Source organism: Clarias gariepinus, chromosome 1, assembly GCF_024256425.1.
Source record: "Clarias gariepinus isolate MV-2021 ecotype Netherlands chromosome 1, CGAR_prim_01v2, whole genome shotgun sequence".
NCBI classification, from domain to species: domain Eukaryota; kingdom Metazoa; phylum Chordata; class Actinopteri; order Siluriformes; family Clariidae; genus Clarias; species Clarias gariepinus.
The window spans coordinates 39,644,583-39,788,761 of record NC_071100.1 but is presented as its reverse complement, the minus strand read 5'-3'; the positions used below and the strand labels follow the sequence as shown (position 1 = coordinate 39,788,761).

The 144,179-nt window shown below is 39.0% G+C and overlaps 8 protein-coding genes, 1 long non-coding RNA gene and 1 other non-coding gene across 15 annotated transcripts; 9 read left to right on the top strand and 1 right to left on the bottom strand.

The window, feature by feature from the left end:
• The first annotated feature begins 3,079 nt into the window (after positions 1-3,079).
• LOC128528944 (uncharacterized) lies at positions 3,080-3,671 on the top strand. The gene is made up of 3 exons (XR_008360999.1): positions 3,080-3,188; positions 3,299-3,379; positions 3,496-3,671. It is a non-coding gene; the product is annotated as an uncharacterized LOC128528944 (long non-coding RNA).
• A 14,336-nt stretch (positions 3,672-18,007) lies between these two features.
• Positions 18,008-20,169, top strand: LOC128528930 (cystatin-like protein). Its single transcript, XM_053502132.1, has 4 exons — positions 18,008-18,216; positions 18,645-18,758; positions 18,976-19,056; positions 19,169-20,169. The coding sequence occupies exons 1-4, from the start codon at positions 18,028-18,030 to the stop codon at positions 19,286-19,288; spliced, it is 504 nt and encodes a 167-aa protein (XP_053358107.1). The 5' UTR covers positions 18,008-18,027; the 3' UTR covers positions 19,289-20,169.
• A 7,394-nt stretch (positions 20,170-27,563) lies between these two features.
• LOC128530186 (cystatin-like protein) lies at positions 27,564-29,628 on the top strand. The gene is made up of 4 exons (XM_053503957.1): positions 27,564-27,784; positions 28,355-28,468; positions 28,686-28,766; positions 28,879-29,628. The coding sequence occupies exons 1-4, from the start codon at positions 27,596-27,598 to the stop codon at positions 28,996-28,998; spliced, it is 504 nt and encodes a 167-aa protein (XP_053359932.1). The 5' UTR covers positions 27,564-27,595; the 3' UTR covers positions 28,999-29,628.
• Positions 29,629-32,620: 2,992 nt separating this feature from the next.
• fastk (Fas-activated serine/threonine kinase) lies at positions 32,621-46,854 on the top strand. Its single transcript, XM_053499366.1, has 11 exons — positions 32,621-32,979; positions 33,171-33,210; positions 34,873-35,707; positions 37,302-37,775; positions 38,114-38,262; positions 38,991-39,207; positions 39,957-40,116; positions 41,364-41,455; positions 41,569-42,214; positions 46,388-46,502; positions 46,584-46,854. The coding sequence occupies exons 3-11, from the start codon at positions 34,915-34,917 to the stop codon at positions 46,668-46,670; spliced, it is 2,733 nt and encodes a 910-aa protein (XP_053355341.1). The 5' UTR covers positions 32,621-32,979; positions 33,171-33,210; positions 34,873-34,914; the 3' UTR covers positions 46,671-46,854.
• Positions 46,855-51,349: 4,495 nt separating this feature from the next.
• LOC128529355 (axonemal dynein light intermediate polypeptide 1-like) lies at positions 51,350-52,558 on the bottom strand. Its single transcript, XM_053502821.1, has one exon. The coding sequence runs from the start codon at positions 52,489-52,491 to the stop codon at positions 51,739-51,741; it is 753 nt and encodes a 250-aa protein (XP_053358796.1). The 5' UTR covers positions 52,492-52,558; the 3' UTR covers positions 51,350-51,738.
• An 8,878-nt stretch (positions 52,559-61,436) lies between these two features.
• Positions 61,437-69,409, top strand: tmub1 (transmembrane and ubiquitin-like domain containing 1). 2 transcript variants are annotated; one of them, XM_053508905.1, is made up of 3 exons: positions 61,437-61,552; positions 66,766-67,322; positions 68,474-69,409. In XM_053508905.1, the coding sequence occupies exons 2-3, from the start codon at positions 66,811-66,813 to the stop codon at positions 68,823-68,825; spliced, it is 864 nt and encodes a 287-aa protein (XP_053364880.1). In that variant the 5' UTR covers positions 61,437-61,552; positions 66,766-66,810; the 3' UTR covers positions 68,826-69,409. The 2 variants fall into 2 exon arrangements, with proteins under 2 accessions (XP_053364880.1, XP_053364958.1); XM_053508983.1 differs by lacking the exon at positions 61,437-61,552 and adding an exon at positions 66,348-66,503.
• Positions 69,410-71,790: 2,381 nt separating this feature from the next.
• Positions 71,791-111,278, top strand: smarcd3a (SWI/SNF related, matrix associated, actin dependent regulator of chromatin, subfamily d, member 3a). 3 transcript variants are annotated; one of them, XM_053505264.1, is made up of 14 exons: positions 71,791-71,974; positions 81,894-82,081; positions 84,831-84,920; positions 87,331-87,373; positions 88,108-88,230; positions 95,226-95,348; positions 95,825-95,920; positions 100,517-100,618; positions 103,352-103,513; positions 103,815-103,912; positions 105,951-106,086; positions 107,262-107,384; positions 108,352-108,453; positions 109,405-111,278. In XM_053505264.1, the coding sequence occupies exons 1-14, from the start codon at positions 71,963-71,965 to the stop codon at positions 109,456-109,458; spliced, it is 1,452 nt and encodes a 483-aa protein (XP_053361239.1). In that variant the 5' UTR covers positions 71,791-71,962; the 3' UTR covers positions 109,459-111,278. The 3 variants fall into 3 exon arrangements, with proteins under 3 accessions (XP_053361239.1, XP_053361230.1, XP_053361245.1); XM_053505255.1 differs by lacking the exon at positions 71,791-71,974 and adding an exon at positions 75,511-75,695; XM_053505270.1 differs by lacking the exons at positions 71,791-71,974; positions 84,831-84,920 and adding an exon at positions 75,511-75,695.
• A 5,183-nt stretch (positions 111,279-116,461) lies between these two features.
• Positions 116,462-124,149, top strand: abcf2a (ATP-binding cassette, sub-family F (GCN20), member 2a). Of its 2 annotated transcripts, none has more exons than XM_053505495.1 (15): positions 116,462-116,588; positions 117,543-117,722; positions 118,290-118,502; positions 120,213-120,395; positions 120,647-120,818; positions 121,084-121,179; positions 121,438-121,540; positions 121,642-121,737; positions 121,817-121,936; positions 122,050-122,139; positions 122,340-122,450; positions 122,536-122,598; positions 122,737-122,865; positions 123,386-123,589; positions 123,690-124,149. In XM_053505495.1, exons 2-15 carry the CDS (start codon positions 117,581-117,583, stop codon positions 123,795-123,797), a joined length of 1,830 nt encoding a protein of 609 aa, XP_053361470.1. In that variant the 5' UTR covers positions 116,462-116,588; positions 117,543-117,580; the 3' UTR covers positions 123,798-124,149. The 2 variants fall into 2 exon arrangements, with proteins under 2 accessions (XP_053361470.1, XP_053361461.1); XM_053505486.1 differs by lacking the exon at positions 116,462-116,588 and adding an exon at positions 117,023-117,044.
• On the top strand, positions 120,430-120,559 carry LOC128532087 (small nucleolar RNA SNORA24). Its single transcript, XR_008361263.1, has one exon. It is a non-coding gene; the product is annotated as a small nucleolar RNA SNORA24 (small nucleolar RNA).
• Positions 124,150-125,838: 1,689 nt separating the features above from the next.
• Positions 125,839-143,463, top strand: ttc19 (tetratricopeptide repeat domain 19). Of its 2 annotated transcripts, none has more exons than XM_053496279.1 (10): positions 125,839-126,147; positions 127,055-127,140; positions 131,042-131,152; positions 131,263-131,301; positions 131,402-131,458; positions 132,102-132,163; positions 134,821-134,915; positions 137,846-138,003; positions 141,861-142,023; positions 143,195-143,463. In XM_053496279.1, exons 1-10 carry the CDS (start codon positions 125,883-125,885, stop codon positions 143,359-143,361), a joined length of 1,203 nt encoding a protein of 400 aa, XP_053352254.1. In that variant the 5' UTR covers positions 125,839-125,882; the 3' UTR covers positions 143,362-143,463. The 2 variants fall into 2 exon arrangements, with proteins under 2 accessions (XP_053352254.1, XP_053352319.1); XM_053496344.1 differs by having other exon boundaries at positions 125,840-126,147; positions 137,849-138,003.
• Positions 143,464-144,179: the final 716 nt, after the last annotated feature.

The following is a 144,179-nucleotide window of genomic DNA, read 5'->3' as shown; positions in this document are numbered from 1 at the left end:
ACTTTGACTAGGCCACTCCAAAGTCTTCATTTTGTTTTTCTTCAGCCATTCAGAGGTGGATTTGCTGGTGTGTTTTGGGTCATTGTCCTGCTGCAGCACCCAAGATTGCTTCAGCTTGAGTTGACAAACAGATGGCCGGACATTCTCCTTCAGGATTTTTTGGTAGACAGTAGAATTCATGGTTCCATCTATCACAGCAAGCCTTCCAGGTCCTGAAGCAGCAAAACAACCCCAGACCATCACACTACCACCACCATATTTTACTGTTGGTATGATGTTCTTTTTCTGAAATGCTGTGTTACTTTTACGCCAGATGTAACGGGACACGCACCTTCCAAAAAGTTCAACTTTTGTCTCGTCGGTCCACAAGGTATTTTCCCAAAAGTCTTGGCAATCATTGAGATGTTTTTTTAGCAAAATTGAGACGAGCCTTAATGTTCTTTTTGCTTAAAAGTGGTTTGCGCCTTGGAAATCTGCCATGCAGGCCGTTTTTGCCCAGTCTCTTTCTTATGGTGGAGTCGTGAACACTGACCTTAATTGAGGCAAGTGAGGCCTGCAGTTCTTTAGATGTTGTCCTGGGGTCTTTTGTGGCCTCTCGGATGAGTTGTCTCTGCGCTCTTGGGGTAATTTTGGTCAGCCAGTCCACTCCTGGGAAGGTTCACCACTGTTCCATGTTTTTGCCATTTGTGGATAACGGCTCTCACTGTGGTTCGCTGGAGTCCCAAAGCTTTAGAAATGGCTTTATAACCTTTACCAGACTGATAGATCTCAATTACTTTTGTTCCCATTTGTTCCTGAATTTCTTTGGACCTTGGCATGATGTCTAGCTTTTGAGGTGCTTTTGGTCTACTTCTCTGTGTCAGGTAGCTCCTATTTAAGTGATTTCTTGATTAAAACAGGTGTGGCAGTAATCAGGCCTGGGGGTGACTACAGAAACTCAGGTGTGATAAACCACAGTTAAGTTATTTTTTAACAAGGGGGGCAATCACTTTTTCACACAGGGCCATGTAGGTTTGGATTTTTTTTCTCCCTAAATAATAAAAACCATCATTTAAAAACTGAATTTTGTGTTAAATTATGCTATTTTTGACTAATAGTTAACGGTTTTTGATGAGCAGAAACATTTAAGTGTGACAAACATGCAAAAGAATAAGAAATCAGGAAGGGGGCAAATAGTTTTTCACACCACTGTATATAATAAATGCTAAGGCCAGGCCTGGTCCCGTGTATCCTGTCATCTGTCTGGGTTTACCAGAAAGAACCACATTCCAAATAAAAAATTTATTGTCATATGCAGAGTAAAGAAACAAGTTTTCCCTGTACAATGAAAGTCTTTCTTTTGCTGTCCACAACTATTGCCACAAAAAATAAATATAGTAGGCCTATATGTAGAATAGGATAGGTGAAACAACATTTTTAAAAGCACAATTAAGAGGAGGGGAAAAAGATACATAATGTAACAAAGGAATAAATATACAGTATTAAAAAACTATTTGAAAAGCAGCATATGAGAATATACAGTATCACCCACAATGAGTGGGTAATGAGTGTGCAAACGGTCCACAAAATAAAAAATATATATACTGTAAACAGTCCACGATGATTGTGCAAATTCCGCAATGTTGGTAAGAGGTCTGCAACGTGCGTGAGTAAGACAAATTTGGCAATGGGTTAACTTGGCAGGTGGAAAAATTTTAAGAAGCCTTCTGCTACTAGTTGATGCAGGTATGGAAATTTTAACTGTGGTCGCCATCAATCCCAGCATTCCAGCATTGTCTAATTAGACCTGCCACACATTGCACACAAAAGAGTGACAGAGTGACTCGTATTCTTAAACAGCTGTGTTTTTTGGTGTTAAGTATCTGTAGACAGACAAAACACTGTCATGTCTGCTAGTATGGCAGTGATGGTCTTAACAGGTTGCTTCTTGGTGAGGGCACATAGAAAACAGTGTCCAAATATGGCACTACGTTCTAATAGCTCCATTACTTTTGCTTAAGCCAGGCTGGCAATAAATCAGCCCACCTCCTGTTAATCAGTTCACACACAGAGAACCATTTCAGTGGATTTGAGTGATCTGACCAGGGCTCAAAAAATAGATAATCTAATGGCACTGAGCAGGAGAAGCAATGCAATATCATAAGTTCTCACGCTGCAGTCAATATCAAAACCTAGTGTTTTATCTGATGAGAATAACCAAATATGGTTATATACAGGCATGTGGACACACCCAACCTTGAGGGTTTTGGATGGGTGTGTGTGTGTGTGTGTGTGTCCTAAAGGACAGAAGTTGATTAAACACAACCTGCGACACACAGCTCAGTGTTCCTGCACATCATGGATGTTGCACTAAAGTTGTTGCTGCTGGCAGCTCTGACTCTGCTGGTTTCTGCTGAGACACCCACTGACTACAGAAACCTGTCTAATACATTACAAAAACATGTGGACAAAGCGCTGGAAGAAGGGAACCGTAAATTTGGAAGGAATTATCACGTTGATTTTCATTCCATCGTAAAAACTCCAGTGGTAAGTTCTGTCAGTATTTTGAGGAGTTGCTTTACTTCTGTAAATAACAATTTAAATAGAGTATGGGTATTGGTTAAACAATTAGACTATTGTTTAGTTTAAACAATTAGACTATTTTATCAAGTTACTTTAGATGTTTAATTGTTACAGCAACATTTAGTCACTGTTGGTAGTTAATAGTTGCACTGTTGGTATAAATAAAGGCATTAATTAATCCTGATCTGGCATTTGCATATAACTTGCTTTTAAGAACTACTTTGTCCATTAACAGGCAGAGCTGTTCAAGATTCAGCTAAAGAGAGAGAAAATTGTGGCCATTGTTTAATACAAAATGGTCTTTACTGCAGTCTTTACATTGAAGTGGGGTTTGAGGCATAAAGCAACAATCACAAATCAGCTAATTTAAAATAAAACGATGTAATAAATAATAATGTTAAATAATAGTAAAACCTGTAAGTGTCAATCAACTGGTTATTTTATGTTTACACCTCGCCATCAAATCAACATATAAAGCCATGTGCACTAAAGGGGCAACTCAATACTCTTTTTCACAGCTTAGGCAGAAGGACCTAAATGTAAATGTCCTTTTGGAAGTCACAACATGCAAGAAGGCTCATTCATATAAACACCAAGATGAATGTAATACACAAAAAGAAAAAACAGTGTGTATGATCTTTATTTCCCTTATTCTTAACCTCCATTTCAAGATACATATTAACCATCATGGATCATGACGATAATTTTTTACCATCACAAAAACTTTTTTACATAGCCCTTGATAGACTGTCTTGTCTGTATGATGAAAAGTGGTAACGAACTGGTTCACTGTGTCAAGAAGATAGAAGTCAATAATGTGAGTATACAGCTGCAGATCTAGAAATAAACACCACAGGCAAACTAAACACATGTACTGTACTTGGTGACGGAGTTACTTTAGACAATTTAAAATTAATTTCTTCGTTTTTGCAGAGAGAGCACAAAGAAATTCGAAATAACTGTACGAATCATCATCACATTGGAGGATCAATCATAATGGGATCATCAATGCCAAATATCAATAAGCTTGGATGTCTTGGATGTAACAGGAAGAAAAATTAACTATATACATATACTGTACATGTAACTACATACTATAGTTATGGATAATAAAGAACTAAAAAGATTATTGTGCACTAACTTAATTTTTTGTTTAAAAAACAGTCACATTTACTTGTTTTAGTTGAACAAGTAAAAGTGAAAATTAACACAGTGACTTGTGTGCTAGAAGGGCAGGGATGGTCTGAAAGGTTTGCTCCGTGGTCAGGGCACATAGGAGACAGTATCCAAATATGGCACTACTCTCTAATGGTCCCGTTGCTTTCGCTTAAGCCAGGCTGGCAATGGATCAGCTCACCTCTGTTTAATCAGTCACCACACAGTGGGATCCACTTCTGTGAATTTGAGTGATCTGACCAATGCTCATAAGATAGATAATCTAATGACAGTAAGCAGTAGAAGCAAAGCAATATCACTAGTTCTTACTCTGCGTGCAACGTTTTAAACACCTTGGATGTTTTGGATGTGTTTGAAGCTGCACAATCACAACAGGAAAAAATCTAACTATAGACAATAATTAGGGATAACAAAGAACTGAAAAAAATATTTACTAAAGAAACAAACAGCCACATATACTTGTTAAAGTAGAAATTAAAATTAGGATGTGTTAACAAAAACAAATAAGTGCCTTTAAGTATGTGGTATTAACCACCTCTTTAAACTCAATGTGTTTCACGTCAGTGGCATCACAATCACCCTTTTTCTCTTAGGAGCCACAACAACTACAATTACTACTACTGTATTTATGGCTGTTCAAGCTTTACATGAACCCTGTCATGGTAAAACATTTAGTTTACTTAATACACGTTTAGATAACTACTGTTACTATTTTCTTTGCAAAACTGAATAAGGTTATCTTGAACAATTGTATGCACTCATAGATGGTGTTATGCAGAGGTGGAAAGCGTAATAAACGTTTTCACTCAAGTACAAGTACTGTTACTTCAGTAAAATTTTACTGATGTACAAGTAAAGCTACCATTATACTTTCATTCATAGTCAGAGCTTCATTACCTCTTTTACTGAAAAAGTTCACAGATTAAGCAAGAGGCAGCACTATTCACCCATATATGGTTCTCTATTAGTGCTTATTGCAGTTTCCATTTTGAATACTTTGTGCAAAAATACCTTTATGAAATTTTTCTGCTCCATGATTGCTCAACGGTTAAAAAGGAAGTGGACATGAAACATTTCCCCTCAGTCATTGCGCCTCACTGAAGTGTGAAAAAAAGCTTTGAAGCTTGAAAATGGATTTATAGGTCTATTATCATTATTATCACGGATGACATCATGTTAATAGGACACAGTAATTTCAATTTGAATTTTATCCAGAAAACCTTAGTATTATATAGGCTAATAATCTGTGAAAAACAAAATTACATCCTGTAAATTATTCAAATAGTTTAATTACAAGTTATACACGTTGTAATATTTCAATGCAATATCATAAGTTCTCACTCTGCATGCAACATCTAAACCTAGTGTTTTATCTTGTGAGAATAAGCAGATATGCTATACGGGCATATGGGTGTTTTGGGTGTTGTGTGTGTGTGTGTGTGTGTGTGTGTGTGTCCTAAAGGGCAGTAGTTGATTAAACACAACCTGCGACACACAGCTCAGTGTTCCTGCACATCATGGATGTTGCACTAAAGTTGTTGCTGCTGGCAGCTCTGACTCTGCTGGTTTCTGCTCAGACACCCACTGACTACAGACACCTGTCTATTACATTACAAAAACACATTGACAAAGCGCTGAACCGTAAATTTGGAAGGGATCATCATGTTGATTTTCATCCATTCTTACAGTAAAAGCTCCAATGGTAAGTTCTGTCAGTATTTTGAGGAGTTGCTTTACTTGTGTAAATAACACTTTAAATAGAGTATGGGTATTGGTAGAATCCTTGACATTGACATTGTACCACTGATTGCATCTGCAACATATAATCTAAAACATACCAACAAGCAAGTTTAAACAATTATATCATTTTTCAAGTTGTTTTATATGTGTAATTATTACTGCAAAATCTAGTCACTGTTAGTAGTTTTGCTATTTGTATAAATAAAGGTGTTCATTTATCCTGAACTGGCATTTGCTCATAAACAGGCAGTACTGTTCAAAATGAAGATAAAGAGAGTGAGAAAATTGTGTGGCGACTGTTGAATACAAAATGGTCTTTACTGCAGTCTTTACATTGGCGTGGGGTTTGAGGCATAAAGCAACAATCTCAAATAAGATAATTTAAAATAAAACAATGTAATAAATAATAATGGTAAATAATGGTAAATCCTGTAAGTGTCACATAACTGTCTATTTCATGTTTACCACATTGCCTATGTTGCCTCATGTTTACCACATGTGCACTAATGTGGCAACTCAATACTCTTTTTCACAGACTATGCAGAACAGCCTGAATGTAAATGTCCTTCTGAAAGTCACAACATGCAAGAAGACTGATAAAAACGCATATAAGCATCGACATGAATGTGATACTCAAAAAAAAAAAACGGTGCATATAATCTTTATTGCCTAATTCTTAACCTCATGAAGTATTTAACCTTTTGGATTAATTAATTTCTTTTGATTTTACTTATTTATTTATTAATTTAGCCCTGGATCGACTGTCTTGTCTGTAAAACGACAAGTAAAACAGATCTGGTTCACTGTGCCATATTGAGAGAAGTACTTCATGTAAGTATACTGCAGCAGGCCTAGAAATAATCACCACAAACTAAACACATGATCTGTACTTGGTGATAAAGTTACTTCAAACAATTTAAAATGTATTGCTTCATTTTGTTAGGGAAAGCACCAGGAAATTCGAAAAATGTGTCCCGTTTATCACACTGGAGGATCTGGATGTCTTAGTTGTTTTTAAAGCTGCACAACTCTTTCTATATACATCTATACACATACAAGTTCTTACTATATAGATATGCATGTAGTTATATATAATAATTAGAGATAATGAACTAAAAAATGTAATTGTGAACTAATTTAATTTTTTAAACGAAAGGCATATTTACTTGTTCTAGTAAAAGTGAAAATTAATGCGTCTTGCATGCATTAACAGGAAATCCGAGTTCAGAGTTCATTTTTGAAAAAAATTATATTTAATTTACCACATTTCCTGATTTAATTCTTACATTTGTACTCAATAAGTGTGTTATCATAGTATATATTTTTTTTGTATCCAGGTAAAACCATAAACAATGTGAAGTAAAGTAAAATATTACTTTTTTGCATGAACTTTAAGTGAAGTTTTAGTATTTTAAAGTCTTTAGTAACAGTCATAATAACAAAGGAGAAAATGTGTGGGGCAGGAGCATGGACATCTCAATATCCTGAATCTGATTATTAATTAAATTCATAGTTCATAAACAAGGTTGCTAAACTAAATTGGTATATATAACTAATACGATTTAAAATTACATTGCAGTCTTCAGTAGCCACCTGAACTCTAATGTTGTGTGCCTCATACACTATTATCAAAGTATCAAAGTATTGATTTTAGTGAAAGGCAGATATGTGCACTGGTTAAATAAATAAAAAGTTAAAATGTAACTGCTATCGTCCAAATATGTGATGTTGACCAACCCTTTAAGGATTGACAACAACTACAATTATGACTACTGTATTTCCTAATTTTTATAATTTTTGTACTTGTTCATATCATATTGTATGCTGTTCAAATTCAACATCAACCCTGTCACTGTTACTTAATACAATTTTAGAATACTACTATTATTATTTTACTTGTAAAACTGTCTAAGGTTATCTTGAACATTTGTATGCATAGATCCAGATTAAATGTCCATATTGTCTGTCATGCATCCTTTTCATGACATGGTGGACATACTGTATGTACTGCTTTCTTTGCATTTATTAAAAATGTTGATTTAATTATTCTAATGTATGTTATTAAAAATTCATACAATCCAGACATATTGTAAAGAACACACAACCAAAATGATAGTTCATCCTTTACACATTTATGCATTCATAAATTCATAGCTATTTTTACACACTGGAAATTTGTCATGAAAGTGTTATTTTTCAACACTTGGATTGTTTTTTCTAATCTCAGAATAGCAAGAATTTAAAGTTAATGACATCTTATTAAATCATTACAGATTCTTGCTTATAAACAATCCATAACACTTGCAGGTACAGTATACGCCCTGTTTGTTGAGTTTTTGTTTGGTGTGCTCTCCTGTTCTCCTCGCCTGACACACTAACGCATTTATATTTTGCCTTTGTAAATTTATTAGATTTTATTCAGATTACTGGGTATAAAAACTATAATGATGGTCACAAATAACTTTAAACTAGTGCACTGTCATTAATAGTCAGAGCTGCATCACATCTCTCACTAAAAAAGTCCAGAGAGTGAACAAGGGGCATCCATGGTCCTCTATGGCATCTATTTATTATCTATGTCCTCTATTAGTGCTTACTACAGTTAATATTTTGAATACTCAATCACTCATTTATCTTCGATCCTGCTTTATCCTACAGTGTCCTGGGGGGCCTGAAGCCTATCCTAGAAGACTTAGGGCACGAGGTGGGGTACACCCTGTACGGGGGGCAAATCCATTGCATGGCACATATACACACGCAATAATTTACACATTACAGCAATTAAGAAACACTAATCTGCATGTCTTTGGACTGTGGGAGGAAACTGGAGTACCAGGAGGAAACCCTGCACATGCAAACTCCATGCACGCAGACCTGAGGTGGGAAACGAACCCTCGACCCACCGTGTCACCCATTTTGAATCGTTTGTACAATAATAACTTTATGAAGTTTAGTGGGACAGTTAGTTTATGCCTCATGATTTCTCAACAGTTAAAAAGGTGACCAAACCAATGGCACATTGGCATACATGCGTCAAATACCATATGTTTTGCACCCTGTCCAGAGTGTGCCCCGCCTTGTGCCCTAAGCCTCCTGGGGTAGACTCCAGACCCCCCGTGACCCTGAATACAGAATAAAGCGGTATAGATGATGAGTGAGTGAGAGTGAACATTTACATTAGGTTTTATTGGGGTTGCCACTAGTTGGAGCTTGTTTTTTTTTTTTTATCTCTGTTACGTTTTTTGTCATAATTCCAACTAGAGTGAGAGTAAAGGAAATAAAAAGAACTATAAGATGTGTGACTATGCCTATAAATGCTTTTATTTGGTTTTATTCAGAAAGTCTAGTTTTATTGGTGACTTTTATTTAAATTAACACATTTTCATTAACACATACATATACAGTACATACAGTACATGTATACATACAACTTTCAAGAACTGCATATATCCAGAGTGAAGAAAAGGCCTCTGAACATCACTTTGGACTCCTCACATCCAAGCCATCTTCTCATTGAACTTTTGCTGTCTGTTCGGCATTACAGAGCAACAAACACCAAGACAGCCAGATACAAGAGCGGTTTGTTCCCCACAAGCAATCTACCTCATGAGCAGTTAAATGTTCTCCCCACTGTGCAATAAAAATATGTCCAATCTTACTATGTACAATAGGTGTAATACTGTGCAATACCACTGATATTTATTTAATAATAGCCCACAGCTTATTCCATTTCTTGTTTTTTTATGTGTTATTGCCGTCTCTGGAAGCTTCTGTCACCAAAGCGTGTGCAAACATGTTCCTTGTATGTGCCAATGTTCTTGGCAGTAAAGCTCTTTCTAATTCTGATTCTGTGATTCTGATATGAAGTTTATCATATGTATCCTATTTCAGAAATCACTGGGTTACTATCCAAGGTAACAAAGTGGTGTGTAAATGTAAATTGAAATTAATACTAATTTCTGAACAACAACAACAACATAATAATAATAATAATAATAATAATAATAATAATAATAATTGTAGCTGCACTGGTCTAATAAAATGATAGCCACGCTTCATACTGATGTCATTTTGCTGTTTATTTAACTCTGACTCTCTCTCCCTCTCTTAAGCGGACACCGTGAAAACTACAAAAAGCAAACATAAGCATATTTAAACATGCATCTCTTTTCACAGTCTCTCAATTTGAATGTCCACTGACATACAAGTACACGTGTGTCCAAAACTTGATTCAATGTACACAATTTTCAAACACTGTTACTTAAATAGATATGAACACAAAATTAAACACACAATGTAACAGAGTTAAACATAAATTACCGTGTGCGCCCTTAGACCATGCAGATAAAACGTCTCTCTTTTCAGGCTGTAGAGCATGTGCGTTTCTGCCTTCATATATGTACTACCCATAATGCCATGGTTTCCATGCACAACATGTGACCTGTTACTTCAAGTATGGATTTTCTTAAAGAAACATCAACCCTTTTTATGACAATGAATATCATATTAATGAATCAAGCATTTTACAAACAAATGAACTCAAATATAAATGAATTTTTGTATAAATATGAACACACACATCTCTGACATTTACACTCCCACCAAATTACTAATTTATGATGAACGTTGTCAATGTTTAAATAAATTTAGTAATTTCACAAACCAAAAATTTGAACCATACAGTATAGCTTTTGGTTCAAAACTTCTAGTTTAACTTGTGACACTTAACACTCTAAAGAACAGCCTTTTCAATCAGATTGACTCTAGGTTTTCTCTACAAGTACCACTAGTTTATGAACAGGACGTTCCAGAATTGATGGATTGGTCAGTCGTTGACCTTTTTTCCCTAACTTCCTACTTCCCATTTGAATTTTGGCCTTTTGCACCAGTCCGTCTTCATCTGCACAAACAGCAATCACTCGTCCAAGTCTCCATTCATTGCGGGGAACCTCTTCCTCCTTGAGAATCACAACATCTCCAACCTTGACATTTCGTCTTGGAGAGTGCCATCGTTGTCTGAGAGTGATGTTTGTCAGGTATTCCTTCTTCCATCTACTCCAAAATTGCTGTGTCAGATATTGTACCCTTCGCCACCTTTTCCTCACATACAGGTCTTCTGGCACAAATTTCCCAGGTGGAGGTAGAGGGACAGAGGATTTCATGGTGAGTAAATGGTTTGGTGTAAGTGGCTCTAGCCCCTTGGGATCATTGATGGTATCTGTGGTGAGTGGGCGACTGTTTATGATTGACATGGCTTCGTAGAAGAAAGTTCTCAAGGATGCATCATCCAATCTTCCAGTGCTCTGAGAAAGGGCCCAACTTAAAACGTTTCTAATTGTTCTGATCTGCCTTTCCCAAACCCCTCCCATGTGACTGGCATCAGGTACATTCAAAATGAAGTCACATTGTTTCTGGGATAGGTAAGCGGTCAATCTCTCATGGTCTAATTCTTCCAAAGCCTTTGTCAGCTCATTTTTCGCCCCAACAAAATTTGTCCCTTGATCCGATCTTATTTCTCTTACAGCTCCACGGATAGCTATAAAGCATCGCAAGGCATTTATGAAGGCATCAGTTGTTAGATCTTCCAGCATCTCTATGTGGATTGCTCTTGAGGAGAAACAGGTGAATATAAGCCCATATCTCTTATGCCCCTTCCGCCCTTGCTTACAGAGAAATGGCCCAAAGCAATCCATCCCGCAGTATGAGAACGGTGGAGAGGGGTCAACACGGTTAGCAGGAAGATCTGCCATCTTCTGTGTCTCTAATGGCCTACGAGCTCTCCTGCATGTCACACATTGCTTAAGGTGGTTTGCCACAACTTTACTGCCTCCGACAACCCAGTAACCACTTGCTCTCAATTCATTAAGCGTCTGTCCTCTGCCTTGGTGTTGAGTCTTTTCATGGCAGTAATCAACAATGAGACAAGTAATCACACTATCTCTTGGGAGGATTGCTGGGTGCTTCAAGTCAAGAGGTAAGGAAGCTTTCTTCAAACGTCCTCCCACCCTGAGAACACCATCTTGCAGTACTGGGTCAAGTTGGAACAACGGATTACCATGTGGTAATTTGCCATGTCTCAGTATTTGTATCTCATCCTTGAAGGCATCTCTTTGTGCCAATTGTACAAGCCTGATGCCAGCATTTCTCATGTCTTCAACATTAATGGGTTTAGCTGACTTGTCTCTTGCAACTTGCTGAATACGAGCTACAACTTTCAATGCAGTGTGCCATTTTGAAAATCGACGAAACCTCTCCAGAAAGTTTTCATTGTTTGCTACCTCTGTTTGTAGCACTTGCGTTGCCCTGATTTCAGGGTCGCCAATCAGAAGTTCTGGAGCTGTTTCTGTTGTTACAATTTCTCTTTCCCAGAGAAACTTGGGTCCAGTAAGCCAATTCGAGTTGATCAACTCTGACACTTTGAGACCCCTGGAAGCATGATCTGCAGGGTTTTGCTGTGTCTCTACATAATGCCACTGTGCAGGGTCAGTCGTCTCTCTGATTCTTTGTACTCTATTCGCTACAAAAACGTGAAACCTACGGGCTTCATTGTTAATGTAGCCCAAGACTACCTTTGAATCAGTCCAAAAGTATTCTGCGTCAATTTTAAGCTCCAGCTCCTCTTTTAACATGCTACTCACCGCTGAAGAGATCACGGCAGCGGTTAACTCAAGTCTAGGTATTGTCGCAATTTTGGTGGGTGCAACCCTTGCCTTTCCGAAGACAAAGGAGCAGTGGACTTTGTCTTCACTCAACACTCGTATATATGAGCACTGACCATAGCCATGGCTACTCGCATCTGAAAAGTGATGGAGTTCGATCCTCTGGACATTCCCTAGTGAGTCAGGAGCAAAGCATCTTGCAATCTGGAGATTTTGCAGGTTCTTCAAATCATTTATCCAGCTGGTCCATTGTGGCATCAACTCTTTGGGGAGTGGATCATCCCATTCAAACCCCCTTTGGCACATCTCCTGTAGAACTTTCTTTCCTAATAGGATGAAGGGAGCCAGGAAGCCTAACGGATCAAACACAGATGCAACTGTTGAGAGGATTCCTCTGCGCGTTGCTGGTTTGTCATCCAAGGCTACTTTAAATGAAAAGGTGTCACTATTTACATTCCATCTAACTCCCAACACTGTCTGGACTGGGAATTCATCAGAACCGATCTCCACATCCTGGATTTCACTGGCTCGCTCACTGACAGGGATAGACTCCATGACTTTCCTGTCATTTGAGATGAACTTGTGCAGACGTAATTTCCCTTTTGCACACACATTTCGGGCTTCTTGTACTAATCTTATAGCTTCATCCACCTTTTCCACACTGATGAGCCCATCATCAACGTAGAAATTACTTTTGATGAAACTGGCTGCTGCAGGGTATTCTCTTTCGTTCTGACATGCAAGATACTTCATTCCATAATTTGCGCAGCCAGGAGAGGATGCTGCGCCAAAAAGATGGACTTTCATGCGATACTCCTTTGGCTCGGAGTTTGTATCGCCATTTTCCCACCACAGGAACCGTAAGTAGTCTCTATCTTCCTGGCTCACATGAAACCTGTGGAACATTCTTTCTACATCACAGATAACTGTGATTGGATATTTGCGAAACCTGCAGAGCACCCCTGTTAACCCATTAATGAGATCAGGTCCAGTCAACAAGTGATCATTTAATGCAGTGCCGCCATATTTGGCAGAGCAATCAAACACAACCCTAATCTTCTCTGGCTTTCTAGCGTGATATACTCCCTGATGAGGTATATACCAAGCGTTTCCTTCCTTAGGTTGGTGTTCGGCTCTCTCTGCATCACCATCCTTGAAGACGTCTGCCATGAATTTGACATAATCATCCTTAAATTTTTGGTCTTTCTCAAATTTTCCTTTCAAGCGCTTCAAACGCACCAGAGCCAGCTGCTTATTTTCAGGTAACTGTGGCCGTGTCTTAAAGGGGAGGGGCATCTCAAGGTGTCCCTCCGAGTTCTTGTGAATTTTGTCATTCAAAAGTTGTGTGAATTGTATGTCATCTTGTGAAATGCTTCTATCCCTTGGACTAAAGTCTGACTCAAGAGCTCTGATGATGGAAGCTGGTGTCAGTATTGGGACTTCCTTGACACATACACGATGACACAGGCCTGTGACTTCAGTTGACTTTGCAATGTGGTGCGAAGAGCCAACTATGCTCCAACCCAAATCTGTCCTGATGGCATACGGTTCGTCATTGCCTCCTGTGATGACTTGACGTGGTGCCAAGGCTCTTGAGCAATCGTAACCTATCAGGAGTCCTACTTTACAATCCAGCAGCATTGGGACTTCCTGAGCAATTTCTTTCAGATGATTCCACCTTCTAGCGGTTTCTGAGGTAGGGATATGAGAACGTTCAAGTGGAATGAAGTCTCTGGTATAGACAGGTGGCAAACTTATTAAGCCATGGGAGGTAAACCCTCTAATTCTGAGCCCACTTACTCTTTTACTTTGAACTATAGAATCCCTTCCCATCATTGTGGTAAGTTTTAACTTGACTGGCTCTGAAATTGCACCCATCCTCTCACATAATTCTTTATCCACGAAGGTGTTGCTGCTCTGTGTATCCAAAAGGGCATAAACTAAGGTCTCCCTTTCAGGAGTGGAAGTTGAAGAAATCCATACAGGCACTATCATCGATGTACTCCCACCATCACCACTCTCAACGCTACAAGAAAGAGAAAACGTGTTCTGTTCTACTTGCATAGCATGCTGAAATGTGACAGCTGCAGGAGATGGGCGGTCTTCCTGAAGTATTGTAGGATGACGTTTCTTGCATATACTACAAGTTGCTTTGCTCCTGCAATCCTTTGAGTTGTGTCCTCTCCTAAGACAGCCAAAGCACAGGTTATTGTCTAATATGAACTTTCTTTTGTCTTCCACAGACTTGCTGTCAAACGTTTGACATTTGTGAATGGAGTGACTTTCCCCACAGCACCTGCAAGTGACTGGGTTTGAAACTGAAGGGACAGTGTTGATTTTATTGGCACTGTTTGATTCCACTGAGTTTCTTACTCCTACATTGTATGTCTTTGTCACTATTTTTGATTTGTCTGATGCCTTCACATTAGTGAAGAATGCATTAGCCTTTGAGCGCTTAAGTTCTCTAGATGACTTGTCTTCAGTGAGCTTAAGGGCATTAAAAGATGTTACAGGATTACATGCTATTTCCGCTTCTTGTGCCACGAAATCAGCAAACTCCTTGAAAGTAGGGTATTCCTCTAATTGTCGCAGCTGTACTGTAACATGCCGATTCCAACGAGATGTCAGCCAATCGGGGAGTTTTTGTAGCATTTTCTGATTTTCTTCACAGTCGTTTAACACCTGAAGGCCTTTGATATGTGGTATGGCATTGCTGCAGGCTGTTAGAAAATCACTGAATTGTCTCAGTTTGACAGACTCTCTCGAACCAATCTTTGGCCAGTTGTTTAGTTTTTCTCTAAACGCACGCTGGATTACGAATGAATGGCCATATCGGGAATTCAGTGCTTCCCACGCTTGATCATACGCTTCATCATCCTTTCTGTAGAAGCTTCCTTCCAAAACAGATTGTGCCTCACCACTGACGTATTTCTGTAGGTAGAACAACTTATCAGCTGGATTTGTGCATCGCCGCTCTATTAATGCCTTGAAACTTGTTCTCCACTCTAAGAACTTGAGTGGGTCCCCTGAGAAAACTGAGGGCTCTGGTGCAGGCAGTCTACTGAGAACCATTGTGTCATGTAAGGCTTGTACTATTGATGTTTCACTGCTAGCATGGTTTGTCTGTCTCTCATTGTCTGTCTTACATGCTTGTTCTTTTTTTATTTCCTTAGAAGCTGCTAAAGGACAATTTGGTTCCTCGCGGCTTGCTGCTACACTATCCTTACTGGACTCAGCTGAATCAACTTCAGAGTACACTTTGAGTTTTGCAGCTATTACTTGAAGATCTCTCTGATTCTCCAGTCTTTTAAGTTCTAGCCTTTGATTTGCGATAGCCTCCTCCATCTCTATTTCTGCCTGCTTTGCAGCCAACTGGGCGGCACACTCTGCTCTTTTTGCAGTGATGCTTTGCTGGTCTACTGAGCTGTTTGAACGGTGACTACGAATAGACCTAGGGCCCGTGGATGAGTACACTGACTGAGCATATTCTTTGTCAAGCACCATACGAATTCTTGCATCTTCTGCATCAGCATCAAATTCGTCTAGGCCTACTTCACTCATTCGCACCTTCATTAAACCCATTATATCTGATGTTACTGCTGTACAAGAATCCATTTTTCTTCGCATCTCAGTAGAAGGAACTGATTGAGATCTTATAAGCTCATACACATCTTTAACTTGAGTTTCCATTCCTTCTACACTATCCATCAGGTCACTTAAGTCTTGATCAGAGCACTCACACTTAATTTTGGCACGTGCAGCTTTAATTTGTTCTTTCCAGCTCACATACAACTTGATAAATTTGTTCTCCTTTTGAGAAACATCTTGCTGTTTAAGCTCCTGCATTTTTGGAGTCAACTTTCTCTCTCGTGAAGACTTCCTGGGTTCATCTCTTCCTGAAGTAGCAGCAGTAGATTCGATCATTACTGTTTTAAGTGACTGTATCTTAGAGTGCATATCACCTATGAGGGACTCTAATCTTTTCCTTTCTATGTCATTAGTTTGAGATTCTAATAATTCAGTTAGTCTAATCAACTCTGCTTGAATATTCGCAGTTTGCTCTTTTGATTCACCACACTGTGATTTTCCCCCATGGAATGACATTGTAAACGCTTACCAAAGCACTTTAAAGTAATTACTCATAGATCAAAAGTACTCTTAGCACATTTCACAATAATATTACTGCTAAAGCATAAACATTAGAAAGGTTGTAATAGTAAACCAATTAAAGCAGTAAACAGTCTTCTCTTTTTTTTTTTTTTTTTTTTAGAAAAGGTGTAGATGTGAAGATGGTACAGTCCAACCTGCAGTTGATTGCGGAGTTGATCTCTTCCAAACTCTAAGATGGAATAAACACTGTTCTCTGAAGCTTTTGGAAAGGATACCTGAAAGGCTGTAATCTCCGCGGAAGAATGTCGCCCTCTACTGGTTGCGATGCAGTACTTTTGACCTTAGCTGTAAAATGGCCTCTTCTCCGACGTGATGCGTCTGCTCGTGTCTCCGTCTTTCTCCGACGTCTTTTTCAACGTGATGCACCCGCGATCTTGCCGTGCCTTCTCCGACGCGATGCCGTTCAATACCTCAAGCCGTGGACTGTGATGGCGTTACGTTTTCACTGTAGCTGCACTGGTCTAATAAAATGATAGCCACGCTTCATACTGATGTCATTTTGTTGTTTATTTAACTCTGACTCTCTCTCCCTCTCTTAAGCGGACACCGTGAAAACTACAAAAAGCAAACATAAGCATATTTAAACATGCATCTCTTTTCACAGTCTCTCAATTTGAATGTCCACTGACATACAAGTACACGTGTGTCCAAAACTTGATTCAATGTACACAATTTTCAAACACTGTTACTTAAATAGATATGAACACAAAATTAAACACACAATGTAACAGAGTTAAACATAAATTACCGTGTGCGCCCTTAGACCATGCAGATAAAACGTCTCTCTTTTCAGGCTGTAGAGCATGTGCGTTTCTGCCTTCATATATGTACTACCCATAATGCCATGGTTTCCATGCACAACATGTGACCTGTTACTTCAAGTATGGATTTTCTTAAAGAAACATCAACCCTTTTTATGACAATGAATATCATATTAATGAATCAAGCATTTTACAAACAAATGAACTCAAATATAAATGAATTTTTGTATAAATATGAACACACACATCTCTGACATTTACAATAATAATAATAATAATAATAATAATATTTTCATTAAGACTTTTAAAATGTTACTATTGAAGTTACTTGGCTAGATATAAAAAAAACCTTAAAAGACTAAACATATTACATAGTATTCAAAACAATGAAAAACTGTTGGAAATTATTATTCTACTACTGTATTTTCTTTCCTCCTTTCTGTTCTGTAGTACTGTACTAGTACTAAGTGCTATGAAATTAAGTCCTGTGATATTTTAAAAAATTGCTATATATTGTTATGTAAAAAAAACAAATATTTTTTTTTTAAAAAGAACAGTTAGTGTTTTTTTATACGATGTAGAACAAATTCCTGTTTTATATTTCTTACCAGTTGGTTATCACGGATGACATCATATTAATAGGACACAGTAATTTCAATTTGAATTTCATCCTGAAAACCTTAGTATTATATAGGCTAGTAATCTATAAAAACTAAATTACATCTTGTAAATTAATCAAATAGTTTATTTACAAGTTATACACGTTTCAATAAATTAATGCAATATTATAAGTTCTCACTCTGCATGCAACATCTAAACATAGTGTTTTATCTTGTGAGAATAAGCAGATATGCTATACCAGCATATGGGTGTTTTGGGTGTTGTGTGTGTTTGAGTCCTAAAGGGCAGTAGTTGATTAAACACAACTTGCGACACACAGCTCAGTGTTCCTGCACATCATGGATGTTGCACTAAAGTTGTTGCTGCTGGCAGCTCTGACTCTGCTGGTTTCTGCTCAGACACCCACTGACTACAGACACCTGTCTATTACATTACAAAAACACATTGACAAAGCGCTGGAAGAAGGGAACCGTAGATTTGGAAAGGATCATCATGTTGATTTTCATTCATTCTTAAAAGCTCCAATGGTAAGTTCTGTCAGTATTTTGAGGAGTTGCTTTTGTTTGTGTAAATAACACTTTAAATAAAGTATGGGTATTGGTAGAATTCTTGACATTGACATTGTACCACTGATTGCATCTGCAACATATAATCTAAAACATTCCAACAAGCAAGTTTAAACAATTATATCATTTTATCAAGTTGTTTTATCTGTGTAATTATTACAGCAAAATCTAGTCACTGTTAGTATTTACATTGGCGTGGGGTTTGAGGCATAAAGTAACATCACAAATTAGATCATTTAAAATAAAACAATGTAATAAATAATAATGGTAAATAATGGTAAAATCTGTAAGTATCACATAACTGACTATTTCATGTTTACCACCTCGCCTTCAAATCAACATTTACAGCCATGTGCATTAATGTGGCAACTCAATACTCTTTTTCACAGACTATGCAGAGCAGCCTGAATGTTAATGTCCTTCTGAAAGTCACAACATGCAAGAAGACTGATAAGAACGCATATAAGCATCGACATGAATGTGATACTCAAAAAGAAAAAACGGTGTGTATGATCTTTATTGCCTAATTCTTAACCTCATGAAGTGTTTAACCTTTTGGATTAATGCCTTCAGCCTTTTGAAATTGACAAAGCAGTTTTTATTTAATATCAAAAAGCCTATTAACCATAGAAACACTGCGATCATTGATATTTTATAGCATTGAAAAACTTTGCTAAACAAAACTTTCTTTTAATTTTACTTATTTATTTATTAATTTAGCCCTGGATCGACTGTCTTGTCTGTAAAACGACAAGTAAAACAGAACTGGTTCACTGTGCCATATGGAGAGAAGTACTTCATGTAAGTATACTGCAGCAGACCTAGAAATAATCACCACAAACTAAACACATGATCTGTACTTGGTGATAAAGTTATTTTAAACAATTTAAAATGTATTGCTTCATTGTTTCAGGGAAAGCACCAGGAAATTCGAAAAACCTGTGACGTTAATCACATTGGAAAATCAAGCATAATGGCCCAAAAAATGCCGAATGACAATACGAAGCAGGCTGGATGTCTTGGATGTATTTAAAGCTGCACAACTCTTTCTATATACATCTATACACATACAAGTTCTTACTATATAGATATGCACGTAGTTACATACAATAGTTAGGGATAATTAACTAAAAATGTAATTGTGAACTAACTTAATTTTTTAAACTAATGGCAAACTTACTTGTTCTAGCAGAAGTGAAAATTAATATTGTATGCATAAACAGGAAATCTGAGTTCAGAGTACACTGTTGAAAAACTAAATTATATTTAATTTGCTACATTTCCTGATTTGATTCTCACATTTGTACTCAATAAGTGTGTTATCATAGTATATAGTTCTTTTGTACCCAGGTAAAACCTGGTAAAGTAAAATATTTCTTTTCTGCATGGCCTTTACGTGAAGTGTTTTAACAGTCATAATGACAAAGGACAAAATGTGTGGGGCCGGATCATGGATATCTCAATAGCCTGAATTTAAAAATACATTGCAGTCTTCAAGAGCCACCTGAACTCTAATGTTGTGTGCCTCATACACTATTATCAAATCAAAGTACAAGAGGCAATTTGCCCTAAAGCCACCTTTTAGTGAACGGTAGATATGTGCACTGGTTAAATAAATAAAAAGTTAAAGTGTAACTGCTATCGTCCAAATATGTGATATTGACCACCTCTTTAAATATTGACAACAACTACAATTATGACTACTCTATTTCCTAATTTTTATGATATTGTATTTGTGGCTGTTCAAATGTAACATTAACCCTGTCACTGTTACTTAATACAATTTTAGAATACTACTATTATTATTTTGCTTGTAAAACTGTCTAAGGTTACCTTGAACATTTGTTTCCATAGATCCAGATTAAATGTCAATCTTGTTTGTCATTCATCCTTCTCATAACATGGTGGACATACTGTATGTACTGTTTTTTTGTGGGTTTTTTTTTGCATTTATTAAAAATTTTTGATTTAATTATTTTAATGTATGTTATTAAAAATCCATACAATCCAGACATATTGTAAAAAAAACACACAAACAAAATGATAGTTCATCCTTTACACATTTATGCATTTATAAATTTATAGCTGTCACGAACAGTGCTAATCAATCAGACGGCAGAAGGCCCTCCAGAACTTGGCAGTGAACTAGGGCCCTCTGTCCGAGACAATGCCCTTTGAGAACCCATGCAGACGGACTGTGTGCTCTAATAACAGCTCGGCTGTACTTTTGGCTGATGGGAGTCCAGCGAGGGCCACCGCGTGCACGGCCTTAGAGAACCGATTGACGATGGTCATGATGGTGTCTTTTCCTTTGGAGACTGGCAGGCCTGTGACAAAATCGACAGCAATGTGCGTCCAGGGTCGACGGGGAACCGGAAGAGGTTGAAATTTTTTCTGATGGACGGTTGGTGTCCTTTGCCCTGGCGCACACTGGGCACGCCTGAACGAACTCATTGACGTCCCTTGCTATGGATGGCCACCAGAAGTTGCACTGGAGGAACTGGAGGGTGCGTCGTATGCCTGGATGTTCGGAGATGGGGAAGAAGTGACCCCACTGGAGAACTTCAGATCTCATGGTGTTGGGGACGTAGAGTTGTCCAGACGGCGCACCTGCCGGCTCAGCCTCTGTCGTCTGCGCCTGGCAGTGGGCAGTGGTGTGATGATTTTTGAACATGGAAGGACAGGCGCGGGATCCGCCTGGGGAAGTCCACCTTGTGTTGGTGAGAGAGGGCATCTGCCTTGGTGTTTTTGGACCGGGCGGAACGAGAGGTGGAAATTGTAATGTCTAAAAAATAACACCCACCACGCCTGTCTGGGATTTAGCTGTTTTAAGTTTCGGATGGTGATTAGGTTTTGATGGTCAGTCCAGATGATGAATGGCTCCCTGGCGCCCTGGAGCCAGTGACGCCATTCTCCAAAGCCCACTTTATGGCCAGCAGCTCGCGATCCCCTACCCTGTATCGCTGCTGAGTGGTGTCGAATTTTTTGGAGAAGAAACTACATGGGTGTAGTTTCTGATCTGGACCTTGTTGGGAAAGAACAGCTCTAGCGCCCACATCTGAAGCGTCCATCTCCACAACAAACAATTTACTGGCATCAGGATGGAGAAGGATTGGAGCGGTCGTAAAACGGTGGCAGAGTCTCTTAAAAGCGGAGATGGCAGTGGAGTTGAGGTTGAAAGGGAAAGATGAGGGACGAGTCAGGGCAGCTGTACTGTAGTCCCGGATAAAGCGACGATAGAAATTCGCAAACCCAAGAAACCGTTGAAGTTGCTTAAGGGTCTTGGGTAGGGGCCAATGACGCACAACCTCTAGCTTCTGCGGGTCCATGGCCCAGGGTGGAGCACTTGTGAAAAGCGCACTTCTCCAACTTACAGTACAGCTGATGGGCGAGTAATCTCTTTAGGACCGCCCTGACGTGCTGGATGTGTTCATCAACGATGCGGGAGTAAATGAGAATGTCGTCCAGATAATAAATGCCCACCGGCCTAAAATGTCCCGGAGGACATCGTTAATGAAGTGTTGAAAAGCGGCAGGGGCATTGCAAAGTCCAAAAGGAATGACAAGACTCTCATAGTGGCCTGTAGGGGTAATGAAAGCCATCTTCCACTCATCACCTTCTCTGATGTGCACCAAGTTGTAGGCGCTCCAAAGGTCCAACTTTGTGAACACGGTGGCACCAGAGAGGGCGTCCAGGGCTGAGTTGGTAAGAGGCAGTGGGTGCCGGTTTTTGATGGTGATGTTGTTGAGCCCCTGATAGTCGACACAGGGGCGAAGTTTCCCGCCCTTCTTTTTTACGAAGAAAAACCCCACAGCGGCAGGTGAGGAGGTGGGCTGGATGGTGCCGTGGCGGAGAGCGTTGGTTACGTATTCCTCTATCGCCTGCATCTCTGTAGACAACAGTGAATAGAGGTGGCCACGGAGCGGCACAGTACCTGGCTGGAGGTCAATGGCGAGGTCGTAAGGCCGGTGAGGAGGAAGGTGGGTAGCCCGTCTCTTGCAAAAAACCCCAGCCAGGTCCCGATAGACGGCAGGGATCGCGTTGGTGTTGACGTGGGGGCCTCGTACTCCCTAGAGTACGTCCCAGCCGGTGCCCGCAGGCATAGTTCAGTACAGGTCACGCCCCACTGAAGAATCCGGTTCTGTGTCCCGGAGATGAGAGGGTCGTGTTGAATTAGCCACAAATAACCCAGGATGATGGGAGAAGAGGAGATGGAGGTGACATGAAATCTCAGCTGTTCCTGATGTTGGTTAATAAGAAGGGTGATAGGTTGAGTCTGGTTGGTGAGGGGACTGGTGGAAAGAGGCCAACCGTCGACAGATGTAATCCAAACAGGCTAGGATAACGCCTCAAATTTTACCCAAAATTCAATGAACGCAGTACTTTCGACCCGTTTGTGACCATATTCCAGGAAGGATACCTGAACCGTGAGATGAGGGATAGTGTTGGTGATCATGGTGGAGAGTTGGAGAGGGCCTGGTGAGTTTCTCTCCCTTCTTACCGGACATTGGCGTTTCCCGGACGGAGAGGGCAGATTGCTCGGTGGTGCGCCGCTGACCCACAATAGGCGCACTGCCCCTCTCGAAAGCGCCGTTCACTTAACCTCCATTTTAAGATACATATTGTCACGGACACACCAGGCTCCGCCCACAATCAACGTTCACAATCTCCTGAATACTGATCACACACACCTGCACCTCATCACCTACACACGTATATATACACGTCACTTCCCTTCACTCATTGTCTGGACTCCAATACTGACAAGGACTTTACGCTGCCTACGCTGAAAGCTAGAAAGCTAACCTCCGTGTCTCCTCGTCACCTCATCTCCGCGTCTCCTCGTCTCCGTGTCTCCTCGTCGCTTCACCTCCGTGCCTCCTCGTCTAATCGTCTCCGTGTTCCTCCAGAATCCACACCCTGTCTGCCCCATCTACCCTACCTGCGCCTCCGTCCGCCAGCTCCATCAAGATCACAGATAAGACTTTACGGTTTATTCTATCAGTCACTATCACCATCTCTACAGTTTATAATTCTAAATAAAAGTACCCGACCGGGTTTTTCCTCTTCACTCTGTTTGTTGTGTCGGTCCTTCCGTAACAGAAGTCCAGACCACCAAAACATGAACCCGGCGGGTGCTGATCCCATCCACGAGCTGGTGGAGCGGCTCCGGCAAGTTTTCAGCTCCCCCGCTACACTTCCGGCAACAGCTCCTTCCTCTCCGTCACCTCTCCCCTTAGCCAGTCCCATGGCACCATCAGCGCCCTACTCTGGTGAGGCGGGGAATTGCAATGGATTCCTCCTTCAATGTTCACTCACATTTGAGATGCAGTCTCAACGGTTCCCCACGGATCAGTCAAAAATTGCATACATTATTTCCCTCCTCACAGGAAAGGCCTTATAGTGGACTGAGGCTATCTGGCAACAAAATAGTGCTGTAGTATGTGATTATAACCTGTTTGTTTCTCATTTCAGAGAAGTATTTACTCCATCGGCTGACCTTTCCTCCACGGGAGAACAATTGTTTAAATTGAATCAGGGAAAGGAAACTATTACTGAATATGTGTTGACGTTCCGAACCCTTGAAACCAGCCTCCAGTGGATGGAATGAAGCAGCCCTCATCACCAAGTTTCGGCAAGGACTCAATCCGAATTTACGACTACAACTCGCCACCCACGATGACTCACTTGACTTAGAACATCTAGTCAGTACCTCCATCCAAGTCTCCAACCGATTACAAGAGTGCCTTTCAGAACTTTCCACAGGCCGAAAACCTTCCGCATCTCCCCGCCCACCAGAGAAGGCGCATGTTCCAGAATCAGAACCGATGCAGCTCGATCATCACTCCTTTTTTCGACTCACTTCCTCTGAAAGGCAACGCCGACTGACCCAGGGCCTTTGTCTTTATTGTGCGGAATCAGGACATGTCCGTCAGACATGTCCACGCCGACCCCCGCGATCTCTGGTGAGCAATGTCTCGTATACACATACACCTATGGCACCACTCACCACCGATGTAATAATTGATACTCCCTTGTGCTCTATTCCAGTGAAAGCCCTCCTTGACTCTGGGTCAGCAGGCAATTTCATCTCCATGGAACTGTGCCATCGACCTCATTCCAGGTGAACCAGTGCCCAAAGGGAAAATTTATTCATTGTCGATTCTAGAACAAAGAGCCATGAAAGATTACATTGAGGAAGCCCTTAAACATGGGTATATTCGCCCATCCACGTCCCCTGCTGCCTCCAGCTTTTTTTTCGTGGGAAAAAAGACGGGGGACTCTGTCCATGCATCGATTATCGCGCCCTAAACAAAATTACAGTGAAGTTCAGTTACCCCCTTCCACTCGTTCCTGCTGCTCTGGAACAACTTCGTGGGGCCAAAGTCTTCACCAAGCTGGATCTGAGAAGTGCCTACAACCTCATCCGAATCCGTGAGGGCGATAGATGGAAGACCGCATTCATCACCCCGACCGGACACTATGAATACCTCGTTATGCCGTATGGATTGGTCAATGCTCCCTCCATATTTCAGGGGTATATGAACGAGGTGCTACGGGAGTATTTGAACCGCTTCGTGCTGGTCTACATTGATGACATCCTCATCTACTCCCAGAACGAAACCGAACATCGTTCCCATGTGACTGAGGTGCTCCGGAGACTTAAAACCCACCAACTATTCCTGAAGGCAGAAAAATGTACGTTTCACCAATCCTCTGTCTCCTTCCCTGGCTACCACATCAATCCCCAGGGTATCCAAATGGACGAGAAGAAAGTAGAAGCCATCCGAACCTGGCCCATTCCATCTAACATCAAGCAGCTCCAGCGCTTTCTAGGGTCCGCAAACTTCTACAGAAGATTTATAAAAAATTACAGTTCTCTTGTTTCCCCACTCACGGACCTCTTAAAGGGCAAACCAAAGACCTTAAGCTGGACTCCCGAGGCCACAACTACTTTGTCAACCCTTCAACAAGCATTCACCTCAGCACCAATCCTCATTCTCCCTAATCCAAACAAACCCTTTCTGGTGGAAGTGGATGCCACAAACAGGTGTTGGAGTGGTGCTGTCACAGCAGCAGGGGAATTCTTCACAGTATCTTCCATGTGCCTTCTTCTCTCGAAAGATGTCTCCGGCAGAAAGAAATTACGATATTGGAAATCGAGAGCTTCTGGCCATCAAGTTGGCACTAGAAGAATGGCGACACTGGTTGGAGGATGCATTACACCCATTTATAGTCCTTACCGACCATCGAAACCTAGAATACCTCAGAGAAGCCAAACGCCTAAACCCACGACAAGCAAGGTGGGTGCTCTTCTTCACACGGTTCGATTTCACGATCTCCTATCGACCCGGATCAAAAAACACAAAGGCAGATGCCCTCTCTCGTCTTCATGACTCAGACGAGAACCTGAAACCCCCCGAGAGTATTTTACCCCAAGCCATGTTTATTTCCCCTATCCAATGGGACCTGGATGATGAGATCATTCAAGCCACAACCTCTGAACCACCTCCACCAGGATGTCCTCCAAATAGAATCTACATTCCCACTACTCAACGTGACCAACTCCTCCACCATGTTTGCACCTCATTGGGCACTGGTCACCCCGGGACCAATCAGACCCTCACACAGCTGGAAGAACGTTTCTGGTGGCCTAACATGGCTGAACATGTCAGAAGGTATGTGAGGGGATGCCGGGAATGCGCCATGACCAAGAACCCCAGACATCTGCCTTCAGGAAAACTAATACCTCTACCTATTCCCCGGCGTCCATGGTCACACCTAGGCGTAGATTTTGTCACAGACCTCCCCTTCTCCGTGGGTAAGACCTGTATTCTAGTTATCGTGGATCGCTTTTCCAAATCATTCCGTAACACATATTAACCATCATGGATCATGACGATCATTTTTTTACCATTACAAAAACTTTGCTAAACATATCTTTCTTTTTATTTTACATAGCCCTTGATAGACTGTCTTGTCTGTAGGATGAAAAGTGGTAACGAACTGGTTCACTGTGTCAAGAAGATAGAAGTCAATAACAGCTGCAGATCTAGAAATAAACACCACAGGCAAACTAAACACATGTACTGTACTTGGTAATGAAATTACTTCAGACAATTTAAAATTAATTTCTTCCTTTTTTCAGAGAGCACAAAGAAATTCGAAATAACTGTACGAATTATTACATTGGAGGATCAACCATAATGGGATCATCAATGCAAAATAGATGTCAATAAGCTTGGATGTCTTGGATGTAACAAAAAAATTTTTTTAACTATATACATATACATGTAACTACATACTATAGTTGTGGATAATAAAGAACTAAAAAAATAATTGTGTACTAACTTAATTTTTTGTTTAAAAAACAGTCACATTTACTTGTTTTAGTAGAACAAGTGAAAGTTAAAAGATTGACTTGCATTCTTAATCAGCTGTGTTTCTTTGGTGTTGAGGACTGACATGTGTGCTAGAAGGGCAGTTATGGTCTGAAAGGTTTGCTCCGGGGTCAGGGCACATAGGAGACAGTATCTAAATATGGCACTACTCTCTAATGGTCCCGTTGCTTTTGCTTAAGCCAGACTGGCAATGGATCAGCTCACCTCTGTTTAATCCGTTACCACACAGTGGGATCCACTTCTGTGAATTTGAGTGATCTGACCAATGCTCATAAGATAGATAATCTAATGGCAGTGAGCAGTAAAAGCAATGCAATATCACTAGTTCTTACTCTGCATGCAACGTTTTAAACATAGTTTATACTATACAGGCATGCAGCCACACTCAACTTTGAGTGTTTTGTTTGTGTATGTGTGCGCATTTGTGTGTCCTAAAGGACAGAAGTTAATTAAATGCAACAATTCACACAGACAGCTTAGTCGTCCTACACATCATAGATGGTGCACTAAAGTTGTTGCCGCTCGCAGACTTGGTTAATTACACTGGAAAATCGTACATCTTTGGATGTTTTGGATGTGTTTCAAATTTTTACACACCGGAATATTAAAAGTGAAATTATCATTATTATCATGGACGTAAATTATTCAAATCCTGTAAATTATTCAAATAGTTTATTTACAAGTTACTGTATACACGTTTCACTATTTCAATGCATAATCATAAGTTCTCACTCTGCATGCAACATCTAAACATAGTGTTGTCTTGTGAGAATAAGCAGATATGCTATACAGGCATATGGGTGTTTTGGGTGTTGTGTGTGTGTGTGTGTGTGTGTGTGTGTGTGTGTGTGTGTGTGTGTGTGTGTGTGTGTGTGTCCTAAAGGGCAGTAGTTGATTAAACACAACCTGCGACACACAGCTCAGTGTTCCTGCACATCATGGATGTTGCACTAAAGTTGTTGCTGCTGGCAGCTCTGACTCTGCTGGTTTCTGCTCAGACACCCACTGACTACAGACACCTGTCTATTACATTACAAAAACACATTGACAAAGCGCTGGAAGAAGGGAACCGTAGATTTGGAAGGGATCATCATGTTGATTTTCATTCATTCTTAAAAGCTCCAATGGTAAGTTCTGTCAGTATTTTGAGGAGTTGCTTTACTTGTGTAAATAACACTCTAAATAGAGTATGGGTATTGGTAGAATCCTTGAAATTGACATTGTACCACTGATTGCATCTGCAACATATAATCTAAAACATTCCAACAAGCAAGTTTAAACAATTATATAATTTTATCAAGTTGTTTTATGCGTGTAATTATTACAGCAAAATCTAGTCACTGTTAGTAGATTTGCTATCTTTTAAAATAAAGGTATCCATTTATCCTGAACTGGCATTTGCTCATAAACAGGCAGAGCTGTTTGACATGCAGCTAAAGAGAGAGAAAATTGTGTAGCGATTGTCGAGTACAAAATGGTCTTTACTGCAGTATTTACATTGGCGTGGGGTTTGAGGCATAAAGCAACAATCACAAATCAGAAAATAAAACAATGTAATAAATAATAATGGTAAATAATGGTAAAACCTGTAAGTATCACATAACTGACTATTTCATGTTTACCACCTCGCCTTCAAATCAACATTTAAAGCCATGTGCACTAATGTGGCAACTCAGTATTTTTTTTTTTTTTTACAGACTATGCAGAGCAGCCTGAATGTTAATGTCCTTCTGAAAGTCACAACATGCATGAAGACTGATAAGAACGCATATAAGCATCGACATGAATGTGATACTCAAAAAGAAAAAACGGTGTGTATGATCTTTATTGCCTAATTCTTAACCTCATGAAGTGTTTAACCTTTTGGATTAATGCCTTTAGCCTTTTGAAATTGACAAAGCAGTTTTTATTTAATATCAAAAAGCCTATTAACCATAGAAACACTGCGATCATTGATATCTTATAGCATTTAAAAACTTTGCTAAACAAAACTTTCTTTTAATTTTACTTATTTATTCATTAATTTAGCCCTGGATTGACTGTCTTGTCTGTAAAACGACAAGTGATACAGAACTGGTTCACTGTGCCATATTGAGAGAAGTACTTCATGTAAGTATACTGCAGCAGACCTAGAAATAATCACCACAAACCAAACACATGATCTGTACTTGGTAATAAAGTTATTTTAAACAATTTAAAATGTATTGCTTCATTTTTTTAGGGAAAGCACCAGGAAATTCGAAAAATGTGTCCCGTTTATCACACTGGAGGATCAGGCCCGGTGGCGCACAAAATGCCGAATGACAATACAAAGCAGGTTGGATGTCTTGGATGTATTTAATGCTGCACAACTCTTTCTACACATACAAGTTCTTACTATATAGAAATGCACGTAGTTATATATAATAATTAGAGATAATGAACTAAAAAATGTCATTGTAAACTAACTTAATTTTTGGAACGAAAGGTATATTTACTTGTTCTAGTAGAAGTGAAAATTAATATTGTATGCCTAAACAGGAAATCTGAGTTCAGAGTACACTGTTGAAAAACTAAATTATATGTAATTTGCAACATCAATGTATCAAAGTATAAGAGACAATTTGTCCTAAAACCACTTTTCAGTGAAAGGCAGATATGTACACTGACTAAATAAATAAAAAGTTAAAGTGTAACTGCTATCGTCCGAGTATATGGTATTGACCACCTCTTTAAAGATTGACAACAACTACAATTATGACTACTCTATTTTACTAATTTTTATCATATTGTATTTGTGGCTGTTCGAATTCAACATCAACCCTGTTACTGTTACTTAAAACAATTTTAGAATACTACTATTATTATTTTACTTGTAAAACTGTCTAAGGTTATCTTGAACATTTGTATGCATAGATCCAAATTAAATGTCCATATTGTTCGTTATGCATCCTTTTCATAACATGTTATTAAAAATCCATACAATCCAGAATGCAGATCCAATTCATAATAGCTAAATTCATAGCTATTCTTACACACTGGAAATTTGTCATGAAAGTGTTATTTTTCAACAATTAAATAGTTTTTTATAATCTAAGAGTAGGAAGAATTTAAAGTTAATGACATCTTATTAAATCATTACAGATTCTTGCTTATAAACAATCCATAACACTTGCAGGTACAGTATACGCCCTGTTTGTTGAGTTTTTGTTTTGTGTGCTCTCCTGTTCTCCTCGCCTGACACACTAACACATTTATATTTTGCCTTTGTAAATTTATTAGATTTTATTCAGATTACTGGGTATAAAAACTATCATGATGGTCACAAATGAGTTTAAACTAGTGCACTGTCATTAATAGTCAGAGCTGCATCACAGCTCTCACTTAAAAGGCCAGAGAGTGAGCAAGGGGCATCTCTGGTCCTCTATGGCATCTATTTATCCATCTATATCCTCTATAAGGGGTGCTTACTATAGTTAATACTTTGAATACTCAATCACTCTTTATCTGCTTTCTCTTATAAGGTAAGGTAAGATAAGATAAGATAAGATAAGATAAGATAAGATAAGATAAGACAAGACAAGATAAGATAAGATAAGATAAACTTTTATTATTACCACAAGTGGGAAATTTGTTTTGCCACGGCAGCAAGTGGACAGTACAAAGTTAAAAATTAAGAAACAACAGAATAAAGTAAAATAAAATAAAATGGAAAAAAAAAAGACAATTTGCCCTAAAACCACCTTTCAGTGAAAGGCAGATACAGTATATACAGCGTCCTGGGGGCCTGGAGCCTATCCTAGGAGACTTAGGGCACGAGGTGGGGTACACCCTGTATGGGGGGGCCAATCCATCACATGGCACATATACACACGCATACATGCAATAATTTACACATTACAGCAATTTAGGAGCACCAATCTGCATGTCTTTGGACTGTGAGAGGAAACAGGAGTACCAGGAGGAAACCCACCAAGCATGGGGAGAGCATGCGAACTCCATGCACACAGACCCGAGGTGGGAAACGAACCCTCAACCCACTGTGCCACCTATTTTGAACAGTTAAAAAGGTGACCAAACCAATGGCACATTGGCATACATGCGTCAAATACCATATGTTTTTTTTAAGAATGACTTAAAATTAACATTTTACATTAGCCCTGCGATGATTTGGCACCCTGTCCAGAGTGTACCCCGCCTTGTGCCCTAAGCCTCCTGGGGTAAGCTCCAGACCCCCTGTGACCCTGAATACAGGATAAAGCGGTCTAGATGATGAGAGAGTGAGAGTAAACATTTACATTAGGTTTTATTGGGGTTGCCACTAGTTGGAGCTCTTTTTTTTTTTTTTTATCTCTGTTACGGTTTTTGTCATAATTCCAACTAGAGTGAGAGTAAAGGAAATAAAAAGAACTATAAGATGTGTGACTATGCCTATAAATGCTTTTATTTGGTTTTATTCAGAAAGTCTAGTTTTATTGTTGACTTTTATTTAAATTAACATGTTTTTTTCATTAACACATACAAATACAGTACATACAGTACATGTATACATACAACTTTCAAGAACTGCATATATACAGAGTGAAGGAAAGGCCTCAGAACATCACTTTGGACCCCTCACATCCAAGCCAACTTCTCATTGAACTTTTGCTGTCTGGTCGGCGTTACAGAGCAACAAACACCAAGACAGCCAGATACAAGAACGGTTTGTTCTCCCCAAGCAATCTACCTCATGAGCAGTTAAATGTTCTCCCCACTGTGCAATAAAAATATGTCCAATGTTACTATGTGCAATAGATGTAATACTGTGCAATACCACTGATATTTATTTAATAATAGCCCACAGCTTATTCCATTTCTTGTATTTTTATGTGTTATTGCCGTCTCTGGAAGCTTCTGTCATCAAAGCATGTGCAAACATGTTCCTTGTATGTGCAAATGTACTTGGCAGTAAAGCTCTTTCTAATTCTAATTCTCCGATTCTGATATGAAGTTTATCATATGTATCCTATTTCAGAATTCACTGGGTTACTATCCAAGGTAACAAAGTTGTGTGTAAATATAAATTACAATTAACATTAATTTATAAACAACTTTTCTCATAATTTATAAATAATGCCTGCTGTGACCTGGGTCGTGATGGTTTATTGTTTTAAAAGTGAGTTTTAATAACCTACAGGGACATGTGTTTAAATTATAGACTTATAATATATATATATATATATATATATATATATATATATATATATATATATATATATATTTTTTTTTTTTTTTTTTTTTTTTAACAGTCACTTAGCATGCTAACGCCATGCACTCTGAAGGTGTAAGGCGACAGTGCTAACCACATTGAAGTAGGTGATGGGAATTTATTAAAAGCTTTTTCTTTAACTTTAATAATAATAATAATAATACTTTCATTAAGACTTTTACAATGTTACTATTAAAGTTACTTGGCTAGATATAAAAAAATACTTTTAAAGACTAAACATATTACATAGTATTCAGAACAATGAAAAACTGTTGGAAATTATTATTCTACTACTGTATTTTCTTTCCTCCTTTCTGTTCTGTAGTACTGTACGGATAAATCACGTGTAACCAGCAGGTGGCAGTATCAGCATTGAGCACTACAACAGTCCAACGTTACAGTCCCAGTACAGTACCTATAATTAGAAGAGCTAGGCTGAGAGATTAATTTTTTTTAAGTGCTATGAAATCATGTCCCGTGATATTTAAGAAATCGCTATATTTTTATGGGGAAAACAAACATTACATAATTAAAAAAAAAATAAAAGAAAGAAAGAAAAATAGTTTTTTATACGATGTAAAACAAAATCCTAGTTCATACTCCTTACCAGTTGGTGGCAGTAGTGCACAATGTAATTGTTAGCCAACCATTAATAAAAAAAAAAAAGAAGAAGAACAATTCCGTTCCCGTGACCCTGACGGGCTTCCGGTTTGCGAGTGTTGACTTCCGGGAAGATGGCGTACACCGGGGCGGCGGACCGCTGTTACCGTAGTGCACGGAGAGGCAGTGTGTGAAAAGCCCTGTGTGTGTGACAGGACAGGACACATGTCAGCCGTGTCTCCCGCGGACAGTGGAGTGTTGTGCGTCGGTGTTGGAGTCGGAGGTTTGGTGTTTGGAGCAGGGAGCGCTTACAGAGTCGGAGCTCCAGCCCCGGGGTGTGTTAGCCTCAGCAGTATTCTGACAGGCCGGGTCAGAGGAGCTCCTGACGCGGACAGCAGCGCAGCTCTTAGCCTGACTTCATCACATCCTGCTGGTGTTTCTCTCATCACTGCACAAACTGTCTCCTCCTCAAAGCGCTGTTTTAATCAGCCGGTACACATTTAGCTGCTCCTCAGTTAGCTAACTCATTGTCAGCACGTTCCTACGTGCCTGTAGAAATGGTTTTACGGTTTAGGAATGACATGATGCTCATTTTACTTTCATAAACACGACTTTGTTTTTTTTTTCTCCACGGCTGTGTATAACCTCTTCCCCATGTCCACTTGTGTCCCGGATGGCACCAGGCTCCATCTGCTCCCCTGCACCTTGTTTTAAACTAAACATGTAAGTACATTTCTTTAGATCTATTTATTTACATTTACATTAAATTAAGCACTGTGGTCTGTCATCATCAGAAGGTTATGAGGTTACATCCCAGAGTCTCCAGGTTGTAGTGTTGGGTCAACAAGTTGAACCTCGTCACACTTTTTTGATCACTTTGGGTTTAAAAAAAAATCCCCAACTGAATAAACATATTAAAATAATCTGTTAAAAAATATTTTTTGTTTTTAGAAAACAGTAAAGACGCATAACTGTCGCCTTGCACCTCCAGGGTGGAGGGTTCGATTCCCTCCTCAGGTCTGTGTGTGTGTGGAGTTTGCATGTTAAATTCAATTAAGTTTTATTTATACAGCACTTTTAACACTGGTTATTCTTGCAACGCAGCTATACACAATAAAAAGAGAATTATGGAAATTTGTATGAAATGTGAAAAATGTGTTTGAATCAAAATGATCAGATTGTCCCTGATGATCAAGCTGAGGGCGACGGTGATGAGGAAAAACTCCCTGAGATGGCAATAGGAAGAAACCTTGAAAGGAACCAGACTCAACAGGGAAACCATTCTCATTTGAGTGATAACAGATAGCAAGGATTGTTTTGCAGTCATTCTTTGTGTTGGGATGCTGGAAGTTTAATATAACAAGACACATGTTTAAGTTAATATGGAGTCCAGTTTCGTTACTGGACCTCAGGTACAAAATTGTGGGAAATGCCAGTCCTGATCTATTGAGTGTCACACGTCTTCGGAGAACTGCTGTCTGCATCGGCCGAGTCCAGGACCGTCTTTATAATGAAGTAAAATCTTCCCCAGTCCCCACACGTGTCAACCTGCATCATCAGAGGCAAAGTATAGCAGATCCACGTAAAAGTTAATGTAATCATTAACATTCATCCTGTCATAAGAAACCTGGTAATAATCAGAGCTTCTCATATGAAAGCTGTTAAAGTTGGGGACAATGGCAAGCCAGATACTTGAAAACATTTCTTTGACACACTGTGAGATCATGCCACAATAATGAGCTCATTGTCCTTTTTTTCCACTTATCTCACATGAAGAAGGAGAAAGAATTTGGAATCCAGTCTAATCTGGCTAATCGTGAACAGTGCACCGTGTCAGAAGAAGCTCATTTACCAGCCTCAGAATATACGAATTAATAAACAGCACCTCAGATTAGAGCTGTTATAAGCTGAAATAAGCATCAGGAAAGACCACATTAGAAGTTGTGTCCAAACGTTTGACTGGTAGTGTAATTAATCGCAGTATTGATAATCCATCATCATATCACCTGACCCATGTTTTAACAACTGCTTCTACAGTGTTAATGCAAGATGCAACCTCATTAAGGAGTCTTATTCATAGAAACCATTGCTATATGATTTCCTTAATGTTATTTCATTCTTTTCAGCTTTATCCTTCAGTGTATAAAGTTACACATTATTTTCTACCATATATATATTTTTTTATTATTATTATTTTATTTTTTTTATTACAAATGTGAGATGTTTGTATGGCAGGCATGCAGGTAATGTGACATCTTTGAAGTAGTCGCGGTTTCAAGTGGCGCCATATGATCCTCAAGTTTCTTTTTTTTAAGTTTAAGGAGTGGAGCTTTCACTCTGTTAAACTCAGACTAACACTGTAATATTGGTTCTTTCTTGTTTTAGGTATATGCCGTTAAAGTTTAGTGTTAAGTCAGCCCGTGTACCATGCTGGCACTGCCCTCCCGCCTCGGCCTCTTAACCCGTGGGATATTTTCCTTGCCTGCACAGCCTTCCCACCTCCTGGCTCCAGGTGCTCTCACCAGCATGTACGCCACGCGCCTGTACAGCGGTGGAGGGAGCAAGCCCGCTCGTCGCATAGGCCTGATAGGGGGAGGGCAAACCATGCTGGAGAATCATCACCACCACCCCCTCGCCCCTCATCACCCTCACATCCCGCCTCCTCAGACTTTCCCTCCTCCGCTCTACCAGGGCCGCGTGGATGCCCATCGAACCTACTACCAGCCCCATCAACACTATAACACACACCCGCAGGTGCCTCATCTCCCTCCTCCACACTACCAACCCCATGCCCACATGCACCACAGCAAAAAGAAGACCTGGAACTTCATTCATGAGAAGATGAGCTATGACACCTTCTTTACCATGAAGCGACTGATCGATCGCTCGCGCAGTGTGGACGAGGTGCTCCGCTGGGTGACCCAGAATCCAGGGAAGATCTCGCACAACCACTACCCTATCGCCTTACAGAAAATCGGCCAGCTCCTGGCACTCCAGCAGGCTGGAGCGATTGGAAGTGGAACAGGAAGCCTGGGGGTCAGCGGGGTGAGCGCAGAGGGAGCGCTGTCTTCACCTACTGCTGTAGGCACAGCTGATGGTGCAACTCGAAAGATTCTGGATCACCCAGACTTCCAGACCCTCTGTGACGCCATCGTTAACGACTGCTCCAAGTTTGACAACTTCAGCATCGTCAACTGCCTTTATGCCGTGGCTGCACTCGGTAAGACTGAAGATTCAAGTTTTAAGATTGAGATTAAGATTAGAACAAATAAATGTGGAATAAATTGCACTTAATTCTTTTGTGTGTGTATTTCAGTGTGTAATTAAAGCTTAAGTAATGAATTGTTACCTGCAAATTGCTTTTTTTAATTTAAAATACTTTGCTTTGGGAATAAAACTGAATTAAGTTTAATTCATTCTTCAGGGACTAAATTTCTCATGGATTCTATAGAGTTGTATGTAGGAACTCCTGCTAGAATCATAAAGACACTCCTGTGCCTATTCTCCCGCTCATGATCATACTGAGTATGCTTTTAACACCCACAGTTTATAAAGTGCAGTTGTAGAAGACTAATGATTCATTATCTCACTACGCCGTGTCACCCTTTCCCTTTGAGGCTGATTTGTTTGTCGTCTCAGGGGGATTTTCCCGCCTCCGACTGTCCATTTTCACCTCTGGCTTGCTCATTACAGATCTAAAACTGTCTCATGACAGAGTCTATTACTAAAAGCACTGCCTGCTTGTTAAGTAGTGATGCACCATGCCAGTCATGTGAGTCCTTTTTTGGGTCCAAACAGGTTCATTTCCCTCAGTTCAGTATGCTGCTTTTGTGTTCAAAATCAAACAGTAGTTCTCTTTTATCTGCATTTCTTGTGATCAGCAGGATCACAAGAAATTGCTAAGATTGGTTAAAAGTTTTTTTTGTTTGTTTGTTATTTAGTTTTTTTCCTTTTTGTTCCATTTAAGAGTTGGCTAGATGCCAAGAAGGTATTGTAAATAGGATTCATAAGTTGGGAACTATTAAAAACATGTTAGACATATATGTAATACGATGTATATTAAATTAATATATCATATATGTATGCAATACATTTAGTTTCAAAATATTTATACAAGTTTTTTTGTTTATACGTTTACTTTTTACGTAACAATAAAAAAAATGTTATTGTGCCTAAAACTTTGCACAGTACTGTACCTATTTTGGAATATATTTACTATGAAGTTTGGGGCCAGTGGAGGCAATGACTATAAAAGTTTTCAGTCGTTTTTTTTTTTTTTCTTCTTCTATTTTCAATGATGTCTAATGATTTAAACCTTTACAATAATTAAATTTTTTAATAAAACTTAAAATTTTGGACTAGGCGCTGCCATTTGTGTCTGAGGGAGTTTATCATACGTCACACTTAACAAGCGGATACAAATTCAATTTAATTTAAAAGCTTTGTACGATAATAAGAAACTTATCATATCACATAGACGTGATATGAGTTTGCGTGATTAACTTAATGCTGCTTCGTAATAAAAATTTTTTTTTTGGACAATAACATTAGATGCTTGTTAGAAACCATATACCATCGAATATATTGAGCTGAATTCAGATAACGAAACTTACACTGACTATTTTGGCTGAATATGATTTAAAATCTGCTGTGTAATTCATAGTACAAGCACGTCTACATTAAAAACTTTAGATTACCCTGAGCAGAAATAATACATGGGAAAGTTTTTAGTCACACCCTTTTTATATTTGACTCATTCTTATGTTTAGCTGATGCGGACATTTCCATCTGACTATAACTGTGTATTTTTTTAGGGCTGCCCAGTGATTCTCGGATAGTGCAGGTGCTGGAGGAGGAGTCGCAGGGCCGTCTGTCGCAGTTCAACCAGAAGGACATCTCTATGGTTTTCAGCAGCTGCATGAAGCTGCACCCGTCCAGCCAGCACTCTCTCATTGAGTCATGTCTAGCAGGCTTGGAGAAGAACATTGAGCGTGAGCGTCACCCACAGACGTTGTTCCTACTGCTCTCTTATTACCGCACCAAGTGGCGTGCGCTGCAGGCGGCCGACACTGCCTCGGCGGAACAGCTTGTGGTCGACCGCAAGATCCTGCGTCTGGTTAAACACACGCTGGTCAGTGTCAGCTGCGTACGCGACCACGAGATGACCTTACTAGATGAGATGCTGGCGGCGTGCGCCCGGGAGGCTAGCAACAAGAGCCTTGAGCTCATCTTCAGCTCTCACCTCTTCTACCAGAACAGGCAGGAGAAGTTTGTGAGCAGCCTAGCTGGTGAGTCTGTCCACAAAAAAAATAAAAATAGTCATAGCAATTAGAATTGGATTTGTTAGATTTGTTTCTATAACAAACTTAACAAAAAACCCACCCCAGAAATAACAAAAGTTATTTCATGAGTCAACAAGACTCCAGCAAAGTTATTTGTTCTAGTCATGGTGTTGTACTGTAATAAAGTTGGATATGGATATAGTTTATTCAGAATGTAGAATACAAAGAAACATTATACACATTTAAAAGATGTGTGCATAGCCTTATGAGAACGTTAACAAAGGTAAAAAAAAAAGTCCAAGTGAGTACATTGTTTAATGGCCTTTTCCCTACCTCTACGGCAGAGGAGCTCCTGAAAAAGGTCGACAGTATCACCCCTTACACCATGGCTCTCATTGCCAAGTATATCGCCCGCCATCGTCTCAGAGAGACAAAGCTACTGGACACTATTGCAGAATTCCTCGTCAAGAAGGGCGAGTACTTAGACAGCAAGGTAAGATGAAAAAAAAAATTTGAATATCAAGGTATCTGTTTTGGATTTAAATCGTTCAGCTTGCGGCTAATGGATTGATTCATAATTATATGAATAATTTGTGTTTGATTAAAAAGAGATTTTTATTGATTAAGGACTTTTGATTAAGGAATTTGATTTGATACTGTGATTTGATTGATTGTTTTTAAATAAATATTCTCATACATTAGGGCTACACAATCGCCACAATATTGACCCAAATACTAAATATACCATTTTGTATTCAAACATATTTATTAACAGCAAATAACTCAACAAATGATCTCATTAAGAGAATGTTTGCCAAATTTTATTTATCACCTCAAAATTATTTTTAAAAATATTTTATTTATTGACAAACTCTAAATAAATTCTTGACAATGTATACTATATATTGTGTGTTTTAAATTGCAGCCTTTTTCAATTAAATAATTGCACTAGTCCATATCATGATTTTTATGCAATTAATTGTGCACATTAGAATCAATTAAAAGCATTTCTAAAAGACATTCACTTGTATTCTTTTTATTTGGGATTGTGTTTTTGTCTGGTGTGACAGAGTTCATATTATTTAACTTGACGGAGTGAGAAATCTGTTGCATTTGTATTGCTCTAAAACATCATAAAGTTGCATCTTTTTTGTGAAAAGAAAAAAGCAGAAAAGTATTTTAACTGTATTGTAACGGAACTTATCTCTCTGTTTTGTCCAGGTGATCCAGAAGCTTGTGTTTCCGTTCAGTCGTATGAGTTATCGGCCAGTGAACGAGACTCAGTTCTTCTCTAAGCTGGAAATGGTGTTGGAGCTGAAGGCTCTGAGCTCCCCGCTGGCTACAGTCAACATTCTCATGTCCCTGTTCCAGCTGGGACACTTTCCCAGCCTGGTGCTGCACCGGGTCTTCTCACCATCCTTTATCAGCAACGTCACCAGTGAGTCCATCCGCTTTACAAATCATCACTTTAGTCTGACATGTTGTTTTTGTATTATATTATTATAATGGTTTTCAGATTATTATTATTATTATTTTCAGTGCTTGTTTTTACTTATTTCTTCCATCTGACTAAATCATGTCTCACATGACTATATAAAATTACCATAAAAGCAGCCATGTCAGTCGAGTCAGTTTGTGATTTAGAGTTACGCTTGCTTCCAAGTGATTCAGCAAGGACGTTATTCCTGCCGTGTTTTCATGATGTAGAACTTTTCTTATAGAGTAGTTGTTTCAGCATAGCTTATATGGGCTGTGTGATAATTGCTTAAGTCTTGATTAATAGTTATGAGTTTGATATTTATTCAGGAACAAAGCAGTCCTATAGAGATCCAAATTCAAAACATCCATCGTTTTGTCAGGTGGTCACATCTGCTACACATAATACTGCCAAGTTAAATAATGATAAATCGTTAACTAAATGGACTTCACTGAACACAAGACTAGAGAATAGATAACGGTCTGTCTTGACAAACTACTGTCATTGGATATCATCGATCCTTATCAAGCTCCGGTGGATTAAATTATTAATTTAAATGTAATAAATGTAGACAGCCTTAGCAACTGTAGCATTTTCAGCCAGGCTCAAAACAGCAGTATTGACCCAGCCAGCCAGTCAGTTGTTTATAATGCACTCGTATTTCAGTCTGTGGCACTAAGCTGGGTTGTTTGCTATGTGCTGCTCTGCAGACAGTCCGTATGCTCTGATTGTACGCCGATATTTGTCCCTGCTGGACGCTGCGGTGGAACTCGAGCACAGAGAGTACACAGGGCCTCGTCTGCAGGACTCGCACAAAGTGCTCATGTTTGATCACGCACTCACTGCTGACGAGGTCAACCGCAAGTACAGGTCAGTACACAGCTTTTTATCATGTGAATTCAACAGAATAATACACATGTAGCTGGCACTCCAGAGTGTTTTCCCTTGTTAGAACCATAAAATATATGATGAGATATTTAAAATACAGTATAGTGTAGAATGTTCATCATTCCATTATTAACCCAATGATGATTCAAATATTATTCAATTTATAAATGTATTATTGATAATTCACAAATGTGTTTTTAAAAGATCTTTAAGCATAAAGATTTTGTATTTTTTGTAAACTGATTAAATATGTGTAATTTTGTTGATTATAAGTTAGTTATAATTAAGATTATGATCATAATTCAGCTTTCTCTTACACACTTGGCTAAAATTTAGTCAAAAGTTAGTTACTATATTTAATAGGACTAACTTTTGTCTTTTATTGGCTGTAATAATCAAAGGTTTGTACAGGTAAGTAGGTACAGGTTAGTGTACAGGTAGTCCCCGACTTACAAATGAGGTTTGTCCCGGGAGCACGTTCCAAGCCAAGTCCAATCTGTTCTTAACTCCGACAAAGTGAGTTTTGAATGCCTTTGACATGAATGTACAATGTAAAGCATACAAAACGGAGACAGACTTGACTAAATCTCCATAAAAAAATTTAACTGCACCTTAGGAAATTAATCTGAAACATGAAATGTAACAGTGTTGACACGGCGCCTTTTAATTGCGAGAGGAATTCCAGACACCATTTTGTCTAAGAGCTGTTTCCCCTGTATTAGACTGTGAATTCTGTTTTGTTGAGGATTGTCTGAAATATTAATTTAATTAATAAGTCACTCCATCACGGCAGCTTTACTGGACAGCCATTTTATATCATTGTGCTTTTAAAGTAATTCATTGAAACCGATGTGGCCGACTCATTTCTCCCGCACCCCCATAAACATACACTTACAATATACCGGACTATAGACACTTTATACATTCACTGACCCACTGAAAATATTGCATATACTGTAAATGTAACTATTGGTATCTGGTGCATTGCAGTGTTTATTTTTTGTACAATACACGTGAGCTACTTCCGTGATTGAGCCGAAAATAAAACCACGGTCCTGTTGTATCCGCGGAAATTCATAACTCGAATGTTCATAAGTCGGGGACTACCTGTATCTTATGTTTTGTTTATAATAACAAAGTAAACATTTTTAAAGGAAAAAAATGTGATTACAAATACATTTTTTTGTGAAGTTTGAGCTACTGTACGAGTTTGTCTCTTCTCCATACAGTTATAAAGGTCTTGTTGCCGAAGCCCTCAGGCAGTTGGTTGGAGAGCATGGTTACAAGCAAGATGAAGTTCTACCTCCGGGATATTACACAGGTATAGAAAACATCCTGGCATTAAAACATTGACAAGTTTGTGGAAGATTTATCTGATAATCTCATAATGGTCTTTCTTTTCTTTATCTCTTAATCTTTCCTCCCTCTGAGCAGATTTTTTGCTGTGGATAGACCATGCTGGCCGTGTTCTTCCCATTAGAGCAGGCTCAGCAGCAGTCCCTTTAACTGCAGACCCTTCTATGTGCACAGTTGTGAACCCCAAATCCCCAGACAGTTCCAACTCGGTTGCTGGTCTCACCTCTGACTTCCAGAAGTTCTCTCCTTTCTCACCGCCTCTAGAAGAGAGCATCGACAAACAGGCCGAAAATGATTCCACCTTCCTGCCTCCCCACATGCAGAGAGCAGGCACCAATGGAGCAGTGCCACTGGACTACAACACCTATTACCAAGCTGCAGATTACTACAACAGCCTGGCCAAAGAACACTCTCTGGAGAGCCAGGACAGCTCGACGTTGAGCAGTCCATCTGAATGTCTCGCTCAAGCTGGGTCAGCTGTCCCTGGGGCCACTGCACCACAGGACTCCCTCTTCCAGTTCTCTATTGGAAAGATCCTGGAGGATGAGGCTGGTGCATCCATCCAAGTAGGGGCCAATTCAGGACCAGACTGCAGTATCACACCTTTCTATGAAGGAGTGACGTATGAGGCAGGAGATAGCAATGCAGTGACTGCTGCTCCACTCCAGCTGCATTCTGCAAAGCCCTCAGAGTTGGACAGGACAGCCGGCGAGCACATTAAAAGGTCAGTCCAACATCATATTCGTGAAGTTTTATGATGCAGAAATATGGAAATTCTATCCATATGAATCAGATGACACTGAAAATCAACATTTTATACTACTCATACATTAGATGCATCCGTTTAGTAACAGGAAATGTTGTAAAGTGACGATGCATGCCTGTAGCCTTTGCTCTTAATCTTTGTTGTGTAAATGGTGTTACAGTAGCAGAGCTCATTCTTCCTCAGGTTACATTTTGTGTTTTTGAGTTTTGCATGTTTTTCTCAGGGCCATTCCTAAGGGCATCTATGTAGGATGATTGACTACTTTAAATTGCTAATAAATGTTTAAATGTGTGCATGGTGCCCTTCGACAAACTGGTGTCCCATTCAGTCTTTTCTCCTACGTTGTGCCTATTTGTTAGCACAGTAGGGTTCGGTTCGACAATCCTGACAAGGATCAAATGAGTACGTAAGTGAGTGAATGAAGGACTGAATGAAATTAAATACACAATGGTCAAGTAATTGTGTAATGTCTGGTCTATATGTATATGTCATTTTTACTTAGACTGCAATAATAATTAAATAACAAAAAAAATCTAATTGAGACTGTGACATTGCTTCCATCTAACAGACAGTACCAATCCAATTTCCAATGCATACATGGCATGGTTTATACGCAGTTTGTCAGGCTTCTCAACAGGTGCTTATGACCTCAAGGCTTTCATACTCTCACTGGCATTTTAACTGTCTTGGGCTCAAGCATTGTTTGTCTAACGCTTAATGAATGTTTGCCCAGTTGAATATTTCTTCTCACTATTCCCCCTCTCTTTAATCTTAGCCCCAGATGCTCGAACCACAGGCCACCTGATTGTCAAATACCTACTAAACCTATTAGCCATAACAGTGAAACATCAAAACATTGACGTTGATTATCAGTTATACCAATAAACTGGTGACAGGATCATGGGCACTCAAGGCCTGTGGGATGTGCTGGACCGATAAGTCTGATCCATGCAGGACCTGCTGTTAATGCAGGTTCAGACATCACAGCACACCTTCAGAAGTCTTTTTGAGTCAGGGCTGTTTTTGTGGTACGAGGGGAACCTACGCAATTTTGAGAATAATATTTTGATGTTTTAATGTCATGGCTGATCAGTGTATATATATATTAGCGTGGTTCTTATCCCTTGTCCTGGAGTTGCCCTATGTTTTCTTAGCTGCCAGAACACCTGATTTAAAAAAATCAGCAAATTTTCAGTCTTTTCTGAATTGAACTGTGTGTGACAGAGCAGGGATAGACACTTAAATGTGCCAGGCATTAGGAGGTAGGAACCCCTGCTATATACTTTTTTGGCCACACAGTATTTACAACCTAACTGACTCTCATTTATGCACATCTGTGCATCGATTTCCTGAGTAAAAACAACTGTCGGAATTTTCTGTGCCATAATGACGGGCTGGACAATAATTCGATATCAATATATATCGCAAAATATTTTTTTTCAATAATGTGATATAATTTTTAAACACATTTCCGATATTTCGATATACATTTGAATATATATATATATATATATATATATATATATATATACTGTATATATACAGTGGTGTGAAAAACTATTTGCCCCCTTCCTGATTTCTTATTATTTTGCATGTTTGTCACACTTAAATGTTTCTGCTCATCAAAAACCGTTAACTATTAGTCAAAGATAACATAATTGAACACAAAATGCAGTTTTTAAATGAAGATTATGTTATTAAGGGAGAAAAAAAACTCCAAATCTACATGGCCCTGTGTGAAAAAGTAATTGCCCCCCCCCCCCTTGTTAAAAAATAACTTAACTGTGGTTTATCACAGTTAAAAGTTCAATTTCTGTAGTCACCCCCAGGCCTGATTACTGCCACACCTGTTTCAATCAAAAAATCACTTAAATAGGAGCTACCTGACACAGAGAAGTAGACCAAAAGCACCTCAAAAGCTAGACATTATGCCAAGATCCAAAGAAATTCAGAAAAAAATGAGAACAAAAGTAATTGAGATCTATCAGGCTGGTAAAGGTTATAAAGCCATTTCCAAAGCCTTGGGACTCCAGCGAACCACAGTGAGAGCCATTATCCACAAATGGCAAAAAAATGGAACAGTGGTGAACCTTCCCAGGAGTGGCCGGCCGACCAAAATTACCCCAAGAGCGCAGAGACAACTCATCCGAGAGGCCACAAAAGACCCCAGGACAACAACTAAAGAACTGCAGGCCTCACTTGCCTCAATTAAGGTCAGTGTTCACGACTCCACCAAAAGAAAGAGACTGGGCAAAAACGGCCTGCATGGCAGATTTCCAAGGCGCAAACCACTTAAGCATAAAGAACATCAAGGCTCGTCTCAATTTTGCTAAAAAACATCTCAATGATTGCCAAGACTTTTGGGAAAATACCTTGTGGACCGACGAGACAAAAGTTGAACTTTTTGGAAGGTGCGTGTCCCGTTACATCTGGCGTAAAAGTAACACAGCATTTCAGAAAAAGAACACCATACCAACAGTAAAATATGGTGGTGGTAGTGTGATGGTCTGGGGTTGTTTTGCTGCTTCAGGACCTGGAAGGCTTGCTGTGATAGATGGAACCATGAATTCTACTGTCTACCAAAAAATCCTGAAGGAGAATGTCCGGCCATCTGTTCGTCAACTCAAGCTGAAGCGATCTTGGGTGCTGCAGCAGGACAATGACCCAAAACACACCAGCAAATCCACCTCTGAATGGCTGAAGAAAAACAAAATGAAGACTTTGGAGTGGCCTAGTCAAAGTCCTGACCTGAATCCTATTGAGATGTTGTGGCATGACCTTAAAAAGGCGGTTCATGCTAGAAAACTCTCAAATAAAGCTGAATTACAACAATTCTGCGAAGATGAGTGGGCCAAAATTCCTCCAGAGCTCTGTAAAAGACTCGTTGCAAGTTATCGCAAACACTTGATTGCAGTTATTGCTGCTAAGGGTGGCCCAATCAGTTATTAGGTTCAGGGGGCAATTACTTTTTCACACAGGGCCATGTAGGTTTGGATTTTTTTTCTCCCTAAATAATAAAAACCATCATTTAAAAACTGCATTTTGTGTTTACTTGTGTTATCTTTGACTAATAGTTAAATGTGTTTGATGATCAGAAACATTTAAGTGTGACAAACATGCAAAAGAATAAGAAATCAGGAAGGGGGCAAATAGTTTTTCACACCACTGTATATATATACACAGATACAGTGGCGGACTGGCCATCTGGATTACCGAATTTTCCCAGTGGGCCGGCCCAGTCAGTACGCAAATATATAAAAAATGACGGAAAACATAATATTTCATCTCTTTCCTACTCATATGGATGAGTACGTCGGTCGCAATCTGACCACATGTACAGTGCCATGAAAAAGTATTTGCCCCTTTCTAGAAACCCCTAGAGCCTGTCATCATAGGGTGTCATCAACACTCAACAATGTTCCGGCCAGAGCAATGTGTTTTTGTTGTTGCTCACTCTTTATTTATTTTATTATTTTTGTTTCTTTATCCTGTCTGAAGCAGTTTGTTTGTTGTTTAAATTTATATGAATAATCAATAAACCTGTTCTAGTTTAAATGGAAATATATTATTGTTAATAAGTTAAGTCTGAGAGTTTTATTTATTTGATAGTTTATTTCACATTTCTTGTTTAAAGGTTAAACACAAATAAAAATTGAATCTTATTTTTATTTTATTTTTTTACTGTTTTTATAAAAATAAAAAAAAATTATATATTATATACATATAATTTTAATAGAAGGAGCCTGGAGGTATTATACACTTTGCAAATTCAGTTTGCAGACATCCATTGTGTGTCCTCTGCAATTTTTTAATATTGTCCATATCGATATCGGAATTATATCGTATCGACCAAAATTAAGAAATATATCGTGATATAATTTTTTGCCATATCGTCCAGCCCTAATTAAAAGTTATTAAGAGTTATTGTTTAAAACAGTACAGAGTAAACAAGGTCCTTGTGTCTTGGTGTCAATGAATGCCAAGTGAGTCAAGTAATCACTGTATCAAACACAGCAGTTTATATACGCACACTTATTAAAGAAAGTACCATGCTCTATAAAAAGCTAGAACTTTTTTTTTCTAATTTAATCTTAGAATTACTATCTGACTAACATGCTTCTCTACATGCAGGGTGATAATGTCGGTAAACGATAAATGGCACTACTGCCACAACTCTGACGTGCTTGTGGGTTCCCGGGCCATGAGAGACCGCCACCTGCAGCTGCTAGGCTACGTTATACTCCAGGTAAAGTCAGGTGGAATGTGTTTAGTTTGTTTAAAAGATGCCAGCTCGTAGTCTCACCCCTTGTGTGCTTGTCTTCATCAGTTGCCCTATCTGGAGTTGGAGAAGCTGAATGGAATCGAGGAAGTGAAGCAGTACCTGCACAAAAAGCTCCTGGAGGTTCCTTTATGACGATGGAAAAGCAGAGGCGTTTGTGTGTGTGTGCGTGCGTGTCTGTGTGTGTGAGAGAGAGAGGGAGTGTGTATTAAGGTATGGGTGAGCATGTCTGCAAGCATGTGCAACGTTCTGTTTAAATAGGCATTGGTGTTTTGAGGAAAAAGGATTTGTGTGTGTGTGTGCGTGCGTGCGTGCGTGCGTGCGTGCGTGCGTGCGTGTGTGTGGGGACACACAGGATGTGACCAGTCCTGTGTTTTAGGAAATCTTGTGGTGACACTAAGCCGATAGGTGGGTGACTTAGTTCTTGACTTAGGGAAGGGTTGATGACATCACTCTGGGCAAAATGTAAAAACAAGATTTCTAGAAACAAATATGAAACCCAGGAACCTTCTAGAACACCCTCAACCTGCTCAACTACACAATCACATAGCCAAAGCTTGCGGATTTTCCTGATGCTTATTAGAAGTGCTGCTTGTAAAAGGAGTGACTTGGGATGAAATCAAGTTTCCTCTGATTTACTGCCAAAGATGAAGACAGTGAGTCAGTGGCACAAGTGCACTCAGATATTTGTAGCCGCAAAATTTTGAACACATAGTTAGAGTAAACAGTTCTTCAGTATGTATTCTGTGGTTTAATGAAATTGGTGTACAAATGAGAGAACTTAACAGTACGAGAGCTAAATTCATTCTGCTGCTTAAACAAGGTAAAAAAGATAAATGGCAGACATGTTCATATTGATCATTTGTAAATGCTTCTCAGATTCACCTCAGAGCTTTATTAGTGTTGCCAGACTAAAGGTTTCTGAATTAACTGTGTGCTCCTAAAGATCTGTTTCAAACAGAGACAGAAATAAAACCGTTATGATGTAAAGGATGGATATAACAGGACCTGAAAGCTCGAGCAGAATGTCTCTCAAGTGTTTCGCTCATAGGAATGGTGCGTGAAGAGTGGAGATGCAAAAAATGTTAATCAAAGTCAGCAAATTTCACTGGTTATGCAAAACCTATTTTAGTTTATTCACAGTGTGTGTGGCTTTTTAATTTCCTTAACGGTTTGTTAGTTCTTGTCTAATGAATATTCAGGGGACGTTCAGGTCAAACCAGGACTTTTGATTGCGCACACTTGCAACAACAAAAACACCCTTTATTTCCCTATATAATCTGCTACACTAATGCACTTAACCAAGGAATTCACTAGTGCTTGGATACCATCAAGGTAGAAAGGTTTCTCAGTACGCTGGAGCCATGATCAGGCCTCCCAGAAACTCCTCTAATGGCCCAAACATGTGGCGCGAGATTAGGACTGTACGGAGGGATGTGGCAAAAACTCCCAGTTACGTTTCTGTAATGTGCAAGTAGTGTTCCTGACTGATTGTTTGTACAGTTCTCACAGACCGATGCATCTCGTCTGCAAGTTTGTGACAAGTTACCTGTCGATCGGGCGTTTCTCTCACGGAATGTTCATGGGAATGACTGCAGTGTGCTCCGAGCCTCCTCAAACAGGAACGCCATTTACAAATGTACAAGCTTTTTTAAAATGTTTACACAACTCAAATGTTTTTATCACTGTACTGTCCTTGATGTCAAACAGTTTTATGCCTTCATTTAGCAAGAACTTTCATCAGAAGTCCCTGTTTGGTTTGAACGCCCCTTGTTTGTAGTCCAGTCTTTATAATGTCTCTCCAACTAGTTGGTAATGGCAATATCTAACATCTCCATAATGACGCTTAAAAAATGTTTAACCAGGTAGACAGGGTGTGTATCATACAGTCATGGGCCTAAGTAGATTGCTTCAGGTTATCTATTGTAACATTATTTTACATCTCCTTGAGATGAAAGCACAAATTAACCAAAACCTGTCTAGTGTTAATTTGAGGACCTTTAATGCCTTATTTTGCCAAAAAATAAAGCATGTACATGTATACTTTACATTTTACTCTTGTTTACATGGATTTTACAGGTTTGAGTTTATACAAGAATCATAATCCAATCCGGCTTTTATGGCGCTGTTCCACTGCGTGGTACGACTCGGCTCGTTACGGCACCGCACGGCTCAGTTCGACTCAGTTTGCCTAACCCTAACCCTTAGTAATCCACGTATAATGAACAGCACTATGGATTTCAGGTAGCAGGATAATCTAAAATTAGTATAATTATTCTTTCTATGAGCTGATGTAAGTGGTCGAATCCTTTTTGGGTTTAAGTGGTGATTATAAACCATGCTGTTTTCAGTAGGCTTGGATATCAGCAGGTACATAAAAATATATAGTTATGATATACAGGGTTCAGTAATTTGACTTTTGTTTGCAGATTAGAATCAGGGATGCTGAAATGCACATATGAGAAAATGTTTCAGTGAATATAGAAATAATTGTTCATTAGTAATGATTAGGCAAAAAACATAATTGTGATATATATTGCAATGGCTTAAGAGTTAAGCACAGCTGTAGTTCTCAGTAGGTAACCCGGGATTCCTGACTATATTAGGTTCCACACATTCTGTATTTCTGAGCTCAGCTCACATCGGTGCATCAAAATTAACCCTCTTACCCCTGGAAGATGCTGCTTTATGTCCAGTAAGCAAGGTTATGCATGCAAATGGAGGACACAATCTCTTTTGCTTCTGTTAACGAAGATTGGTTTTATATTTTGTCCAGATCAAGTGTCTGTTGGTACTTTTTTTGGTATATGATGTGCTGACAGGGATTAGGCATTCTTATTACTCGTTTATAATATTGTTCCACTGCTAAGATCTCTGCTAGTGTTTTTATCTCCATTGTTGATAATCTGTCTCTTGTTAGTGTTTGGGGAGGAGCCGTTCTCAATCCACAGAGACGTTTTATGTAAGAATGACTTCCAGACATAGTGTCTGACTGTATGAAAGCAAATAGAGTTCCAGAGGTGTCTGTTGCAGATATAACCATCAAAAAAAAAGAGCCTGCTCATTTTACCAGATCTGACTGACCGTAAGACATTATGAACCAAGCAGGACGGGAATGTGTGTGACTTGTGAATGTGTGATCTACGGCCACGATGAACAGACATAAAATAGCTGAAAGAAGTCAGTTACGATCATGAAGAATGTATAAAGGAGATGGATTATATCAATATATTTTATTTTCTCAGAAGAAATGATCTATTTTGTCATTTAAAGGAATGCAAAGCAACGCACTCAGTGGACTGCTGAATTCGTAAGCTGGTTAAAGAAGTACCGATGTTCCCATGTGGTGTTGAACTCATTAGCATCACTGTGTCCCATATTTCAAATTTAGTTTTGAAAGAGAAGCATGTCAGAAACCTTTTTTTTCCCCTTCCAGTTGATGGCACAATAGTGAGAACCTTTCCATTAAAACAGATGAATAGAGCTGATCTTTTGTCTCCAGTATCACAAATACTTCAGTAGGATCATGTGGAGTTGTAAACATTTTATGAGAGGTTTGACATGTTTCTGTTTGGACATTAAGGTTTTAGTGCAGTTTGGTTTAGATGGCAGTAATACTTAAGGCTCGTTTTGTGTAATCTAGTTCTCATTGTGACATTGTCGCTGTGTGCGTTGGCTTTGCTCTGTTTTTTTGAAAGAGAAATTATTTATTATGGCAAGTGTTGAATGTAAGAAGACTTAGTGAGTGGATGTCTGTGTGTTGGGTAAAAGGTGGGGAAACTGAAAATCTTTGTTTATATATACATATTAAAATGTCTATACAAAATGATTATTAAAAAAAAGTAAAAGCAGAAAAAAACTGTGTGTTTTGATTTGTTTTCTTCTCAAAGTGTGTTTTTTATTTAATGTTATAAACTGACATTTAGAGATATATAAATTTATTGTTTATAAATTTATTTTTATTAATTATTTAGGGATGACATTAATTTATTTGACTGATTACTTAAATGGGTTTAACTCAAATATAAATTACCCCAAAACAAGTACATCACTACGGTACCAATTTTACTAATGCATTCTGTAGAAAATGTAGGAATACTGTGTACATCACAAAAAACGCCAGAACATTTCACATACTGTATGTAAATAACAAGCCTAATAAAGAAATTATTGGATTTATTTTAAGAAATCAATATGTAATCAAGGTGTCTGCAGAATTCTTCCTTACAGTCGCCTCCAGAAAAAGAGAGAATGCCTATTCTAATTTATTAGACCAAGTGTTTCCCAGCTATTTGATACAGTCAAGTTTATAGGTATTTGGACAATGAGAATGAGTGAATTTCCATAAGGTTCTGCTCTCTCTCCAACAGGACTGTTTTGTCTTGGCACCTCATGAAAGTTCCCATCAGCAGCTACCAAATGCAGGTTCAACGTTTAGACTTTTTACCTCCATAATTTGTCATAAAGTAACTAAAAACAGGCCACCACTGGTTATCTAACTGATATCAGACAGGTGCTAAACTAAGTTGTTTAGAGCAAGAGAGGGAAGAGGAGCTGCCAGCCAAAACCCACACTCAGAACCAGTCATGAAAGTACGTTCAGCAAGAAAACATATCTCTTAATGTTATCTCATCTTACAGAAAGAAGCATTTATTGGGTTAAATAACCTGTTTAAAGACTGAAAATAGCTATTTCTAGATATACATGTACAGCACAGGGCTCCGGGGCAAGGGGGCCAGTAGTGCAGCGCTCCTGGTTAGGGGCTAAGATCAGAGTCCACAGAGCTCCAGGCCTGGCCTGGTGCTGACAACAAAGAGATACTGGCTGGTAGACGAGAACTCAGAGGTCATGGCTGGGGGCTGAAAGCACAGAGTTCCAGGCTGGGGGGCGTCATTGCATCGATTCTGGCTGGGAAATGAAAGTGCAGAGATCCTGGCCTGTGGACGAGTGGTCCTGGCTTAAAGTTAACAGCACAGAGCTCCTGGCTCCAGGATTTTTTTCTTCTGAGGTCTTGTTCATTGCAAATCAGCTAATTATATCTTGACATTGTTTTAGACATAAATTAAATGCTCTACACAAATGTGAAGTTTATCTCAAATAGCTTATTTTCTCTCTCTCTCTGTCAGTCTGGCTGTTTCAGGTTTTTTTTTTTTTAAACAATCTGAACTAATCTGAATTTTCCACACAATCTGAAGCATTATGTTTATTTCGACGGGACAATAATTGCATCCACCTGGGCCTTCAGCTGCTCGTTGGTTTGACTGAGAAACTGAATCGCCTCAGCGTATTTGTTCTGTATCATCTGTTGCCTTTCATTTTCTTGTCTCTCCATTGCATTGTATTTAGACTGTAGCTCATTTACCTGTCTTTCCAGGTCCCTCTTCTCATTCTCTAAGTCCGCAATCTTCTTCTCCATGTCTGACACGCCTTGCTTGGCTTCCAGAGCTTTCCTAATGCCTGAGGCCACACTGTTTGCATACAGGGTCTGGTAGGCAGCTAGGGTCATGTTGATTTCATCTCTCACTCGTAAAAGCATCACGCCTCTCTCAGCGCAGTTGATGGTAACTTGTCTGATTAGCTCATCGAAGCATTGTGTGTAGAGCTCTCTGCGGACAGAGCACATGCCCTTTTCTCTGGCCTGTCGCTGCTTCAGTTGGAGATCCAGTTTCTCTTGCAGTTGACTGACATCCTTCCGGGTGGACGGCTTAATAGACAAATGCTGCAAAAACAGTTGATTATTCTCTGTCCATTCCCTCGGTGGTAGAATGGCATCAAGAATCTCCACTATTTGCTGATTACTGGCCTCAGTCGTAGAGCTCTTGGCTTTGGGTGGAGGTAGAACAGGATCTAAGGTGGCGGTGCTCAGAGGCATAGTCTTTGGTGATATCTTCTCAATGTTTTTGGTCACCAACACCGGGTTGTCATAGGTCACCAAAGATTCAGGGATGTGATCCATGGTGATTTTTAAAATTAAATCTTAAATGTAAATCAAATGAATCTGAGGAAACAACGTCTGTGTTTTGTTTTTGTTCTCCTTCTTGAACAACAAGAGGCGATGTGTATGACATCACATTGATGACATCAGCATTTATTGTTATGTAATAAAGAATGGGGCGCACTCATTACATCACCAGCACCTGCGTCATCATTGGAGTGAGCTTATTGAAAATGCGTATATACCTGTTTGCACCCATGGATTTTGCGCATTTCAGGCGATTATGGAGCACTGTTTCTGTTCTACCCGAGCTCTTATGAAAGTGTTAAATCAACACAGCTGTTCTGGAATAGTTCTTGCAAGATCAGTATTTTCAAGTGCATTTGCAAAAACCTATCAAGTATCATGGGTTTTCATGCATTAAAGATACATGTTACGCAGTCATTTTCCCCAGAAAAATACCAATTTGAAGAAATCATCTCTAAAACCAGACATCTTAGAAATTACAATATGGTGTTTGCTTTACCTTTTTACCTGGTTTGTTCTACCCTGAGGGCATCGTACAGGGCACTTTATCTTCTTTGCTCCACTATTGGGACGGGCAATTTGTCATGTTTACTGTGGGAGGTCATTTTATAACTTTTGCACTCCTGCAGGGGCACTTTTAAAGGCATTTTATCTTTTTTTTTTACTATGAAGGTGCTAGGAAGGAGAGCCCCCTTGCATTCCAAGGGGCACAATGTAGCCATGAAAAGAGTTGCAGATCCAAAAAAAGTTGCCGGGAACTGCTAAACTCAACATAATCTGATTTGTATTAAAGAGGTGATAAAACACCATGTCATGCACATGCGAAAACATGTGCCAGTGGTGTGTGTCTTGTGTTGAATGCACCCCACCAATGAGCCAAAGGGATTAGCAAAGTCAAGCTGAACTATTGTTAGGTTGTCCTTATTTTCTTTGGCTTTACGAATGAGTTAGTTGAACAAAAACAGTGTGTTCCAGCCCCCAGGGAATCCTTTTTGGTCAGAGGTGGTAATATCCATTTTAAGTCACATACAGTATAAATCTTCCAACCAGCACCACAAATAATTAAGGATAGTTATTCAAGTTAATGATATATGTGCATTCATCCATTTTAGACAATTATTTTCTTATAGTGGTAAGATTATTTGTAATTGACTGCTGGTGTAAGTGATGTGGCCTGATCATTTTATTTTAAAACTAAAGTCACAGTGGCGGCATGGTGGCTTAATGGTTAGCCTTGTCGCCTTGCACCTCTGGTTCCGAGTTTGATTCCTCAGGGTCTGTGTGCATGTTCTTCCAGTCTAAAAACATGCAGTTTAGATTAATTTGTGTTTTTCCAAATTGCCTGAATGAGTGCATGTGTGTGCCCTGCCATGAACTGGCACCTCGTTCAGGGTATACCCTGCCTTGGGACCTACTGTAAGTTCACTGGCATAGACACCAGGCGCCCTGCAAACCCTGCACACATGATAAAATGGTATAGTCGATGATCGAATCTGAGTGAAAATCCAGTGTTTTTTAAGTGCTTTCTCTAAGTAGAGTTATAATTTTACTATCTAATCTTCTTCCTCTTTTACCAGTAACTGATGATGTAATCTGTCTCGTGGAGCCCTCAGTTAAGTAAGTGCTCTTAATACTCTAAAGATTTTTAATAATGGATTAGAAAAGAACTCAGAAATCATCTCTGCAGGAGAAAGAAGGAAGCATTGTACCCTCCAAAAAACTTGCTGTGAATCATGTTATACTGTAATGTAGCTGTAGGCTGGGCTTCAAGTTGGATCAGGGTATGAGATCAAGAAATAGGGCTAGGTCAAGAACTGTGGTGCCTTCTGCCATCGAGCAGGTAAACATCACACTGTCCTATATGCAGATGCAGTTTTCAATTGGGGGACAGGAAATATTCATTATAATATCAAATATACCCACACATACTGTACACTTTTATAGTTTTTTTATACTCCATAGTGAAATTACACTTTGCACATCCTGTGTAATTTATATACTCATATATTTATATTTTAATTATATTTATATTAACTTATTATATTTATTGTAACTTTGTAAATCTGTAAATTTGAGCATTACATCCAGTTTTTTACACATTGCAGTAAAATCTTTCTCTCTTCCTATCCTATGCTATCTTTCCTTTTTAGGTCACAAACAGTTGTATAGGCATTTCACTGCATGTTACAATTAGAACTTGAATTTTGCAATAAAAAATATAATTTTCATGGTGCAGAGCATTATCTGTATTGTGAAGTTTCTTTCATTTGGAATGTTAAGGGCTGTTATTTAAGCCTACCTGCACACAATATTATTGAAAGACATCATAATCATGTAGTCTCCTTAATTTATTAAAGGATTTCACTCACTCACACACTCACTCAGTCATCGTCTATGCTGCGTTATCCTCTAATCAGGGCCGGGGGGGTCCTGGAGCCTATCCCAGGAGGCTTAGGGCACGAAGCAGGGTACACACTGGACAAGGTGCCAATCCATCGCAGGGCAACTGAAGGATCTGTGTAAGGTAATATATAAGTGCTGTCTATGCAGCCAATCAGACCTGGAAACCCTGAAATATATCATAATAGTGTTTTACATCTCAAAGCTTTATACTAAATTAATTAATCATTATATACACTGATATCAGCAATTTTGTGGACTTCTTATTATTATAGATTTTATTCTTTTTTATTATAATAATAATAATTTTTTATTAATTTATTAATTTTATTATTTTTTTATAAATTATAATAATAATAATAATAATAATAATAATAATAATTATTATTATTATTATTATTATTATTATTATTATTTTTTAAGTTAAATTGTCATGCCATCTGATTTTTAATAAATACGTCAAAAGATATATAAATAAAGCAGGGCAAAAGCAATGACTTTTGTCCCACTCACGCACCATACACGACTATTAAGTCTATTGAAGTTATAGAAAGTATTTCCACACTTAAAAAAGTTACCATTGCAATATTGTTTTGTGTGTTGCATTTCTAGATTTGCAATTCACGGCTGCTGTTTAGTCCAATGCAACATTTTTATAAAGCTCCTAAAGAATAACTTGTCTACTATTTCCTATATTTGTATAAGTTATTAATTTATAAATGTTTATTATTGTAATCCAGACATTCATTTGTATTCATTTATGGAGATATGTGATACGAGTACAATCTTACTCTTGGCTTTGGATGATACAGTGCTAAAATGTTTTATTTTACAACATATACATACTTTACAATATCAACTCATAATCATCTGAGTTAAGCATTTTTGTCACTTTATTATTTCATGCCAACAGTATATACTGTACAGTTTCCCTCATATTAATCTCAGAATTCTTGAAGTGGAACAACAACATCTGACTCTAAAATTCTGTTACCTTATTACAATTACAACCTGTTGGCTGTTGCTGTTTCTGCTGTTGCCTTTTTGCCTCTTTTGCCTGTTTGTCAGGAACCTCCAACCACAGCCCACAGTGATGAACAAGACAGATGTCAAACATCTGTGTATACTCTAGATGGTTTTCAGGGTGCACAGTGAAAGACTGTGACTGTATATATACGGTATATACACAGTATATAAGTATTTAAGAGAACTAGGTAGTTGTTTCACCAAGGTTTCTGTTAAATAGCTAGAGGTTTGGTATATTGAGATGTTGTTCAGGCATCACATCTACCTGTCATGGCTTTGGTTGACTGTGGAGTGGCTCTAAACCTCCATTTTAGTTACAGCTGAACCTCTAATGTTAGAACTGCATGAGCATGCTGGAGTATTGTCTGTACTCTGATCACAATGTAAACCCATTAAAACCACAACAGGATGAGTGCACACCTAACCTGGCCTGGTTTGCTCACTCAAGATCTAAATATACACCTCCATATTTCTGTAAAAAACCAAAGACCAAAAAAGGGGGGAGATAGTGCCTGGTTGCATGTTATAGGAAGTTTTTTTTTGGATGCCATAAGCCTGCTATAAGACTTACCTCACTAAAAAGGGGGTGCGAGATCCGGTTTGGTGTATGTTTTATGAGTGTTGGGAGCCCATCCCAGAATCCAAATTGTTGATATGCTTCATACCGCCATAGACCTATTGCCAGTGTCCCTGATCAATTTTCATCTTTTCATCTTTAATTTAAAGGGGTTTATGAGAATGTCCTTGTCCAATTTTCCCCTATTGTTGATGATTGCCTTTACAGAGTTCTATGGTGCATCTTATGTTTTTGGAAAATATTTTATACTCTTTTCTGAGTGAAATCTGCTTGTACATCCTTTGGGATCTCTTTGTAGACCATGGCTACAACAGTTGAATGATCCTACAGAAACAGCTGGCATTTATTTGGGCTGAATCTGAAGCGCTTTATTGCTGACACATGTATAATAATTTTTTTTCAAAAAGTGGGCCTGTTTATTTTCTACTTGATTTTTTTTTATTGATATAGAACCATAACGATTACCTGTTAGACCTGATATGATTTATCTTATTTATGTGCGTCACATTTTGACGTCTTTTTTTTTTTTACCCAGACAAAGTCATTGCTCTTGTATACTGTATTAGGAATGCATTTATCCTTTCTTCATTAATATTATTGTTCCTTTTGTGTTTGTGTTTATTATTAAAACAGATTTTGCTGATTTATTATACTGATATTGATTTCCCAATACATATACACTCAGTCACTCATTATCTATACTGCTTTATCCTGGTAAAAAATACCGGTTCATGGGGGGCCTGGAGCATATCCCAAGAGACTTAGAGCATATAGCAGGGTACTGTACATTCTAAATGGGGTGCCAGTCTATCACACACACACACACACACACACACACACACACATACATACATACTCTCATGCACTCATTCACACTATGGGCAATTTGGAAACGCCTACTGCAACAGTGCCATATTTAGTCACTTAACTGGTTCTAATGTGATTGTCTATAGAAGTCACATACCTATGTGCCTAATTGTTTGCTCTTGATAGAAGTGGGTGTGACTGAAACCCTAAACTCAGTAATTATTAGGGGTATTCATATACAGGCCCCTCTGAAAGTAATAGATCGACGCGGCTGGTTCTTTTGTTTTTGCTATACACTGACTTGCAGTCAAATGGTGAATATGAGGCAATAGATCAGAATTAGGTTTTTACATCCTGATATTTGCATCTAAATGTCTTAAACAACTTAGCATAGCTCCTATATTTCTCCTCTCAAAGTCTTCTTTAAAATGGTGGATTGTAATAACCTGACCACTCCTCTGGGGAGATTGTTTTGTGCTGTGACTTCCTTCTTGTTTTAGCGGTTTCCTACCCAGCTTTTACAATGTTCATGTCATTATTAACTGCAGTTGTTTTTCTTCGTCTACTTGTCAGATGTCTGGTTATTAGTGCACCTTTGCTGTCTTTTAGTTAGTACACACTTGTTCGCTTTTCTCCCATTGACAGCTCTCTGGTACTCATGGTGGTTTACCCTTTTTAAACAACTAATACAGTTTCCCCAGATGAAACCCAGGGCTCATACAGTACAAAGTGTAGACATTAATTCATTCATCTTCTATACTGCTTATCCTGTGTACAGGGTTGCAGGGGGCCTGGAGCCTATCCAGGAGACTTAGGGCACAAGGCGGGGTAAATCCCGGACGGGGGTTAACCTAATATGCATGTCTTTGGAAAAAGAAACTAAGGAAAACTCTCCAAGCCATGCATGGGAGCAAACATGCAAACTCAATGCATACAGACCCAAGACGGGAATCGAACCCTCGAAACCAGGAACTGCGAGGCCACCGTGCCACCCATGAGTATACATTCAGAGCTAATATCTGTATAAACAATCGATCTAACAGAGAACAACGATAAATTACACACTCTTGTCTTTTTCGATGTTCCAATATTTCCAATCACTCAAACTCTGATTGGGTTCAAACAAAAGGTGGCATTTTATGTTTTGTCTTTTTCTCAAACCAAAATGTCTTGAGTGTAGTGCAAGAACTAAACAATTGGCCTTGCTGGTCCAATACTTTCCAATACTTTTGGACATGTATGTACATAAACATACGTATATTTCAATATTGTATATTTGGAGCAATTAGTTTGAGCTTATTATACAGGAAATTAAATCTGAAGTCTAAAATTGATATAAAGTGTCTCATATAGATTTTTTTAACCTTCACCCATATGTCTTTAATGTATAGCTTAAAAAACAACTGGCCTTCCTTTCCAATACTTTCAGAAGAGACTGTACCTTATAGTTAGTCATATCGTTTCAGTGTATGTTATTTTAATGCAGTGTAACGCTGTGATAAACTATTCAAACATTAAGATATATTTGATCCATTTCGATTACAAGTACACTGTTGTGACTAACATAAAAAATTCAAATGAGGATCAAGTAAGCAAAATACTGTGAAGAGGAAATTTGTGAGGAGGTCACTTTAGTTAATTTCTTCTCTGCATCATAAAAGGTTTTCAACCCACATTAGAAAACACATACGCTGTAAGAAGAGATGGATCAGATGGATGTGACAGCTTTACATTAGTGCATTTCTAAAACATCTGTTTGAGTCAAATAAGGTAATTCATTAAAAGAGCTCATTAATAACGTTTATCCTTCAATTTGTATTTAAAAGGTTCGGTGATCTTGTGAAAATATACCCATGTCATTACTTATTTAAGTAAGCTATTTTCTTTATAAAGATGGTGAAACTCTTTAAACAAAAGCCAGTAATTTTCAATTAGCCATATAGGCTTTTTGAAACGGAAGTTGATTTTTCTTTAAGAAAAAGATGAGCTTCTGGCAAAAAAGTAAATGACGCCAAGAATTTTTTTAAATTATTATTTAATTAAAACTAAATGTTCATTCAACACTAAAAAAACACACTTAGAGAGAGACAAACACGACCAGAGAGAGAGAGAGAGAGAGAGAGCAATGTCTCATTAATGGAAAGAAGAATTAAAGAAGAAAGAAGGCAAATCATTGATAAAAGTTCCATTAAAAATGAGACAAATGGTTATGCTTGTCAATCCATTCATATATTAGTTATGACACTTATCCTAATGGGCACAAGGGACATGGAACTCATGGTACAAGGTGGGGGGCATCCTGTTTGCAATACCAACCCATTGCAGGGCACAAGAACAGACACCCCTAGTCAAGCTCTAAACTTCAATCAGCATAAAAACAGTCTAGAGTGCCTGGAGAAAACCCATTAACTATGGAAAGAACTTCACACACACAGACCGTAGGCAAGATTTCAACTTCCAAGGGGTGAGGCATAATTTTTAACCACTGAGCCACCATTGGAATATTTGAGACAAACGTAATGGTAAGATGCTGATAATTGAAAGTTATTTGGCAACTTGATCACACAAGCTGTTTCCTGAATAGCAGAATAATGGTTTCAAACACCACCTCAGATTACAGCAGCTCAGCTTTGTTGTGTACCCTTCAAAATTGCAGTGTTATTGTTTGTACCTACAACCCAGGTAAATTATAACATTAAAGTGGCCATGACATTAAGGTGTGGGAATGAAATACTATGTTGTGGCCATGACTTATTAAAGTGTGGAAACAAAATAGTATACGTACTTCTATAATGTGTGGCCACGACTTTTTAAGGCCTGGGAACAAAATACTATGCTGTGGCCACAACTTACTAAGGTGTGGGAACAAAATACTATGTTGTGGCCATGACTTACTACGGCATGGAAATAAGGGACTATGTTGTGGCCACTATTTACTAATGTGTGGGAATAAAATAATATGTTGTGGCCATGAATTACTAAGGCATGGGAACAAGATACTATGTTGTCACTATGCCTAACTAAAGCATGTTAACAAGATACTATGTTGTAGGCCAGTACTTACTAAGGCGTGGGAACAAGATTCTATGTTGCGGCCATGACTTACTGAGCGTGGGAACGAGATACTATGTTGTGGCCATAACTTACTAAGGCATGGGAACGAGATACTATGTTGTGGCCGTGAGTTTCTAAAGCGTAGGAACGAGATACTATGTTGTGGCCGTGACTAACTAAGGCGTGGGAACAAGATTCTATGTTGCGGCCATAACTTACTAAGGCGTGGGAACGAGATACTATGTTGTGGCCTCGTATTACCAAGGCGTGGGAACGAGATACTATGTTGTGGTCTCAACTTACTAAGACTTGTGAACAAGACACTATGTTGTGGCCACTACTTACTAAGGCGTGGGGGGCAAGATAATATGTTATGGCTACTACTTATTAAGGAATGGAAATTAGATACTATACTGTGGCCATGACTTACTAAAGCGTGGGAACAAAATACTATATCGTGGCCATGACTTAATAAGTAGTGGCCATAACATAGTATTTTGTTCCTACACCTTAGTAAGTTCTGGCCACAACGTAGTATCTCGTTCCCATACCTTAGTAAGTATGTTATTTGATTTTGTTTATGACTGTTATTATAGTTCAATGATTACTATAATTTTTTATTTTATCTTACTTTTATGGATGATTACTCATCAAGCATTATACTATTTTTTCCCCATGCCTTAGTAATTCATGGCCACAACATAGTCTTTCTTTCACACTCCTTAGTATGTCCTGGTCATTTTACTGTTTTTGAACTTTCTCCCAATTTCACCAGAGCGATTGCGTAAATAAAAAATAAAAAAACAGAGGTAAATAAAAGTGTTTAGAAAATACTAAAACTTGTATCATTCGTAAAGCTTATTTGACTGTAAGTGCAAATAAAATCAGTAAATACTCGCTGCTATTAGACAGTCATAAGAGACTTCTGGTTGGGAAACATATTTTAGTTAAGAAAACTGTAATTTTTTAAAAGTCGTAGAGCAAAAAAAAAAAAGCCATTTTATGCGACAAAAACATACTGTACATACATACGTATAAAAGTGCGTTAGGACTTTTATTTTGGCGTTGGAGGTGTTTAAAGCCGGAAGTGATGGTTCATGCTAATGTGGCCAGTCTGTCCGCAAAATATCAGGAAATATAAAAGTAAAACAGAGTCAATGCTGTACTGTCATGAGGTGTGATATGACAACGGTAAGTATTTTTTTGTGTGGAACAATACAACTTCCTGTTTGTTTAACTCGTTTTAGTAATTTATTAGATTTTTTTCCGGGTAGCACATAGCTAACATAAATCAACAGCTGTTAAGCTAGTTTAGCTGTAGCGTGTCATGGACCTGGTGTTTAACATTATATATGTTCTAGGAGATGGTCTTAGCTCATGGTGTTTTATTCATACAAGCTTGTTGTTTAAAGCGTTCACTCTGACTCAAACAGCCAGATGTCAATAGTCATGTTCTCCTGACAGTTCGGTTATCTTTCTTCTGGCTTAGGTTGCTTTCCCAGTTTAGTAAAAACATTCAGGCATTAAGGTGTTGTTGAGTTACTTTAACATTATCCACTAATGAGTCAGGATTAGGTTAACCTTAGTCTGAACCCTGAGCCTCAGACTTAATTTGTGGACAAGACGTGATGTTTCCACAGTGCAGTCAGTCAGTCGTTTCTCCTGGAGACAGAAGATAAAAAGTCACACCTGGCAGCAGTATATCCACCATTCAGCACCACATCTGGCAATCATGCACCCGGTCAGCACGTCATGCACCCGGTCAGCACGTCATGCACCCGGTCAGCTCGTCATGCACCCGGCCATCACGTCATGCACCCGGTCAGCACGTCATGCACCCGGTCAGCACGTCATGCACCCAAGATTCAAGGAACTTTATTAATCCCAGAGGGAAATTGCTTTGTCTTGGCTTTGATTGATTTACCGGGAAGAAAGGGAAAAAATTTATTAGACAGGAAACAAAAAATTAAAGAAATAAAAATGTTAAGAAAAATACCAATAAATAGTAGTAAAAATAGAATTAAATATAGCACACATTAAGTTACATATTGCACTTGAAATGTAGTGTAAATGAAAAGCACCCGGTCAGCACGACATGCACCCGGTCAGCACGACATGCACCCGGTCAGCACGACATGCACCCGGTCAGCACGACATGCACCCGGTCAGCACGACATGCACCCGGTCAGCACGACATGCACCCGGTCAGCACGACATGCACCCGGTCAGCACGACATGCACCCAGTCAGCACGACACAACTGCATACAGCGATTCATGTTACTTTTGCTGCAGGGTTTACCCAGGTTTGTAAAGGTCTTCTTAGAGTACATGCAAGCCTTTACAGACTAAAGTCCAAATAAACAGATAACATAGTTGAAGAGACATTAGGTACTGGAAACTATTCAGAGCTATTCGTTTTTTATGCATTTATATAAACCTTTAATTCCAAAACCGACTACATAGATATATAGATACAGTAGTAGCAATGAGGACGGTAAGACAAAAGCAGATTTGTGTATGTGATTGCACAAAATAGAGCTTACATTGCGTAAACATTAAAGATAACCAAAGTTGGTGCAATGCAAATCCACAAGAACATATAGTACCAATTAATGGTTTGGACACAAGATTGGGTTATTTTTCTACATTCTAGAACAATACTCAATTTTTTTCAATACTATAAAATACCTATATGGAATTATGTAATTAAGTACCAACAATAATCAGTTTTTATTTTAAGACATGAAGGTAAGCTGTTCTGGAAAAGTATTGTCAAGTACATTTGCAAAACCCATGATGAAACTGGCTCTTATAAAGACCATTCCAGGAAGCAAGACGAAAAACTTACCTAAAAAAATCACCAACTAACCTCAGATTAGAGCTGTTATGAAGGCTTTATAGAGCATAAGTAGTAGACACATCTTAATATTAACTTTTCAAAGGAGATTATTGCATATTTTGGATGCTTTCAGCAATTTTTTACGATGTAGAAATAAATAAAAATCAGGAAGACCATGGAATTAGATGATGTGTCTAAACCTTTGGCTGGAAGTGTATATAAAGATAAGGACATACATGAATCATAATAATAATTTATTATTATTATATATGAAAGGGAAATACTAGGAAAATACAAGGAGAAAAAATGTCAATTATTAAATTTGCTGTTTGAAATAATAAGAATTGCTGTATTGCTATGATACCTGGATTAGTTATCTGTCATAAAAAGCAGTTATGAGGAGATAATGATTTTACCTTAAAGCTTTTTTTTTATTCATTAACTTTTAGGAGGCACACACAGTAGCATGACCTAAAACCAAGGTGTCCATAGCAAAGACCCATAAAAGAACATGTTCTTAGATGATTTGTTAAATAATTTAAATTTATGGTATATATTTCAATTAGATAAATATTTAGACTCTTGGCTAAAGGCCACCAAACGTTGTATCTTTGATTAGATTATCTTGCGATGTCTAGAACTTGACTGAAGTCCAGGAGTGGCAATTTTAACTGATATAAAGTGTACAATTCACAGTGCAAGGAAGTCTTTGTAGACATCATGATTTAAATTGTCTTGACACACAGATCTGGTGAAGACTTGGATATTCTCAAGGTCACAGTGGGCTCCATCATTGTGAAAACGAACATGTTGCGACCCACTAGGACTCTTCCTAAATGCCTGATCAAACCCATATAAGCCTTAGACATGGAGGTTGTTGCGTGTAGAAGTCCTCTCCAGGTATAGGATCACCAACCAGTTTAGAAATCTTTCATTATCTATTTAAGGTACTTTTGAGTAATTGAAGGTTCAGAACAGGTTTAGACTCTGAGACCATGAGGACTTTCTGGTTTGAGGAGATCTGGAGAAACCTGATTGGGGAGACTGGTCAAAGTTGGGAGGATGAATGCTCCAGAATGTTCACGAGGTTAGATTAGGATGAAGATCCATGACAATAACCTGAAAGCATAAAGGCAATGGAATAGTAGCTTTAGGGCAAGTCTCTAAATGTGCTTGTGGGTTAAATTCAAGGTGATTCCCCAGGAAAAATGGAAGAAACTGCTCTTATTCAGTCGTGCAAAGTTGTAATTCCAGTCTAATGACCTTGTAAAAAGTGTTAAAATATCTCTTTATCAGATATTTCAGTATGTGACAAATAAATTAGAATTCTCCATATAAATGATCTTACTTCAGTACATTTGCAATATGTGTAGATGAATGGCAAAAAAATAAATTAAAAGTTAATAATTTAGTAAAGTATGCCAAAAAAGAATTTTTATACTCACTGTACATGTCACCATAAGGTTAGCCAGACAGAGGATATGCACTAGGAACTGAGCTGAGAATGACAGACTTTAGAAAACTTAACTTAAGTTTAGAAGTTTAATCTCTGCTACAGTATTTCTTCCCTTGATGAATCCATAGTGGTAGAAGACAAAAAAAACTATTCAGTGTTTTAATGACATTCTCAATTTTGTTTTAAGAATGACAATCTAGACAACAAAAGTAATTTATTTTATGCAATGAACTTGCTATACAACAATCAATATTTATTGTAGTATGATGCAGTACTCTGATGTCACTCGCTCAATCCTTGTCTGCTTGATTATTTCCTGTAGATCGTGAAAGAAATTTGCCACTGAAGTTTGCAATTCATGTCAGAATTCCCAAGTTTTATCCATTTTTCTGGAGAACTGGACACCCCCGGCTTACAAGACCTGCTACATATTTGTTCTATTCATTAACTCTACCAGCTGATTCTAGTTAGCAGATAGGCGAGAACTAGTTGGTGACATCTCCTGTTTTGTATACAATGAGACGTATAATACTATTATGTCGTCTTTATACGTTTGGCCTCCACTGTATATCCATGTCATGGTGCTCCATTTGATAACACCTGTTTTACCTGAGAAACTGGAAGTTCACCCAGGTCTGAGGTGCTGCCAGAGCTGTGTGATTTAATTAATTATGCAATATTGTTGCAGTTGTTGTTGTTGGTCAGGTTTTGATTTAGAATTAATTTACATTGGTTGAATTATTTTGGTAAACTTGCATAAGTTGAAGGGTCTACACAGCTTTTGCAGGAAAAACAAACCACTTTTGCGAATACGTTTTGCGAGAGTATCGCTTCTTCTTTTTAATGAATGCGCGGGTGGTGCAATAACACCACCTACTGGACTTGTGTGTGGAGCAGAAGATTTGAAGAAGATTTTATTTATATATATATATATATATATATATATATATATATATATATATATTGCTTTGAACATGACTTGACGTTTAAACACTTAACACGAGAAGTTATAAGCATTTCACGCTGGTTAAATAATTTTCTTGGGTTTTAATACTTCAAAACCTGTAAAAATACTGCTGCTTGAAATAGATTTTTAAGAAAATCTCTATGCCAAGAAATCTATTAAATCAAATACACAATCTACACATGATTTACAGCTCCAGTAGCAATCTATGTCAATCCAAGCACTCTCAGCAAGCTTATGATTATAAGTAATATTAATCACCATAGGTGTGATGGTGGTATTATGATTGAACAGCGTTCTGTGTGCCTTGTCATCATACCATGTTATCATACCATGTTATCCATCAAGGTCACACATATTCTTGTGATTTCTATCCTTTTAGGCACCACTTTTGTAAAATAAAAAAAACTAACAACAATAGTTTTGGTAAATGTTTGTGCCCCAAATCCACATTTTACACACTTTTATCTAAAGGATAGAAATCACAAGAATATGTGGCCTTGAAAATTGTATTTGCAAATGTTTCCTTGCAAATGTTACCTTGGAGGTGGAAAAATCTGTAGGCTAGGCACCCATGTTGTGTGTCAGGGGTGTTTGTTGTTTGTTCATAGTAGTCCAATATACAATTAGATTGAATAAGTGCTATTAATTTAGTTAGGAAGCTTTTAAGAAAGTGCTTACGGGCATCTTTTGTCCATCCACAGACCACAGAGACACCAGTGTATCAGTGTGTGGGTGTGCAGACAGAAATTAACCTGAGCTGAACAGTCCAGTGCAGGAAAATATTATACAACTTTGCTAATAGCATGTCAAGCAAAAATAGCAGCAGTCATTATCAGGGGAGGATGACTACAACATGGCATCATATCATCACCTCCCTAGGTATATATCATTTGCTAAGGATGAGATGGGTTTGGTATTAATGCATTTGACTAGATAACTAGGTTGTCATACTTGGAAATTAGACAGATTTGTTTTTCCTTAGAGCATGTATTTTATTTTTAGAGATTAGGTTTGAAGGAAACTTTAGCCAAACGCATAAACATCACTTTTAATTAAATTATAAAGAAATGATAAGCCATTAAGAATCTAATTTAGATATCATGAACATAATGCAGCGCAACATCTTTCGTTTGTGCTGCAGGTGCCTAATACGAAGTTGCCTTAGTCCAGGACACAGCCGGCCAGGATGGCTCTGATCGAGGGCGTGGGCGATGAGGTCACTCTTCTCTTTGGAGTTGTGTTCCTCTTGCTCGTCCTGGTCCTGGCCTGGGCCTCTACGCACACGGCTGAGCCGCCTGATCACCTCGTCCCATCCGGCTCGAGCTCGGTCCCCTCGGCAGAGCCGGAGAGCCAAGAGCCCCGTCCCCCTAGTGACATTACTTCTCCAGCTCGCAGCTCAAGGGAAGACGATAAGACTGAGACGGGAGCCGAGAGTGACGCTGAGGGGCATGGAGGCAGTGCAGAGGCTGCAGGAGAGGAAAGCCTCTTGGGGGCAGAAGGTCTGAGACACAGAGGCATCTCGGGACCTTCGCTCAGCACGCAGCCACTAGCCAGTGCTTTAGATGCCACACAGGCGTCTATTTCCGAAGACGTGCCCGATAACGCGCAGAGAAACATGGTGCTAAGGCTGAAGTTTCTGAATGACACCGAGAGAATAGCACAGGTCAACCCTGAGGATACCATCGGCTACATTAAAAGGTGATTTAAAAAAAATTCTTATTTAATGTATACTTATGTGAATTTGGTATTTTCAGATGTATCTGCTAACCAATGTTTATTTTTTAATTGCAAACAGTATAATTTTACCCAATATGCATTATTGCCAGGGGTTTGAGCCAAAACATTTCGCATCATAACACTTGTGTAGCAACAAGGTGGAAGAACATAAGAGCATAAGAGAGCTCACTGTATCATCGGGAGATCATCCAAGATACAATGTCCACTATCAATCACAGTGCCACTAGCCAATTATGGGAGTCTGTGAGCTATGCCCTGTGTATTGCCATGCCCTTTGACCCATAAATACCACCCCAATGATGATGCGATAAAAAAACGAAACTGGTTCTAGATTAGCACTACTCATACCATTAACGAAGTGGACATAGAGTAACATGGCCAACATAGAATAACATGACCACTATGTGGGGAATTTAAAGTTTACCTACAATAATTGGGCCCTTTATCAGGTAAACCTTATAAGTACACATTGTTCATGGAGACTTACTAATCTGTTGTTGTTCTCCATCCAGTAATGGGACCTCCATCAGACCATGACTGTTCTCAGCACAGCATGGCACTGACACTGACAAAGCAGTGGCACCTTACAGAGTGTAATTCCCGGTTTGAGGAAACAGTCCTCCGCTCAAACATATTCAGCCAGTGGTTAGAAACTAAAAAGTGATTAAGGACTAGATTGTCATTAACACCACATGTCGGTGTAAAAAAGAAAAAAAAAACTGTAGCCTTGAACTGAAGTGTACACAAGCCATGTGGACTGACAAAATGTTTGTTTCTAATAAAGTGGCACAAAACAAACAGTATTGCAGATGTAAGCATTAATGTGTCATTGTTCACCATCCAAAGATTCCCTTAGTGGTGGTCCTGTGGTGGATTCCCTGAACTATGAAATATGTTTGTTATAAAAATGAAACTGAGATTTTGAGGTGTATAAACAAAAACATTATATACATATAAACATATGTGTAGGAGCTCTGAGATCTATTTTAATTTGTAGGAAAAAAAAATAATAAAATCTGACCTTGAAATCTATATATCTGTATATATCTGGGGTTTGGAAGCCATCTTGTTTTGACACTAAGCTGTGTATGTGTTTTTGATCATATGTGCAGGACCTACTTTGCTGGCCAGGAGCACCAAGTGCGTCTGATCTACCAGGGCCAGCTCCTCCAGGATGACGCCCAGACTCTGGCCTCTCTTAACCTCGCTGATAACTGCGTCCTGCACTGTCACATCTCACAAAACGCCACACGGGCAATGCCCGCAGGTGCTCGTGCTGCCGACCAGGTGCATGTGGCGCTAAACATCGGGAGCCTGATGGTCCCTTTGTTCGTGCTCATGCTCTCCGTGCTGTGGTACTTCCAGTTTCAGTATCGCCAGTTCTTCACTGCTCCTGCCACCGCCTCTCTCGTGGGCATTACCATTTTTTTTAGTTTCGTCGCCTTCGGGGTGTACCGCCGTTGATCACAAGAGCTTCATCTGATTCGTATACTTAGCCTGAAGACACACACGTACATTACACACACACAAACAAAAATACATATACAGTACATACCAGCACCACAGTACATTGTTTCTGGGATCTCTGGACTTTCTCGGGTTTGTTGAAGGCTATGATTTCAGAAAGGTCTTATTTTCTTTACTGTAGATCAGTTACATCAACAACAAGCTTGTCACACAGTAATGTGCTCTGTATTTAATTTTATTAGTTTTTTTTGTTTGTTTTTTAATAATGCTCATTAGAAAAGCTCATCGTGCCTATCTTGATTTTTTTTTTTTTTTTTTTTTCCTTCTCCCCCTTGTCAAAGATTTTGGCTTTGCAGGCAGCCGGTGTGTAGCTGGTGCTTGCTTATGGGAGGGTTTGGTAGTCACATGACTGTTCAAACTTTTAGGCAGGTTAATCTGTCTCTGTCTGTCCGTCTCTCCCTGATAAGAAGGGAGAGCAGATGGCGCTGCTGATGTATGTCAGGACTATTGAAGTACTTTGTGTAAAAAATGGATTTTGAAACAAAGACATAATCTATTAAATCATTCTTTTATTTATTGGAGACTGTCATTTGTGCTACAAATGTTCTTTGTCTAATTATTAGGTTGAAATGAATGCAGCCAGACTGGAGATATAGGTAATTTTTCAATAGATTTTAAATTGTCTATTTTTGTTGTTGAGTGACGATTGAAATGCACAGAAATATTAGGATGTTTCCCTTCTTCACAATACACTATATGGCAAAAAGTCTGTGCACACCGAGTCCACATACTTTTGGCCACATAGTCTATTATGAACATGAAATGGAGACATGTCCATGAAATCAGCTATAGACTATGTTCTGCTCTACTGTGTACTTCAAAGTGTGCTCCGTACTCCCTGCTCCCGGTTAAGGGAACTTGCCTAGAAAAATTCCACCATTCAAAACACCTGCAACGTCACCAAATGTCACTTCCTTTGTGCGTTACCCTGGTAACATAAGCAACTCGGATACTTGCTGCTGCTACTGTGGAAATTGTAATATAAATATATGGAACATTTATTGGCTTAAAATTTTATACCATTTAAAACGTATACAATTGAAATGTGTATAACTCAAATAAATTGATTAAAAGACGCAGAGAAAATGTTATTGTGCCATTTTACAGATTACTAGCCTATATAACAGTAGGTATTTGTTGATTAAATAAAATTTTAAATGATAGTCCTCTATAATGTACATAATATAATAATATACATCCTCTAAAATGATGATAATAATTAATTATATAAATCCCCTTTCAGGCTACCTTTTTTTTTTCCCGTGCTCCAGCAAGGTGCATTGACTGAGTTTCTCTACCTGTGGTTAGGAATGGTACTTAACATGGCTGAACTGTGCAGTATGCTTCACAGGGAACTTCAAGCCGTTTGTTATGCACCCATCGATTTCTTGCAGCATTACTGTGGTCAGCAAGTGGGGAAAGGTTGGTCCCCTTATCAAAAGAGCCAAGTACCTTCTCACTTTCTCACCCCGAGCCCATCATGCAAAGCATGTCTTTTATGAAATTAATTTGTATGCAATCAACCTTTCGTAGTCACTGCTTCCACATCCTGGGAGTCTGGGTGAAAAAAATGCATAAAGTTCCTAAAAGCAAAACTTGAATTTGCCAAGTGCTGAACGCTATGCTAAATCCACAGGAATTGACTTACAGTAATGTAGAGGCATAAGTTACTGTGGCCTCTTGCCATTTCATGGATCCTCAGACTCTCTCTCAGAACTCATGATACAGACCCTTCTGTTACAGTATGCAACAATTTACATAGCATTAAGTTTGTATTAGGTAAGTGATCTAGAGATGATAAAGTGTACAGGAGTGTGTCATGGGTTATATTGCAAATACTACAACATTTTATATGTTGCATGTTCTGGTATATGTGGGTGCCGTCTGGAATTCATTTTACAGCAGTATTTTTTTAAAGCCTCCATCCAGCAGCAGCATAATCAGAGGCTTTATGTGTTCAGGTTCTCCGTCTGTCCATATATGTTCCATATTTATGAACGTGATATCTCAGGAATGCTTTGAGGAAATTTATTCAAAAATAGCACAGATGATCTACTTGGCCAGAAAGATGAAATGACTTGATTTTTGGGGTGAAAGGTGACCTTTTTATATGCGTGATACCTCAGGAATGCTTTGAGGGAATTTGGTTAAAATGGCACGAAGTTCCCATTGGGATCAATGTTGAACTGATTCGATTTTGGCGGTCAAAGGTCAAGGTCACTGTAATCTTGCATCTGTCCTATTCCTGTGAATACAATATCACAGGAATGCCCTCAGGGAACTTCTTTAAAATTGGCACAAATATCCACTTTCACTCAACAATTTATTGGATTTTTTTCTGGCTTTCAAAACTAGCAAAAAATGTCCACTTGGCCCCAGGGTTTAGCTGATTACATTTTGGCGGTTGAAGGTCACAGGATTGCCTTAAGGGATTTTTTTTTCTTTATTTTGGCACAAACATTAACTTTAACATAAGGATGAACTGAGTAGGATTTGCTGGACAAAGGTCAACATCACGACATCATGTTCATCCGTACATCTCCTGTGAAGCAATAACTCAGGAATGGGGTGATTTATACAAAATTGCCACAAATGTCCACTTGGGCCAGAGGGATTGAATATATATTTATATAGCTAAAATAGCTTAAAAAGTCTTATAAAAGAGCAAATAATGGGTAAACTGACGGTCGTTATGTATTGGCACCCACTCCAGGAGTCTCCTGGGATAGGCTCTAGTCAGTCAACCACCGTGAATCTGTATACTGTACAAGATAAAGCGGTGTAGACGGTTTATATACGTGTGTGTAGTTGGACGACGGTCCCTTACGTGGTGCGCTCTTGTGCGCATGCGCGTCTCCTTGTGCCGCACCGCACGCGCTCTGGGCCTTCGTTATCATCAGCATCCTGGCTGCATCCACACACAGCTTCAACTCCCTGAGGATCAGCAGCAGCAGGAGGAGGAGGAGGGAGCCGCGGACAATCCGTCTAAAAGCGAAGAGAAAGTGTGTCGGAGACGGACACCAGCCTAGAGAGTGCAGTGTGTGTGTGTGTGTGTGAAGCGCAAACCTGCCGCGATGGAGAGAAAGGTAGGAGCACAAAACCTCCGCATCCATTCCAGCTGCTTATACTAACTGCGCTTTCTTTCCAGCCAAGCATTTCTACAACACACACACACACACACACACACACACTGTAGGCCTCTGCTGACATTTCAATTTCCAATAAAAAATCATCTTAAACCATATTTCCACATCTGTAAAATACTGATATTATTCCACTACTAATGTTATTAATCCAACAACATGGTATTGTTTAGGATGCTTCATTTTTATTTATATATATATATTTAAAAAAAAGCTTAAATAAATTAAAACTGTATGTCTTAGTTTGCATGGCAGGAATTGACTGTGTGGCAAACTTGTGGCTCAGGATTCCGGTCCTGATGCTGAGCCTCCAGGTGAAAAAAACTGTATTGTTTTGCTGGCAGGCTGAGAGAAAGTCTCTGTCTCTGTGTGCGTGGAGTTTGCATGTTCTCCCTGTGCTTGGTGTGTTTCCTCCTTGTACGCCGGTTTACTTGCACAGTCCAAAGACATGCAGATTAGGTTGATTGGAGTTTGCCCGTAGTGTGTGAATGAGTGTGTATGTGTGTGTGTGGCGTCCTGTCCAGGGTGTACCTCGTATCGTGCCCCTAGTCTCCTGAAATAGGCTCCAGGCCGCCCATCACCCCGTATACAGAAATAAAGCGGTATAGACGATGAGTCATGAGTGAGCGGACTTTAACATCACCATGTTTCCAGCACTCACTATTTATCAACGTTTATTTATCCTGCAATACATTTTCTGAAAGTGCAATTTCTATATTTCTATTCCCAGAAATCCGCTCTAACAGCCGTATCAGATACATTGAAAACAAATTGTTCTTTAAAAAAAAAAAAAAAAGTCATATTTTACAGTATTTTGTAATGAATTCTGTTCTTTAAACATAAGATGTTGACTTTATCAGTCTTTCGCCTGCTCCAGTCAAAGGGGTCGCCACAGCAGAACACCCGATCCACACATCAACTTGGCACTTTTTTTTATGCCGGATGCCCTTCTTGACGCAACCATCTTATCTTATCCAGGCTTGGGAGAGGCAGTGGCTAGGGTTTGGGCATTGGGTTAGAATTGAAGCCAGGCCTTCAGCATGGTAGGCGAGAAAGCTACCACTGAGCCACCAATGCCCGAATGCTTTGAACGTAAGATACACAGGCTACTACATGAGTCAACGCGTCAGGGAAATAATTATGATTAAGTTATAAAATTCTTATTATTATAATAAGTGACCTATTGCACCTTTTATTCCCGCCTCTGGGTCTGTGTGCATAGAGTTTGCATGTTCTCCCCGTGCTTGGTGGGTTTTCTCCGGGTACAACGGTTTCCTCCCACAGTCCAAAGACATGCGTATTGCTGTGGCCAAATTGCCTGTAGTGTGTGAATGAACGTATGAGTGTGTGTATGCCCTGCCAAGGATTGGCATCCTGTCCAGGGTGTACCCTGCCTCATGCCTTAAGTCTCCTGGGATAGGCTTCAGGCCCCACGGACCCAGTATACAGGAAAAAGCGGTATAGACGATGAATGAGTGTCTGACAGAAGTTCCAGCTGCGAAGGAAATATCACTGTGTTCGTTTTAATATGTTATTGTTTCTATGGTAACAGATAAATTTCAAGGGGTTGGGCAAGGCCCTTAACCCCAACTGCTCAGATGTGTAATAAGATAAAAATGTAAGTCGCTCTGGATAAGAGCGTCTGCCAAATGCCTAAATGTTATTGAGATCTAGATAATTTACAGTTTTTCAAATTTATCAAGTAATGAGCACTCATGTAAGTCTGATGCTGAACAATCCGCCTAAACCGTTCATGTTTTCTTTTAGGTGTACAAACTGATTAATGTATATTTTGTAAGCTAAAACTGGTCGAATAAATATGATTACTATTTGTTCTATGTCTGTATTTCTGTAACAAGTTATCATATGGTTACAGACACACACTAAAGAACAATCTAAATGTAAAAAAAAAAATCATATAATTTATTTAAATTACTCAATAACCTCAGTATGGTGGTTTAAGCTGCTGTATACAAGATTTTTTCAAACTCCGAACTACATGGTGCTCTGTGCCTTGTGTCCTCTATATCTATTTTATCTATGAAAAAAGTTTAATAACAGTCATAACGGTATTTTCATTTTAATATTGGACCTTTAAAAGCTTTCCCACATGGCGGTGCTGTTGAATGTGATTAGTGAAATGCCTTAATTTTCATTCATTGCTGTCTCTCAGTATGCGCAGGAGTAGCACTTACTGTATCATCACCCTGTTTACAAGGAGCAGGTGTTCCTCAACCTTCGTTTGACATGATTCTGTTTTAATACATGCAAAAATGTTGGCAGACACGGTTGAGATCTTTGTGTAAGCCGGGTTCCCCCTCCAGCACCCCTCTGCGCTCTGAATGAATGGGATGCTGCTTACTCTAGAGTATCGGCTTATGGGGGTCCTGAAAGGGGGCTTTACTCAGGGCGATCGTGTTCATATTTGTATTTTCCTGCCTTTGTTAATTTATTGACTGTCTTGATGCAGTGACTTGCCTTTTGGATTCTCAGAAAAAGAAAATATGAAATGAGATATTCCCTGTTTGCATCTCTCCTATTTCATGCCTGGAACATTATTCTTCACTAATTTCTCAGTATTCTAGATGATCATTTCTGTAGATAAATATGTGATGATTATAGTGTGACGTAAAGTATAACGATCTTGTTTCTTTTTTTCTTGATCTTGATTTCATTACACGTAACAGCTTGCACCAAGTCTCACATTTTAGTTAGATTTTCTGTTAGTTTACTCAATTGGCAGCTTTGTAGATTATTAATTTATTTAAAATCTGACTACAGTAGAATCAATAATATCATCACTATGTACATACAGGTGACAAATGAAATAAAAAAGTCAGGCTAAATGAATAGTGGGATGAAAATGAGCAGAATTGAAATTATCTGCAATTGCTTTCCCAGTCATTAAATGGAAGATCTGATGTGAAAGACTAAGACGCTTCAGGCTGGATTTGCGTATCATTTGTCAGATTATTCTAAAACAGATTCATTATAAGAGTAAGGAAATTCCGTAAGGATTTTCAGGCCAATATTGGTGTCAATTTACCATAGGTTTTAAATAGTGCAAACCTTATATTGTTATATTGAGCTGTTGGAGACCAAAACCCAATTCTTCACAATTACAATCATGCCATTGAAAATGATTGAATCATTCGCAAGACAAATATGTGACACTTTAGTTTCATGTTTTTCGGCCACCGACAGCCCACTTGTCAGACCCCCAGTCTCTCTCGCTCTCTCTAGCCTGAGAATGTGAAAGGGAGATATGTTAAAAAAGAGGGAAAGAGGGAGGGAAGGCAAAAGAGTGAGAGGGAGAGAGAGAGTGTGAGAGACTGGAACAGGAGGCTGGACTTTGGCCACACTCTAACATGCTTTAAAAGAGCGAGAGAGAGAGAGAGGGAGAGAAAACGTTTGGGAGAGGAGAGCTAGAGAGGGAGAGTGAAGGAGGGCGGGAGCGCTCTCTTTTGGAGAAGAGAGAATGTAGAGCGGATAGACGGGGAGACTGACGGGGAGAAGAAACCACTAATACAGACAACAAAAGAAAAATCGGGGGGTGAATGAAGTAAAAAAGGGGGGCTTCGGCACAATGGCTACGGAGGATTCTACTGGCGGCGCTCGCAAAGCCACCAAGAGTAAACTGTTTGAGTTTCTCGTCCATGGAGTGGTGAGCAAGCCAGCTTAAGTGTGTGTGTGTGTGTGTGTGTGTGTGTGTGTGTGTGTGTGTGTGTGTGTGTGTGAGAGCATGCAGCCTAAGCATGTGCGTCTGGAAACCGGCACAGTAACGGGAGGATTGAGATGCAGAGATTTAATTTTGACTGAGAGAGGATGAGGAGGAGAATACGGAGCAGTTGCTGGTGCAGGTGACTGTGAAGAAGTCACGGAGAACTGATTCTGTTACAGATGCCAGATTTTAATTGACTCTAATTGACTTGTCAGATCATTTGTATTGCATGGCGATGACAGTAAAGTCTAAGTGAATGTATGTGTAGTTCAATGCTTTTCGTGATTTTAATCAAAACTCTTTAGTATTCAGTTTACCATCCGTGGTTTGTCTGTGTATCACAAACTCTTCTACAGTTACAGCGAAGTGAAGACAGTTCCAGCTTTTTACATGATCCCGAGTTTGTTTTTCCACTTTTCGCCCCCAAATGAGTTTCTAATGTCTTTAGAGTAATTCCGCTGCCGCTGCGCCGTCTGATCATAACAGTGAGTTATTGCTGACGAACGTTCAGCCAGAACTAGATATTAGGAAAGAGTGAGCGGAGCCTCGCGCCACTTCGCAAGCAGGTTTCTGATTTCGCCCTCGCAGACTGCACCTCCTCTGTTTAGTCTGCTCCGAGCATAAACTTTTCCACTGAGACTTCTCACTCGGCTTACGATCAAAGCTGCGTGCGCAGCGTAGAATGAATCATTGTGCACTTTTGGAGCACGATCCAAAGTTGATTCAGATTCCAGTGCTAATTAGAAAATGCTGATTTACGAGCGTATTTGTACGAGCTTACAGTTGCCTTTGTGCCAGTGTGCATAATTTGAAACTGTTTTGCATTTTTATGCCCAATAACAGGCAAATTCTTTTGTAATGCAGTTTCCAGTTTTTTTTCCTTGGCATCAAAAGGCATGACCAGAGTTTGAGCAACAAAAAAAAAAAAAAAAATGAAGTAAATAAATGTCAAGGACACTTCATGGAAGACTATCTTTCTCTGGATTTTGACTGAAGTGATTCTTGGATGGTTCTTGGTACGTTCGTGGCTGTCAGAAACACCAGTATATTTTACTCTCTATGTATAGATTTACAAGATACACCCTGCATTAATATGTCACGCTAATACACTCACACACACATACACATGACGACTTGTATACCGGTGTACCTTGTTGATAAGCTTACATATGATGAAGGCACTGCTATTAGTCTTATTGCTATGCCAGATTCATACTTGTTAAGGCCTTGATTTTCCATTTTTTATTTGGCAAGCTGCGGCACATGAAAATGCAAATACCCATTCTCATATTATATGCAATAGCAAGCACAAGACAAGCGTTTTTTTTTTTTATTATTATTATTTTATATATATAGCCATCCGAATTAGACTAGTGCGCTACACTTCCACCTTTGGATTCTTTCTCCTTCTAGGCAGTTGACAAAATGTTTTTTAGGTAGCATGGGAAATTAGTTTTTTTTTTGTCTGTATTGTTGTATATAGGTGTGGGCAGTAATATACAATTATATATAATAGACTGGTTCTTGTAACACAGTTATGAGAGTAAAACCTCCCTTTATTCCTCTATATAATCCCCTGTTACAGTAATGCCAGCGTTTCACTAGTCTTCTCAGTATGCCAGAGCCATGATTCATGCTTCATGCCTGAAACACTGGCCTCCCAGGAACTCCTTTAATGGCTCGAACATGTGGAAATGGCTTGAAGCGAGGTCAGGACTGTACAGGAAATGTGGCATGAGTTTATGTAACGTGCAAATGGTGTTCATGAATGATTGTGTGAACAGTTCCTACAGACAGATGTGTCTCTTCTGAAAGTTGGTTATAGATCAGGAGCTCTGATCGCCGAATGTTCACGGGAACGACTGCACTGGGCTCTGAGCCACCTCAGCATTGTTATTCATGGATTTAAGGCATACTTTTTATCGTTTGCACCATTCACATGTTTTACCACAGTAAAAAGTCTCATCACCGCATTGTGCTTGAAGATTTCTGTAAATGTCAATCGGTTTTACGTCTTCATTCACAAGAAATTTTATCACAAATCCTGGTTTGACTTCAACACCCCTCGAACAATGGTGATTGATAAAATTGATATCATGATAAATTATAAATTAATACATTTTTCCGAGATATCAAGGGTGTTGTGATAGCTTATTCTAACACTATTTAAATCATTTTAGTCATCAGTACAAACTACACTGATTTGATATTAGATTTAAAGTCATAATCTATAAAATCATAAAGTTTAAATATCACTCTTTTAAAAATATTTTTCCCCTTATTTAATGTATTTTTATACACATCGAATATTATCGCACACATAGCTGTATGTCATAATACCATAGGTTGGAAATGACCCTGAAACATTTTAATGAAGTCATTGAACCAACAAATTAATTTTCCATATGTTCTTGTTAGTTTTAGGCAGCATGGGCACTCCGTGCTTAGCACTGCTTAGCACCGCACACCTTGGGGTACAAATATTGCCTCTGATGAACAAACATCCTTATGCATTTGTTGGTTCACCCATGCTTGGTGGGTTTCCTCCCACAGTCTGAAGACATGTGCTGTAGGATAATTGGCTCTCCGGCTCCAGGTCCAGGTCCCCAGCGGCCCTACACAGAATATGCGGTATAGTTAATGGATGGAGGGTGGATGAAAAGATATGTTCCTGTTAATGCTAATGGGTATTGGGTTCAAGCCTATGGGCTTTACATGTCAGAAGATTACTATATGACATGCATATTCTATTTCTTACAAAATAGGGACTTAAAATAATCTTGGAACAATTGACATTCTTTGCCCAGTTCTTGGTCCTCTGTTACTGAAAAGCAGAAGTGTGTGTGTGTGTGTGTGTGTGTGTGTGTGGTGCTTCATCATTAGTGCTATTTCTGTAATGAGCCTTCAGTTGCAGCCCGGCGCTGATTCTGATGCCCAGTCCAACCTCCCTCTGTGCCTTAAACTTCCTTAGTGACCTTGAGGATTGTTGCCGCTTCATGCTGTGTCCACATGTTCACGTCCCACTGCTCCTTGTCCTCCCACAAGCAGTGGGATTGGACAGACCCAGGAAACCCTGGGGTTCAGCCTACTTTGGGAAGGGTGAAGGGGTCAGGACAGGAGGGTCACTGCACCATGTTTGGCAGAGGTGCACCATGGAGAGCACGGGAGCTGTGAGCTTTGGCTCCACTTCCAAACGTTTTCACACCTTCTTTTGACATCCTGTGACTTTGAGCTGCTGTATGAGTCATAAGTGACTAATTTAGCCATTCAACAGTTATTGTGTAGGTGACTTTCATATCTCAGGAGAGAGAAAAAGCTCTTTTATAATGTACAGTAAAAACACTGTTAACTTAAGGGAAAATGTAGTGTTTCGTTTTTTGGGGGGGAAATTGAGGATGAATTTGAAGGATTTGGGCTTAAAGAATGGCATTCCATTCACTACAAAAGGACAGCCTCTGACACGATCCCTGATGAGGATAATGCACCCACTGGAGATGAATGAATGGATGGATTACAGAGAATAAAATAATGCCAAGTAAAAAATATTGAAAATTTAAGAAAATTAATTAATGTATGACTTTAGTAATCCTAGTTGTGAAATTCAAGTGCTGGAACAACACAAAAGAGACAATAGAGAATACTGTATAAGACAAGTGACAATTCAGTAAAAGTTTTAAAGTGAATTAAAATAAACAATGTTTACAATTACATTTGAAATATCAGCCATAAGATTACAATACAAAACTCTATGCCCAGTATTGTGTCGGTTCCTCTCGTGTCACCGGGAAGACACTGGCCCCTCGGGATATGACTCCACAAGACCTCTGTGGGTGTGCTGTGGTGTCTGGTGCCAGGCCTGAGTTGTGGGGCGTTGCCACTGTGGATCGTTTTTCTTGTTTGGCGTATCATGTAGATACAGGTCAGAATGAAGGGGAAAAAAATATTTTTGACACACGTTAAAGTATTTCAGAACCAATCAGTCTACTGTGATTTTTCCCTTAAAAATGCACTAGGAGGAAAAAGCCTCCTTTGAGCAGAGAGCTGCAGGAGGAGAATAGGGAGGCAATGATGACATCACAATCAAAGTAGTTGCCAAGAAATTAATTTTGTCAATTAGTTGATGTCTTTGCATGTGTTCCTCTCACCGACTCGATAACGACCAAAAATGTCCAATTTTCAGATGTGAGAACGTTTCACTTTTAGCTCGGCCAAAAATGCTGCGGACTGCAACTTTTGCGAAGCTGACCTTGCATGGCATGGGAGCACATTAGTTATACTGGAGCATGTAAACAGGAGGGGTGCTGGCTATTCAGTATGGTGAAATCTCCTCTCCTGTCCTCTCAGTAATTCAGTTTGCTAGATAGATAGCTAGCCCGTGCTCAGCACTAACGTTCGGCTAAATAAAATAAAAAACCGCGTGTGTTCAGAATACCTCATGCAGCTGTCTATCAGGAAAAGAAAAATAAATGGTGAGGTTTTTATCCAATTTTCCATGGTGAAATAAGCTGTCAGTGTTTCTGAGATGTCCACCAATCAGAGGCTACGTTTTTGACTGGGTGGTAGCTGCTAGCATCGGGACAAAGAATTAAGCTTGGTTTTCTTGGTATTTCCACTCTGCTACCATAATTGCCTTTGAACATCCTTCAAGTTTTTAGTTACTTCTAGACATTCAGATCTACTAACAAGAAAACCTAAGAGGAAAAGATTCCCTGTTTCCCTGGGGGCTAATTCTTTTTCCCATGTTTAGCTGTCCAGTTTAGACCCTGAACCTGATGTGATCTTGTGCTTTTGCAGCCCATCCACCTCATGATTTGATGTCTCGTGCATGAGGTTCTTCACTACTCACCACAGTTATGAAGAGTGATCATTTGAGTTACTATATCCATCCTGGCTGCTTAAACCAATCTGAACTCTCGCATCAATAACCAATAAGTCATTTCCACCCACACAGCTTTCGTTCATTTAATATTCTTATTTGTCACACCATTCTGTGTAAACTCTAGTGATTGTTGTGTGTGAAAATCCTACGAGATCAGCAGTTTCTGGAAACTCAAACCCGCCTGTCTGAGACCAACACGCCTGCTTAATGGTTAAAGTCACAGAGATCACACTTTTCCTAATTCTGACGTTTGATGTGAACATTAACTGACGCTCCTGGCCTGTCTTTGCATGATTTTAGACCACACGATTGCCTCATTAGAGAACTGCATGAATAAGCAGGTGTAGGGACGTTTTGTCTCTGCCCCACATTCAGTCTTCCTGTTCTTTGTTGGTTAGTCTACATAGACCCTGGTATTTCATGTTTGTGTTTTTTGCCTTTGCCTATAGTTTAACCTCTATGCTCTCATATTCTGTCTACAAGGCAGAACATCTAGTACGTCTAGGCCTGGATTTGCTGTAATATTAATATTAATTATAAAGATATATTAAGGTTGCATGCTTGTATCCCGTTTCACAAGAAGTATTACATAGAATTTTTAGTTTTATTTGCTGGTGAGTTTATAAAATTTAATTATTACTGAATCTTATTAAATAAATATTCATGCTTTTTTTAAAAAAACATTTTGTAGTGTTTTCTTTGGACCTGTGAATTAAATATATAAGGTAATGTATTGTACATTGTAGAGAAAAGTGTTTTCTCAAGAGTTCCTTCTAGAGTTAATACCAACTAAAAACATAAAGATTAAAGAACAGCGCTAAACTTGTGCATGATTTAAAAAAATAATTCAAACATACATTGAGTTAATCAGACAGTGGAACAGTGGGGTGCTCGTTGAGTTGCTGTGTGTCACCAGCCTGATTTTGCTTAAGCTGCAGTGTGATCCTGCTTCAGTCTTTCTGCAGCTGTTGCTTCTGAAATGACAGGCACAGGTGTGTGTGTGTGTGTGTGTGCGCGGCTGTGGCCTAGATCGGTGCTTGAGAGTAGAAGAGCAATACATGACTGCACTCCCAGCTCTTACAGGGTGCCGGTGAAACTACACTGAAACACTAGAGCCGTACATTGCGCCGTGTCTACATATGTGCACTTAAGCTCTGGTACTTTGTTGTAGCAGGCAGCCAAGATCTGATAATTCGAGTAATGTAGAAGTAAATACGATTTCTCTCCTTCTCTCTGTGATTTGCTTTTCCTACCCCCTACAGCGTCCAGGTATGACATCAGGAGCCCGGATGCCCCATCAAGGTGCCCCTATGGGTCCACCTGGCCCCCCGTATGGAGGAACGCCCCCAATTCGGCCAGGGATGCCCAATCCCACCTTGGACCCAAACCGCAAACGGCCCACCACCACCCCACCGGTGCAGACCACATCCACCCAGAACCGGCCTAGAAAGTGAGTTTCAAGTACAAAATGCAACATTAACAGACTTTATCCTTAGAAAAAAGGAAAGAAACTCTCTCGTCTTTTTTACAAAACAACCTTGTTTTTATTTATTTTGTATTTAATTCGGAAGAGTGTAATTAAGTGTCATCAGATTTAACGTTACTTATCTCCTAACATGTAAAGAACAAGAGGCCGGGTAGTATGTTGGTGACTTTTGCTATTTGTTATGATTGAATCAATTGATTTTGACCTCATCTTCCATGGTCCTCTTCTATTCCTGCACCATCTAGTGACCAGAATAAGCATTAGTGCTTTAGTGGTTACAGCAGGCACATCTAGTACAGTACTATAGATGCCATTATTATTATATGCCAGTATTATTTATACCCAAAGCATCAAAATCTGGTACAAGAATTATTTTAATGTCCTTTAAATGTGACTTTTTTTTATCAGTTTGTGATATAATACATTACACATTTTTCAGGGCTTTTTCAGACCAATTAAAGTCTGTTTGGAACCAAGTCTTGGACTGAGAGACTCTGCTTAAAAAATACATGCCCTTACAGCACATATCCCTGATCCCTGTACGTTCTTGGCCTTGGATGTAACTAGTCGTTGCCTAGCATTTTATTAGGTAACGTTTCCATGGACACAAATCATAGAAATAATAGCCCAATTGGAATAAAACTGCATGATGTAAATACCTCAATCAGGAAACCCTGACACAATTCAGACAGATCGGAATTAAAATTTCATCCAGAACGAGAGGGGTGGTGTAAACTTTTTATAATCCGTTCATTTACTCACTTATCATCTATTCTGTTTTATCCTGTATACAGGGTCACGGTGGCGCTGAAGCCTATCGCAGAAGACATGGGGCACGGGGCAGGGTACACCAATACATAGCAGGGCACACACTCATGCACTCATTCACACACTATGAGCAATCTGGAAGTGTCAATTAGTCTATACTTTTGGACTGTTGGAGGAATCCGGAGACCCCGGAGGAAACCAAGCACGAAGAGAACATGCAAACTCATGCACGTAGATCCAAAGTGGGAATCGAACACGAAACCTGTAGGTGCGAGGCGACAGTGCTAACCACAATACCGTCATAATCCGTTCATTAAGTAAATATTAGCCATGTAAGCGCCTTCTTTACGTCAGGGTAACATTAGGTGGCGTAATGAGTTTCTGCAGAGGAAATCCATGAGAACAGCTCTCTCCCAGCTGTTTTTTACCTTAAACTTTCATCCCCTATATCCCTGACTGAGGAAGGGCCTCGGATTAGATTAAATGTTAAATGTAAAGTGTCTAACCAATTATAGATGTGACTTCTTGTAACTAATCTTAACGCAGAAGGTGTGACATGTTAGTTCTGATTAAACACGTTGAGCATGTTAAATGAGCATGTGGGATTACATGCACATCTTATCAGGTCAGTGTCCATGTAAACGGATGAGTCGGAATCTCTAATTGGAGTGATTTCAGTCGAATTGAAGAAATATCGTCCATGTAAACGTACCTAGTGATCACTTATCCTATAGCCTAATAGCTTTTCTGTGAAAACTCCCGTGACCATAGAAGGTGGTTTATCATTTGTATGAAATGTAAGTAATGCCTCTTGTACTTAAATTTTAATTCAAAAGCTTTTCTAACCTTTAATTTGGACTGTTTTGACATGTTGCTTCCTTTTTCCCATTTTAAATAGATAATTGAGATTTTTTTTTCTAAGTCTGTCTTAAATGAAAATTGAGGTGCATGTACTGTAAGTATGTTACAGTAGGTCTTGGTTGTTATAAGATTTCCCGCTTTGCGCACCGACCGCGATGTTTGTCACCCGGAACAAGAGCACAATATACTGTAAGTAACCGGTCCCAAATCGCACAACCCTTGTTCTGTGAAAAAATACATTCTAAAGTTGAGAATCATATAAAGCTCCCGCGGTTTTACGGAGCTAAATCGAGTTGGTATCCTTCAATATTCTGGTATATTTAGTACAAATGTAACCCCTTTCTTTTACAATGTTGTGCCAAAAAGTGAATGGTTGCCAAAATCTGGTGTATTAAATACACCGTTACATACCAACTCGATATAGATTTAGCTTAGCAGAAGCTTCATATGAGTCTAAGCTGAACTTTGGAATGCATTGTGGAGTTTGGCTCCGATTGCTTAACATTGTACGCGCAATCTGGGAGGCGAGCTTGACCGCCGGTGTGCAGAGCAGGAACATTTATAACGACCAAGACATGTGATAACTGACTTATATGCACCACAGTTTTGATTTGTAAAAAAAAATCTAAATTATCCCTTGGGACCTCATGTAGTTTATGATGTTTAAATCTTTAAAATGTTTTTCTATGGTATATCTGGCCGATCTCCTGAAAAACTAAGGGACATCAGAAGGATCGCACTCAACGCTCAGCCAATGGAAAATCTTTCTCTTATATAACTTCAAAATTTTTTACTTTTCCAGAGAACATGAGGGACACCACAGATAATTTTTTTAAATACAGATTAATTGCATACTTGTTTATGGATTTTTCTTTATTTGTTGTTTATCTTTTTTTATTGATTTATAAATTTCTCATACCATAAATAACTTTTAAGTACTTTTAATCCTGTATATGTAAAACACTTTGAAACTTTCAGACTAACAAAGGACTATATAAACAAATAATTTTACTTTTTATATATATATATATATATATATATATATATATATATATGATTAGAGTCAATAATTTTCAACCTATAGGAAACCAGTGGGATTCCAAGGAGCCAATGAGGTTTCTGCAAGACCGTTGGACTTGCGAGAGGCCCAGCCTGAGCCAGCAGTTGGATCCAAGTAGGCGGTTAACTCTGCTGCATGTTAGATTGAGTTTGTGATTGATTCTACTTTCCTTATAAGTTATTAGAATTACTAGAATTATATAGTCCTTATGCATGTATACACTCCGAGTAGTAACATAACGAGTGAGGTTGATCCTCTACTGTTCTTCTTCCACACCAAAAATGCTCCCAGTCATAACCAGGCGGTTGTAAGAGAATGAACATGATCTCCTAGTATGCATGTTAGACATAACATACACCTGCCCTTGACTCAGCCATGGATGCCGATTGCATGGTCTTCTTTAGTGCACAAACATAGCTGATTGATTGCTTCCAATGTAGGTTCCCCTGTTGAAGGCTCCTTTATTCTTCTTCATCTCGCATTACAGTCTTCTGGGCTCCTTTACCTAGAATTTTTAGCTGCCTGGTTTATTGTAGGGCTATCATTCATCCACATGTCTGAATCAACATGCCACATTCTCTGGAGTTCCCAACCTCTTCAGCCCATTCAGCTGGTCCCAGAGGAGCCATGTGGTCTGGGGTGGGGGTAAAGGGCTATGGGAAAGTTTATCTGTACTTTGGGACAAATGGTTGTAGACATACATTTCCTCCATCAGGGGAACCATATCTTTCTCTGTGACACTCTAGGAGTTTAAAAGAGTAAGATTGGGCCTTGTTTCTTATCAGGATAATGTGTTACAATAAGATGTAAAGAAGAGAGAGTAAAGCCACATAGTGGCTCAAGTAAATGATGATGTGAAAAATGTGATGTCACTTTATAGATCCAGAGTTCCAGGTTTAAGGTTTCTTCTGCGAAAACATAAAGTTCTATATGAGTGTCCCATTGATAAGGGAAGGTTTGTGCCATTGTTCTTGCAAAAGGTTTCAGGTCCTGGAATGTGGTCATGTTCTGTTTCACCTTGACACACAATTGTGTAACCAATTATATATATACATGAGGTATGTGTTCGGTTCACTTCTGGTCTATGAACCTCTAAAAGGCTGTGAAAACTCTTTTCTGTCTTTCGAAACTGCATTCAGGTAATGCCAAGTATTGGTAGTAAGAGGATATGTCTCAGGTGCCCTATGTGGTTAAAGGTCAGGGGACCAAATTGAGGCATGATAATTAGATGACATGATCTATGAGTTTTCCACAACATATACAAATTGGAATTAAGCACTTGATTAGACATCAGTCCAACTAGTTAGGGTCAGAGTAAGGGGCGTTCAATTTAAACCCGGATTCTCCTGAAATAAAGCGTAAAAATGATTTGACATTTACAGAAGGATTCGAGCACAGTACGGTGATGAGACTTTTAGCCGCAGTAAAACTGATGTGCGGAAAAGACGCATCTGTCTGTAGGAACTATACGCATAATCATTCACATATACCACTTGCACATTACAGGAACTCAGCTGGGAGTTATTTCCACATCCCCAATATAGTCCTGACCTCGCCTCAAGCTGTTTCCACATGTTCGGACCCTTAGAGGAGTTCCTGGGAGGCCAGTGTTTCAGACATGACGTAGGCTTGCGACTGAGAAAATGCTCCACCTTTCTGGTATCCAAAGCTAATATAAGTGCATTAGTGTAGTAGGAGATTATCTTTATAGAGAAATAAAGATACTTTTTACTTCCATAACCGTGTTTTGTTATTCAAAAGACATATCAAAAGTCCTGGTTTGAATTGAACTTCGTGAACGTTGTATGATTTGCCAACTTATTAGCTATCCATTTCAGTGACTCACTGCACAGATTTTATTGCTGCTCATAAACCTTGAAACAATTGACGGTGTGGTTATTGGTTTATTCTGGAAAATGTTAACCTCCTTTTTATTAATCTTTCCACTATGGGTGAGAAAACCATAAAATAGACAGAGAGCTTTCTTTCTGATTCACCAGTGTGAAAAGGAAAAAAAAGAAGAAAAAAAAGCTTTATGTGGGAAAGAGTACAAATGAAAGTGCAGATTGGCTTTACTTCAGTACCTCCTAGTGATTCAGCACCGTGTTGTACCTGCATGGGTTTCACTGGATGCACAAATGCACGCACACACTCGTGAGAATATGAACGAACACCTCTCGAATCTCCAGAATTGCTCTCAATATCACACTTCCTTGCACCTTCCTACTTTTCACCCATCCAATTTCCTTTTCTTGCTTTCTCTGACCACTCTACCCCTTATTTCTTTCTCTCTCTCTCTCTCTCTCTCTCTCTCTCTCTCTCTCTCTCACACACTCACTCACTCACACACTCACACTCACACATGCACAGCTGGAACAATTCTGGACGGGTCCCAGTTATTCAGCAGATGGCCTGTGGACTCTGCTATCAGTCACCATAGTAACATGCTTCTCTCTCTCTCTCTCTCTCTCTCTCTCTCTCTCTGTCTGTCTGTCTTTCTGTCCCTTTTTTCCCCCATCCGTAGTGCCAAGAGAAGGAAAATGGCAGACAAGATTCTCCCTCAGAGGGTGAGGTGCATCACTGTGGTTATTCTTTCTCTTTGTTTGTCTGTGTCTTGATTTTTTTTTTTTTTTTTTATCTTTGTGCCAAGTCAACGGGGTAGATAAATCTGCTGGCTCTTTTTTTTTTTTAAGCAATGCGAAGGGAGAGAATTTGGGGTCCAATGCAGGAATGTGCACTGTAACTGTAACGGTGCGGCGGACGTTTTGAGAGTTCAGGTAGAGGTGGCACAGTAAAGAAAATGCCACAAAGAAAGCCATGCTGCAGCTGGGAAATGTGCATCTGTGACATAGTGCTATTACTGAGAAATGAATGACGGGAAGATTTTTGTCCCATGGTTATTTAGAATGCATGTTCTGTTTTCTTTACGCTTTATTTTTATCTTTACCAAGAGCACTAGATGCTCTGGGTTTATTGTGTTTCTGAATGATGCAACACACTGAAAAATCTGGAGGGTGTTGAATAACAAGGATTATTCCTCTGTGTGCGGAGAGGGCATTCATTTTTTATGTTTATGTATTTTTGGCTTGGTTTCAGTGATTGTTAGTTTCAACTAAGCACTTAAGTTAATTACTGGGAGAGTAATAAGAAATGTCACTTTCAGAGAACTTCACCTGATCTGTTTTAGCAGCAGAAAAAATAATAAAATGACATATTCAGAACACGCTGCAGTTAGGACCATAAGATATTAATGGCTCCTGTCATCACTTTATTACTCACTCATGTCACCTCGTGCCATTAGATCCGTGAGCTGGTGCCCGAGTCGCAGGCGTACATGGACCTTTTGGCTTTCGAGCGCAAATTGGACCAAACGATTATGAGGAAGCAGGTGGATATTCAAGAGGCCCTCAAGAGACCGATGAAGGTATGTGTTCTCGCTCATTATCCCGACTGCCATTTTACTGTCTGTGTAAATAAATAACCGAATTACAAATTAACGATGAAAACCTTTGTTTTTTATTTTGTAAACGGCACAAAAGAGATACAATGATGTTAAAATGTAGTAACCCTTCTTTTAATTCTAAAGTGTTTTTCTTTAAAAACATAATAAAAATCATCTGATCATAGCTTGTGATCATACTTTTTTCCACGGTGCCATTATTTATTTAACAAAAATGAAGCCAAAAATGAAAGAAAAAAAAAAAAACACGCAGGCAATACCAAAGTCCAATTTACTGCTTTTACAGGATTTAAGAGGGTAAGTTGCAGCCAGGTGCTGCTGATTATCAGCACGTGTGCAGACTTCTATAAAACAAAGTTTTGACAGTTTGCTGGTCTGGAGCATAGAGGTGTGTGTTAACACAATGCCAAAAGGGAAAGATGTTTGCAATTGCCATAGAGAAGCAATTGTTGCAGCACATTAATCTGGAAGGGGTTATAAAACCATTTCCAAACAATTTGGAACATCTTTCTTTAGTGAGGAAGACTATTTGCAAATGGAAAGCATTCAAGACAGTTACAAATCTTTCCAGGAGTCCAAAGTCAGATTGTGCAATGTTCAAAGAAATACACAAAAAAAACTCAAGAGCTACAGTATATGTCACACCTACAGGCCTCATTGAGCATGTTCAATTTTAAAGTCCATGTTAGCACAAGTAGAAGAAGACCGAACAAGTACAGTTTTGTCGGAAGGGTTGCCAGGAAAAAGCATCTTCTGTCTGAAAACAACACTTAAGCACAACGGAGGTCCGCAAAACTGCATCTGAACAAACAGCAAGACTTCTGGAACAATGAGACCAAAGTGGAGTTGTTTGGCCTTAATGAATAGTGCCATGTTTGAAAACACTAATGACCTTCAATATGTAAACAGCATTTCAGAAGCGATACCTCAAACCCACTATCAAGCATGGCAGTGGAGGGGTGATGATTTGGGCTCCTCAGTATACCAAAGTATTCAAGAGGCAAATGTGAGGCTAAAGCTTGGTCGAAATTGGGTCATGCAACAGGACAATGCCCGAAATATGCATCAGAATGCATGAAAAATGCTTTGACGGGACCTTTAGAGAGCTGTGCATAACTGAATGCACAATGAACTGAAGCAATGTTCTATGTCATATTGTCATATTGAAAGTTATTGCTGCTAAATATGGATCTACCAGCTATTGAACCAGGGATGCTTAGTATTTCCCACATGCTTTTTTTTGTTGTTGTTTTTTTGCATTATTTTTATTATATTAATAATAGCATGGTAAAAAAAGTTATTATTTGTTGTTTGTCTGAGATTGTATTTGTCCAATACTAAGACCTCTTACAATCAGATGATTTTTATTATTTTACACATAAACACTAATACAAAGGGAGAACTAACTTTTGAACATGACTGTAAATAGTTTATGATGCCTGATACACACCATTTAATTATCTTTTTACAATGGCAGCTGGAAGTGCGTAGGATATCTTGGGGCGCAAGTGAACAATTTGTCCCTGAAGTGTTGGAAGCATAAAAAATGGCAGATGAAAGGATTTGAGTAACTTTGACAAAGGCCAAGTTGTAATTAATAGACAACTGGGTCAAAACAACTCCAAAACTGCAGCTCTTGTGTGATGTTCCTGGTCTGCAGTGTTCAGGACCTATCAAAAGTAATCCAAGGAGAGCTGGCGAGAGAGTCATGGGCGGTCAAAGCACACTGAAGACAAAAAGCTGGCTTGTGTAGTCCAATCCAGTCAAAGAGCTATTGATGCTCAGATTGCTGAAAAAGTTAATGCTGATTCTAGTGGTGCTCCAATCAGGGTTTTTGGGGTAGATCACCGATCCTTGATCACAGAAATCTGAATTGGTTATACTGACGTATATGGGTTATATGGATTTTCCATTTAAAGTTCTCTGTTTATTGTGTAGTATTGTTTGTTTATTGATTTTTTTTTCCCCCACAAATATTTTTTTATTGATTTTTACATTATATTTATGAAAAGCACAATAAAAATCCCAGGTTATGATACATTTTCCCTGATCTATTGACCTGAAGTAGGTCTTTGAATGTCTTCCCATTTTGAGCTAATAACATGCTTGGAGTCTTCCTTCCATTCAACAAAAGATCTTCAGGAAAAATATGCAGAATAAGATTTTTTTTCCCAAAATTTCTTCATTTTCTCACATTCCCACATACAATAAAACAGTGTACACTTGCATTTAACACAATTATAAGGAATATTGGAGTTATATATGTTCTACTGTAAGTAACTATTTTTTATTATAACAACCTAAATCTAGTATTGATAGTGTGAGTTTGGGCTGTCTACTAAAATGTCAGTTTGAAGATCGTGTTTCCATGCAGATACAGTAGATATTAAAGAGAGTTTTTCTTTGAACCTGTAAAAAGGTATGAGGCGCCGTATAGGGCTTAAATCAAACTTCACTCATGCACACACATATGAAACACTCACACATACATATATACTACTAACTGCTCAAACAACTACATATGAAACACTTGCATACACATATATGAAACACTCACACATACATATATACTACTAACTGCTCATATGAAATGCGCGCGCACATACATACATACTTTCCGCGCATATACATACATACTTTCCGCGCACATACATACATACTTTCCGCGCACATACATACATACTTTCCGCGCACATACATACATACATACTTTCCGCGCATATACATACACACTTTCCGCGCACACGCACGCACACACACACATACATACTTTCTGTGCACGCGCACAAAGCCAACTGTAGCAGTGTAGGGAATCTTTAGTTTAGCGGAAAAGGGAATGGATAATTTCCTATAAGTCATTACATATCGCTGGAGTGTGAAAAAATTTTACTCGAAAAAGAATTTATATTTTATTATAATTATTATCGAGGCGAGGACATCATATAAATAGGACACAATAATTTACATTTTGATTTAATAAAGAAACCATTCGTATTATATAGGCTAGTAATCTGTAAAAATAAATAAATAATACGTTTTATATTTTTTATGGTATCAGTTTTTGTTTCAATAAATAATCTATATTTAATGTCCGTAGCGTGAAATTTCCACAGCAGCAGCGACAGGTATCCGAGGTGCTTGTGTTACCATGGTAACGCAAGGAGGACGTGACGTTGCATGGTGTTCTGAATGGTGGAATTTTGTAGAGTGAAGTTCCCTTTTCAGACATTTCCTGCGCGGGGAGTAGGGTGTAGGGAGTAGTCATTTCAATGTATATGAACTTCTTTCTCCCTGATTAGTAGTAGCGTTTCTTAAATAGACCGTTAATGGACAGTTTAGAAGACAACGAGTGATTTATTTATCACCACAAAAGTGGGTGATATGGGGGGTCGGAACAATGTTTGTCCCGTGGGATTCCGATGAGTTATTGTTCATATTAGCGAAGGCGAGGAAACACATTTCACAAAACAGTATTTCTTTCTGTTGTAGGATCCGACATATTAGCCACAGATTCCGTGCTTCAATTTTCTTTTTGCAAATCATCACCTGCGTTTTCTGCCGCTGAAATATTCAGACATTATGTGGATAGTTCTGAATACGCCATGTGATTGAGCAGTGATGATACAAACCAGTAGCCTACTACCATTCAGGGAGAATGAAGCGACAAGTCCGTCTACACTGAAATGCCTTCCTTTTACACTGAAATGCCTTCCGGTTACACTGAAATGCCTTCCTTTTACACTGAAATGCCTTCCGGTTACACTGAAATGCCTTCCGGTTACACTGAGAATCTCATAGGTGAATGTGCGAGAAGAGTTTGTATGTATGTGCGCGGAAAGTATGTATGTATGTGCGCAGAAAGTATGTATGTATGTGCGCGGAAAGTATGTATGTATGTGCGCGGAAAGTATGTATGTATATGCGCAGAAAGTATGTATGTATATGCGCGGAAAGTATGTATGTATGTGCGCGGAAAGTATGTATGTATGTGCGCGGAAAGTATGTATGTATATGCGCGGAAAGAATGTATGTATATGCGCGGAAAGTATGTATGTATGTGCGCGCGCATTTCATATGTAGTTGTTTGAGCAGTTAGTAGTATATATGTATGTGTGAGTGTTTCATATATGTGTATGCAAGTGTTTCATATGTAGTTGTTTGAGCAGTTAGTAGTATATATGTATGTGTGAGTGTTTCATATATGTGTATGCAAGTGTTTCATATGTAGTTGTTTGAGCAGTTAGTAGTATATATGTATGTGTGAGTGTTTCATATATGTGTATGCAAGTGTTTTATATGTGTGTGCATGAGTAAAGTTTGATTTAAGCCCTATACGGCGCCTCATAAAAAGGTATATTATAAAACTTAATAAATGACCTTTAGTATGTAAATGGTTCATGGTGAAGTTTTCAATAGTGGGTAATATGGATTCATAAGATGACTTACTGTGTTGATTTATAAAACTTCTAGTTTGAAGATATTTATAAAAGTGTTTTTTAGGGATGTTATAATTGTCAGCTAGTTGTTCAAAAGACATTAGAATTACCTCGCAATATAAATCTTTTATTTTATTGAATACTTTATTTGACCAAAACCTGAATCCCATATTGGCTCTTCCTAGTTTAAATTCACTGTTACCCCAAATTGGTAAAAAGCATGAAAGTTTAAGAGACTCATTTAAAAAAGTATGAGCCTGATACCAAAGTAAAATGGTGTTCCTAGGAAAGGGATATGAGGTGTTTTTAGAAGGTGTTTAAATAACACCTAATAACACCTAATGAGTTATTTTCAGTATTTAACCGGGATGGGATATCTGTATTTGAACAGTAATATATGGCTGCACATAGTTAAAAAAAAAATGAATTAATAAATAAATATTTATTGATATTTATAGCAGCAAACCTTTAGATTTTGGAAGGCAGCATATGCAACATATTGCATTCTCTTATTACTTCATGTAAATTAACTGAAACCAATAGAATATTTAATGCTCGAGTAAAGAGCAAAAACGTTCCATTCCTTAACTGGTATCAAGAGCTCTTACATGTGCCAAAATGCTTATCTCAAATTCAACTGTCCTACTATACTCACTCGTTACAAGGTGCAGCACATAGAACAAGGCTGTATTAATAAAAACCAAATCAAAAGAGTGTTTTTAAATAAACACAGACGTCTGTCACTTTGTATTTGGGGAGCCGACGATAGCTGCTCATTGGTAAGCAGCGAGGGCAGGCATTTTCTTATTCATATGAGAATTTCTGCATTTTTAAGAGACAGAGATCTTTATTTCACTCCTTCATTATTATTTTTGATATATTGGTTTTAGCCTTTTTATTCTCTGCAGTAAAAAGTTATTAAACATTAAGTGATTATCGAACAATTTAGATCGCAACCGATCGATCAGCGCACCTGTAGCTAGTTTTGATATGAAGATGTCAGAACACCCGAGATGAAAGGTGTAGCCGCAGACCAGTCAGGGTGAAGTTGGAGGGAAAAGAGATTGCAGCCGGATGCACTAGGGGAATACTCAATGCACTATGAGTATTGGAGTGGCCTTCAAATTCTCCTGATCACATTTGCTGGGAAAACAAGTCCGAACCATGGAAAGTCCCACCTCCAATCTTACAGCACTTAAAGAACCTGCTACTGACATCTTGGTGCCAGATACTACAGCACACCTTCAGAGGTCTAGTGGAGTCCATGCCTCGAAGGGCCAGGGCTGTTGTGCTGGCAAATTGGGGGGCCTATTCAACATCAGACGGATGGTCTACTGGTATAGCCAGTCGGCGTGTACTGCACAGTTCCATTGTTATGGATGTAACATTTGGACTCATATGGATAGAATAGAAATCCTCAGAGCATGGACGGTGAATTAATTTGTGTAGCATTTAATGTAATCTCTTTAGCTTAAAACAAAATTCAGGTTCTGGTTATTTAGCTTAAAACAAATCAGTTTTTATGTGAGAGTCCAGGTTTACTACAAACTATGTGGATTTTAAAGATAACTGCAGAAAGCATTACACTTGGACCATGAGAGAGACTCAAATAAACACCAAAAGGGTAAATTTAAAAATGGTTGTCATTTTCTGGAATAAATAAATAAATGATTTCGGTTTTAACTGGTGTTATAAATGTTACATTTTCATGTTATGGGTGTGAAGGGTCTGAATCAGTCCTCTACTAACTGTATAAAGAAATGCTTAAATAGTGAATTTATCATGAAACAACTGAAGAAAAAAATAGCCATGAAATGATTAAATCAGCAGTTATTGTTAGCAGCGCGGTTAGCCCTCAGGGTTCCGGGTTTGATTCCAGCATCGGGGTCTGTATGCGTGGAGTTTGCATGTTCTCCCTGTGCTTTGTAGGGTTCCCTTCGAGTACTCTGGTTTCCTCCCACAGTCTAAAAACATACAGACCTAGGCTAATTGCCTCCAGTGTGTGAATGAGCGTGTGAATGTCTGTGTGTGCCCTGCGATAGATTGGCACTCTGTCCAGGGTGTACCCCGCCTTGTGCCCTACTGTAAGTCCCCAGGGATAGGCTCCAGAACCCCCACACCCTTGTGTGTAGGATAAAGTGTTATAGGTGATGAGAGAGTAAGTGAGTGAGGAATTATTATTGATTTTTCTGGTCCTTTTCTCCCTTTTTTGCTCTCTTTTTTTCTTGTAGCTTCCATCATTTTTGTGCCTCTTTGTGATTTTTAATGCACAGCATGTTAAACTTACAAGTAATGGTTTAGTCAGTGTAAGCAGATGTAGTTGCCTAGTATTTGTAGTGTGTCAGTCTGGTTTGTTAAAAGCCCTATGAATAATGCCAACTGTTTTTTTTCCCAGCTTAAGGTTGACCTTTGCTTGGAAATCACATAGTATGCAATATTGCTATGACAAGTGGCTGCAGAAACTGGATAAATACTTGCTTTAAAAGCACTTGACATAGTTTATCTCTTCATCTCTGCCTACAGCAAAAGCGGAAGCTCCGACTGTACATCTCGAATACGTTTAACCCAGCTAAGCCGGATTCGGAGGACTCCGAGGGCAGCATTGCATCCTGGGAGCTAAGAGTGGAAGGAAAGTTGCTAGATGATGTGAGTGAAAACCAGACCTCCCCTAAAAGCTGATTTTTTTTGTTGTCGCACTTTACTGTGATAATTTGTTTCGACCTAATGTTACAGTTATGCATGCCTTTTCTGTACATCAATGTATTTCATGTGTACCTGGACAATTTAATTATTCAGTGATTTCAGCCTGGCAGATGTGAAAGGGCTGATATGACATTGAGATTTGCAAATACCAGTGAGACCCTTCAATGCTTAGTAGCCTTGGTGAAATCTAAAAGAAAACTAGCAGCATGGATTTTTATTCAACTGTTTTTCTCTGCTTCTCATGCATGGTCACTGTAAAGGACTTTTTTTCGTTTTTTTTTTTCGTTTTGCCAAAATTATACGTGCATGCTGCGGAGTCTGTTGATTTTGTAAAATGTGTGTGTGAGTGAGAGAGAGAGAGAGAGAGAGAGAGAGCACTGAAATGAATACTGTCTTTTTTTTTTTCTTCTCTGTATTAGCCTGGAAAGCAAAAGAGGAAGTTCTCTTCTTTCTTCAAGAGCCTGGTTATTGAGCTGGATAAAGACCTGTATGGCCCTGATAACCACTTAGTTGAGGTGAGAATCCATCTGTTCTTCATTCCTGCATGACTGTGACTAATAAAGAGCCTTGGTGTTGGCATTTAGAAGAAAAGGAGGAATCTGGGAGTTCATGCTCAAAATCAACAACATGGTAGCTGAAGCTTGGTCATGATGCTTTTCACAAGTTTTTAAGGAGATACTTGAGAACAAACTGTTGTAGCTATTAAGAGTAACCTCCGAGAGGCGTTCAAGTCAAGCCTGGATTTTTGCATGTGCAGAATAACAGAACACAGTTATGAGAGTAAAACTATCATTATTTCTGTATATAATCCACTGCTACATTAATGCACTCCCACTAGTGCTTGGATACCATCAAGAGAAAGTTTTTTCAGTAAACCACAGCCATGATCTTTGCTTCATGCCTGCTACATGTCTGAAACATTAAAAAAGGGGTTTTACAGCACATTTTGTTTGCAAAGAGTGAATTCTGCATAAAGAAACCCAAAATAAAATGTGTGTGCATTTCAGAAATTAACCCTTAGCTGCTTAATTAAAATTAATACTGTTGTGTTCTTGCATAGCACTAATCTATTAACCTGTGGCCTGGGTGACACAGTCATGGAAGTACCAATAGGTCTCAGAGACACATTATGATCAAATCATTTTCAAAGGTACTTGGGGACACATAAGGCCTTATAACATTTGTCTAATGAACGCAAATGAAATGCATCCTGGGCAGCAATGCAGGACCGTTTAGTTGCCTGCATCATTTCCCTAGCTAGAAAATCTTTGTATGGAAGTATAATAGTGCCAAAATTCCCCAAAGCAAACAAAAACTTGATGCATTAAAATCTTTAGAATTTTTCTGCATTGCAATTTGATTTAATAGGGTTTTTTCCATTTAGATTAAATTGCAATGCATAAAAATTTTTAATTTTTATTTACAATTGTTTTTTTCCAGTTTATGTAATCCAACATGCTATTTTGTTTCAGGGAATTTTGTCCCTGTTATACTTCCATATCCTTGGGACTCAGAAACTGGACTGGGGACACATAAGGCCTTATAACATTTGTTTATTGACGCAAATGAGTCTTTATGCATCCTGCCTGATGGGTGGCTGGGATGGCACATTCTCTCTTCTCTGTCAATCAGCGAGACACCAACTAGTCATTTGTGTCTGAGAGCTCACAAATAACACAGTCAGTGCTTTTAAGTGAGTTAAGCAGCCATGTGACATGGCACAAGCATCAGTTTATAAGTGTGTGAGTGCTAGCTTTACATGCTAACAGTCACCCTCCCTGGTTAGTCGCGTTTAGGGGATAAGGAAAGAATTACTTTTTGAGTGGGAACGGATAAATGACCAAAGTTTAATTTTATATATAAATAATTATTCATATCTTAACCCGGTCTCTTTTGTACGATCTTGAAGGTTGCAGCCTAGCTCTCTAGCCTTCAATATTTGCCAGCTTTGTACACTGATTTTTGGAAAAGAATCACAAGAAAACACTGGCACAATGAGATTTCTGGAGCAAGATAATGTCATTGGATTAAAAAGAAGAAAAAACATGCACATCTTTAAAAGTTAGGGTTTTTATAGCAATATCTTACATAAACCATTGCCCATGACATTTTGGAGATATTGTACTGAAGAAAGAATCAAACTTCAATTTAATTTAATTTTTTTAAGGTGCACAGTTTAAAACTACTTAAAATACTTTTTCTTATTTGCCTGGGTCACCAAACTTGAATCGCTTAACATTTCAGGCTATGTTTTTTATATAGTATATGCTATATATCAGATATTATGCGTTACATTTAAGATATTTCAAAAATTATGTCTGTGCATTTCCCACCCCTCCCTATCATGTCACAAAACAAAAAAGGAATGGGAATGTTTTGCCAATTAAAGGAGTTCCTGGGGGGCCGGCGTTTCATAAATGAAGCAGGCAGTCCAATCCTGGCTCCAGTGTACTGAAAAATCTTTCTACCTTGATGATATTCACAACACTGCGATAAGAGCATTAGTGTAGCAGGATATTTTATTAAGAAATAAAGGGAGTTGTTACTTTCATAACTGTGTTCTGTTATTCAGCACAATCAAAAGGTCCAGGTTGAAATGAATGCCTCTCCTATTTAGAAATTTAGTAGAAACTGTCTCCAGGTATCTTGAATGAAGCAGATACTTCTTGTTGCTTATTGTGTGTTTTCCACTTCAATAAGAGGTCAGGCTCTTCCGATTGTGTTATGGAAGATGAAACCTAGTTTCATTGCTGCTGTTAATGCAAGCCTGAGCTTTTTTCTTCTGCATACATTGTTTACTGAATATTTATAGATGCTTTAATACTTATGCATAGGGTATAGTCTGGTCAGTTTACTTCTGTAAAAGAGGGCTTCGTTAGTACTCTTCTTTGCCTGTTCATTTGTTCGGCGAAGAGAAACGCGTCGGGGGTGTATTTATTCACAGTACTTCAAAGTGTCCTTGATGCCTGCAGGTTTTTTTATCAAGCCACATACCAAACTGCGGTATGTAATAAAACAGTGATTTACCTGCTCAGAGAGGCCTTGAGAGCTTATCCTGTGTCCAACAACACTTGAGCAATGAGTCACAGTTATTATGCTCGGGTGACCATTGGGAGATCGTAAATGGTCCTTGACAATAAAGAGTTTTAGTTGAACTCTGGACAAACAGCATTCTATCAACAACAAAAAAACATTTTAATAATGATGCTATTCACTAACTAACTAACAGAAGTGCCCACGTCTTTGAATCAAGAGCACAATAACCGTGCTCTGTTTAGACTTAGCAGAGCAAATTGCTTGGTCAAATCCATTGCTTCAATTATACTCTTCTGAAAAGCCCTTGTGTTAACATACGGTCCTCTCTGGAAGCACTGGAACAGCAAGGACATTTCTTTTGTTTTGCTATACATTGCAGACGTTTGGGTCTGAAAACGTTGATCTGAATTCAGCTTTCATTTTCTGATATTTACATCCAGATGCACCATCCGGCCAAAAAGAAAGTGGCACTCTCCAATTTTCTCTGAAAGCCTTTAGCTTTGATTACGGTGCACAGTGTTGTTGATGATCCCAGAACTGCTCTTTCACAAACTTAATTCTGGAATATGTCCGTGACATTAGTGAAGAAGAACTCCATAAATGCGATACCTTGGTCATTCAGTACCTTCAGGTCATCAAATTACTTCATTTGATTGCCACATGATGTTGCTGGGTCTAGACCTGACCAACTGAAGTAACCCCAGATCATAAGCCTCTACAGTGAGCACTATGCATGATGGGTGCATCACTTTATGCTCTTCCCTTCATACCCTGACATTGAAATAGGATCAGTCTGGACTCATGACTTTTTTCCTATTGCTCCAAAGTCCAGTCTTCATGCTACCAGGTATTTTTATTTCCCTGATTAGTCTCATTAACAAGAGGTTTTTTATGGAAACACAACTACTAATACTTTTAGTATTAGAGTTTTATTGTTTTTTTTTGTTTTTTTACCATGCAACTTTACTAAGCATTTCAGTAATCTCCATTCATCAATGTCTTTCTGAAATCAATAAGTTGAAAGTTCAGCGCAGTCCTTACAGGTTTTAATAATGTATTGGATGTTTTCTAACCCAATTCTACTGTAGTCATTTCAGTTCTCCGTAATTGTTATCAGTACTTGATGCAGAGCAATAATTTGACTTTCAAAGTGGTGACTTTTGGTCAAGGCCATAAAATATGGCATCTTTTGTTTGAGCCCAGACATTTTTTTCCAGCTGATGAAAAATATTGGAACAGGTATGAGACGGGTGTGTCTTGTTGCAAAGGAGTATTTGGTAAGGCTGACTTTTAAAACATTAAAAAGCTTTGGATGTCTTTTCTTGGTTTCATCTCGGGGTCATCCCTGTGAAAAACTGGAACTGTGGTTAAAAATGATAAACCATTATAAAGACCAGAGAGCTGTCTAAGGTAGAACATCAAGGCATTTAAAAGATGAGAATAGAGTCCATATCAATCAGCACCACTGCACGAGTGTTAGATATAACAATTTGGAATGCTGTGTAAAAGAAAGGGAGCACTGGTGTGCTGCCAGCCAGACGTCAAACATGAAAGGTACACAGATTGCATTGCTCCCAAACTCTGCATTCTTAAATAAAAAAAAGGAAGCTCAGGACTGAGCTTAAAGCAAAGAAAGGTTTAAATATCACTTCAGAGGGTAATTCGGCTGATAGAATTACATCATTTTTCACCCATTTTCAGCCAACATGGATCACTTACTCACTCACTCATCGTCTTGGGGCGCAGGGGGGATTGGAGCCTATCCCAGGAGACTTATGGCACGAGGTGGGGTACGTTCTGGACAGGATGCCAATCCATTTAAGTTAAGCAAGGCCCTTAACCCTCAACTGCTCAGATGTATAATGAGATAAAATGTAAGTCGCTCTGGATTAAGGAGGCCTGCAAATGTAAAGGTGTGGCAAATATTGGAAAATCCTTTCTTTAAAATCCTTTATTTAAAAGAAGCTTTGTGTTACACTGTTTGTTACATTTACATTGCCCCAGTCCGTACTTATAAATAAAATCAAGGGATTGTTTTTAATTCTTCATATATTGTACTCTTTTTGCTCCAACAGTGGCATCGCACTGCCACAACCCAGGAGACGGATGGCTTCCAAGTCAAGAGGCCAGGAGATGTGAATGTCCGCTGCACGCTGCTGCTCATGCTCGATTACCAGGTGTGAACCATACTACTGGGTTATATTATATATCACTCAGCATACAGTTCAAACTAGTTTTGGTATTACGTTAATTGATTAATAATAGTTTGGTAAGACCATTAACAGGCATCATAATAAATCAAATAAATCATCCCTTCTAGCATTGTGTCAGAATAGCTCTAAATGGCGTAGGATTACACCACCCATCAGCCCCTCTATGTCACATGATCACCTCTATGTTCACTGATCACTGAAACCAATTTCCTTCTTCACCTAATTAGTGAAATGGTTTCGGGAATCAGTGTGTCTTGTTGTCAAGGCTTTGTTGTTGCTGTTATGTTTTATTTGCTATGTGTCTGTTTTGTTCTTGATTGTCAAGCATAGGTATTGTAAGCTGTTGATATTGTAGTAACCAACATTTGGTCATTGCACAGCTAGAGAAAGAAATTAACATACTTTCCAACATTACTCATGAAATAATTGACATGTAAGGAATGACACACAACAAATCATGCTGTTATTCAAAAATAATGCACAAATGATTGCCTCAAACCCATTCTTATAATTGTAATTATGAGTCATTCTCTCATGCGCTCTCTCTCTCTCTCTCTCTCTCTCTCTCTCTCTCTCTTTCATTTAGTTATTTTAGTCATTTCTCCCTAAAGAAAGTGGAACGTGTAATTTCTTTCTGTTCGGAAGACTTACTGTCTTACAATCATGAACATTTCTTGAACACAGCCCTTCTGGGATATCATGTGTGCTCCTATCCGATGTCCATATTGAATGTCCTTGGTTGCTCAGTAAATTTACCATCTAATTTGGCAGTGTTTTTAAATTGATTAATGATTATGGGTGTTTTATTTTTTTCCCTTTATAATCTCAGCAGATTAATCTCCTCCAGTGCTGTGCTAACTAATGTACTAGGACTTTTACTTATTTTTTGTGGACCCTGATGTTGCTGATGTTTTTGTATTACTTATAATGCATCTCATCATCTTCAAAAAATATGTTATTAACTTTCAATTTTTGGTCTTTTTCTCACCTTCTGACTTTTAATTTTATTTTTGTATAAAAACACACAGTTGCTTTGGATATTTTTTCTGGTTTCACACTCCGTCATGGTCTATCAAAATGCTAATTACTCACCAATGCCACAACCTGCTGCACTACACTCACTGAGCACCATGAACACGGTCTGGCCTTTGGTACAAACAAGAGACAACCTTCAGTTTTGGAAAAATTAGTCCAGTGTGGAAGTTCCAGAACGTGCAGTTCCTCCAATGACCACAGAAGCCGGCTCTATAAGCGTGTCAATCCCCATGTACCACTCCTAACACCCCCCCCCCCCCATGTTAAAATAAACATAACGAATAATAATAAAAATAAACGAATTGTTTAACTCTTGTTAGATTCCCCATTCATGACAAATGTATGGGGGTGAATGTTTATGTAACTCATCAATTAAATTTACATTAAGCAATAAAAATTTTTATATTTTCTCAGCTAACTGGAATCTGTGAACTCGAACAGGTTTTTCATATATAGTACTGACAATTAACTTGTTAACCCATTCCCTTTTCAAGAGAGCCAACGAATTATAGAAATATGTTTTGCTGTTAGAGTTAAAGTGACCCTGATCTCAAAACTGGCCATAATGTATCTTAGAAGAACGCTGCTCATGCTACCGTGGGAATCTACCCAAAAATCCCCTACTCTACCCACTCATATAATGCCACTGGTATCCATTATAAGTTAGGCTCAATACTTGTGCTAGATGGGCGCATCACTGCCAAGGACCACCAAACCATTCTGGAGGATTGTGTGCACCCAATGGTTCAAACTTTGTTTCCTGAAGGTGGTGCCGTGTATCAGGATGATAACGCACCAATACACACAGCAAGACTGGTGACGGAATGGTTTGATGAACATGAAAGTGAAGTTGAACATCTCCCATGGCCAGCCACTTTGGGGTGTTTTGGAGGAGCGAGTCAGGAACCGTTTTCCTCCACCAGGATCACATAGTGACCTGGCCACTATTCAGCAAGAAAAATGGCTCAAAATCCCTCTGGCCACTGTGCAGGACTTGTATCTGTCGTTCTAAAGAGAAATTGATGCTGTATTGGCCACAAAAGGAGGCCCTACACCATACTAATAAATTATTGTGGTCTAAAACCAAGCGTTTCAGTTTCATTGACCAACTCTGTATGATTAACTGTTATTTTAATAAAGAGCATCGTAGATTTGAGAGTTTCAGACCTGATGGCCTTTCATTGGGTACAGGTAAATAAAAGTAGAAAATGATACTCTTGAGCAATTGGGAATGAGGAGCTTTGGTTGGATATGGGTACTTGACATCTTGGGTCACCATCATGTTTTCCACAAAAGGCTCAAATATCATTCTTATGCTAATTGCATTTGCCACTTGATAATCTCAAGTTATCATGAATGGTACGGTAATTGTAATTGTAACAGGTGAGCAATTAACTTAAGTGTTGATGAGTTTCAATGTGGAGTAGCTGACCATTAAATACATTAGCACTGCAATTCTGATAGCAAGCCTGTCTCTGGGCTCAAAATTGCTTTCAGTGAAATTGGCACTTGCCAGACTAAGAAGAAAAAATTTGTAGCGATAATTAATTTCCGTTGCATTATAAAGCGGCCTTTGGTGGCTCACCTATGCTTTGTTTTGTGGTTTTGGAACTGGCCTTGTTGGGTGCCTTTCGTGTGACTGTTCTATCCCCTATCCTCCAGCCACCCCAATTTAAGCTGGACCCTCGTCTTGCTCGCCTTCTGGGCATCCACACACAGACCCGTTCCTGCATCATCCAGGCTCTCTGGCAGTATGTCAAGACTAACAAGCTGCAGGACTCCCACGAAAAGGAATACATTAGCTGTGACAAGTATTTCCAGCAGGTACATTTACCTACTTTAATACTTAGTGTCTAGCAAAGTGACAGCATAATTATAAGCATTATTAAATGTATTACAGCGTGAAATCCAGACAGAAGCTTTTTATCAAAGCAAACAGGGCATAGAACAGTCATCTAGAGCTAATAAGTGGTAAAGCTGCCAACACGTTCATCAGCTTTCTTGAACCATAGAAGGAGTTCTTAACTAAAGTGCTCAGTGCCATTTATCTAGTAAAGAGGCAAAAAAATAATAATTGCCAGGACTGAGTGTGGTCTAAGTTGACGTTGTCATCTTTATGTTGCAGATCTTTGACTGTCCCCGTCTGAAGTTTAGTGAGATTCCTCAGAGGCTCACTAACCTGCTGCTGCCACCAGACCCAATTGTGATCAACCATGTCATCAGGTACTAAATGGTTTCAACTTAAATGTTCACATTAAGATAGATAAGTTAAGGTATTACCTAATAAATACAGTGCTGTGCAAAAAAATTAGGCAGGTGTGTGGGGAAAAAAAGTAGTGGAATATGAATGCCTTGGAACAGAACAGAAGAGAAATCCAAATCAAATCAGTATTTGGTGAGACCACCCTTTGCCTGCAAAAGTCAATTGTCCAGTTTTTGCAAGTAGGTTGTTCCAAACATGTTGGAGAACTAACCCACAGATCTTCCGTGCATGCCTCATGTAATTGAGTTCAGCGCTCTGTAGAGAGCAAACCAACACTTCCACAACTCCTTGTTCTTGTATGCTGAAGCTTCTTCTAAATGACATGTTTGGGGTCGTTGTCCTGCTGCAGAATAAAATTGGGGCCAATCAGACACCTCCCTGATGGTACTGCATGATTGATAACTATCTGCCTGTATTTCTCAGCATTGAGGACAGCAAATCTCCAACTCCATTTGCAGAAATGCATTCCAAACATGCAAGAAACCATTCCATTATGCTTCACTGCTGCCTGCAGACACTCATTTTTGTACTGCAGCTTTTTGGGAAACAACCTGCCTCCTGCTCCTGCATATGTTTTCGTGCATAGTCGTGTCACTTAGCCTTGTTTCCATGTCAGAGGTAAGACTTTTGGGTCACAAATCAACAATTCATTCATAAAGACCACTTCTGGACAGACTTTGCTGGTCAGTAGATGGGTGTACCTGGGTATCACTGCCTTCTGCCAGTTCTAAAGGCACTGCTGAACATCTTTCGGTGTTGAAAGGAAGTAACACGATCTGTCTTTTGTCTGCTGCATTAAGTTTCCTTGGTCGATCACTGTGTCTAAGTTTCTCAACATTGCCTGCTTTTTCAATATAGCATGAACAGGGTAAAATCCCAGGCTGCTTTGAAATCTTTGCCTGGGAGAGACCTTTCTGGTGCAGTATAACTACCTTGTAGCTTGTTGCTGTGCCCAGTCAAGTACGAATTGATGCTGGTTTGAATCCAAACTGTAGTCACACTAAATATTGATTTCCTTTAGTTGTTTCTTCTATTCACTCACTTTTCGAATTTTGTAAGTTGCTCAAAAAATTATAATAAATTAAATAGAATACAGTGGAACCACGGTTAACGAACACTCCAGATCACAACCAAAAAAATTAATTCCTTCTTGGACCACGACCTAGAAACTGCTATCGCAAGCTGCCACTATCCGGTAAAAGCAATTTTACTGCCGTCTGTAAAGGCATGAGTGAGTCGCCCACCATCAGTTTTGTTTAATCAGTGGCGCCGGACCGTGCACATGATTAAATAATTTTGTATAAAGTGGAGTGACGTCCAAGCCTTTGCTAAAATAAAAAAACATAATCTAAACAAAATTGTGCTGAACAGAGACTTAAGCTTTTTTTTTTGTGCAGCACAGAGGGAAAAAAAACTCTTTGAATAGATCTTTAGTGAAAGCGGCTGCCACGTATGAACAAAGAGCCAAGAAACAAACCCAAAAAAAAGAGAGAAAACCCCTGAAGGTGAATTACCCAGTGTTATTATGGAAGGGGACTCTCCTTCCAAACACTAACCTCCTCCACACCCATTTTCCTCTCATACATTCCTTCACGTCAGCGAGTCTTCCTAAGAAAGGTGTGTGAAAAATACATGTAAAAACTATGTGCTCGCTCTCTTCTGTACCATTTTTCTTTTTTCATTTAGTGCTGTATTATTTTTGTTAAATTAAGGCTTTTTCATACTTTGTTTTAAATTTTGTGATGTAAACAAAATAAATCAAAAGTTAAATATAGTTCTTAGTGATGGAGAACGGATTCATTATATTTAAAAATATTTATATGGAAGAAAAAAAAAATCTGTGTACGACCAATTCGGGTTATGAACAGAACTTAATAACGAATTCCGTTTGTAAAACTTTTTTTTTATTTTTTTTACTTTGCGGCATTTCCTCACACTTGCTTAAAACTTTTCCACATTTCTGTATATAAAGACATTATTTTCATTATTGTTTACCAGCGTGGACCCCAATGACCACAAGAAGACAGCCTGTTATGACATAGATGTTGAGGTGGACGATCCTTTGAAGACCCAAATGAATGGTTTTCTGCTCTCAACTGCTAATCAGCAGGAAATAGCGTCACTGGATAACAAGGTCAGAACTCCACAGCAAGAGCTGCTATACAGTATCATTTGGTGCTGATTGGTATGAAATAAGACATTAGGCAGGGTGTTCTACACAAAAATAATACGGTATGTTTAGTCTCTTATGCCACAAGTATGTGCCAATAGTAACCATTTTTATTTATTTAAGTATGACACATTGTACGTTCAGGGTCGCGGAAACCTGGAGCCTATCCAGGAGGCTTAGGGCACGAGGCAGGGTACACCCTGGAGAGGGTGCCAATCCATCGCTGGATGCACACACTCATTCACACACTACAGGCAATTTTGGGAACGCAAATTAGCCTAACCTGCATATCTTACTCGGAGGAAACCCACCAAGCATGGGGAGAACATGCAAACTCCATGCACACAGAGACGGGAATCAAGCCTGGCCGGGAATCGAACCCAGACCCTGGAGGTGCAAGGCGACAGTGCTAACCACTACACCACCGTACCGCCTCCTGATAACACTTACATTATAATATCTAGAAATGGTTGTGGCCTTACTAGACTCAGGTTATACAGTAGTTAAACCCCAAAGCACTACAGGGGTCTAGACATTTAGGTGGGTCTTCAGTTTGCGAAACAAATATAAAATAGGAGAGGGGAGGAAAAAAGCATTTCCAGCTTTTTGTTTCTTTTTCATTTTTGAATTGGCTAGGGTTTAAACAAGCCACCTAGATTTCCACCCTAATGTGACCTCATATAAGAAGATACCGTATCCTTACTCAGCTTGGTGCTCAGATCCACCCAGCTCTGCTGTTCTCTGTCAGGGCGTAGCTCAGCAGTAGCTCAATAACACAAACACTGAAACAGTGTGTTTGAAAGAGAAGTGAAACAGGGTGGGACTGATGTATAAGGAAATGCAGGAGCTGAGGGGTATTTAAGCTTGAGCATTAACAGACACACTTTGAGAGAGATCTGAGACCTGTGTTAAAAATATGGGACCTTTAACCCAACACTAAAGACTCCTTCCATAAATGTTGAAAATTCATCTACTGTCAATGTTAATCAGCATCTTCTAATTGATCAGAATAAATACTGTTTGAATCTTTAGTCACTTAATGTGATTTATTACAAGATATCTTGGTGACCCAGTGTATACGGATGTGTTTTTGTCTTCAGTTATTGTACGTATTGACATATGTTTCTCTGATTGCTCAGATCCATGAGACCATTGAGTCCATCAACCAGCTAAAGATCCAGAGAGATTTCATGCTCAGTTTCTCCAGAGATCCCAAGGGCTATATTCAGGATTGGATTTGTTCACAAAATAGAGATCTTAAGGTCAGAATGTTGTTCTGTTGTTTTAAAACCTACTGAAAATATATGCGCATTTTAAAAAAGTATGTACAGTAGAACCTCGGATTACGAGCATAATTCGTTCCAGAAGCGGGCTTGTATTCCAAAACACTCGTAAACCAATTTTAATTTTCCCATAAGAAATAATGGAAACTCAAATTATTCGTTCTACAGACTCAAAAAATAAATACATAAAAATAATTAATACAAAATATGAAACAAATTAACCTGCACTTTACCTTTAAAAAAAAGTAAAAATAAATCCCGACAGATAAGTGTGTTGGTGTGAGTGAAGGACCACGGTGTTAAATTATGTGCGTGCACACACATATACACACACACACTCTTGCCTTTACAGAGCCCCTCCCACCCCCTCCTCCTGTCAGCTTCGCACACACAAACAGACACACACTCTCTGCCTTACACAGAAACTCCGCTCTGTTGCGATTCTTTTCAAAGGTAAAGTGAAACATGACAGGCTAATACAGAGAGGGAGAGAAAAAAAGGATTTTTAAAACAATACACACGCGCTGTACACACGCACTTACAAACCCAAAATAAAATATGTTTTACACACACACACATGGTCACAGTGTTATAGTAAACAGTACACGCATGCACGGATGTTGATTATACCAGTGAAAGACGAGCACTAAGACCCAGCAGGGGAGACGATTACGCGCAATTCCGCAGCGCAAGAGAGAGAAAAAACGTTGGCTCAGTTGTGATCATGTGACGCTCGGCGTCAAAACAAGAAGTGCATGCGTGATACATGATACTCCGTACTCGTAAACCAAGAAAATGCTCGTTTTTCAAGTCAAAATTAATTAAAAATCTTTGCTCACTCTTTTTACATTCCTTAGGTTATCTTGTTATAATTTATTTTATCTGTATAAATGTGCCAAATTGTTAATGTCACTTAAACTGTGGTGGTGATGATGTACTTGCACAGCTGATGACTGACGTGGCGGGAAACCCAGAGGAAGAAAGAAGAGCAGAGTTTTATAACCAGCCCTGGTCTCAAGAAGCTGTGAGTCGCTACTTTTACTGCAAGGTGAGTGATGATCTGATAATACATTTACATGCACAGTTAAGTCGAGCTACAGTTATAACTCAACTGGGCCATTTAACTGGACTACTATCCTCGTCTCAGTATACAAGCATAGGAAGAGACTCGATCTATTGATTAAGGTATTTCTGACTCCGATATTCTGCTTTCAGCTTGTTAGTATTGGTAGTTTTGGTTAGTATTATAATTATTAATTAAATTATTTTTAAAAATCCATAAGTGTACATAGAGCAATAGATACACATTAACACATTACAACTATATATATCTGTACACTATACACTACTGTTCAAAAGTTTTAGAACACTTGCAAATTTCTTTGTTTTTGTTTAGTGATTTATTCTCTACATTCTACAACACTACTGGGGATTTTAAAACTATAAAATAACACATATGGGATTAGGTAATTACGTAACAACAAGAAAAACAACAGTTAGTTGTTATTTTAAGACACAGAGGTCAGCCTTTCTGTAATAGTTCTTGCAAGAACAGTATTGTCAAGTGCATTTGCAAAATCCGTCAAGCACCATAATGAAACTGGCTCTCATGAAGGCCATCCCAGGAAGGTGAGACCAAAACCTACCTCTGCCTTAGACGAAAAGTTCATTTAGAGTTATCAGCCTGAAAAATGACCAATTAACAGCACCTCAGATCAGGGGCGTTATGAAGTCTTTACAGAGCATAAGTAGCAGACACATCTCACCATTAACTGTTCAAAGGAGATTAATGCATTTTTTGGACGCCTTCAGCATTCCTTTACAATGTAGAAAGAAATAAACATTAGGAGCGATCATTGTGTTAGAAAGTGTTTTAAAGCTTTTGAACAGTAATGTATGTATATATATATATATATATATATATATATATATATATATATATAGTAGCCAAAGAAGGGGCAAGGTATTTTTACATAATTTTTTTTTTTTTGGTAAACAGATCCAACAACGAAGACAAGAACTGGAACAGACCTTGGCGATGCGTACCACTTAAACTCATCATCAGTTTGGAGCAAAACTTACCAGCACATTTATTTGCAGAATAATCCCAGGGATTTTAATCTAGTGAAAAATCTCCAGCATACTGGACAACTTTTCCAGTATCCTTGAACATTATGAAACACTACTGGCAACTGGCACTATTTGTTATTTATTGGACAGTTTGTATATGGCATTACAGTTCAGTGTTGAGTTTGTAAGGATTATCTTTAAAAAAAAAAAAAAAAAAGACTTTTATGGAAACATGTTAAGCCACAAACCAGAGTCAAACAAAGCCAAACATTTAACTGGCTGCTCAAAAATGTGAGAATTTTTTTCTTTTCTTTTTTTTCCTGTGTGAATGCTTTGTACTCCAAAGATATTGTCTCTTTTGGCGAAGAACGAGTTTAAGCCATGGATTAGAGAAAAACAAAATTTGTACTGTGAAGTTCCACTTTTTTGTTTGTCGGCAGTATTTGTGTATATGACTGTGTGTTAATAATACTGGAAGTGTTGCGAATCACTTTACATTCTGCTTTAATCTTTGTTCATGATCTACTGTGAGTCTGTGAAGAACTGAATCACTGTGTAAACATTTCTCTCTAGGTCACAAAAGAAAGTTTACCCTAACTAAGCCTTCACTCAGGCTTAGACTTAAGCAGATTTTTTTACTAGGATATCGATGTGTTTTACTACATTAAAAAGTTGAAAGCCTTTTTACTTCTGTGAGCACATCTGAGGACATAATAGAGAAAAACTGTAAAGGATGGTACTTTAGCTTTTTTTTCTGCATCGTCATGACCAGTGATTTTATAAGAGGTGTTCAAGTTAATCTGGGACTTTTGATTGTGCAGAATAACAGAACACTGTTATGGGAATAAAAACTACCTTTATTTCTCTATACAAATCCCTGTTACACTATTGCACTCATCCCAATGCTTCACTAGTGCTTGGACACCAACAGTGTAGAGAGTTTTCTCAGTACGCCGGAGCCATCATCTGCTTCATGTCTGAAATGTTGGCCCCCCAGGAACTGGTCGTCTTTCAAAAACAGAATGCCTGTGGGGATCAAGCTGTTTTTGTCCAAGACCGTTCAACTTGCAGAATGCTCACGGGAGCATCTGAAGTGGGCGCTGAGCCACCTCGGCATATGGCCTTCTTTAAAAGCCATTCACCATTCACGTGTTTTTACTGCAGTTAAGAGTCTCATCACCGTACTGTGCTTGAAGTCTTCTGTAAATGTCAATCGGTTTTACACCTTCATTTACCAGAAATTTCATATTTTTGGACTTGCCTTGTACATATCAGTTTTGTCAATGGCTAACCCTAGAATACACCCTCAGTGTTGTCAGACATTCGTTATAATCACACCGGTGCATGTTGCATGAGAACATACAACCTGTTTTTTGGAAACAGCTTAGCATGAATCACTCATCATTGTAACTTTATTGCCTTAAAAGCTTACTGAGGATGCATATACAAAAAAAAAAAAGCATTTATCAAAGTTTAAGTGTAGGCCAATTTTATTTTTAGTATTGTTATGTATTTTATTTTGGGTAGATAAAGTCATTTGCATACATTCAAGGGAGTCGTGGCATTGATGGCATAACCTTTTTACCTGTGAGACAGATCAGTCATAGGTTTATGTGGTCTACAGGGTGTGTAAGTCACCTGAATAGTCACATTTGTAATACATATAAGGTATTTGGCATTGAAACTGCTATGAAAATGAATGTCAAATGTATTAATTCTGGCACACGTGGTCCTGTAATTTTTTCTAAGAATGTTCTTTATTTATACTAAGGAAAAACGTGTTCTTATGTGGCAAACATTTGATAAGTGTAAATGAATAAATGCATTTGTTTCATCGCTGTGTGTGAAATTATTTACTTTAATTACGTTCTGGGTCGCTTTGTGGTCTCTGTAATCTTGTGCAAAGGCTCTGATTGATTTTTCCTCTTTTCTCCGGTTCAAAATGGAACAGATACAGACGGAACAATAACCCACTTACCTGTAAAGAAAGTGGCCTTTTCTTTTACATTATATTGGCGGCAGGGTGGCGTAGTGGTTGGCACTGTAACCTCACACCTCCAGGGTCAAGAGTTTGATTCTGACCTCGTTTTGTGTTTGTGTGTGTGTAATTGGTGTTAGCATTTCTAACATTTCTAAGCGTTTCTCCCTGTGCTTGGTAAGTTTCCTCCCAAAGACATTCAGATTAGGTTAATTGGCCCTGTGGCCCCCACGACTCTGTACAGGATGAGCTAATGAATTACATCATATGGACAGGGGTGTGTGCGTTTCTAACCTGGAATGGCGATGGTACCAGCATGCACTATGGGGATAAAATGCCTGTTCGTGGAGGCAGTGTGATGCTCTGGACAATGTTCTGCTTGAAAACCACGTAGATGTTGCTTTGATACATACCACCTACTGTACCTAAACATTGCTGCAGACCATCTACATCTCTTCATGGAAGCAGTGTTGCCAACTATTTTCAACGGAAAGTAGCTAAAGTCTTCTCGAAAAGTCGCCAAATGTCGCTAGATGACGTCATGCGTATATTTGCATATTGATGACGTAATTACGTCGTATTTGCATTTTGCGTGTTTTTCCTAATCCTTCCTCATGTGTCCAATATAATTATGAACTTAAGCTTTGTAACAGTGAGTAATATAAGTGCATCGGAAGAAAAAATGAATAAATAAGAAAAAAAAAGAAAATGGTCAAATTAAATAGTTTTATTTCAAGCAAAGGAGAAGCAGGTAAGTGATAGGTCCGTTGCAACACCGTTTTCACATGTGCAGCTCATTCACATCCATGTTAGCTGCTGTGCAGTCACGGGAATATGCTGCTCCTTTCAGCCGAAGCTAGCGCTCACTGATCAGGGCAGACACAGGGAGATGAGTAACTGTACCGGGAAAGCAAGACCTCGTGCTTACAGGACAGTACTGGCGACATTTGGAAACTTGCTAAGGTTTGTCCAAAAGTTGCTAGATTTGTCACTAGGCGCTTTAAAAAAAAAAAAAAAAAAGTTGTCAAGGCGGGATCACTTAACGGCGGATTTGCGCATGGGCAATTCATTTGGGGGGGGGGGGTGTCTGTGAGTGCTTTGGGACGGGGGAATGGCCGGCGGCGGTAGCTGCTGTGGCAAGTTGAGAAGAGTCAGTACAGACACATCAGAGTCTCCAAAAGTCTCCCGTAACACAAGAAAAAGTCGCCAGATTTGTCGCTAGTCGCTTTTTAAAAAAATTGTCGCTAGAGGGATTTGAAAAGTCGCTAAATATAGCGACAAAGTCGCTAAGTTGGCAACACTGCATGGAAGGGGAAACAGTATTATCTGATGTCAGTGGCCTCTTTTAGCATTACAACGCTTCCTCCAACACTGCAAAAAGATTTTAGGCATGGTTTAAGTAGTGTTAATTTTGTCAGCTGTTTTCACTTTTAGTCTTAGTCCCGGAATAAATTTCCCTGTTTTTATCATATTTAGTATTAAATATATATATATATATATATATATATATATATAAATACTAAGATATTTCAATCTTATCCTATTTTTGTTTAGTCGAGTAAAAGTCTGGACTTTTTAGTCTAGTTTTAGTCAATAAAAACGTAACATTTTAGCAATAAGATTACTATTCATTAACTCTACAGTCAATCTAGTTCAGCCAAAACCATTTTTTTATTTTTTTTTTCACTAAATAATTATCTTAACATTTAAAATCAGCTTAATATTTCAGCTAATTATATTTATTTTTAACCCTCAAAACAACTTTTGCATGTCCATATTTTTTAATTACGAAACAATGGAAGCGGTATGGACAATATAGAGTTTTTAAACTTTTTTTTTTTTTTATGAATTTACACACTTGGATCACAATCATTTGCTAACCTGTTAGCTTATTGTATTTGGCAACAGTTTCAAAAGTCAGATGTTTTATTAGTTGTTTTTTTTTTAACCACATTTTAGTTTTCGTCAACAATATTGCATGATGATTTCATCACTGTCACTGTTCATTGATGTCCTCGAAGTCTCATCATCGTCAGGTCTTAGTCACTGGAAAAAAGGTTTTCAACAAATATTTTTCGTCATTATTTTTGTTGTTATTTTGCTGCAATAAACAGTAGATTCGAGGAACATGTCACGAAGCTCAAAGGTGTTGATTTACTGTCCAAATTTTCTATCCAGCCACTTGCCATACGGCTAATCCTACACAGGGTTGTGTGGGCCTGGAGCCTTTCCCAGGAGACTTGGGGCATAAGGCGGGTACACCCTGGACATGTGCCAATCTATTGCAAGGCGTGGGCTCACACACACAAACTAAGTGCAATTTGGGAATGCCAATTACCATAATCTGAATAAGTATGGACTGTGTGACGAGACTGAAGCATCCAGAGGAATCTCAGCAAACATAAACATGCACACAGACCTGAGACATGACTCAAACCCTCGACCCTGGAGGTGCATGGCCACACTGCTAATCATTACACCACCATGTTATGTTGCTGCAGTCCAAATTTTCAACATTAAAGACAGCCAGGAGTGGGGAGCCTAGACAGAGTGGCAGCCTAGACAGAGCCAACAAGCCAACAAGCTGAATTTGCATTTTAATAGATTTAGCACAGGATGCCTGGCTGAGCCGTTCCACACAGGGCCAGTCTTCACACCCTCAAATCAACACCCATATCACCATCATCAGCAACTGCTAAGCACCCCTTCTCACAACCCCCAGCACAGTCGTCCACTGAAACCAGCACACCACCTTCACTAACTGTGAGAGATAGCCAGGTGAGAAGACGGCTGGAAAACTTAACTGAAACAAGGCTGCAGGCCGTGAAGGTTTGAGCCCCAGGATTCTAAAAGTCTTGTGCTGCTCAGCTGTCTTGTATCCTGGAATACATCTTTAACGTGAGTCTAATGCAGGAATGAATACCAGTGCTATAGAAAACATCCTATGTAGTACCAACACCTAAGAGGACCATCTCTTCTGGCCTGAACGACTTCAGGCCCCATTCCTTTGGACACCTCAGATTTCCAATACAAGTGTGAGTCTCGCCACCTGCAGAAGTTCTCTAATGACTCTGCAGTGGTGGGGTGTATCAGGGATGGGCAGCTTTGTGGAGTTGGGCACTAGAAACCATCTGCTTCTAAACATCATAAAAACCAAGGAGCTTATAGTGGACTTGTAGATTGAACCTGTTACCATCATGGGTGAGAAGGTTGGGGTTCTGGATATTTGTGAAACTACATATAAGTACTTGGGTCTTCACTTGAACAGTAGATTGGATTTGAGGATCAACACTGATGCTATGTATAAGATGTTGTGTTGAGCAGACTTTGTTTTCTGAGAATGCTCAGATCCTTCAATGTATGCAGTAGGATGATGGAAATGTTTGATCAGTCTGTTGTGACTAGTGCCCTTTATAGTGCTGTGGTCTGTTGGGGGAACAATATCAGTGCCAGGGATGTGGGCAAGATAGATGAAATCTTCTGCAAGGCTGAACAAATAAATGGACACAAACTTGACAGGTTGGAGACAGTGAGGGACAACAGATAACTAAACAAACTTCTGTCAATCATGGAAAATCCATCCCACCCACTACATAATCCTAAACAGAGGCAGCGGAGTTCATTCTCTAACAGACTGATCCAGTTTCGCTCTCATCAGAAAAAATCATTCCTACAGTTTGCCATTGCACTGTACAACGACTCACCACTACAGTATGTAACAGATGACTATAGCATCTTATATACACGTTCCATTATTTAATGTCACTTTTTACGCACTCATACATACACTCACATTTGCAAATTTCATCTCTTTTTCTTAAGAAAGGCATCTGTGGGATTATACCGATCATCATGAAGGCCCCACCTTGCAACTGAGTCAGAGCAGTTTGGGCAGCCCAAGGACGATCATCTATACAATATTGGGGAAGTTGGTTCTCATTTGTGACTTTATTTCTCCTGAAAGAAACTATCATACACACTATTAGCGTGTTAATTTACCACGGTATGCATTCTAACAAGTCGGCATCAGATGGTGTAAAATCGGGGGGGAACGGGACGGGTATGGGGAAGGAATTGTTCGGCCACCTTTTTCCAACTTTGTCCCCATTCACGTCCACTTCCATTTGAGCGGAAATAATAATCAACTATGAATCCTCCATTAAGAGATCAATTTCCAACAACAAATAAACCAACATATCTTACTTTTCACTCATGGGAGTACCCATTTTCACCATAAATGACATTGCTCACTGTTATATTCAGTGAATATCATATATGGGTGTATATCCGATGAAGCTGCCTGCTGTTAAATATACTGTGTTATATACTGTGTATACCATTGTATATTTAACAGCAGGCGGCGTCTATATATGTCATGACTTTCAGTGTTGGGGGGCATTACTTTTAAACTAATTCCATTACAAAATTACTGTCTTCAAAAGGTAATCAGTTACATTACAGCGTTACTTTACGTTAAAGTACTTTTCCATTGCAGAAAATGAAAACTCCTTTATGATTCCTCACGCATGTCGTTTTAGTCAAGACCTTTATAATTATTTTACCATCATAATTCCACGAAGTTTGGCCCATAATCTGTTAAATACTTATACCCTGGGTTAGGGTTAGATACCCTATAACCCTATAACAGCAGGAGGGGGGTCGGGTTATCGGGGGCGGGGCTTGTAGGGCGACTTTCACACTAATGGGTTGGGAATGACTGCTGTCTGGCTCACGGATTACATAAATTGTCTGAATAACGGATTACATTTTTTAAAAAAAACTATGTAACTGAGTACTTAAATGACCTAAACCGTTAGATTACTCGTTACATTAAAAAAGTAATCCGAGTCCTTTAATGCGTTACACACAACACTGTTCATGACCATATAATCGTCATAGAGATGATGAGTACAATACAGTACATAGCGGGGGGAGGACCCAGCCCAATAAAGCTGACCAGGAAATCTGCGCATGCGTCATCATCTAGGGGGCGGGGCGAAAGAAAATCCTACAATCTCATTGGCTGGCGAGCCGGTCTTGAGCACGCGAGTTGTTACGCCGCTATGTATGGTACAGCCATGAGGCTGCTGATTTCCTGTTAGCGACCCGGGAGCGCACAAGTGGCGGAGGAACAGGTAATCTCATAGGTTCATCTCGTTCAACGTCGCGTTTTAGTTCCATTTATCAGGGTACATGTCAAGTACTGTGTTGTTGTGTGTTTTAAAATGTTCTTGACTTAAAACGAACACTGTATACTGAGGTTTATATATATATAAGGCTAGCCTTGGTGCTTGTCGGAGCCGCGCGCGCTTTAGGCCGAGGCCGTGTCCCAATTCGCGTTTTGTTCTTTCTAAAGGGAGCATACGTGACGTTGGACCTAGTACGTTTTTGCAGCCTGTGTAGTCTACCTTTTGAGTAATGTGTGGGTATTTAGGATGCAGCCGACTTGTTGCCGGTGTGATGAAGACACAATGCGGTGAAATGCTGAGCTGAAACCGCACTTAGCTGTGTCTTGCGTTTACTTTAGATTAATAAAATAAACAGTGGCCTGACTGTTTTTTTAAAATATAAAAGTCCCCCTTTTTTAAAATGTAAGTGCTTGTTTTAAATTCAATTCAGATATCTAGGTGTAAATGTGAAGAGCGTGGTTGTTAGCATTAGCTAGCATGGAGATGTTAGGCCTCTTGTGAGCCGGCCGGCATTTTCCTCGTTTAGATTTTTTTCTTTACTCTTACTCAAGCCGTCACAATCTTTGTTTCTCTTTTCAAAGTAATATTAATAACTGCGTAACTGAACTAGGCAATTATGACGCAACACTTAATGGGCAAAAGTGTTAAAAGAAGCTCTGAATACCTTCCTTTTTTTTAAGCACTTGGCCTTTTAGAAAACCATAGACATGATGCGAGGAGAGGAAAATGGAGTCATGACTGTCCATTCAAATACACATCATGGCCGTAGGACAGGCCAAACATTAGTTTGGTGGATTAGATAATATGGCATGTTTCAGTAAAATTACTTGTTCTGTAAGTGTTTGCTGTGTTGACTTTTTATGTGGATCTGTGTAACTAACATCTGCATCTGTCCCACAGTTTGCTTCATTCCCCAGGAACTTTTATTCCCGGTCACAATGCCGTCTGATTTGGCCAAGAAGAAGGCAGCAAAGAAGAAGGAGGCAGCCAAAGCCCGTCAGCGACCCAAAAAGGCAGAAGATGTGAACGGAGAGGGAGATAAACCAGAAAGTCAAGAAAACGGCGTGTCTGAGGTCAATGGTAAGTCGGAGGCAAGAAATTAAATCCTTTATATGCTGCACTGATTTCTGAAAACTTGTTAGGGTATTAAGTACTCCCGTAATCTATTGCGATTAACCAACAGGTGCAATTTATTTTCTTACTGAACACTATCTTGTTCTGAAAGGCTCAGTGTACTTGTAATTGGGAGATCAGTAATGTGAAAAATCCTCACTTATATTATTTCTTTCTCATTTCAAGTCTTGTGGACCAGCTTGTGTGTAAATCGGTGCTGCAAGAACTTAATTTAAGCATAAGCTGCTATTTTATAGTAACAATTTTAATGATTTTAACTATTCTCTTCATTTAAATATCACAAAGGATATTTCTGCACCAAATTGCAAATCTGACCAGTTAGATAACCGTGCTGCCCCACACAAATCCAAAATGATCACAGATGTTCGGTGATGTTTTGTTATATTTTGGAAAACACTGCTAGATATATTTTAGTCATTGAAAGGTGTTGTGTACTTTTGTCCCAGCAATTTTATTTGTATATTTTTCCTTTAAAAAAAAAAACTCACAAGATTGTTGGTGTATTTTCTACAGGAGTAGACAGTCTTACTAAAGAGCTTGACGAGTTTGAGCTGAAGAAAACGGAGGCACGTGCTGTTACAGGGGTGCTGGCATCTCATCCGAACAGCACAGATGTCCACATCAGCAGTCTGTCGCTAACGTTTCACGGACAGGAGCTGCTTAGCGACACCTGTCTGGAGCTAAACTCCGGGCGCCGCTATGGACTTATCGGGCTCAATGGGACAGGTACTGTTGACTTTATTTCAGGTCAAAAGCTGCCGACTTGCATGCAAAAACAACTAAGCAGAATGAAATTTTAGAATATTTGTGGTGATGCAGTGTTAGGGATGTGACAGTTGTGATGTTCTGAATCAGTACCTACGTTTACAATAATTTGGCTAATCTAGTCCCCCATTTGTAAAGAAATGTCCACCACCAGCGCACCAGAAAGACGGAGGTCACAATGCTTTTAAAGGGGACACCAATATCAGTATGACATCGTTTTAGAAAAGGGGGGAATTTTATATTTAAGCCCCAGATGCTCTGTGATGTCATTAAGACGTTTTCGGCATAAGTTTAAGTTGTCAGCATGGCTGACCCGTTTGTGATCAAATCCTTAATGTATTTAGATCACATGGGCTCGTTTTCTTTTTTTTTTTGGCGATCGTATAAATCCCCTGGGTGGATCATCAAAATGCATTGGGTGCGTTTTGCAAACGACCAAAAATAACTTCCTGTTGAGTTGAGCCCATGACATGCAATGAGAGTTGTTTAACTCGATGAACTCTTTGTCCGTTACGAGTTTCTCGTTTATATGAGCCAGTGTGAGGGCGATGCCTGGGTCCCAGACACTCAGGCATCCTAAGTGTAGCAGATTCCAATTTGTTACCTTTTTTTTTTTTTTTTTTTTCCCCTCCCCAAAAGCCCCGGATGTTACGTAAATTTTATTAAAAGAACAAGAGGGCCCTTCACACACTGGGAGACAGGGCTGATGTCATAGTGCTTGGGCCATAAAAAAAAAATCTTTTTTTAAGCCCTCAATTAATTTGTACATATTTGAAACAGTCTTTAATAAAGCCTTATTTTGGTAATAACCTTAAAGTTATTTGTAGCATTCTACACAGCTACTAACCTTAAGATTTTTCAATAATTACAGCTCCACAAAATCTTTTTCCTCTCTGTAAAACATAAGTGATAAAATGTATGTAAATTTTTTGCTTGTAGTACCTCCTCTTGAATTGTCACTAGAACATGTTTTATAAACTGCATATTACCAAGAGGAAGATAGAGACGGTGACATACCCCCATGCAGCTGAAATTTTCTTTAAAATGAAAACACGTTTTTATGTGCCATCATTGTTAATGTGGAAGACATTCTAGCACCACCTACTGGATCTGCCCCAAAACTACATCTGCACAGTCTGAGTCAGATTGCAAATAACTAACACTCTTAGCCAACACAAAATTTAGATATGATACAACGGTAAAGTTGTGTATTGTCCCATACTAATGTGATGCATCACTATGCAGTATAGAAGAATAACTAGTACTTAAGTCTTAAGAGGTAGTCATGAACATTGGTCTGTCCTGGACAAGCAACAATGAGTGGGCCCAAGCACCCTGCACCATTGCTACCATGGTGTTTTGTGAGCCATCCAAAATAACTCGCTTCCTGTTGAGTAAAGCCCATGACCTACAATGTGAAAGTTGTTCGGCTCAATGAGCTCTAAATATGTACCAAGTTTTGTGTGCAAGTGTGTAATGAGCTATGCAGCAAAGTCTCAGGCATCCTAATGAAAACCACAGCACTTGCCGATTCATACAATTGACTTGACTCTTGTAATTTTCAATCTCTCAATTTGTGGATCAACGGGGATTAATTTTTAAGAGTTTTATGGATTGAGTTAATGTAATGGCTTATAAACTAATTCTTAAAAAAATATTTTTTGTGTCCAGGTAAATCAATGCTGCTGTCAGCCATCGGTCACAGAGAGGTGCCCATTCCAGAGCACATTGACATTTACCATTTGACGCGTGAAATGGCTCCTAGCGAGAAGACAGCACTGCAGTGTGTGATGGAGGTGGACGAGGAAAGGATCAAGCTGGAGAAAGAGGCAGAGAGGCTCGCTCATGAAGACTGTACGTTGCAAGTTTAACTTTGAACTTTTGATTTCTCCACGTTTTCATAGGGGCTATTCTTTGTTGTAGCTTCCTTTCCTAGGCGTGGAACAGTAAAGTCTTCTTTCTGAGCACTCCTCTTAATGACTTTTTGTTTTTAAGAAGGTGGTGTTCGATTAAGGAACATGCACTAGCCGTGGTGTCCTTGGTATTTTGGTACATGATCAAGTAGCTTAAGGTGTTGTGTGTTTGTGTTATGCCTGCCTTTTCAGCTGAGTGTGAGAAGTTGATGGAGCTGTATGAACGACTAGAAGAGCTGGATGCAGACAAAGCAGAGATGCGAGCGTCCCGGATCCTTCACGGTCTTGGCTTCACCACTACGATGCAGCAGAAGAAGCTCAAAGACTTCAGTGGTGGCTGGAGAATGCGTGTTGCACTGGCCAGGTAAATGCTTAAACTCGTGTTATGCTTGTGTAGTGCTGTGGTGGTTCTTATCACCTGTTAAAAAAATTATCACGTGAACCTGCTAGCTGCTGAAAGATGATGCAACAAAAGGCCGAATGATAGCACAGATGCCAACAGTGCAGCTGTGCAATGACAAAAACTGTCAGAAGCGTATTTCTGATTTCTGCAGCTCTCCTTCCGTCTTCTTTTTTTTTTTTTTTTTTTTTTACGACATTTCGCTCACTTGTGTTCCCCTCGTTTCCAGAGCTCTGTTCCTCAAACCCTTCATGCTGCTCCTGGATGAGCCCACCAACCACTTGGACCTGGATGCATGTGTGTGGCTGGAGGAAGAATTAAAGGAGTATGTTAAATTTTCTTATATTCATTTGAACATCTTAAGTGCGATTTCTCAACAGGTTGCCTTTTGACATGATGTAAACAAAAGGCCGAATTGTAGCTCCGCCCTGAAGCAGTTTGTTTCTCACTATGGGCGGGGCTTTGACAAAAACTAGACCGAAGCGTTTAACTGATCTGACTGTGCAACCTTAGCAACCAGGCTTAGTCAAGTGCATGTTGTATCACAAAGAAAAAGTTAACTTTTTTTTTTATTCTGTTCTAGGTTTAAACGAATTCTGGTTTTGATATCTCATTCCCAAGACTTCCTCAACGGCGTGTGTACCAACATCATTCATCTGCACCAGCGCAAGCTGAAATATTACACAGTAAGAGCTGACTCTTTCCAGCTTTTTGATTGTGATGTCTTGATGGTTTAGCTTTCCTATTAAGTGGTTTGGTGGTAATGCATGTGGTTTTGCCTATGTAGGGTAATTATGACCAGTATGTAAAGACCAGAGAAGAACTGGAGGAAAACCAGATGAAACGCTTTAACTGGGAACAGGACCAGATTGCACATATGAAGGTAAAATTGCTATTTTTTACTTTTATGTTTGCAAATCTTCATTTGGACAAATTAAATAAAACATTTTCTCTTTTCCCAGAATTACATAGCACGGTTTGGACACGGCTCTGCAAAGTTGGCCCGGCAGGCACAAAGCAAAGAGAAAACGCTGCAGAAAATGGTCGCCTCCGGGTTGACTGAACGTGTCGTGAATGACAAAGTGAGTCTTTTTGCAGTCTGTACGTCCTGATTCACTCACCTTAATCATAGGAAATGGGTGGGGGGAATATGCTCATCACTGACTGATTTGTTGTGCTCTTCCTTATCTTCCAGACGCTGTCATTTTACTTTCCTTCCTGTGGGAAGATTCCCCCTCCAGTCATCATGGTTCAAAATGTCAGCTTCAGATATTCCGAAAATACGGTAGGACTGACCAACAACACATTCACAGCTGGATTAAACCTGAACTTTCCGCTTTCTGCTTGATTTAATAATAAATACATCTCACTCTACATGGTTTTTCATTGCATCCTTGATTTATAAACAGCCCCTATCTTAAAATGCAGCAGTGCCCTCTTGAGGAGACTAATGTTCTCACATTCTGTTTACACTTTGTTTTCTAGCCAATTATTTATAAAAATCTGGAGTTTGGAATTGACTTGGATACCAGGGTGGCCCTTGTGGGGCCCAATGGGGCTGGCAAATCCACACTACTGAAGCTGCTCACCGGGGAGGTATGTATCCTTTCAACTGGCGTGTTAATGTTCGGCCTTGAAACGTATTGATTTTTCAACTCGTGTTTTCCATTCGTTCCCTCAGCTTCTCCCTACCGACGGGATGATCAGAAAGCACTCCCATGTCAAGATCGGCAGATACCACCAGGTAACTACAATTTAACCCGATTAAACTATTGTCTAAACAATGCTGGGTCAAACATTTATTCTGGTTTTATGTTACACGGACAGGTGAATGAGTTAGACATGTTGTTCATTACCTGTGGTTCCTGTTTCTTTGCTTTAGCATCTAACGGAGCAACTAGATCTGGACCTGTCCCCTCTGGAGTACATGATGAAGTGCTACCCAGAAATCAAGGAGAAGGAGGAGATGAGGAAGATCATCGGACGCTATGGACTCACCGGAAAACAACAGGTTAGGTTTACATCTTGACATCTCTCCTACTATTATGCTTAAAATGTTGGTTAGAAATCATAAAGTCATAGGAGGAACAATTTATTTTGAAAAATCCCCAGATTTATCATTCCCACTTCAGAGCTGCTTAACCACCTGAGGTAAATGTGGAGTTAGTAAAGAGGAAATTAATTCCCTTTAAATTAGATTAATTTTTCTGTTGGTGCATGATCCACCTTAAGATGGAGTACATGATTAAGTGCTACCCAGAAATCAAGGAGAAAGAGGAGATAATAGTTAAAAAATGAGTACGATAAAAAAAAAGTAATGGTTATTGTATGGCTTTTCTTTGTATCCTTTGCCTTGCATCTATGAAAAAAAAAGTTAATGTTGTATCAATAATTTGATATATTTTTATTTTTTTGGTAATAAGCACAGAGCATAAGGTAATTGTGTAGTAGATTGATCGGCTATATTAACACATCTTCCAAGTTGATTGAGACTAAGGCTGTTTCTTGTACCCGTTTACTTTTAATGCCAGGTGAGTCCCATCAGGAATCTGTCAGATGGTCAGAAGTGTCGAGTGTGCTTTGCATGGTTGGCTTGGCAGACACCCCACATGCTCTTCCTGGATGAGCCTACCAATCACTTGGACATCGAGACCATCGACGCACTGGCTGAGGCCATCAATGACTTCGAGGGAGGAATGATGCTGGTCAGCCACGACTTCAGACTCATTCAGCAGGTGATTTTTGAAAATCTTTTAGTCTTGTGTGGTTTTTATTTATTTATTTTTATTCTTAACTTTGGAGACTAAAAATCTTCATTTGTATTCATGCTAATAGGTAGCTCAGGAGATCTGGGTTTGTGAAAAACAGACCATCACCAAATGGAGTCGGGACATCTTAGCCTACAAAGAACATCTGAAAGCTAAAATCGATAAACCTATATAATGCATGCATTGCCTCATCCATCCAAGATCGTCAGCATCTCTACTGTTTCCCCTCGGCAAATCCTGCATGTTGCTGAAGTACCATCTGTTGCAGAGACATCTACAATTTTGTGTTTGTTGTCTTTATTCTTGTCTAAATTGAAGAAAAATTAATAAAGGAAGTGTGCACTTAAGCGCATTTTCAGGACATTTCAATTTTTTTTAAAGAAACGGTGCACCAACAGGATGAATGCTGATGCATCATTGATATACATATGGGCTCTTACAGAGCTTTTATTTTTCAAGTATTTAATTCTGTATCTGCAATAATGGACTTGTCTAAGCATAACTAAATAAAAGTACATTTGTCAGTATTTGCAAATAGTTTTGATTTCTACTGTGGTTTTATTTTGTGTAATTCGTTGCCTTTTATTCAGCAGAGTGGAAGTCGGACGTGTAATTTTTTTTAGGTGCTAATAGATTGCTGCTGGTCTAGTCTTCCTTCCTCTTCCTTAAATAAGCATTAGGTGGCTTCTTCCCTGACTAGTGATTTCCCAATTTCAAATCATGTCTCAGTAATACCAAGTCTCCACAAGGTGTCTTCCTCACTCTGTAGTATCTGAAAGCGTAATAAAGCAAAATAGATGTAGTTAATTTACAGCATATAACAGCTTGTTTTATGGAGGTGGAGTAAAAAGAAAATGTAAGGTAATGTGTCCCACTTTTGATGGCTTCCTGAATGTAATCATTTATATTAAGAGTATTAGAGGTGAGCTGGATCCTGTAATGTTCTGTGTGCCAGACTGACTACAGATTTATCTCATAGGATGGTTATAGGGATATATATATATATATTCCTTTTATCTACTTGTATTCATAGATGTTTTTGCCATATTGTCAAGTCTAGCTATGGTCAGACAAAAATCAAGGATGACAATGTTTGGAGAACTTTTAAAAGCTTGGTGAACTTCCATTAATGTTTTTTAAAAGAAAGTTAATTATTAAAAGCGTTTTTCATACACACACAAGTGACAAGACCTTACAGCCAAAGGAAAACCACTTTGTTGGTTAATTTTCTAGGAAGCATAAAGGTTAGACTTCAATGGTAAAAAAAGTCAAAATTGAAGTTCAGATTGACCCTATTCCAGAGCAATGGTGGGTTTGTGACAGTAAGAAAGGATGGGATGCACCCATCATGCATAGTGCCATGACCTAAATGTACTGGTTGACCGGGCTATCCATTAGGTTTTTTTTCCTTTCCATAATGTCATGACCATGTTCCAGGAATCAGATGGTGAAAGGATGGTACTGGGAGCATGAGGAATTCTTTTCACACATGAATTGGCACATTGTCAAGCTAGAACAGGTTTGGGCCTCTTAATTCCAGTGAGGAGAAATTGTAATACTAGATCAAGCAAAGTGATTCTGGACAATTTTGGACTTTGTGAACAGTTTGGAGAAGAACCACTTATGTGTACTGTAGTGTAGTATAGTGTGGTAAGGTGTCTACCTACTTTTACCCAACAATATATTGTACCTTACTCAAAGCCAGGGTTGCCAGGTTTTCACAAACGCGCAACAACTTTTCAAAATAACATAAAGTGACTTAAAATTATTCCAGAACGTTCGACCATTAAAGAAGGGATGAAGGGATTGTTTTTGTTAACTTTTTTTTAAGTGGGAAACACGTTCAACATGGTCACACCCATTTTTGATTGCATTTGCATCAGTGGCAGATTCAGGCAGTCTGAGGGGCAGGGGTAAACAACAAACAAAACAACAACAAAAATACATTAAGGGCACTTGATATGTAAGATTACCACGCAAGGCACTATTATTATGACAATTTATAACAATGGAGGAATCACAGAATCCACATTATGTTTGCTCTACTCTGAGGGAAATTGAAAAATGCCATTTTTCACCAATACTTGTAAAGTTTTTCACCCTGGCAACCCGAAGATCTCGCTCGCAGGATGTCTTTTTAGAAACAGTCTCGTGCCAATCACAGGAAGCGCTTCCTTTATAAATATTATCATCAATAAGCGTTCTCTGCGTCTTCTGGGTCACGTGACGCTGTACGTCATGACGTAGGCAAAGAGGAAACATGGCGCTCCCCTCCAGCTGTCGCCTTTTCGTGGCACAAGGACTGTGTGTGAGACGGACGATAAGTCAGGGAGTGAGGAGCGTCTCTGTGTTAGGCTTAGCCGAGTGTAAAGCGCAGCAGCAGCAGCGGCGGTTATCGGTCACATCGCAGCTGCGCGATTTTAGGCAACGAAGGTCATTTAAATTACGCAGAGTCGCGTCATACAGTGGTGAAGAGGGTGAGCGCGAGCGCACAGTTTACCAGCGTGCAGTGTGGAGTGTACTGGGTAAGTGCAGCATCCCAGCATGCAACACTGCATCATCATCACACAACTACTGTTACATAGGGTAACGGGACACAGCCACGGTTACACAGCGTATACATATACATCATGCATAGTGTAATGGGACACGTAACTGCACAATGTAACTGTGACACGGACACTGTTGGACAGCGTAACGGGACACAGCCACCGCTGCAAAACGTAATGGGGACACGGCCGCCACTACACAATATAACTGTGACACAGTCCCCACTGCACAACGTAACGGGGACGCGGCCACTGTTGGACTGCAAACAGCGTAACTGTTGGACAGCTTAACTGTCCAACAGTTGCAACAGCCACCGCTGCACAACGTAACGGGGACACGGTCGCCACTGCACAACGTAACAGGGACATGGCCACCGTTGCACAGCGTAACAGGGACACGACTGCCGCTGCAATATGTGATGGGGACACTGTGTAGGTGCTATGGCCCCCCAAATCCTAAAATTGTGGACACAGACACAGTTAAACAGCGTAATAGGACACAGCCAATGTTGCATATTGCAATGGGACATGGTCACTGTTACACAGCGTATACACAAATATGATACATGGCGTAATGGGACTCGGCCACTGTTACACAGCGTAACGGGACATAGCCGTTGCTGTGCAACGTACCGGGGACGCGGCTGCCGCTGCAAAACGTAACTGGATCATGGCCGCCGCTGCACAACGTAACGGCGTTGTATTACTCTACGTATTTGGGAGGCTCATGGCAATGGCACAACAGGGACACTGTGTGGGTGCTACATCTGCAAATCCTAAAATTGGGGACATACCCACTGTTACATAGTACACAGACACTGCCCTGGATATACCAAAAACATTTTTTAAAACTTCTCTGTCTTCCTCTATGTTTTGCCCACAGCGTTCTCCCTGTTTGGAACTAAAGATGAAAGAACGGAGGCCCAGAAGATGGAGGATGAAATTATTCTCCTGTTAAAAAAAGCAAAGGTAAACTGAGAACAGTATGGAAGATGCGACATAAATAATAAGACTTGCATATACATTTGTTTTTGCATTTGTCACACTTAAATGACTGACATCATCAGCACAGTATATCGTTACAGCACCGTACATCAGTAAAACATAGCAAAATGTTTTTGACTCAGGCATTCATTATTTATCGTATGAACAGTAATTCCCAAGTTGCATACAGTATTTAGTATAAAAAATACATAGTTTACTACCTAACCCTAAACCTATATTTAAGTTTGGCTTCCAAACTAACACTTAAAGTAACTAATTACTGATAGGTGTGCATTTTATTACCGGTGTTCAAAAAGAAAGCTCGCAGGATTAAAAAAGATTACAATGATTAAGACTGTGTAACAGATTGGTTCACTTATGCCGTGTGTTATTCTGATCAGAGTCCCTGTGGTTTAAATAATGAATTAATCGAACCATAATAATCAGGCTGTTAGAAGATACAGTGGGGCAAAAAAAGTATTCAGTCAGCCACTAATTGTACAAGTTCTCCCATATAATAAGATGAGAGAGGCCTGTAATTTTGATCATAGGTATACCTCAACTCCGAAAGACAAAATAAGATAAAACAATGCAGAAAATCACATCGTAGTATTTTTAATAAATTTATTTGCAAATTATGGTGGAAAATAAGTATTTGGTAATTAACAAAATTTCATCTCAATACTTTGTTATATACCCTTTGTTGGCAATGACAGAGGTCAAGTCTTCACAAGGTGTTCACACACTGTTGCTGGTATTTTGGCCCATTCCTCCATGCAGATCTCCTCTAGAGCAGTGATGTTTTGGGGCTGTCGCTGGGCAACACAGACTTTTAACTACCTCCAAAGATTTTCTATGGAGTTGAGATCTGGAGACTGGCTAGGCCACTCCAGGACCTTAAAATGCTTCTTACGCAGCCTTTGTTGCCCGGGCGGTGTGTTTGAGATCATTGTCATGCTAAAAGACCCAGACACGTTTCATCTTCAATTCCTTGCTGATGGAAGGAGGTTTTCGGTCAAAATCTTGATGTTTCCACCCCCATGCTTCACAGTAGGTACAGTATGGTGTTCTTTGGATGTAACTCAGCGTTATTTCTTCTCCAAACACAAAGTTCTATTTTGGTTTTATCTGACCAGATGACGTTCTCCCAATCCTCTTCTGGATCATCCAAATGCTTTCTAGCAAACTTCAGATGGGCCTGGACATGTACTGGCTTAAGCAGGGGGACACGTCTGGAACTGCAGGATTTGAGTCCCTGGTGGCGCAGTGTGTTACTAATGGTGGCCTTTGTTACTTTGGTCCCAGCTCTCTGCAGGTTATTCACTAGGTCCCCCCGTGTGGATTTTTACTCACAGTTCTTGTGATCATTTTGACCCCATTTTGGGTGAGATCTTGCTTGGAGCCCCAGATTGAGGGAGATTATCAGTGGTCTTGTATGTCTTCCATTTTCTAATAATTGCTCCCACAGTTGATTTCTTCACACCAAGCTGCTTACCTAAGGTAAATTCATGCTTCCCAGCCTGGTGCAGGTCTACAATTTTGTTTCTGGTGTCCTTTGACAGCTCTTTGGTCTTGGCCATAGTGGAGTTTGGATTGTGAGGTTTTGGACAGGTGTCTTTTTTTTATTTACTGATAACAGATGCCATTAATACATGTAACAAGTTGAGGACAGAGGAGTCTCTTAAAGAAGAAGTTACATGTCTGTGAGAGCCAGAAATCTTGCTTGTTTGTAGGTGAACAAATACTTATTTTACAGAGTAATTTACCAATTCATTTATTGAAAATCCTACAATGTGATTCTTTTTTTCATATTTGAGGTATACCTATGATAAAAATGACAGGCCTCTTTCATCTTTTTAAGTGGGAGAACTTGCAAAATTAGTGGCTAAGTACTTTTTTTTGCCCCCACTGTATGACAGGGAGGTACTGTATAAACAAAAATACTTGCTGCAGTGTATGTGAATGTTTAGGCGTTTTTTGGTTAGGAAAAAAGGAATATAAGTGTGAGAGTGGGATTATAAATACTGTCCTGCTGCATGTTGATAACCGACAGAACCATAAGACTTAATAAATGTACATAAATGACGTAAATGCTTGATTAATATACTATAATGACTGCAATATTTTAATCACATGCTCTTTCAAATGTTTAATTTTCACATTGTTTCCCCACAAATTTAAATATTGTTTTTTTTTTAGCCCCAGTTTAATATAGCATGTATACTACAGTATGGTGCAGCTTTACTGAATTAAAAAATCAAACTCAAAAGTTTGTTAAATAGTTTATTTAACTTAGTCAACTGGATTAGTCAGAGTCAGCAGATGATATTTAATGAGGAGAAATTATGATGTCCTGCTAAACTGTACAGTATATAACGAGGAAAATATTTATGCAACAGTATGTTGCTATACTTGTATGTGGTGAGGTCAAAAATTAAATTTCTTTTAATTAACTTTTGGAAAAGACGAATACATAATTTTCCGACATAGTCTCCTTGCTTTTTAGTACATTATGTCCATCTGTCAACAACTTTTCATATTCCCTCATTAAAGAATGTTTTAGGCTGAGCTGTGAGCCACGAATGCACCACTGTCTTCACTTCATCAGAAGTGAATCTTCGTCCTTGTATGGCTGCTTTCTGGGGACCAAACAATTGAAAGTCTGATGGATTAAGACCAGGACTATAGGAAGGATGGTTTAAACTTTAAAGTTTTTGTTGAGTGTCCACAATGTGGGTAAAAGTGTGCGGACGTGCAGAGTGTTGGGAACTTTTTCAGAGACCAGGAGACGTTGGAATATCATTCAAGCAGAAGTTACTCTTTATTGAGAACTTGCCGAGCGTCGCTGTAGTTATCCAAGTCTGACTGAAAACTCAGCTCTGGAGAGTTTATACTTTACAAGAGGGAGGGTAACGGAAGTTCCCCAGCCCTGATCTCATCAGCATAACAGTGGCTTTCAAATGCATAGGTGCTAATCTAATGAGCCTGACAGTATCACCCAAACCTTTACATTCTCATAGAGACAAAGGCATAGCCTGGCCTTGAGATTAGCATTCACATTGACTTTGGGACCCTACCCAGTGGTCAGGAAGTACATAAAGACAAAAGGTTAATGTCTCTGACACCTGGGGTACCAGACTTGATCTTCTTAGAATGTCACCAATTTTACCCTAAATGTAAAACCCAATGTACATAACTTGTTCCGTTATATACTATTATGTTGGAAGCTAGATTTAACATTTTATAACTTTGTAATCCTACAATAGTCATGCAAGATTAATCTGAAGTCAGGATTAGTCTTCTGTGTTTAATCTGACGTTTATCTCACTGTAATGAGCTCTGGTAATTGTTCAACCTTTTTTCTAATAATGTTCCAATACTGTCCCTCGAGAATCCCAGAAAACTGTAAGCATTAATTTTCCAGCTGATTGTAAATTTTTTAACCTTTTTTTAGTCGGTGATTCTCATGAGCCGCACTCATCCGTTTACTTTCAGGCTCGTAGGGATGAATCCGTGTCTTATCACCAGTAAGGATTCTTTTTAAGAAACTTTCACCTTCCTTAGAGTATCGATCCAAATTTCGTTTATGCTTTTCCATGAGTTGTCCCGGCACCACGTACACCCTCAGATCCTCAAAAAAAAAAAACAAGAAAAAATAAAATCACTGCACAATGCTCTTCTTTCGTGCAAATCCTTTGTGTGCCATCCATTTTTGCTCACACTGCAGCTACAAATGAACTGATGTAACATGTTTACACCTGTCCAGCAGTGACTGAAAAAAAAGTGCCTAATTATAACCGGAGTGCAGATAGTTTTTGACTCACCCTCATACAATGTATTAGATACCAGTAAAGTTTTAAAAATGATGCGTTTATGTTATTCACAGTACAACATGATGCTCGGGGAGCTGGATGCGGCGAACAGCTTCTTGCATAAAGCTATTCGACTCGCCCATCAGAGTCACAACAAGGACGCCATCATCTATACCTACAGCCTGGTAGATCTCCTCCTGCACTCAGTTTACTCTCACATTCTGGACTTCTAACGTCTAACCTACAGTCAAAATGTACCAGACATTGTAGTAACGTTATCTTTCTTTCTCTACAGATGGCCAACCTGGCCTTTGTTCAAGGTGAGCTGGATAATGTGAGTAAGAGCGAGCTGGGCTTTTCCCCTTTATCTACGCCCTTTTAACCTCTAGGCAGGAGTAGGTCTATGACCCTTGTCCTCTTGTTCTATTCTGTAGGCTGAGAAACTGTTTAAAGCTGCAATGAGTTTCATGCTGTCTGGAGGAACACCACAGGTGAGACACCACAAGCGTGCTAGTCTCTGTTTTCTTAAAAACATCCATTTTAATATGTAGATGAGAGCATGAGTATTTACAAGGGGCGTTTAAGTCAAACTGGGACTTTTTATGACTTTTCAAAAGTGAAGGCCTAAAACTGATTGACATTCACTGATAATTGTCTGCAATTGTTCCTTTTATATATATATAAAAAAGAAGAGATGCATCTCTCTGTAGAAACTATACGCACAGTAATTCACGAACTTGACTTTTAGATTACAGGAAATGGGAATTATTGCCACATCCCCCATACAATCCTGGCCAAGCCATTTCCACATGTTCGGTCCATTAAAGGAGTTCCTGGGAGGCCAGCGTTTTAAATGTGAAAGTCATGTCTCTGGCGTACTGAGAAATCTTTCTACTCCCAGATTATATAGAGAAATAAAGGGAGTTTTTACTCTGTGTTTTGTACTCTGTAACTGTGTTCTGTACAATTAAACAAAGTCCTGGTTTGACTTGAACGCCCCTCATGCTATTTAGAATGTTTTTTTAGAATGCAGGTCTTGCATAATTCTGCATGCGCTGACATTATTACAGTCTCTAATGTTTAAAGCAAATACAACAGATACAACGGATAAATAATTTGAATCCTTTTAAATAGGATGATAATGCTGTCATCGAAATGTCCCTGAAGTTGGCCAGCATCTACGCCACTCAAAACAAGTCAGTATTTATCTTTTTTGTCTAATGATGATGTATAATTAAAAAATAAATAAAAAAAAAACGGCTAATAGGATCACATTAGAGGATTGTGAATTTATTTACAAAACATTACAATAATGATACTGGATAATATGCAACATGCAAAGAACAGCCTCTTGAGGGATGACTGAGCTTCTCATCCTATTTCTAATGCAGAAGTCAGCTACCCGCCTGAGGAAACCCATTTCGGTTACTTTTATCCACAATATTGTCCTTTCGATCATGCCCAAAGGTGATTTATAGGATTAAGGATCAATCGGTATATCAAGAGCTTTGACTTTTGGCTAATGTAATACCGCCTTGATTCTCTAGCAAACCTCACGCTCTAGTGTGCCCTTGAGATACTTGAACTTCTTCACTTGGGTAAATAAATCGTTCCCTACGTGCAGAGTAGACAATCCATCAATTTTCTGCTGAGAACCATGGCCGCAGAATTAGAGGTCCTGATTTTAATGGCTGCTTCATAACAGCGCTGCAGGTCATAGACTGATTATGCCATCGAGACGCATCTTTTGCAAAAAGCAGCGATATAATCCTCAGCCCACCAACCTGCACCACCTCTCCTCCACAGCTGCGCAACAATATAAATGTAAGATTTGTAGGAAAATGTCTGCACTACTGCTGATAAGATCCAAATTGATCCAAACTGTTTAAGATTACATGTCTGAAATATAAAAAAATAATACTTTTAATGCTTATCATACATATTTATGTTCAGGAAGTTGTAGTCTGGAGGTGGAGGCATTCTCATCCACACCATCACTGTAGAGTCCTAGGATTAAGGTTGCAAATTTCACACATTTCTCATGTATTAACTTGCATTAATCTATAGTTGAACACATTAATTATCTCTTAAGTTAAGTTAAAGGCCTGGACATGTGTACAATGTGTTTTTCCCTAAGGGAAGTCCAAATGAAAGCAGAAAAAACAAGTCAAGAGGATGTTAAACCAGCAGGCGGTGATTATATCCCTACCTGAAAAGCCAAAAATGCTGGTCAATAAGAAGCCTGAAATAAAGTCCTCACTCTGTGTCAGTGTTTATTCACTGGAAAAGTCGCTTGATGTCACTAAATGCCTTCAATAGCTGATTCGGATATTGATTACCACGTCAGGTCATTTCTGCCTATATGCGGCTGATGCTGGGGGCAGTTGCTTTTAGCTCTTCTTCAATCTCCAGTGTTTAAAATGCAGAAGAAATGTCTCTAAACCAGCAGTAATGTTGCTTTTTTCTAGATAGATAGAAGGTTAAATACTTATTACATAACATTATTTTAAATGTATCTTTTATATTCAGTTATGTTAGATTTACCAAAATAATTATTTGTTAAATTAAATGCGGTGAATATAAAGAAAGAAAAAGTTCCCTAAGCAAACAGATTTGTAATTGGTCATGGGGAGTGCAGAAGATTCTTACATCACGCGAGTAAGACTGCACCCTCACAGGTCGTCGTGGCAACTTTTCTCTCGAGAATGTAATAAGCTCCGTCCAAAAAAGATGTCACTAGGTTTGTCACTAGTCGCTCTTAAAAGTCATTGAATCTAGTGGCAAGGTTGCTAAGTTGGCAAAACTGCACTGAGTTTACCACACTGTGACATCAGATATAGAGGAGATACAGTGTGTGTGGATGATGTTCTTATCAACCATAAGCGACTACTTTTCTGTCCACGTCACCTCTGAGAACTTTCTAAAAACTTCTAATTTTTTAAAAAAAAGGAGTTTTCTGAAAAATACATTTTCAGTGACCTAAACCAAGTTTTCAAAAATCCTAGAGCTAAATAGAGCCAAAAAAATGGAATTAGTTCAGCACAATGGCAACAAGTCGATTATCTAAAATAAATGAATAAAGCCCATATAATTGTATAATAATAATAATTCCTTGATCAAAAACCAGGCTGCTAAAATAACAAGTATTGTGCATTGGCTGAACTGCCAGTGCGCCCTCTTGTGGTGTACAGGTCAATAAAGATGTGAAATATATAGAATTATGAATTACTCACTTACTCATTCTCTACCCTGTATCACTTTACAATATGCTGTACATACTAGGCATGGTACACTCTGGACAGAGTGCCAATCCATCGCAGAGCACACACGCACACACACACAAAATTAGCCCAATCTGCATGTCTTTGGACTGTGTGAGAAAACCGAAGTACCCGGACGAAACCCACCAAACCCTTGACACCTTATGGAGGTGTGAGGCCACCGTGTTAACCACTCACACTGCTATACGACCTTGATGCAAAACAAGAGTATGTTAATACATTTTAACAGCAATTAATTGACTACTAATTACTTTTAACATCCCAAGTGAGGATAATGATGGTCTTTATCACAAAGTGTTATGTCAAGGACATTTTTAAAGCTGCTTTAGACAGTAGTGATTTTATCCAAATGCAAAAGGTAGGCGCGGCCTTCGTAATCATTGCATAGAAAAGTTGCTGTATAAAAACGGAATAGAATAATTTAGGACATAGTGTTACAGAACAAGAAACATGTCAACTTTGGTGCGGTGTTACATTTACAAGATCTACACATGGTCATGTTTTCAAAGCAGGTTTTCTTTAACAATTATCTCTACTGTTTTTTTTTTTTTTTTTTTGTTTTTTTTAAACAGGAATGAGTTGGCAGAGCATGGTTTCGAGTTTTGCACTGAGTCACTGGAGGCCAAAATCGAGAAGCAGAAGGATCTTTCACCAGATGCTATATCAGGTATTACAGGCTTCCTTGTAGGGCTGGGAGATAAGAGAAAAGTCTTTATATCACCATAAAAGAAATACATCTCGTATTCACGTTATAGATAATTTCACATATTAGGTTTTGCTTAAAATTTATATTTGTTCAAGGGGCGTTTAAGTCAAACTGGGACTTTTGATTGTTCATAATGACCGATCACAGTTACATGAGGAAAAACTACCATTATTTCTTTATATAATCTCCGTCTACACTAATGCACTTATCCATGTCTTACGCAAACATCCAGGAGAAATAAAGCAGAAATAAAGCTGTTGATGAAAACTCCCGTTCATCCCGTGTTAATTTACAGCTGGTGACGTGCATGTATTTTATTCCAGACGTTATCCTGCAATGAAAAAAAAAATCATTTTCTCTTAATCTCTAGGATTTACAATAATCCACCGTTTTGTGTTTTATACACATCATCATTAGACAAAAAGATGAGTAATGACTTGTTTTGAGTTGCGTAGATGCTGGCCAACTTCAGGGACATTTCAATGGCAGCGTTGTCACCCTATTTAAAAGGATTAAAATTATTTATCTGTTGTATTTGGTCTAAACATTAGAGACTGTAATAATATTAGCGCACGCAGAGTACGCAAGACCTGCAAAAACATCCCAAATAGCACGAGGGGCATTCAAGACAAACCGGGACTTTTTTTTTTTTTATTGTACAGAATAAGAGAACAAAGTTATAAGAGTAAAAACTCCCTTTATTTCTCTATATAATCTCCTGGTACAGTAATGCACTTATCCCAGCATTCCACTAGTGCTTGCATACCATCAAGGTAGAAAGTTTTCTTAGTAGATTCATGATCGGACTGCCCTCTTCATGTCTGAAACACTGGCCTCCCATGAACTCCCTTTCCTTAAATAGAAAAAAACAACAACCTGGTTTCAACAAACAGTAAAAAAAAAGGCTGTCTAAAATCCTGCATTTGTCTCCTTGATCAGAAACAAGGCTGCTAAAATAACATGAAGTACATTGTCTGTGTATTGTCTGAACTTCCAGGGCGCCCTTGCAATTTTGTTTTTGCAGGTCAATGCACACAACTTTATACTTATACTCTCACCATACTACACTGGTACATTACAGGAACGAGGAGTTATTGCCAGATCCCCATACAGTCCTGAACACAATTCCACATGTTTGGGCCATTAGAGAGTTCCTGGGAGGCCAGTGTTTTGTGACATGGCTTTAGCATTCTGAGAACTTACTGAGCAGTAATGAAACACTGGGATAAGTGCATTAGTGTAGCAGCGGATTATATAGAGAAATAAAGGCAGTTTTTACTCTCATAACTATGTTCTGTTGTTACACAATCAAAAGTCCGGGTTTGACTTGAATTCCCATTATATTTATATATACTGTATGTGTGTGATCCACTAATGTAAACAGCAATATTTTAATTAAAAGCCCTGTTTCCAGTTCTAATTTTAAGTTGTAAATTTTTTCTAAAGTACCACAGAAGGTAAACAAAAATGTAGAGACAGATTTAGGAAACAGAATTGAGATAAAGAATACAGATCATATGTTGTCTAAATGTTTAAACACTTCCAGAAATTCTTTTTTTTTTTTTTTCAAAACAAAAAAACACTCTTCTTGAAAATATCTTTCTGTCCTTCCCCTAAGGGGAGTTTTTACTCTCATACCCGCGTCCTGTTATTCTGCGTAATCAAAAGTCCCGGTTTGAATTGAACACCCCTCATAATTACACTTTACAAAATAACTGCATGTATTCAGACCGGTTTGTGACATACATTACAGTAGATTTTTTCTGACCGGTCTCTTGTTTGTTGAACCAGTACCCTGTCCAAACGGTCAAAATGCCTGCCTTTATAGGTACAAGTTCCTCATCTGTGACATCCGGTTCATGTCAGAGTATTGTGTGGAGTTTTGTTCTGTGTCATGCTTCTCCTTACTTGTATTTGTTTGTGTTGTTGTACGCCACAAGTAGTTCTTAACTGTGACATAAATCGGCTTGCCAAGAGGCAGCTTTTGCGACGTAGGTGATGTAGATGATGCACATAAATATCAGTTGACATTTTTCTATCATCCCACAATATGCATCACTCTGTATCTCACATCCCTATTTTATTAGGGTACAGAAAAATGTTAGCTTCAAAGATTTTCCTCATGCAGATGAGCCAGTAGCAGCCCAGGTGGCTGTATAATTTTATGTAAGGCATTTTGCCCACAACTCCTGAGGAATTTCCTGTCATTTACGTTTTCACAATTTTCATTGATGAAGTCCGATGTGGTAATGTGACGTGAATCCACAGTGGTAAAGATGTGAGAATACCGTGGTATGTCGGTTTATCAGATGCAGATTAAATGTTTCAGTTTGGTTTGAATCACTTTCTTCACGCCTCCTTCTCACTTCAGAGTGAGCATATTTCCATGTGGGCGACTTGAGCTTTTGAAGCAATTGGCTAAAAAACGAAATGTTTCCCAAATGGTGTCAGTTTATTATACGATGTTTGGTGTCTTTAATGTGCTAGATCTGCCAGGAGGAGCAAGGAGAAGACTTTCTGAGATCCAGTTTTTATCTTCTTTAGTCCTGCACTGGATCTCAGGAAGTGTATTGCTTCCAGGTTATCACTGTGCAATCTGCACGTCAAAGACATTACACACTCACGTAGTCATGTGACAGCTCCCAAGGTTGACTTGCTCACATGGTTTCTGAACGTGAATTTCGTAGCTAAATCATTTGATTGTTTATTTTATGTACATCATCCTAGGAGCCGCTTCAAGAGGCAAAAATCTGATACAAATATAATAGGGTCATCATTGTTGGATCCGTGTAAAGTAGATGGTCTGTCGCATTGTGTGTTTTTCAGCAGTATTATTTGGTGTTAATGAAGATTTTAAAAGTTCTCTCACTCAGCATTTCATTCGTTCCTAGCAGATGAGGAACGGAAGGACACTCGGCTGCTGCTTGGCCTCAGTCTGGATGCCCGTGCTCGGTACCTGGCGTCCTCCCGGCGCCTGACGGGAGCATGCAGGGATTACCGCCAGGCTCTGCAGATCTGCCAGGAGGAGCAAGGAGAAGCCCATCCTCAGGTACAACACTTTACAGCAACCTAATTCCCTGTCCGTTTCACAGTCTGAAGACTTCCACTGAGGAAAGCGTGCGGCCAAATATATCACGTTTGCCAAGACGCACACATTGAAAGTATCCGCTTTTGTGAAAATTTCCTAATAAATTTAATATAGCTTACAGGTCTGTGCACAGGACATCGTTAGGCTCTGACATCATGAATCAGTGTTAATGGTACATGGATTGACATGGCATATACAGGGGTTGGACAATGAAACTGAAATGCCTGGTTTTAGACCACAATAATTCATTAATATGGTGTAGGGCCTCCTTTTGCAGCCAATACAACATTAATTCAACTTGATTATGACAGATGTCCTGCACAGTGGCCAGAGGGATTTTGAGGCATTCTTCTTGAAGAATAGTGGCCGGGTCACTACAGGACGTGATGCTGGTGGAGGGAAACATTTCCTGATTTGCTCCTTCAAAACACCCCAAAGTGGCTCAATAATATTTAGATCTGGTGACTGTGCAGGCCATAGGAGATGTTCAACTTCACTTTCATGTTCATCAAACCACTCCGTCACCAGTCTTGCTGTGTGTATTGGTGCATTATTATCCTGATACATTCTGAAGCACCGCCTTCAGGACACAATGTTTGAACCATTGGGTGCACATGGTCCTCCAGAATAGTTCAGTGGTCCTTGGCAGTGGCACAAGTATTGGTTCTAGGGAATGCCATGATATTGCAGCCCAACCCATCACTGATGAACTGTAGATGTTAATATTTTATTGTTAATTCAGACATTTCCGAAATGCCACTATACTAGACTTTTAGGCCGTACCATTTAACTTTCATAAAGAAAGTTGTGGATATTATTTTAAAGGTAATAAAGAAATGAAGTCAAAGAACATGATCAACATCTGGGGCAGTTGTTTACCCTGGTGTGAAAGGAACAGGCCAGGAGATAAAACCTTGCTTTCATTACAATAATAACCAACAAACACTACAAATACGATTAAACCCTACTTGGAGTAGAAGCCTGACTTGGCACTTATAGTATTAACTTGACCCCCTACCTGATCTTAACTAAAGCTGTGTGGGAAAAGCAGCCAGATCTTTTAAGGAGCCTGGACGAGTTTGTCTCAACGCAGCCTCAGGGAGGACACGCATACAACGTTAATAAATATGGTAGTGGTTTATATTTATTATTAAGATTCTTGTAACTGACATTACTCAACACATAAACCATGAACTTCAACATGAATGCAGCATAAATAAAACTGAAAAAGTGACATATTGTTTTTCAAAGTATTATTATTATTATTATTATTATTATTATTATTATTATTATATGATCACTGCTGTGGTTGATTGGCATCAGTGGCATCACCTCATTTATTAATCTTTGAGTCAAGTTGTGTGTAAAATTTTACACCAGTTTTGGAAAATGCAGTAAATGCAGATTTTGGTTGTACTTGTGCATATGTGCATGTTAATAAATTGTCAACACGCCACAATCATCGGATGTGTGCATGCCACAGCTGATTTAGCATTTGTTAACGGCAACGAAGCTTAAAAAAAAAAAAAAAAAAGGGCTAAATGACTACTGAACGGAGATAAATGGAGGAATTTCTCTGAGGCACTACAAAGAAGTACTTTGGACTCACTCCTTTGAAAATAAAATATGTATATTCAGCACTGTATCCATCAGTCACACACCTAAAAAAGGGCAAAGCATGGATAGAATTTACAGAGATGAATCCAAATTCGTCCAGCCAGTGTGCAATTTAAGTAAAGTATTGCTGATAATTGAGTTTCTCTGCTACTAGAGGAGGCCAAACCACGACCAGATGCCATGGCAAACAGAACTGACTTATAAGACAGCTTCTATTGTTCTAAAAAAAAGTCTCTAAATATGTTTTGTCTCCTGAGGGCATCATATGCTAACTCTATTAATTCTGCCATTTGTACAGCCTCAGTTTATAGCTTCCATCTTTACAAACCGGTGCATCATCCTTTTATATATGCCAAGATTTTATCTTGACTGTTTGTTGACTTGCTTTCTTTCTGTACGTGTAGTATTTCCTTTAATGCTTTTTAGGCCTGTACGAAACCACAGGTCTAAAAGATATTTGTGATGTATACGGTCATGGGTAAAAATTTGTGTCCTTTGTTTTTTTATTATATGTTTTTGTGTGACCACAATAAAAATCAAATGATCGTAGTAGCTCTTAGTATTGGGCAAATACAATGGTGTGCTTCAGATCATGGCTGAATTCTGACCGAGCTTTAGCTGTCGGACAGATAACCCTACATTTGCCTCTACAATACTCTGGTATACTGAGGAGTTCATGGTCGACTCAATGCCTGCAAGGTGCCCAGGTCCTGCGGCTGCCCAAGTCAGTGGGTACGAGGTGTTTCTGCTGAAATACTGTTTGGGTTTTGTTAAACATGGTACTGGACATTACGTCCAAACAACTCCACTTCGGTCTCATCTGTCCATAGGACATTCTTCCGAAAGTCTTGTAGTTTGTTCAGATGCAGTTTTGCGAATTTCAGTCATGTGTTCGTGTTCTTTTTAGACCGAAGAGGCTTTCTCCTGGCAACATTTATTAAACAAACCTGTACTTGTTCATTCTTCTTCTAATTGTGCTGTCATGGACTTTAACATGCTCACTGGGGCTTGCAGGGTCTGAGATGTAGCTCATGGGTTTATTTATTTATTTATTTATTTATTTTTGTGAGGAGCATTTCACAGTGACCTTGTGGTCCTCTCTTGGGAAGATTGGCAACTGACTTGAATGCTTTCCACTTGTAAATATTGTTTCTCACTGTAGAATATTAAACTCCAAGTTGCTTGGAAATGGAAAGACACCTGAATGCTCCAGACTAGCAAACTGCCAAAACTTCTGCTTTTATAGAGAGCCATTCACTTGCTGATAATCAATTAATTAACGGCTAATGATTAGCAACACCTGGCTACAACTTGCCCTTTAAAATCATGTGGAAGCAGTAAGTGGGTACTTAGTATTGTGCATTTTGTGTTAAATAATAAACTGAGACTACCTGCCATAATCAGAAGATTTTAATGTTTTTGCACAAAAATATAATTGAAAAGGTGGACATTAACTTTTACACCAACTGTATACGTGTTTTTAGTTCATTATTGGCTAATTAGAATTTAAGAGCAGAATCTAATACTGTAACTCGTCACAATTCATGAAATTCAAAGACAATCACTTGAAGATTAACCTTATTCAGTTTATTATGTGTAAATGTACACACACACCCAGGAGCAGAAGTAGGAGCCAAAAGTTTTGTGGTTTTTTTTTTTTGTGTGTGTGTAAAGAATTACTGGGTAGTTCGGGTAGCTATACAGCTGAAAGAGTTACAAAAGTGAAAAGTTACATTTGTGGATTTAGCCAAGTGCGACTGAAAAAGCTTCATGAGAGTTGCAGCTGAAGTTTGGAATAAAAATTTTTCACAAAACATTATTTATATCTATTTTCACCTCAATTTTGATATAAAACAGACATGGAAAAAACTACTAACTAACCCTTCAACTAAAAACTTTACAAGTTATTATATAAGTTATTATAAAACAGTACAGTATTGAATTCCCTTTATGTGAATATTAAGCCTAAATTAGTTGTAGGGACCCAAATGGTTAACTAGCTGGGTTATAGATCAGAAGGTCACGGTTCAAGCTTTAGTACTGCCAAGCCTCCACCTTTGGCTCTTCACCATCTCAAGGCTGACGCTGCTGTTCTGATCCAATCATGCTGTAGTCAAAGAAAAGAACTTTACGGTGTTGTTAAGTATATGTGACAAATGAAAGGTTCTGGGGTTTTTTTTCTAAACGTGTTTCTGTCCTAGACGCTGGTCTTGATGAGCGACCTAGCCACAGTGTTGGACTTACAGGGGAAGCATGATGAGGCACTGGCTTATGTCAAGAAGGCTGTAGAGCTGGGCCAGACAGCAGGCCACCCTGACCAACATGTGCTGCTGGGAAACATGGCAGGCATTTTAATGCACAAAGGTAAGATGCAGTTTAACACCACCAATGAAATGAGATGATCCAGATAACTATAAAAAAGTAGCACTGGGAAATGAACAGTCCACTAATATGACTACGCATGATTTAGAAGTTTAGATTATGGATTCACATTCAGACATGCTTATTACTTCTTTGTTTTAAGCCACCCAACTGTCTTATCTTTATCTTATTGAGTGAATGAAATGAAAGAAATGGAAGCAAATGTTTTACTGTGACAGGCTGCTAAGTGCCTAAAGATAGAATTTAAAGAACTGTTTATGTAACAACGTCAGCAGCAGCCTCATTTCCCCTCTCGTGTGTTCCAACCACTCAGCATCACCAGTTTACTTTACTAATCACCTGCCGGATCATCTATCATCATCTGCACCTGTTTCTCACTGGTTCAGACCTTAAATTATATGTTAGTTTGTTTTTTTTTTTGTTTTTTTTGCTTGAATGATTTACAGGTCACGGTGTGGCTTAACAAACAAAAAGCATTCCTTTGAAACTGGTCAGGCAAAAAAAAAAAAGTCTTCTAAGAAGCCAGGAGAATTATTTCTTAAAAAGGATTAAAAATACAAGAAAGTCTTGCTCTTTGGAAACAGAATATGAAGAAATTAGAGATGGCCCAAGATTTTTACAGTGCTGTAATACTACTACTACCACTATGACTAATAATAATAATAATAATAATAATTAGGCCTGTAGTCAAGCCCACTATTGTCAATTTCAAGACAAGACTAAGACCTGCAATGATTGAGTCAAGACCAAGTCAAACCTGCCTCAAGGACGAAAACCATCAAGGCCATATGCATTTACTTTCTTCATGCATGGCACCAATACAAAAGGCTCTGTTTTTGATGATCCAGATAACTATAGAAAAGAAGCACTGGGAAATGAACAGTCCCCTAAAATATGTTTCTACAGTATGTAGCATGCAAATGTACAGTAGCTATCGAAGTGAGTTTGACACTACACACTTTATACATCATTTTTTTTTATTAACATTGTACTGCTAAATAACGTCAGAGAACCAGTAATATGAAGTGTTTCCTGATAAGCAAACTGTTTGGTGTTACAGATCGCGTTTCTTTTGTTTTCTTTTTTTTCCTGCTATGTATTCTTGACCCTTGTTGAAATCCCTTTGGTAAGAAGTGTTTCATTGTTCTCCCAGGTGAGTTTGAGGAATCTGCCAAGATATACGAGGAGGCTTTGGTCCTGGCGCAGGCGGCTGGAGATGCTGAGGCTGTTGAGCAGTTGGAGGAAGGACTGAAGGAGCTGAGAAAGAGGAGAGAGGAACAAAAACAGAGTGTGAATGTGGAGCAATCAGCCGAGCAGTGATTACACACTAAACACTCCTACTCTGGAATCATGAACACCTTAAATTAAATGATTGAGCCAGGAGGAAGCACCAGATTGAGATTGTGCACCAGATCATTCATCATCATCCTTCTCCTCCTCCTCCTCGTCCTAAGCTCAGGAGACATAGTATACTAAATTTCCACTGGATTCGTACTGTATTAGTGAATATTTTAAGCTCTGTGCTGTTAATTTAAGAATAAAGACGTATGTACGTGTTGTTTGTTTACACTTCCTCTGGAATATCCAAATCAGGAAAGACAGTGACTCAAGAAGTGCTGATGGAGGGAATGTGATAGCATGTCACGTTTGGAAAATGCATCATCGTCATTCGTACATGGTGTTGACTTTCTTGATTTATTTATTTTTCTCTCCAAAGTTTCACATGACAGACGATAAACGATCCAATGCATATGTTTTGTGTTGATTTAAAAAAAAAAAATCTATTTTCTCTTATACCTATCGAGTGTGCTTTACGGACAGATGAACTTTTATTTAAAAGGGTAACTGACAGCGGTTACAAACATTAAAATCTATTCTGACTTCGCAGCTGTTACGCAACAGTTAACGATTGGTTTCTCCTTTTACACTTTAACCACACTTGAGTTTTACCCATCACATGTTTATAAAACGTTTAAGCTCAAACCCGCGTCTGGCTGATGGGCGTTCTGTGACCTGATTAACTGTTGCGGAGTTGTAGTAAAAAAGTTAAATCTTTACTTCACACTTTTTTCAGCTGTAGCAGAATAGCTCATCCTCTCTTGCGGTGTGTCGCACAGAACGATTTCACTATTTCTAGA

What these genes read in the sequence shown, in the direction of transcription:
- LOC128528930 (XM_053502132.1), top strand. Translation starts at nt 18,028, where the DNA reads ATGGATGTTGCACTAAAGTTGTTGCTGCTGGCAGCTCTGACTCTGCTG. An exon ending in CATTCTTAAAAGCTCCAATG is followed by an intron (nt 18,217 to 18,644) that starts GTAAGTTCTGTC and finishes TCTTTTTCACAG; the next exon opens with ACTATGCAGAGCAGCCTGAA. An exon ending in ATACTCAAAAAGAAAAAACG is followed by an intron (nt 18,759 to 18,975) that starts GTGTGTATGATC and finishes TTATTAATTTAG; the next exon opens with CCCTGGATCGACTGTCTTGT.
- LOC128530186 (XM_053503957.1), top strand. Translation starts at nt 27,596, where the DNA reads ATGGATGTTGCACTAAAGTTGTTGCTGCTGGCAGCTCTGACTCTGCTG. An exon ending in CATTCTTAAAAGCTCCAATG is followed by an intron (nt 27,785 to 28,354) that starts GTAAGTTCTGTC and finishes TTTTTTTTACAG; the next exon opens with ACTATGCAGAGCAGCCTGAA. An exon ending in TATTGAGAGAAGTACTTCAT is followed by an intron (nt 28,767 to 28,878) that starts GTAAGTATACTG and finishes TCATTTTTTTAG; the next exon opens with GGAAAGCACCAGGAAATTCG.
- fastk (XM_053499366.1), top strand. Translation starts at nt 34,915, where the DNA reads ATGCTGGCACTGCCCTCCCGCCTCGGCCTCTTAACCCGTGGGATATTT. An exon ending in CTTTATCAGCAACGTCACCA is followed by an intron (nt 39,208 to 39,956) that starts GTGAGTCCATCC and finishes GCTGCTCTGCAG; the next exon opens with ACAGTCCGTATGCTCTGATT. An exon ending in GCCGGCGAGCACATTAAAAG is followed by an intron (nt 42,215 to 46,387) that starts GTCAGTCCAACA and finishes CTCTACATGCAG; the next exon opens with GGTGATAATGTCGGTAAACG.
- LOC128529355 (XM_053502821.1), bottom strand. Translation starts at nt 52,491, where the DNA reads ATGGATCACATCCCTGAATCTTTGGTGACCTATGACAACCCGGTGTTG.
- tmub1 (XM_053508905.1), top strand. Translation starts at nt 66,811, where the DNA reads ATGGCTCTGATCGAGGGCGTGGGCGATGAGGTCACTCTTCTCTTTGGA. An exon ending in ACCATCGGCTACATTAAAAG is followed by an intron (nt 67,323 to 68,473) that starts GTGATTTAAAAA and finishes TCATATGTGCAG; the next exon opens with GACCTACTTTGCTGGCCAGG.
- smarcd3a (XM_053505255.1), top strand. Translation starts at nt 75,618, where the DNA reads ATGGCTACGGAGGATTCTACTGGCGGCGCTCGCAAAGCCACCAAGAGT. An exon ending in AGTTTCTCGTCCATGGAGTG is followed by an intron (nt 75,696 to 81,893) that starts GTGAGCAAGCCA and finishes TACCCCCTACAG; the next exon opens with CGTCCAGGTATGACATCAGG. An exon ending in GTGACAAGTATTTCCAGCAG is followed by an intron (nt 103,514 to 103,814) that starts GTACATTTACCT and finishes TTTATGTTGCAG; the next exon opens with ATCTTTGACTGTCCCCGTCT.
- abcf2a (XM_053505495.1), top strand. Translation starts at nt 117,581, where the DNA reads ATGCCGTCTGATTTGGCCAAGAAGAAGGCAGCAAAGAAGAAGGAGGCA. An exon ending in GCAAGCTGAAATATTACACA is followed by an intron (nt 121,541 to 121,641) that starts GTAAGAGCTGAC and finishes TTGCCTATGTAG; the next exon opens with GGTAATTATGACCAGTATGT. An exon ending in GACTCACCGGAAAACAACAG is followed by an intron (nt 122,866 to 123,385) that starts GTTAGGTTTACA and finishes TTTTAATGCCAG; the next exon opens with GTGAGTCCCATCAGGAATCT.
- ttc19 (XM_053496279.1), top strand. Translation starts at nt 125,883, where the DNA reads ATGGCGCTCCCCTCCAGCTGTCGCCTTTTCGTGGCACAAGGACTGTGT. An exon ending in ATCTACGCCACTCAAAACAA is followed by an intron (nt 132,164 to 134,820) that starts GTCAGTATTTAT and finishes TTTTTTAAACAG; the next exon opens with GAATGAGTTGGCAGAGCATG. An exon ending in AAGGAGAAGCCCATCCTCAG is followed by an intron (nt 138,004 to 141,860) that starts GTACAACACTTT and finishes TTTCTGTCCTAG; the next exon opens with ACGCTGGTCTTGATGAGCGA.